Source organism: Myiozetetes cayanensis, unplaced genomic scaffold (genome assembly GCF_022539395.1).
Source record: "Myiozetetes cayanensis isolate MyiCay16 unplaced genomic scaffold, myiCay2020 scf3, whole genome shotgun sequence".
Lineage (NCBI taxonomy): Eukaryota > Metazoa > Chordata > Aves > Passeriformes > Tyrannidae > Myiozetetes > Myiozetetes cayanensis.
In genome coordinates, this window is record NW_026087521.1 from 67834886 (window position 1) to 67979064 (window position 144179).

The 144179-nt window shown below is 43.9% G+C and overlaps 1 protein-coding gene and 3 long non-coding RNA genes across 5 annotated transcripts; 2 read left to right on the plus strand and 2 right to left on the minus strand.

The window, feature by feature from the left end:
- Positions 1–9717: 9717 nt before the first annotated feature.
- LOC126644248 (uncharacterized) lies at positions 9718–19413 on the minus strand. The gene is made up of 3 exons (XR_007629892.1): positions 19284–19413; positions 15530–15857; positions 9718–9849 (listed from the first exon to the last, which is right to left on the minus strand). It is a non-coding gene; the product is annotated as an uncharacterized LOC126644248 (long non-coding RNA).
- Positions 14664–15162, plus strand: LOC126644250 (uncharacterized). The gene is made up of 2 exons (XR_007629894.1): positions 14664–14743; positions 14882–15162. It is a non-coding gene; the product is annotated as an uncharacterized LOC126644250 (long non-coding RNA).
- A 6604-nt stretch (positions 19414–26017) lies between the features above and the next one.
- On the minus strand, positions 26018–30567 carry LOC126644249 (uncharacterized). Its single transcript, XR_007629893.1, has 3 exons — positions 30314–30567; positions 28200–28303; positions 26018–26485 (listed from the first exon to the last, which is right to left on the minus strand). It is a non-coding gene; the product is annotated as an uncharacterized LOC126644249 (long non-coding RNA).
- Positions 30568–33360: 2793 nt separating this feature from the next.
- WNT7B (Wnt family member 7B) lies at positions 33361–118014 on the plus strand. Of its 2 annotated transcripts, none has more exons than XM_050323332.1 (4): positions 33361–33503; positions 78299–78525; positions 104550–104821; positions 113496–118014. In XM_050323332.1, exons 1-4 carry the CDS (start codon positions 33433–33435, stop codon positions 113973–113975), a joined length of 1050 nt encoding a protein of 349 aa, XP_050179289.1. In that variant the 5' UTR covers positions 33361–33432; the 3' UTR covers positions 113976–118014. The 2 variants fall into 2 exon arrangements, with proteins under 2 accessions (XP_050179289.1, XP_050179288.1); XM_050323331.1 differs by lacking the exon at positions 33361–33503 and adding an exon at positions 39807–40216.
- Positions 118015–144179: the final 26165 nt, after the last annotated feature.

Below are 144179 nucleotides of genomic sequence, written 5' to 3' on the forward strand. Positions count from 1 at the left end.
TTCTGCTTGGTTTCCTTCTCCCTGCTCACTCTCTCTGCTCACAGCAGCCAGGGTCACCAAAAGAACCATCCCAGGGCCCCAGCCTAGGGTAGATGTGCCAAGGCCTGCAGACCAGCCCAGGCTGCCATCAGTCAGCACAGATCTCCTGAGCACACGGCACTTCTTCCTGCCTGTGGCCAAGGGCTCCTCCCAACCTCTCTGCCTGCCTCAGCAGCTCAATGAAACATGAGAGGGCTCCACCACTTCAGGAACAACAAGGGAACAGAAACGGACTACAAAGACATTTTCCATTTTTGGAGGGGTTCTTTGTGGTTTTGGGTTGTTTTGGGGTATTTTGCAAGAGATCAGTCAAGTTTGCCTTATGGTGCCTGCTTCCATGGCAAAAAGCTCAGACTGGGAAATGTCTATCTTGCAGGTTTTTAATCAGTGTCCTTGTGATCCCAGATGTGCCAGGGCAGATGTTTTTGCAACCTCACAAAGGACAGAATCACGTGTGTTGAGAGAGGGCTGAGACTTGTCAGGAAAAGTTCAGCCTTGTCGGAAAAGTTTTTGGGGATGAACAAGACTCTGGTTCTGTACTGAGATAAGTGGTTTTGTTCAAAGATAGCAGCGGTTTCATTTTTTCTCAGGAAACGAAGCACTCCCTGTGGTCTCTGACTCTCAGGTTGCAGCTCTCCCTGAGAGGGAGACTGCAGGATGAAGCACAGGAGGAAAGCAGATCAACTGGACACGGGACAGAATAAGAATCTGTCTCTGCATTAATGATTGTGCAGCTTTTGAGTCAGTGATGCAAAAGCCCAGTAGAGGAGCAGGACATTGAACACCTCATTAAAGTGGCCAAAATGAAGTGTCAGCTTTGTTACTGTAGATGTTCCCATAGCCTTGATATAACAGCCAGTTGTAGACAGAATATTCAATCATACATACTCCAGAAAGGTGTCACCTACCATAAATTTTCCTTGTATTTATATCTGCTGTACATATTTTTTGCTGGAGTTTCAAAAGATTTATACTTCTGTCTGCACAAAGCACACTGACTTCCCTTTGCATTGGCAAAAAGCACAAAAGAAAAAAAAAAGGCCAGGAAAGAATGTCTCATTCTCTTCTTCAAGTTTTGTCATGATACCATTTAGATTAACTTTTGTGAGTCTTTACATTTGTATATATGTATACCCATTTGTTTATTTGCAAAAATATGAGACAGAAGTGTCTTTGTCCTTCCGTCAGCTACAAAGGGAGTTTAGATGGTGAGATCATCTGTCAACATCTATGCCATAAATGTTTAAATATGGACAGAGGAGAGTGTCATTGATTATCTGGTTCCTTTATTCTGCAGATTGCAGGCTGGATGAATGGTGCTTTCCCAGGAGCAGCAGGAACCCAGCAGTGAGCTGTCAGTCCCACCCAGAGCTGGAAAACTCTCCTTATGCTTAGCAGCAAGTAGCAGGGAAGACAGGGGTTGGTTTTGTTGGATGCTGTATCCTTTCCTTCCTATCCCAAACTGCAAATTGTGTGCTTTGAGTTCCCTGAATTTTTAACTGTTATATAAATGGCAGCTAACTGGGTGGGGAGAAAAAAAAAAAAAAAAAAAAAAAAGCTCCAAAAGAGAGCCCTAAAGGTCCCAGAGGTCAGTGTGACGATACCAGTGACTGCAGAGGGCTCTGGAGCCCTTTAATCCTGGGAGAGCATAAATGTGAAATGTTTTACAAAAAAAAAAAAAAAAAACCAGCTTCCTATGCCAATGCAACAAAACTTCCAACATGTGCCTGCTCAGGAAGTTCAGCTCTTTATGGGACTAAATGAACAACTTCTATCCCTGAGTGAGATAAAACTGAACGAAACTCCTCACAGAAGACCTTCCAACTATTTATTAAAAACACACAGGACTGATATAATATTATTCAGCTCCAGTTCATTGTTTGCCCAGACTTCCACACTTTTTTGTAGTGCCAGTGCATTTGCCAGGACTGGGCTTTTCCTTGCTCTTTTCTTATGGCATATTTTGAAGAACTGTTTCCCTCCTGCTGCAGCACTACATGGCTGCCTTCAGGAAGATCAGATCTCCCAAAGTCCATTTTAAACTCCACTGCAGAATGACACCAGCCTTCATGGACTTACGTTCCTTGGAAACATCAAGAGGGATGTGCTGGACAAATCTGCAGATGAAACTGAAGCTAGATGGAAGGTTCATACCTCGCTCACATGGAGTCAGTATTCACTGGCTACAGGGGAATTCTCAGGATTAGGACTACAAATGGATTGGCAGAATATCTGTGAGATTTTGGAGTCTTATGGTGGCATCATCAACCTATAGACCATATTGTGTAAATCAGAGTAGGCATCAAATTAAACCTTATTTATTGTTCATTCTTCATTTGCCCATCTGGAACAAAGTGTCTGAGGACAAAGAACGTAGAAATTTAATCTGCAGGAACATTTTAGGTACAGAACCCCTAACTACACAACAATCCAGTTTTCCCTTCATAAAATACACTTTCATGTGTCCCCCACCTTCTTGAACTCCATTGATATAACATTTTTTACTACATCAGAAAAAACTTTTTAAACACTGATTTAAAAAAGTGGTTTCATCTAATACAGTTGTTCTGGTCACCACAGAAAGAGCAATTTTTCTGTTAGTACTCCTACAGTCCCTCCTCCACCCCCAAAACCCACAGTGGGATCACTGTGTGTTTAAATGTGGTGTAGCCTATAAAGCACAAACACAGAACAAGCAAGGGCAGGGAAAAGAGGGAGTGAGGAACTGTTTGCGGAGAGGGAACCATCTAACTCTTGGCTGTGCAGCTTAGAGATGCAGCAAAGGTTCTGCTGCAGGAACCCAAGGCTCCCAGGAGCCCTGCAGGTCTGTATGGACTGATGATGATTACTGGCAATTGTTGTGTTCCTGAGAAGGACACAGCATAGGAACTGTGCATTGCCACAGAGAAGTGCTGAGCTCTCAGGTGCCAATGGACCACCCCAGCCACCAAAGAACTGCAGAGCATCTTCATCTGCTGCTGCCTTTATTAACACACCCCCAGCACAGCACAATAGGTGATACAGTTCCACCTGCTCAGAATAAACAATATTTTGCTGTGCATGAGGTCACACACTCACTCGCAGATGCTTGCAATAAATCTTGGGTAATTAGCTGAATGATAATTGCTATGTATAAAGGATTCTTAAAAATAAAATCCACATTTAGAAAAGTAGATATTACAGGAGGTGCTTAAAGTTAACCATCCTTTAAGAAGGAAATAATCATGACTTCAGTTTTCCTGCCCATAAAATGGGGGTTATATTACATAGCCGTTTTCTAAATTACTCCAGGATGTTAAGATGGGACAATCTACATTAGGGCGTGACAGTGCTATTTTCAATCTCTATCCACACAAAATTAAGTGCAGTTCTCCCAAAACCATGCCCCACCTACACTGCTGCATAGTCAGATCTGATTTTAAAAGAAGAAGGGAGAGTGAGTGATCAAGCACACATTACAGCTGTGCCACTGGGTCAGTAAGTGAGAAGTTAAAATAAGAAGTTCATTCAATAAAATATTGATTCTGGAAACAGATTACAGGAAATTGTACCATACCACTAACTTAATTTATGAGTATTTATATTGCAGGAATTATACCAATATATCAAACACGATGCCTTCAACCTTAGTTCAAAAGAGAATTTTATCTCTAAGCTTTAACAACAGGGCTGAAAATAATTCAGATTATATGGGCAGCATTTTAGCAGCCCATTTTCATCTTCTTTAAAAGCAACACTCTAATGCATGATGGTTAAGGATCAAGTTAGGATTATGAGGAGAATGTTAAACATATACCAAGTAATACATCTGTTTTGAATAAGAGTTGTTGCACAGAGTTCCAGTTCATTTTTTTCAGTTCTCTGCTGTACGTGTTGTAGCTGCTAAGTGAAACCACGCATCAGATAAATACATCACTTCAGCAACAGATTGCTGATCAATTGTCTGACATGCTCTGAAATATGTGGGTTAAAAATACTTGAGGGCAAAGACTTTTCTAGTTTGGAAAAAATCTGTTTGCTGTTCTGTTGTGGTTCATTCTTGCATCTCCAAGCTTGCAGGAGCACTGCCATTGTCTGCAGGCTGGTGCTGGGCTGTGCCCCATGGTGGGAACACAGCAGGCCTTGCTCCGTGTTCCCTGCCTGTTTCCAAGCACTGCTCTCAGGGAAGGTCGTGTTTGCTGCCATGCCATGCTCTGGCCAACAAGCAGGTTGCTCTCAGCAAGAGAACCACTAAGATGTTCTGTTCCATTGCTGTATCTTAGGACTTGGATATTGTTTTGAAGTCCTTGATTTTTCAGAAAATTAATGTGCAAGTTCTGATGCTTGGATTATTTCATTTTTTTATCTTTGATTGGAATAGAAAACTGCAAACTTTCTGCAGCCTACAGTTTGTCAAAATTACTGTGCTGGACTCACTAACACTTTCATTCCAATCATGCCAGAACTTCACTCTTATTAGATATGGATTTCAAATAGCTACATTATCAAATCTGTTTGATAACAATGTCAATAAGTAGCATGACTAGTTCTTGGTATTTGAATAAAAATACTTCTAACATTTTCATTGAAACAACAATTTATCTCAGGAACCAGAGATTCTTTTAAGTATTGAGTAATTTAAACTCTACTCGATGCTCTCTACTTCTCATACTGCAGAAAACAGTGAACAATTACTCCCTCTCCAGCACCTTCACTCCACTAACTCCTGTTGTTTTCATTGCCCAGTGACATTTTTTCCATGCTGAAGTGCTTTGGACAATTGATTTTGGTCAAAGAGCATCACAGTCATGTTTCTCTGCCACTGCTGTGGCTTTCTCATGTTCACCCCAGGAAGAAAGAGTAATTAAACAAGTCCCCATGGACTAAAGGGTCCTGGAGCTGCTGGCTCCCAGGAACTTAACCATTCCTACATCAGCAGGTATCAGAGACAGAAAGCTTAGTAAAAACACAATCATCACCTGTCACTCAAACTGAGCCTGGGCTGACCTTTGAATATTTCCTCACTGGTGTAATTCTCTGTGGCTTTCTGATAACCCAAGTCAGATGCATGTGATGACAGAAGAAATACTTTGAACATGATATACTGCTGGGTTATGGGTTTTTGCAGTCCTTTTGCATACTGTGACTGTGGCTGTGACTGTGACTGTGACTGAGACTGTGAAGCAGGCAGAGAGAGTTCTAACTTATTGTAGTATCTGCTGAGAACCAGAGGCATTCACAGTCCCACTAGGATCTGGCTGAAGACCCAGCTCCTCCCTGCTGTACAAAGCAGTCCTCCTGGGACAGACTCTTCAGCATTTAGGTGCTAGTGCAAGGGCAATAAATGCTTGGTGTTTCTAAGCAAAGAAAACCTAGTCCCATCAGCAGATGTTCCTGCAGCCAGTGGAAACTGGCACACATAAGAAATGTAGCTTCCAAGTGGGGAAAAAATGGATTTATGGAGTGGGAAGTTTTCAAAGGGACTCCTGCAGTCAGAAGGGACACCTACTATCAGACCTGCCAATGGCTCTTGCTGTGTTCTTACGCACTTTCTCAATGTCTTTGTCTCCCCTTTGTTCTCACACCATCTCAACTGCTGCCCTCAGGAGCCTCTGTCTGCAGTTACAGTCCCTGGAGTTGCACCAGGCTCTGAACTCAACAGCTTAATCTGGCAGCAGCCTTTTCCTGGCAGCACAGCTGTGTCCACACCAGGAACTCTGCTGGCTGAGCTCCACCAGGCAGGTGGGATTTATGTTTTTTTCAGACCCAGGCTGACATCAGTGTATGAGCAAAACTTTCTAATGTGGGCCTAAAAGAAACATCTGCAACATCTCTGACCTAAAAAGCTCCGTTACCTCTGCATATAGCGATAGGATGTCTCATCCCTCAACTCCAGCTACAAAAATTTGTGTCCTCCACAAAGGAAGTGGGGAGACTGGCAATGCTGATGGATCACAGGAACATCAGAAATGTGCTGTGGCTTTTCCTATGACAGCAGTGCTCGATTGCTGCACTAACAAGGCTGGTGTGTGAGGGACACGGGAGGACGATGCCCATAGAGTACAATCCACTCCAGCTTTGGAAAGCAGAGAAAGAGCACCTTAGGAACATGGCCATGCCAAGTCTTTTGTTAAAAAGGGGTTTAGTTAATTTGTTTAAATTACTGGACTCACAGATGTCCTACTTTCAATTCTAGTACAAGGACAGAAAGTTACACCAAATTAATATGCATTTAGAAATTAATGCACACACTGAACATTAATGACAGATTAGCTGTTTACTTACTGATACTGTGTATCTTTTTGCTATAGGACCTCATTAGCCTTGCTAGACTAAAAAAGGCCTCCTTATATGAAGCCCCTTTAGAACAATAATGTGAGCTGGAGATCTTACACAGTTTGAGAAACAGCTTTGAGCAGGAAACAAAGTGATGTGAAAGGGCTTTTCTTCATGTGCTGTGTGTTAGAAATTACAGTTTATTTTCCTTATGGCTCCTTGTGGGTTACTTCAGTATTTCCTTTTGGAAAGCCACAGTTTATCCAGCATACCTCACTCCAGAGAGCCAGATAAAAACATCAGTCAACAAAAAAGGCAAACAGAATAACCAATTACTAAGTGCCATCCCTATATACATGCCAGGCTCATACCACTTTCCCCAGCCCTGTATGAACTGCTGTCACCAAGTGCATCCTCCATTGCCCTTAAGCACTTTTTAGCCTTTTACAGGTATTTTTTCTGATTCACTTGAATTTAAAAACAAAGCAATCTTTACTGAAAGAAATTCTGTACCTCATGTGACAGACACCTTGAACCAGTCAGATGTCCTTAGACCTGTGTCCAGTAAAAGAAACTCCAACCAGTGCCAATGCAATATTAACATTGGTCACGTTATAAATGTGGAGAATGAAAAAGATCTTGAAACATAAAGTGACACCTCTCATATTGAGGTGGTATAATACATGTCTTTGATTACTAAATATGTGCATTAACCTAATGATTGTTAAGGGAAATATAATGAAATGCATGGGATGTGTAGAGCATAAAGTCACATGCCTGTAAAAAGCTTATCTGTAGCATTTCCTGACTTAAGAAAAAAAAAACAACCCTTGAAAACTCAATTCCTTCATAAAATCTGCAATATGGTACATTAATAATAACTCAATGTTATGTAAAGCTAAAATCTGCTGCCAAACACAAAGGGTGCCAAGTTAAAACTGACTTGCAGATAACCATTATCACGGTGGAGAGTTTTTCCTTGATAAGAACTTATATACTGAAAGTGAGTTTTCACAAATCAAAGCAGTCCTTAACTCATGTAAAATCTGAACATTTTTTTTCAGTGACGAAAATCCTTTGGCTCTATTAATCCAGATGAAGAGCATTTAAGAGCATGACCCCACAGGGCAAAGGTTAAGGCATAAGTTGGGATATCTATTTTGCAGTTTCTGTTCTAAATTCACTAAAGAGGAGATTTTGTCTTTCAGTTCTCCCTCACTGGGATGCAAGTAAAAGGAGAGGGGAAGGGAGGAATAATGAAAATTACCATCTGCTCCTTTTTATCCAGATATATCACTCTTTCTGTTTATTTTCTTTAAAAGTGGCCAGAAATATTTTGCATAAGGCAGTTATGTTAATATGCCATTATTAAAATGTTTGAATTTGGTTCTGCCTGAGCCAATGTTCAAAACCTCATCCTGGCTACTGAAACCAAAACATCATTTATGCACCTGTTTTTTTAAATCAGTACCTTTAGTAATGCATTTTCCAGGTCTCTCTTCCTTTATAAAAACCTGCTTTGCAGAACACTTCCATAGCCAGAGAAACAGGAAGGGATCAACTACAGGCAGGATGTAAAGACCTCATTGCAGAGACAGGAAGCAGAAATAATATTACCAATCAATAACTAAGAGAATTAACACAGAGCTCAGCTTTTACCAGAAAGCACAGGCTGCAGGCACTGTAGCCAACATATTCATTGCATGGAAAAGCAGATTTTTATCAGTTGGAATGCTTCACTTCCATATGTAACATCAAAAAAGACAGTCAGCATCCAAACTGCCTGGACCAGGTAATGGATTGGACCCTGCCCATCTCCCTTTGCTGAGATCAGCCTCCCTCTCTACACTCAGCATTAATCCCAGCTCATCCAGATTAGAAGAGCTGAAACCCACATTGGATACCACTCCCATTTCAAATATAAACCCAAGAAAATTATATTGATATATTTCAGAGGCTTCTAGAACACTCCAAGTCCATTTAACTGATCAAAGAAGGTTAAAGAAATCACAGCAAATAACAAAAAAGGACCTAGCTGGGAACCTGTTTTTCCAGGGCTTCTTTCACAAGTTTCCTATTTTGGACATTTTTATAAAAAGCTGTATTTAAGATGTCAAAAAAAAAAAATCTTCTCAAGAACCAGCAATAGTCTCTCTAGGGGTTATTTTAGACAATTCTAATTCTACAGTTTCCTCTTCATATTGGATAAGGATCTTGCATAGTGTCAGAGATTTGGTATGTGGACAGAGTCTTGGCCCCAGGACATGAAGCTGTCATAGCTACTCTGGATGCTTTCTAAACATGCCCAAGTCCTCCACAGGATCCTTCCCAGGTTTCATGGTCTGCAGGAGGCTTCTCTTTAAAAAACAAGAGTTTGCAAGACTGTATAACAGTTTTTCAGGTAGAGTTTGTCATTGTTCTTTTGCAAATATGCTTTTTTAAAATTACAGATTAGGGAAAGGGTGAGAAAGAGAGACTACAGACCAACTAAGAAACAGCTCATCATCTGAAAACAGAAGAAAATGGTCCAATTCTTTCAATCAAACTATACAATAAATTCTGGTTTGTTCACAGTAGAGTAAAACTGGAATAAATTCATCAACCCAGAGAAGCTGAGTTTGGATTATACCAGAACAGCTGAGAGCAAAGCCAGGCCTTTGGTTTTTACATTTTGTTCAGCTCTCCTATATGTTGAGAAGAATCATAGATCAGCAGCTCCTTGTCTCTGGAAATACACAGAAATGAAGTAATTTTCTTTTGGACCTTAAGGTAGAAGAGTAGTTTCATTTCCTTTATCTTCAAAGCAATAATCCTGGACTGAGGTATGGTCACTCTTCAGAATATGGGATAATAAACCCTCTGACATGGGAGAAAGCAACATTTTCCAAACTGTATTTTACTCTGCACATTTCAGTTTACTCTTTATTCTTTGCCATTGTCAATGCAAGAGGCAAGAGCAAAATAAATTGTGAACAGGGATTGTTGATTCCAAAGGTGACTACAGGGTATATTTATAGCAGCAAAGTTAACAGGGGAAATTAGTAAATGGAAAGTGGTTTAGAACAAGCTCTTCAGCAAGAACTATTGCCATAAAATACTGCTATTGAAATACCAAAAAAAAAAAAAAAAAAAAAAAGGAAACCAACCCATCTTAGTAGGTTAGGTCTGCTTTGAGTAGGAGGTAGACCAGATGACCTTCAAAGTCCCTTTCAATCTAAATCATTCCATGATTCTAAACAAACCGGATTTTTCTTGTAAATGTATTTGTTCAAGAGACTAAAAGAGATTTAAAAATCAAGATTGATTGGATAGGTGCTTACTATAATAGTAAAAATTACAAATAGTCACTTACAAGTAGCAAAAATATTACTTCCTCGGAAATACAAAAAATAACAGCCTATCATTTGATCACTCAAGTAAAGTCTGGTCAGAGAAATATGCAATGTATAATGCTTTTAGCAGTTTCCCGAAGCTTTCCCACTGCTGGAACACATTTTGTGAAGTGTATCCCTGCTTCTCTCTCAACTGAAGTTCTCTTGTTGGATTCCAAAAGACCTAGGAAAGGAAGCGATGTTGTTGAATACAAGATTTTATGAATGTCATAATGGAAGAGGTTTCAATGTATAACTTAGAGGAAATTTAGCCTTAATATGAGATGTGCATCACTCACAAACAGGGCACTTAATTTTTATTGCCTTGTTGGTTAAGTTAATTATGTCATAACTGCTAGCAACTTTTCATCAAAACAGGAGGCTGTTCTACCATAGTTTTTACATTTTGCTCCTCTGGAGTACACTGGAAGGTATCACAAAAGTAGACAGAGGACCACTGTTAAATGGTGGTATTTGGGCTTGTAAGTTCAATCTAAAATAAAGTTGCCATAAACCAACAACAAAATGGAATATAAGGCTGATATTAGGGTAGAGAAGTGGAATCTGTCACAGTGAACTAATGAAAAGAGGAACATGAGACATATGTTAGTGAGAACCAGAAAATACGTAAAATTTTTTGTATCATGTCTCCTATTGCATGTGTATTAATTGGGGGGCTTTGGGTTCCAGTCGTGGAACTGTCATGGGCAGGTGAGGGACTAAACAAAAACAAGAGTCACTCCTCTGATGCCAGTGCATGTGTACAGACCCTGCTCCCCACCCAAAAATCCCACTGAGCCTTCTACTTGCATCCCACTCAATCCAACCACAGAGAGAATGCCTTGTTATTTCAGGAAGATCTTGCAGTCCAAATGGACCATGTCGCACTAATTTGAACAGCAACTACAATAATTCTTCCTACTGCAGGTCAAATGTGCCCAGTGAGCTCTGTTAGTTCAAATGTGATCATTTTTATACTTGCATTTATGTGCATATCTGTAGCTCTGGGAGTTATTTTGGTATTCACCATAACCACCTCTGTGTTTTCCCAGTGTTTTGACATGAAGCCGTAGATATTTCCTGAGACAAGGCAAGCGCAGAGACAGCAAAAGTCTCTTTTCTCACCAAGATGTATAATGCACCTTATCACTTTTCTTCTTTTTTTAATCTCTTTATTAATCATCATCTACTTGGAAATATGGACTTAAAAGATCAGTTAATCTTTCTTCAGATGAGTGCATCTTATCACCACTATTTTAAGCCTGGGTCACTACATAAGGTGCTATAAAGACACCAGCTATAAAGACAGTTCGTCCCCTGAAAAGCTTATCATAGGACACTATCATTGGACACAACACACCCAGAAACAGAAAGAAAAGAGAGACTTGTAGTGGCATTTGGCACAAGCTCAGGTCAATTGTCACTTGGACAATACCCCCCTATTAGGAGATCACTGGTAAGACCTGTATGACTACATGAGTGCTGCTCAGTTGTGCTTACCCAGCCAGGCTAACTCCAGGGAAGACAAACAACTAATCCATGGAAATTGCATTGCCCTCATTATATTCCTGGGCGGGAAGACAGGATGCTGGGCAGGACATCACAGCAACTCAGCACAGAGAGATTCAAATTAGAACCCTGGAGCCCCTGTACATCTGGAGAAGGCAACCTCCCTGACCTTCCCAGAGCATGGTATTTTGAGGGCTTTTTCTGCTGCTGTTCTCTCACTTAATCCTTTTTAGAGCCACTGCCAAGGAGGGAAGAAGATCCAAAGATGAGAACTTAAGAGTTCTCCATGATCCCACAGGTGGGGACTTGGCATAGCTGGAGAGTAAGATTGTTTCCTCCTTCAGTGTCCCTCTTCCCCCTTCCTACTTGTGCCTCGCCACGTCATCCCTCCATACTCTTGGAATATTTTGACTCAAGCTTAACTGTAACCAAACTCTGCACTACACTCCAGAAAGGCTCAGCTAAAAGACCTGATGCTGCTGAGAAACATCTGGGCTTTGTTTTATGCAACTGAAGAGTTAAAATTATTGTCATAAATACCCTAATGTATAAAAGCTGCAAACACCCAACTGCAGCGTCAGGCTCCCAAACTGTACAAATGTATTTGTCTCTCATATTAGTAAATGTTATTTGAACAGAAATAGCACATTGTAACAACCTAACAAGAAGCAGTCTTTCTGATGACGTTTGAGACTTCTTTTCTCCACTGTATGGAAATATTTAAGACTTAAAAGATTTATATTACGAAATAGCATTTTAAATGGCTCAGTCCTGTTCCTAGTAAAGGGAAAGAGGGTTTTACCATCAGCTTCAATGAAAATGGCATAAGGGCCAAGATGCATTTTAACATGATTTTTTTCCCCGTGTTGTTCCAAGAGTCGAGAAGTCTCTTCAAAGGCCCCTCTACTCCTCCTCCAAAAAAAAATCAGTCAAGTTACCAAGTGTGAGTCAGTGCCATGGCCAGACATGAAGGCCCACTGAGACCCCGTGTACAGGCAGCAGAGAGGGCTCTGAAAGTCAGAGCTGCACCAGGCCCAGCGCGCTGGGCACCAACACACCCCGGGCATTTCCGGGGCAGCAGGGCAAAGCTGCTGCTGCCTTTCAAGAGGCTGTCTTACAGTATCCAGCACACTGTCCTATTTGCTCTGAGACAAGAATTCTCACCTTACACACACACCTGACAGATGAAACTCAACATGAACTAGTAAGTGATGGAATCAGATCTCAGCAGCCTTTGATGCATTTTCCTTTTTTTTGATTGACAGATGCTAAATTAATGACATAAATGGAGAAGTAGTCACAAAAAAATTTAAAATCTGTATTTCAATTTAAATATCACATGGACAATATCACCATTTCTCTTCAACTGAGTTTTTCCACCAGCCCCCAGGATTAAAATGTTTTTTGGTGTTGGTTTTAATAGGTTTTTTCCCTTGGATTTTTTAACACACCTTCAGATCACGCATTTTGCATTTCTGTTGATCCTTAAGTGATATGTGAATAGCATCAAAGTTTACAGGAAACACAGAAATTATGCATCCTAATATTTAGCTTATTCTTCCTTCTTCTTCATTTTCTTATTATATATCTTCCTTTTTATTCATTTATTTAGAATTATCAGATCTGTTGGAAACTACACACTGTGCATCTGTCCATGGCCCACACTGATGAGTTCTTGATCTAGTTTTGGTATGGTTAAATATGGCACAAATCATGAAGAAAAGATGTTTATGTGCTTCCTAAAAGTTGTGTTAAAAAAAAGTCAGAGCATTATTTAACGTGGTAATATGTATTGCACTGGAACAGGACTCACCTGATATCAATGTTCAGGCCTGCATTGTCTTTTCTTTTTTTAATATGTCAGTAGTGATTGTAGTTTTCAGCTGAGCCCATTTCACTGAGTAAGAGAGATGTGTCAGACAAGCAGCTAAATTGGTTCCTAAACATTCAACAGGACTGAGTACTCCAGGATCCAGTGGCTCATCAGAATTATAGAATCCCAGAATCCCAGACTGGTTTGGGTTGGAAGGATCCTTAAGGATCATCCCATTCCACCCCCTGCCATGGGCAGGGACACCTTCCACTAGCCCAGGCTGCTCCAAGCCCTGTCCAACCAGGGACGGGGCAGCCACAGCTTCTCTGGGCAATCTGTGCCAGGGCCTCCCCACCTTCACAGGGAGGAACTGCTTCCTAATATCCAGTCAAACTCTGCACTCTCTCAGTGTGAATCCATTCCCCCTTGTACTGTCACTGTCTCCTCTTGAAAATAGTCCTTCTTTGCTGTTTGAAAACAGACTGCTCTTGTAAAAAAATAAAGTAATAACAAATATTTTCCCTCAGATTTTTTCTGTGAATAATCAACCTGCATTGCCACTAAAACTGAGACTCAGAAGGTGAGCCACAGTATTTGCATATGCAGATGAACACAAGAAATGCTCTTGCTGAAGTTGAGGGTTTATAATCCCCAGTTACAGATAAAGTCTTCTATAATTTCCTGCAGTATTTGCTCTTTGGGTTACTTATTCTTGCAGTTTTCTTTGAATTGTAGCAAACTTGGAGCTCTGTCAGGGCATGGTTAGGTTGGATCTCATGAAAAAGTTCTTCCTCCAGAGGGTGGTTGGCACTGAACAGGCTCCCCAGGGCATTGGGCACAGCCCCAAGGCTGCCAGAGCTCAAGGAGTGTTTGGACAACACTCTGAGGGACAGGGTGGGATTGTTGGGGTGTCTCTGCAGGGCCAGTAGATGGACTTTGATGATCCTGTCAGGCCAGAAAGTGAGTGTGTAACAACCAAATCAGATGCAGCCACTGGGGCACAGAAACACAGGGTGTGTCCTCCCAACAGCGCCCTGTCCATGGGAAAAGCCATGGATTTCCTTAGGTCTCAGTGTAAAACAGCTCTGACCCTGTAGCATACATTAGTCAGCCCCCCACATTAGGGTTTGGCCTTACACCCTTTAGGCCCAGACCGGAACACCACAGGCGGTACAGGGAGATGCGTTGGGACAGTTTACGCACTGCTCTTCCCCTGGCGCTGCGCTTCGGTGGTGTTCTGCTTGAAGAGCCCTGAGTGACCCTTTAAGCTTAAACACAGCCAGACAAACTTTTATCCCTGGCAATTATGAGGGGAAACACGGTAACGTCACACAAACATGATGCAGTGACTTAATCGGAACCAAGTTAAGAGGGACAGAGAGAAACTGTAAATCTCCTGAGAGCGCTGGGGGCTGTTGCAGGAGCATGAAGCCCTGGAAGTGCTGGGAAAGGGTAAGACAGGGTGGGAAAAAACCCTCACAAACCCAAACCCAAACAAACCAAGACGCATTTTACAGGGCGGGAAAAAAAGTTACAATCTAGCTGTGTATTTTAAAAGGGAAAGGTTAGAAAAGCCTCCAGGGAGAGCGCCCAAAGAGTTAATTTCCAGCAGCACTTGAGGCAGCAAAGCCTGGGAAGGCTCCCGGCGCCCTCTGGTGCGAGGCAGCAGCAGGAGTGGAAATTTCCTCTGGAAACCAGCTTTGTTCCAAAGTTCAGGCAAATAAAATGACTCTTAAATGTGCCGACAGGACGAGGAGTAAGTTCCCTCCCGAAGGAGAATTTTGTTTGGGGGCAGCTTGGTTTGGGGGTGATAGGGAGCAAAGGGGGGAGGTTGCTTCAGATTTTTATTATCATTATTTTGTCTAGATTTTTTTTTCCCTTATTTCCACTCCAGAGTCTCAAGTTGGACTGGGTGCAACATGAAGAAAGGAGCCCTGAAAACCGGGTGGTGAATGAAAACCTTGCAGGATCCTTGGAATAATGGTTGCAGCATGACAAATATCTTTAAAAGAAACAAACATAAATTAAAAACCCAATGCATGCCTGTTTCCCTCCCGTCTGGAGTTACCAGGGGAGGGCTAGCCTAAACGACCACGGAGGAGGAATGTCTTTTTCCTACAATAAAAGAGAAAAGGCGGGGAAAAAAAAAAAAAAAAAAAAAAAAAAAAAAGAAAAGGCATTCTTGACTTCAAGCACCTCTCCCTTAAAATTGGAGGATGCTCCCTAACCCAAATCGATACCCTTATTTCAACTGCCAGGAGAGCAAGGGGTGCTCTCTGCCTCTCTGCTAGCAGGCTATGAATTCACTTTTTTTTAACGTCTTTTTTTTTACATTTTTACAATAATTAACAGCAATAATAGCTACTTTTGAGGAACAAATACACAAAACCCACCTATAAACGCAAAGGGGCCGACAGAGCAAAACGGGAGAGCAAACCTGAGGGTCACCTGCTGAGCAAATATACTCTGGTTTTAACCCCTAAAAAAAGGCGAGGGGGGGGGGGGGGGGGGAAGAAGGGACGTGCTGGCTGGGGATACATACACACACATAGAGCTTTCCAGCTCATCTCTACCAGCTGTTTTTCCTTCATTCCTAATGTCTTCCCGCAAATGCATCTTCCAACCCCTCCCAGGAGACTTGGCTTTTTGGCAGGTACCACTTCTTGGCCGTGGTGGGGACCCGGCTGTGAACCCGCCCCGCGGGGTGCTCAGGTGGGCAATGGTCCCCGTCGGGACCTGAACTGATGTTACGGTGTTATGTGATGTTCCCGGGGTTTCAGCTGGCCTTGGACTGCAGCTCTTCCTCTCGGCACCCTTTTCATGGGGGCAGGAGGCGCTGGGGTTCTCCCTCAGCAAAGGATAAATTTACTCTAGAAACAAAACATAGGTGTGTTCTATTACATTTTTTTTCTTAATGAGGCTTTTTAAAAAATACATTTTTGTTTTCTTTTGAGTGTTTGCGTGCTTTTTTTTCTTTAAAAAAAAAAAAAAAGAGGCTTTTTATTCAAGTACTTTCACCTCCCACACAGACAATGCTTGAGAAAGTTTGGCGAAATAAGTGGCAAGTCCCTGACGGCTGCTCTCCGGTTTGCATACCAACCAAATCGCGTTTCCTGAGAAAAAAAGAAAATACAAAACTAAACACGCTTTATTTACTAAAAGCCAGCAGATTCCTGTTGTCAGGATGCGGGCGAGGCTCCGCACCTACCCCGGTTTGTAGGCGCACACGCGTGAGACTCTTCCACCCCAAGCTCCCATGGAAGTGCTTTCAAAGGGTAAAATGTATTGATATTTTTTTAATTAAAGCTTTGCAGTCAGCTATAAGTCAAAGCAAACTGTGGCCGAATTCTTGTAGGAAGGGTCATGCGCGGGCGGATTTGTCCTATTAATAGGACACAGGAAGAGCCGGGATAGCAAACGCCTGCCCTGAACACAGCGTGGGATGTTATTTGAGGTAATAGACTGAGGGCAGGCACGAAATCAGTACTTTGTGAATGTTCAAACGCGTCGTTATTTCGTGTTAAAGAACATTTTAGAAGACGCTTTCCTGGCTTTTTCGCTGGAAGGACGCGGGATTATTTGGAAACAGTGGTAAAATGAGAAGGAAAAAAAATTGCATCCAAAGGACAGCTCCCTGTGGAAAGCTAATCAACATTATACATTGTAAACGTTCTACTATCAGCGGCTACTTTCCTGCAATTAGTTTTAAATAATAAATATATACATTCAGGAAATAATTGAGACTACATCGGAGTTTTTCTGGAAATGACTGGAAAGTAACAGAGCCTTCCCGAAACTGTCAGGATCTTCCAGGGAAGCTTGTGGATGCCGAAAAAATGAGAGTCAGTGACAAAAAAACAGGGCAGGACACTACCCCGACTCCCAGTGTCACCGTGCTTAGGAGGAAACACAAGATACGTTTCTAAAAATCCCACCCACCTGCTTATTACTTCTGTAGTTAAAATATTGGCTGACACCGTAGGTGATAAAGATCTCAGTAACACGCGGTTACAGATGTACGGAACATTTAAAACATGACCTCACCAGTTTAAGAAGTGAGTATTTTAGGTGAAAAGGCTGCGATAGCTATTAATTTCCTGTAACTAGAAATTAATTTATTTTTTTAATGAGACCTATTTACGACAGAGACTTCCAAAACAAGATTTCAGTATTTTTGCTTGGAGTGATCTTCCTATTCACAGGCAGTAAAAAATACAAAGTTTAGGAGGTGTAGGGTTTGTGGTTGGTCTATTTTTGTTTTATTTTATGTTATTTTATTCATCTTACTTTATTCTATGTTATTTATTCTGTTTTATTTTATTCTATTTTATTTCGTGCTTTCACTGGTTTTTTTGGGGTTTTTGTTTTTGTTTGTTTTTGTTTGTTTTTGGTTTTTTGGTTTTTTGTTTGATTTTTTGTTTGTTTGGTTTTTTTTTCATTGCCTACTTTATACCCATGTTTACTACATGAATCCATTAATAAGGCTTTCAAGAAGAAAAAAACCCAAACCCCTAAGGAGGCGACGAGGAGGGCCTGACTGTATTTCTTTAATGAACTGGAAGACAAAACTTCTATTGACGTAGGTGGGAAGCGAGTGAGGCCCTACGCGGATCCCTGCGGGGTGTCCCCTGTCAGGATCCAGGTGTATTTTCCTTTCCTCGGCCCTGCGGGACAAGTGGACGATGCCGCATCTCCCCTGAGGCCGTGCCGTCCCTGGGCAGGGCTGCTCCGGCCGCAGCGGCACCGAGACGCTCCCAAATCTCTCTGGGCTTACACTGAATTATCCTGCTTTCATTCACGTTTCAAATAAACTATTTTATTAACGTCCCACTAACTGTTCTAACGACCAGTGTTATTTAATCACCGGTTCTCCGTCAAAGTTTTTATTTATTTGAAAGTTCTTTGCAATTTCCAGTCGCTCTCCACATAATATACACTATTAGAGAAAGTGAGAGGGCTCTCAAAGAGAAAAACACAGAATTAGTCCCGCTTATTGCAAGACGAGCAACCCACTAAGGCTCCTAGTTTCATTTTTAATACAAAGACAAGTATTTTCCCAACCTGCTAAGCACTGGCTATTCCCTTCCCAACCTGCTAAGCACTCACTATTTCCGTGGATCTCCCTGGAAGGGGCTGGGTGCTGAAGCCTTAGGAGAAAACAGGCCACCTTTCAAGAAAGGCCTAACTGCGGATTTAAATAGCCGCACTTTAAGCACCCACATTAACAAGCAATAAGTTCTACGACTTCGCCTCAATCCCAAATTCACTGCACCGCGCTCCAAGGATGACATAAACAGATGTGAGCACTGCAGGAACAGTGCGCGAAAGTTACAGCCAAAACGGGAAAAGAAAAAAAAAAAAAAAAAGGCTCCCCTAACCTCAAAATGCTTCAAGGGGATGTGCGCGCAGCGACAGCCGCGCTCCGGAGCAGGACCCTCGGGAAGCAAGGCCCGACCCCGGCCCCGGGGCACCCGGTACGCCAAACCACGGGGGGAGCCGAGCTGGCCCCGACACCCACCAGGCATTTTTATCCAACCCATCGCATGTTTGCTTCGAGGCGGGCCAAGGAAAAAGTCCCCCCCGTGCCCAGGACTCAGCCGTGCCGAGTGTGACCCACACGGAGCCCACGGCACAAACAGCGACCCGGGCAGGGCTGCGGCATCGGGCCCGCATCTTGAATTAGCAACGGCAAGAATTAAAGAATTACCTAACCCCGGAACATTGTGGAGAGCTCAGTAAAGCAAAGAAAGAAAATAAAAATGCAACAACAACAGCAAATCTCCCAGAGCAGGGCAGACGGCACAGCACTGCCGGCTCCCGGCAGCGCGGCTGCTGCTCGGGTTTCCCACCATGGAAAGAACGGAAGAAACCTCTTTTTGTGGGTTCTCTCCCCCCCCCACCCCGTAATGTTTCTTCTCTTTTCTGCGCGAAGCAGCAACCCCGTCCCTCTGCACTAGGCCACGCAGAATCTCCCAAAGCAGTTTAATAAAGGGTAAACCCGGAATTGAGATATTCTGATTGACAGTGATTTTATACATAAAAATATAATATAAAATATATGTATTTATATTTTTATATCTATTTAAAAAAACAACTCTGCGTCTTTCAATATATAGGGAACAAATTGGACTCGAGGGAATGCAAAGTCAGCAACAGGAGCAGCTTTTCTCACCGGGCTCTGTCTTTTTTTCTGCTTTAGACAGTGCTCAGCAAAACGGAATAACCAGAACGATCCCCAGGTGATACTGAGCACGGTGACATACCGCAGTGATAAAATATGACTGTGCCACTCCTACCTCGGGACTGTTTTACTGTGGTACATCCCCGGATATCCCTCTGCCCCGGCCGCGGGGCTGGCTGCTGGAATTAAATCCACCGTCGCACCCGGGGAAAGTTCTCAGTCCCAGGACCGACCGGCCTCTTCACGAACACTAAAAAAAAAAAAAATGCAGTTTAGGAGGAGTAGCAATAGGCTCTCGTGTAAAAATTGTGACACGAGGGCAATGAACGTGTCTGTTATTATTAGTAGTAAATAGTAATATTTTAAAATAGAATATGCAGAGTTCAGGAGGAGTAGCCATAGGCTTTCATGTAAAAATCGTGACACGGGGGAAACGCATGTGTTTCTGATTATTATTTTTAAATTAGTGATATTTTAAAATAAAAAGTGCAGACTCCTGGAGAAATAGCCATAAACGCTCATTTAAAAATCGTGACACGGGGGCAATGCATGTATTTTTAAACAACCGGTGATGCTGTTTTTAAAGGATCAGGATTATTTCAGCAACCTTGTCTTTGAAATACCCTCCGGGGGGCCAGTGCTCGGTTCTTCGGGAGGGAGAGGGCAGAGCGGGCGCCGTAGGTGCTGGCGTTTGGGGGCGTTTTTGCTGGGATTCGGGCAGTGCCCGAAGGGAGGGCCGGCGAAGGTCCCTGCACGGGTCCCTGCACGCCCAGTTCGCAGCGGCCTCGCCATCTTACCCAGCGCCGCCGCGCGGGCACGGCACGGACAGGCCGGGCTCGGAGCGCACCCACGCGGTACGAGCGTCAATCCGGGCGCTGGCAGAGGGGCACGCACAGTACTGCTTCCAGAGCCCAAAAGCTAACAAAATATGTCACAATAAATAGTAAGGGAGGAGAGCCGCGACTCCTTCCCGCCTGTGTTTCCAGGCGACGCCCTCCGAGCGAACACGCCTGTCCCTGCCGGCAGAGCGGGGCCCGAGATGAAGATATGCCTGTGTGCCGCCGGGTCCTTCCCCTCTCGGCGCCTCGCCAGCCCGGGTCCCGCGGCCCCTCGGCCGGCACAGCCCGCTCGGCCCGCGGGGGGAGCCCGCAGAAAATGGAGGCGGGCGGGAGCGCAGCGCCGAGCGTCTGCACGGCCGGGCGGCTCCTTGCCCAAGCGGCGGCAGGGCTCTGGGCCAAGGCAGGAGCGATCGAGCTCCCCCCACCCGTCTGCGCTCATTCGGGACACGGCAGCCACACGCCACCCGAGGCTCCGCTCACCGAGAGGACGATACTCTTGAGCCCGTCTGGGACGGAGCCCTCACGGCTCCGCCCCGGGCCTTTCGAGAACGTTCCCCTCGGCCAGCCCGGCGCGGCGGGGGCAGCGCGCCCCCTGCCGCCTGCCCTTCCCGGCCCTCACGGCGCCATGGTAGTAAAAAAGGTTAAATTGTGGGCGAAAAGTCACCTTTGGCACCCTACAGTGTCTACCCCTACCCGCACACCTGCGCATCATTTGCGTCAGGATTTTGTCAGGGTTTTTTTAATTATTTTTTTTCTTTAAATTATGGCCCCAGCGGTTTAAGGCATAAAGTGCTGAGTTGTGAAGTGAAATTGAATGCTGAGTTAAACTCAGATGACCGGCACCCGACACAAAATTTTTTCCCCTATTCTTTTTATTTCAAAAGCACGTGCCTGTTTTATCACCCCTTCGTGGTGGTTTGTGGTTCCATTAAATGACTCCAAATATCAGATTGCAAATACTGAAAATGCAAATCCAGCTTGTCTAATCTAGAGTTTAAAATATTCTTGTGATGTCACAAAGTGATGGCTTATAAAATATTTTCATTTAATTAGGAAGCATTAAGAGGATTTCTGCGAGGAAAAAAAAAGACGAGGAAGCTCACTTTGAATTATTTATGTGCTGTGAACTATCATGATTGCTGCTGAAGCTTTTCAAGTACAAAAATGCAGGCTTTGCTTCCTTTTCATTTTTAGAATCTAATTCTTTAATTATTCAGGCATGCAAGTTCCTGTGAATGGGGACTAATTATGCAGGTAATCAAGGTTTTATTCTAAGTTTATTTTTAAAAAGCAAAGATGGGCCGATACTATGTACTATGTTGCTGACACTGTATTTGTGCACTGAAATACTCCTTTAAGGAATGGCAGTAGCTTGGGATTTCATGGAAGTAAAAGGGGTATAGATGAATTCATACCTTGTGTAAGGTGACAAATGCAATCCATGGCATACAGCTCGCTGTCCTGCAAGAGAGCAAGGTGTCCTTCCCCAGGACTGAGTCCTCATCATCCCTTTCCTTTTCACAGAATCACAGAATGTCCTGAGTGGGAAGGGACCCGCAAGGATCATCCAGGCCCAACTTCTGGCCCTGCACAGATACCCCAACAATCCCACCCTGTCCCTCAGAGCATTGTCCAAATGCTCCTGGAGCTTTGGCAGACTTGGGGCTCTGCCTACTGCCCTGGGGAGCCTGTTCAGTGCCAACCATCCTCTAGGGGAAGAACCTTGTCCCAATATCCAGCCTAACCCTGCTCTGACAGAGCTCCACCATTCCCTCAGGTCCTCTCACTGGTCACACAGAGCAGAGATCGGTTCTGCCCCTTCACTGACCCTTGTAAGGATGTTGAAGATCACAATGAGGTCTCCCTAACTGTTATTGATTGTCCAAGGAGAAGAAAATTAGGTTTAGAGATCTGTAGAATGGGCAGCCCACGTCCTTTGTGGGCCTCAAGACTCCTTCTTTTTCCTCCAGAATTCCTATTCCACTGTAATCCTTTGAGGTGCCCTCTGGACAAGCAAGGGGGAGTCCACAACATTAAAAAGGGTATTTTATTTCAGACTGACAAAAATGTGGTACAGTATCTGTCTCATGCACACAGAGCAACTAATAAAACCTTTTAGCTTCACCCTACCAAAGCAGTTTCCTCAAATATCCTTCGATAGGCACTCCCTAAAGCAGGAAAAGAAAAACCCAAACACTAATTAGTACCAACTATTCTGCTGGCAGATAGCCAAAAGAAGAAATGGACCTCTAACTTCCATTTTTTTATTTTACTTCTTCAACTCTCTGACGAGTGGTGGTTGAGCAGCATTTGCAGTGTGGTGGCTCTGACAATGTCAGAAGCATTTGCAGTGTGGGGGATGCTGGTACAGCAGGGAAAAGGTCTGCACGCTTTGTAACTAGTCACATTTGGTTAGATGAATATCATAATGAAATTAATCATATCAAAAGTGCTATAGAAAACATTCATAACAAATATAAATTTACTACTTACAAATAGTAAATAGCCTTCTCAAAGAATAGAAATAGTAATGCAAAGCCCTCTGTAGGTACTGAAGTGTTGGTGCAGCTTCTGGAGAAGCTCCCTGGCTAGGGAATGGAGGGGCAGGGGGATCAGACACCTCCTCCTTGCCCTTTTGTCACCTTCAGTTTCTCAAAGCACTGTTTCTGCTGCCCCAGGGGTGAAAGCCACTTCCAGCTTTGGGTGGATGGGAGAAGAAAGGCCAAGGAGCTGATCCTCAATTGTGTGGAATGAACAGCAACAGATGGAGAAGTAGGAGACAAATGAATTTTCCCTTTCCTTTCTGGATCTCTCTCTGGATTTAATTATCCAAGGATTTTATAGCTATCAACTGATGGATATGCAGTCTACCAGGGCCTAATCCACTTTGGGGCTGTATTAGATTGGTTGAAAAATGATTGGATTAGAGTAATATTCTGCTGAAACATAAAACAATAGTGGGAGAATGAGGAAGTCTTTGGAAAAGGTGTAATTGGTGTCAACAGAGGAAACTGAGTTTCAGTTTCTAAGAGGTAAATCTGAGTTTCAGTTGCATTAATGCATCACCACAGAAGGAGATGGGCTTGTTCTTATGAGATCAAAAATTACATAAAAGAAAAAGAATTGAAGACACAAAAAATTAGACAAAAAATAGGATAGATGGCCTTGTGGTTTAGTAGGAAACCAAAGAGAAGATATTAAATTTGGTTTGTGTGGTCAGTAGCATCCTGTAAACCCATATGTAGAACATAGAGAGTGGTAAAACAATAATAACTGGAAGAAGAGAAATGGAAAGTTGTAGACCTATCAAAAGAAATATAAGTGAGCTCCTTGAGGTTTATATAGCTGGAGATTTGTCTCTTATGCCATGAGAATTCTCACTATGTGTGAAGTTTTATTTATTGAATCATTCTCAAATTAAAAAAAAAATGAAACCAACTCACCACCAAAACCCAGAATGTTGCATAAACCTCAGAGTGTTTTGACACTGTGTATCCATTTTCATGCTCTTACCTCTGAATAATGGTTTGCTGTTAAAGCAGTGATTTTGAGTTGAGTCCTGAGTAAAGCAAGAGGTTCTCTGTATAGGTATTAAGGTCTAAGAAAGCACGTTCATATGTACATTTTTTAATATTTTGTGCTTAGTGCAACAAACACAGTGGGTCTTTTGGCAGAAGTGTGGAAATTTTTCCTGCACCAACAGTATGCTTTTGTCATCTGGAATTGTTTCCTTTTAGATACATCTGCATCCCAGTAGTGCAACCATCCTAGTTGAGTCTGACTCAACCTAGTCTTCCATTTTTTCTAAGTAACTGGAAAAGTATTTTTTCATGCAAGCTGTTTTCATGAAATAGCAATAGCAATGGCAATAGCATAGCATAGCATAGCATAGCATAGCATAGAATAGAATAGAATAGAATAGAATATTTTCAGTTGGACCTACAACAGTCATCTGGTTCAACTACTGGACCACTTCAGGGCTTACCAAAACTTAAAGCACATTTGATTTCTGTGGTTGTATTATTTTATTACATTATCAGCAGGATGCCTTGACAGACTAACAATGTATTATACTTAAAACGACTGAGTTGAAGTTAGTTGCTCTGTCAGCATCTACAAGGAAGACCATTAGAAAAGCCAGTCTGAAGGAGAGGTAACATTCTCATTTCAAAAAGGGAGCTTGGAAATTGTGACAGAAACAGGGTCTTGTTCCAGAAATCCTACAGTTCCTGTAGGATTACACTCGAACCCAGCTTACAGTTCCTGTAGGATCACACTCCTGAACCCAGCTTTCATTTTTATTTTCAAAATATAGTTGTTGACTTACAACAATTTCTCAGAGATGAATAAATGCAGTATTTCCTGTATGCTTTTAACACAATGATTCATTTTACCAAAGAGCTTCTCTTTTGTTTCATTCTAGAATCTACATAGAATTGCAGAATGGTTTGGGTTGGAAGGGTTGGAAGGGACCTTTGAAGGTCACCTACCCCAAGCCCCAGAGCAGAGTGCAGATGCCAGAAGGGCTTAAGGGGGAGGCTCCTGCCCTTTGGGGCCCTTGCTCAGAAAGCCTGTGCTTGGTTTGGAAAGAATTTTTTAAGGTCTTTTGTAGTGCATGTAAGACATGTTAGGGCTGCATCCCAAACACCGCCGAGAACCTTCGGAGGTGATGACAGAGTAGAGGCAGTCAACACCACTTAAGATTTAAACTCTGGTCTCCACAGACATCTTGTACTGAGTTTAATCAGACACTGGATTCAAGCAAAGAGTTAAATCTGTAAAGTAAAGTATGCACTTTTATACATCACATAAATTGCTCGTAACTGCACAAAATACCGCAGGGTGCATGTGAGCACCCCCACATGAAGCTGAATTGCAGCCAGACAAAATATCCTGCAGCTTTTGCTGATAATACTGATGAAAGAGGGGCTTACTGTAATAGAAAGAAAATGTAGGAAAGATTTGTAGATAAGGACCATTTTAAGTCAGTGACCTGGGGGAGGACATGATGCAAACAACATTATTTGACGAGTTGTTGAAAACTGAAAAGGGAAGAGTGGCAGACCTTTGTAGATAATTTCCAAAGTCTGGCCATTGTAGATACATACATATATAAGTTAATATAGCCAGTGCTGCTGTTTCATAGAGCTGCAGTGTGACAACACAGTGAGATTAGTCAAACCCTGATACACAAAGGCAAAGATTAAAGTATCCATGTAAAAGAGACAAATATTCTGGAAAACAGATGAAGGGTGAATGAAGGGTAACCTTAGTTGGATACAGTCTTATCAAACTACTCAATAGGCATAACCTCCACCTGAAAACCTCTTTATTGGACATCTATTTTCAATTTAAGACACCAGAAATATATCAAACTCCAAAGCCTAATAAATAGACATTTATCTCAGCACTGACATAGCTTTAACTGAACTGCAGACCCTCCAAGGTAAAAGCAGTAGATGGTCCTTTAGTAGATGGCTCCTGGAAAAGACGGGGAGCTAAACAAACCAATGTCCTCATGTTTAGCTTGCCAACATTAATATCATCAATACTGTGCTTTCAAACGTAATGCCTGGGCTCTCTCTCCCCACACTCCTATTCTTAGATTTACTTTAGAAATCAGGATAAATTTTAAAATAGCAATTCTAGATGTGCTTCCTTTTCTTAGAATGCCTTAGTTTCTGCGAGGAGGGAAAAAAAATCACATTTAGGAGTTTTTCTTGGTATCTTATGTGTATGGAAAAGAATAATCCAGTGGTTCTCATTTGTTATTTAAAAACATCAAGCACTGGAAGGCATCTGATTAGCTTTTGAAATCTGGCAATGATGTACTGTCAAACATATATAAATACAAATCATCAGAGTAATTCTTAAAAACAACATACACAAAATTGATGATATTTTTATTCTACACAGGAGGGTTCGCATTCGCACATATTTATCTCAAAATAGTAAGCAGTACACAATAAAACAAATTAATAATAATTTCAATATTAATAAAGCCTATAGAGTCCTGTATTTTTATGAAGAGATGGTTATTAAGTCCTTTAACGAGTTATTCTTAGGTGAAAAATGAGTGTTTAAAAGCTCAATTACAAGATACTGAATATGACCCAAACCTAGGTCTGCTCTTGTGGAGCTCCTTACTGGTTGCTGAAATCAGTTGAATATTTTCTTGACATGAGAGGGAAAAAAAATGATATTAAATGGTTTCCTGCACTTACTGTTTGCTTTTCAGTATGTTTCTCTAATAGGAGACTGAACCAGAGAGCAAGACACAGATGTGCACTTTGACTCTAAGCCTGAGATTTCTAGGAAATGTAGTTTAGAAATAAGAAAGAAAAAGGAGGAGAGTTGTTGGTTGGATTTTTGCAATTAGTGAAATGACAAGATTTTTGTACTTGCAATTAACGAAGTTACAAGATTTTTGTAGTGATGCTGTTCTGGTCCCAGAGCAGTCCCAGAGGCGTGTGTTCTTCTGATGACAAAAACACATTTAAGGGTTTGTATGAGAGATTATGATTATGATACTTTTAAAAGCAATAAGTTGAAGTGCTAAAGAAGATTCACACGATTAAGCTGTATCATCAGTGACATACTGACAGATGAAAGGACCCTGCAACCCTCGACTCACAATCTCACCACAAATGATAGGGCTGGAGCCAACATCTGAAATCAGGGCACAGCTGCAGTGGTGGAAAACGTACAGCAGGGCCTGCTAGAGTTTTCTGTTTGGCAACGAAAAGGTAGGAAGGTTTCTCTCATGATTCTGCAAGGAAGCAATCTTCCCTTGACAGAAGAACTGACAGAGTGCCATGCTCCCTATTGACAGTCTCATCCCCAAATGTGGCACTGTGGCCACTCTGGCCGTACCCGCACTGGGATGCTGCCCTGGTGCCCTGTGCTCTGTGTGTCTCACTATCTGAACCAAGGCAAATGTGTTGCTCACCTTAGAGAGGTTTCAAGGTTTGTTTGTCCCTGTGATGCAAACAGTAATTTCTGAGTTGTGTCTCCAGCCATGGAGTTCACAGAAGCCAAAGAGCATTTTGCATCAGATGGAATAAGGTTACAATAGAGAAGAGCAGTTAGTAAGAAAAGACTGCTTAAAAATGTGCAGCTTCCCTCGTAATGTTATAAAAACTGCAGCACACAATAGGCAGGCAAAACAAAATTAATGTATCACATAAAACTACTCAGTCCCTTAGCTTTTTAAAAGATTATTTTAAAGGTTAAGTGTAAACTAAACCCACCATGGTATCTTTTGTAGTCATCATTTGAAAACACAAATAACTAAAAAAATGTTTTCCCACATAGGCATGTCTGAGAATATAATTAGAAAACAGGAATGAGCATATAAATCACAACAAAAACTACTTCTGAGTCCTGATTTTCCTTTCTTGCGCCATAGGTAGTTGTAGGACCTAGAGACTTGCTGATTACAGATTAAATTACTAGACTAAATTTATTCTATCTTGTTTCCAGTATAAATCTTGCTAAACTCAATATCTAGTTTGCATTCATTTGGACTTCTTTAGTAGGGTTGCCTCAAGCAAGGCAGAAACTTGGCTTCAATGAGGTTGTCTCTCTGCATTACCTGAAGCATGGAGTGAAAGTTTTCCATGGAATTTCAAAACCTGCAGTCTCAAACTTTAAGTTCCTGAATTGCTGACCTACTTAGAAATATGCAGACTCGTTTCATTTGTGAGGGCCAGGGAGAGCATTTGTTACTGTAAGATGAGGCTGAAAGGACTTGTTTCATTAAATACAGCCTACAGACAACAGCTTTGGGTATTCCTCTGAACTCCTGGATGCAAACTCCTCCTCTTTTGGTCAAGCTAGATGCTTTCTGAAACCCTTTCAGAGGAAGTTTATTTTATATCTCACCATATTTTATGAAGGCGAAAAGAATTTTCACAGCACAATGGTTGAAAGCAGGGTCACAGAACTGTAAGCCTCATGTCCAAAAGAAATCATTCTGTAGATGATTACTTAATCTCATCTTAAATCTTGGCAAGATTTCCCTAATTCTTAAACTAATTTTGTCTACATGCTACCAAGATGCAGTCCATTTATCCCCTGCTCTGGGTAAAACAATTCCTTGCTTTGCTGTCTTTCTGATGTGTTTTTGCACATTTGAAGACTATTATCCTTTCTCTGCTCAGCCCATGTTTCTTTAAAGGAAAGCAACAAACCTTTCTCCATGGATCATGTTTTCTGTTCTTCTGTGGCATCATATTCCTATTGTTCAGCTCTGGGTCATGTCCAGTTGATCTCTATCCTTCTTGAAGTACGCTGCCTGGAAGACAAGTTTATCCATCAGTCTGGACTCCTTCCTGCTGCAGAGACAAGAAGGATTCACTCACATACAACAAGTACATACAACATGTCTGTATTCAGAGTATTTGACTCTTTTTGCAACCATAAGATATTGCTGAGTTGTGTTCCTTTTTAACTGATGAGTCACAGAATCAGCATCAGAGGGTGGGTTTGGTAGTCTCTCAGAAAGAAGGATATCTTAGGCCTAGGAAGCATGTGGGTAAATAAAAGAGGGTGATTTAGGGAAAGACTTCACATGTGAATGCCTGGTAACTTAAATACTAACTATTAGAGTAAGTGCATATACTTAACATACACAGTTGTAAAGAACACGTGTAATTTGTCTGTAAGATACTGATCAGATGCAAGATACCTATTTTTGTAAGCACCTTATTTTAGTTCTTTTCCTCTCTTTCTTTTTCAGCCTCATATGCTCTGGATGATTCGTCTAAGGAACGTTCTCACACATGTATTTTCTCAGTGTTAGATGGGGCCTTCCTCTACAACTGCGTGGAGCAACAGTGCCAGAGAGTGGCTGGCCAGATAACTGCAGCTGGATTTGTCTTGTAGTTTAGCCTTTGGGACCTGTAACAAGCACACATAGAACCACAGAATATCCTGAATTGGAAGGGACCAAAAAGGATCATCCAAGTCCAGCTCCTGGCCCACTAGTTACCTATGGCTGATCTGAGCATTACAGAAAGAAGGGCATGTAAAGTGACCTGTTACAGAGGAATTTTCTCTCGTCTGCATTCCCCAGAAATTTCATGGGATTTGCTCTGATTTTGAACACTATGCTTGGAAATAACCTCTGGGGAAGATGATATGAGCTCTGACCAGCAGTTTAAATTTCCTTTCCCCTTGGCACTGCTCACTCACCTTCCTCTTGCAGAGCTGTGTGGGCTGCAAGCTGTTCTTATACTGTGGGGGTTGCTCCTCCTGCTCGGGCAGAGGAACCCCTACAAACCCCAGGTCAGACACAGCACAGTGTCCCTTGTGGCAAAGCCTGCAATAAATGAGACCTACTCCTTGGCCAGTGAATCTCGTTCCTGTCATCTTCATTTTTTGAGAGACTGACAGGATGTCAGCTGCCCTTGAGCACCCACACATCCAGGAGTCACCTCCTGCTGGCTAAGCTGGCAGAGTCACAGCCTGCCCACTTTCTAGAGGCCACTGGGATTCTCCTCCCTACGAGCAGCAGTTGGAGTGGGGGTAAATACATTTGTGATGGATTGTGAAAGCTGAAGCCCAACAGGACTTTGAAATATTTTACCACAGGAGCCACTTTATCAAAAGGCTGTGGAGAGGTGAGAGGACCAGGCAGCATAGATGGCCTTTCCTTCTGCAGGTTTTGGAAGAGTGAACGTAAGCTTTGGTAGCAGAAGGTCAGTGGGTGTGAAAATGAATTACTGTGTTTTCAATCGACTGTATCACCTGCCATGCCAATTATTCTGGATGAGTAATAAATAATAATTGTGCCCTAGAAGAGTATTCAGCAAATGGTTTCAACCCCATATCTACCATTGCTTTTTAATTTATGATTATTACCTTAAGTCCAGGAAGATTGTTAGCATTGCTAAGGTGCTATTTGTTTAAAGTAATTCAACAAGCTTTATATATTTGGCTATCTAGTAACTATGTGAATTTCTGAATGACAATGTGAGAATTACCCATTTTGATATTCTACAGGTTTGTGGGGGTTTTTTCTTAAGATGCAGAGTTATTAAGCTTCATGAAATCTTCTTATCCTCAGTTTAAGCTTTCAGGAGTAGTTAAACTATATTTGAAGGGAAGACATTTGAAGGGAAGAAAAGCTATCACATCCCTCAGTCCATCATCCTCAAATCAATAACTGAAGATGACAGTGGACTAAGGTCCAAAAATACAGAAAGATTTTGCCATCTGTCTCCAAGACACTTTAAGCACAATCTACTTTAGTTTCTCTTGTTGAAAATTCTTGGGTTTGCGTGAAAACATGGGGAATACTCACTAGTTTGCAGAAACAAACGGGACGCGCCAGGCTGATGGCGACTATGCAGTCACTGAGGAGACGGTGGCAATCTGAGCTGCAGCCCCCCTTCCAGGGGGTACGGGAGAAAACAGGCGAACAACTGCCAGAGGTTTGCAGAGAAGAGCCGTATCAACGAACAGTCGTGATGCTGAGCTCCTCACTCCTCCTGCTCCCCCTGCCCGGTGAATGCCCGGTTCCTTCACACGGCTTCGCACGGGGGAGGCAGCCTGGCCCCCCATGACGGCTCCAGACCCGCGCCCGGGAGGCAAGGGAGAGGGAGGCAGCGCCGGGGCAGTACGGGGGGCTGCGTTCCCACGGCCCGAGGCTCAGCGAGACCGCCCCGCACGTTCCGGTTCCGGCCGGGGCTGCCGAGCGAGTGCCAGCCCGGCGGCACCGGGACCCCCCTAGTCCCCGCGGTGCCCCCGCCCTGCCCGGCCGTGCCACCGGGTGTCGCTGTGACGCCGTGGGACCGGCCCGCGCCGCCCGCACCCGCTCCCCGCCCGGCGCCGGGGCCGCGCCGCCTCCGCGGGGCCGGGACACGTCCTCGGGCACAGCCCCGGGGCACATCCTCGGGACACATCCCCGGCACATCCTCGGGCACATTCCCGGGGCACATCCACGGGACACAGCCCCGGCACATCCCCGGGACACAGCCCCAGGCACAACCCCGGGGCATATCCCCGCAGCCGCCGCCCGGCCCTGCCGCTCGCCCCCTCCCTCCCGGCTGCAGGGAAGCTCTTTGCGCTCCCCGCGCCTCCCCCGCCTCACCCCCGCGGCTCCCGGGGGGGGGGGACGCACGACACTTGGCCTCCAAAAGGCTTCAAGCACAGGGAAAAAGAGCGGAGGAGGGGACGACGGGAGGTGGTGAGGCTGCATCTTAAATGCCCTCTGGATGTTGGTCGAAGAGTTTGTGAGGCCGCTGCGGGTAAAGTTACGAAGCTCTTGGAGACGTGGTTCTGCAAAACCATGGAATCACTGGATATTCGAATTTGGAAGGGACAAACACGGATCATCAAAGTCCAATTCCTGGTCCTGCACAGGACAGCCCCAATAATCATACCATGGGCCTGAGATTCTTGTGATTCCGTAAAACATGGCCTCATCTTATTAAAAAAGTCCTTGAAAAGCTGTGGGGATGGAGAACAAGAAAAAGTTATGAGTGTAAAGGGAAGTTCGGCGTTTTTTAAAAAGAAATTGTCCATAGCTGAGTATTGAGGGCAGTGTAGGCAAGCGGCCTGGAGGAGAGCTGGCTGCTTGCGAGAGCCGGAGCGTTGATTATTAAAGAATAAAACTGAGGAATGCGGAGGGAAAGGCAGAGCCAAACCGATCCTCAGGCAGAGGGAGCGGAGTCGGCGGTAGGGTGGGCAGGCTCGGCCGCCTTCGTCCCTGCCGAGGCACTCGGCGTGAGTCCTCCTTCCCCAGCACGGCTGGTCTCCGTCCCGCTTCCCTTCCCAGGGGTCTCCGCGCGATGCCTGGAGAGGACCCTGTTTTTGGGAGCTGGGTGGGTGATAGCAAGGTGCGGGCAGCCTTGGCTGTGGGAGACATCTAAAAGTGACCTGCGATTCTCCATGGCACCTCTTCAACCACGGCAGGCTGGTTGGCCTTTAAAAAATCCTTTGTTTTCTCCTTCAGGATAGAAACTTTACGATGAAGTTCTGCGTTCAGCCTCTTTGCTGGCTTGTCACTGCCTGCTTTCCTTTCAGCCTTTCCTGGTGTGTGTTTAGCCGATTCTCTTTGAGAGATGCCTAGAGCCATCTGCGCTGACTGTTGCTACACGTATATGAATGTGTGTGTAGGAGAGGGCAGAGGTGCACGGGTTTATCCGTCTCTGTGGAACCAACTCCCCACAGCCCACAGACTTGTACCGGAGTGCTATTTAAGCGTGCATATGCATGCAGATCTGTGCCTCCGGACAGGCACACACTGTGTAGTAAGTAGACTGGAACTCATAATTCCACAGAATGCGGGAATAAACTAAGCGGCTCAGAAATCAGTGAGGAAGAATGAAAGAAAGAAAGACAAGACAGAGAGAAAGAAAAGTAAGGGGGAAAAAAAAATAAAGAAAAGGAAGCCTTGCTTCACTTAGTGTCTGAACACAAAGTGAGGTTTTGTCTCACCGATTAATCTCCCTAGGAGCAGCAAACTGAATATCCTAAACTCGTGTTAAAAGCCAAGTGTATATGTTTCTTAAAGGAGGAGGAATGTTTTCTTACTGCGGCAAAAAGAAATCAAATTTAGTGACAAGCATTTGTGTCCAGCAGAGTCGGATGGTCGAAAAGAAATAGTCTGGACACAGGCACACCCGTTGCCTTTTAGGATACAGAGCTGTAAGCAAGCGGGGATTAACGCCTGTCTCTGTTTGACTAGAAGGGGGGGGGGGGAGATAAAGTCTCTTTTGCGAAGTCCATGCATTGCAAATCCAGCCGCGTTACTATACTAGAGGAAATGAAAAAATGCTTCGGTTTGAGAGGACGACTCCTTTATTTCCCTTATTGGATACGTTTCATGTGTTTTCCCTAACAAGTCCTGCTTAAGGACATGCCTTTTGAAACACAAACACACGCACAACTCGCACACGCACAAAGACAGATAAGATATGTATTAGATCCTGACACATACGAGGTGGGGGGAAGAGCGGGAGGGAGAGAGAGAGAGAGAGAGAGAGAGAGAGAGAGAGAGAGAGAGAGAGAGAGAGAGAGAGGAGAGATCCTCCTACCTGGAGCCATAGATTGCAAGATACGTAGTGTTACCTGGGGAAGTCAGAACAAGTAAAAACAGATTGAACTTCAGGGCTCTATGAGGCAGTTGATCAAGATCAGTGCTTGCTCATTCTCTCCCTCTGACTGTCTGTCTTGGGTTTTTGTTTTACCGTTTTGAGCAGCCTTTTCTATTTTTTCTTCCTCTTTAGCTTTAATATCGGAGCCGGTTTCGGTCACCATGGCTCTGGGAAGAGCTGCCTATCTGCGCGGAGTTGATTTTTTACAGCTCGGCCGGCTTTGCTCCTGGGTAGCTTCAGCAATGTTCTTGACTGGGATTTAATCGACAAGATCAGTTCGGCTTTTTGTGCAATTTTTATGGCTCAGTCCATTTTCTAGATCATGCACAGAAACTTTCGGAAGTGGATTTTCTACGTGTTTCTATGCTTTGGAGTCATCTATGTCAAATTAGGGTAAGTCCTTGTGCACGACAAATCTCCTTGGCTTTTTGGGTAACGTTAGTGCGAAGTCGTGAGCAAAATATCGCAAAGGGAAAAAAAAAAAAAAAAAAAGGAAAAGAAAGGAGGTGAATATTTCTCTCTCCGCCCCCCGGGTGTCCAGGCAGCCCCCCGGAGCACGGCCGTGGGTGTCCCCGGTCCTGGCAACGCGGCAGGCGATGCCCGGCGGCGCAGGAGCGCTCCGGCAGTGCCGAGCCTGCAGGGAGCCGCTCGCGGGTGATGACGGATCCTTTTATTTTGTACTGCTTAAGCGAACTTAAATATTATCTCTGGCGTACAGTACCCTCAGAGGGAAAAAAAAAAAAAAAAAAAAAAGAAAAGGCAGCCTGACAGAGTTAACTCAGGCTCTGCTGCTGGGACAATAGAGCAGAGCTGAGGTATTACAGAGGCGAAAGGGGCGGGAGGAGGGGAATCCCTGCTCTGAACCTGCGCTCAGGGTTTTGGTTTATGCAGGCCTAGACACAATTTGCGTTTCTATCCATCATACGGACGTGTTGAAATTAACTTGACAACTGGTCTGGCTACCTCCGCGCCGGAGCGCCCGGGAAGCCAGGCGGGCTCGGCCGGAGGGCTCGGCCCGGGGCCCCGGGGGCGGCGGGGGCTCCCGGGGAGCCCGCTGTTTGCTCCTCAGTGTTTGATCACCGCGATCGAGAGCACGCGGTTATTTCAGTTGCCAAGTTTCACCCTCTCTCCCTCTGCCTCTCCCCCCGGTGCCTGTATGCCCTTATTAATATTGCTCGTCGCAGTAGGCTGACTTGAGTTGAATTTCCACATTCCTGAGCCCCAGCCGAGTCCTTACCTGTCGAACTACAAACTCTTTAAAGATCCTGTCTTTGCATAGCTGCGGGATTTTTTTTTTTTTTTAATGATCAAGAATGCATAAGGTGAGTTGCAATCCAAAAGTGCTCTCTTCCCACCTTGAAATCAATGCGGGGAAGAGGAGGAGGGAGCCAAAGGGCAGCCCCCAGAGGCGGGGGAGCGGGGGCAATTCCCCGGAGGGACGGGCAGGCCGGCCGTCAGCGCGGCTCAGCACCCCGTCCCGTCGCGTCCCGCGGCGGAGCAGGAGGGCAGCGGGGATCGGGAACGGGGAGCGGCCCGGCCCTGCCCACCGGGCCCCGCCGGCGCCGCGGGCTCTGCTCTGGGCACGATGGGACAGCCCCGTGCACTGGCAGCAGCCTGGGCAGCGGCAGGAGGGGCCTAGTGGGAGGGAATCTGCAAGACCCTCGCCAGAGCCGAGGACTAAGGTTAAACGAGGGACCGAGGTGGAGGGGGCGAGAAGGGCAGCGGCGCTGCCCAGGGAGGCTCGGTGCCTCCCGCGGGAGCTCCCCCAGCCCGGCAGCAGGAGCAGGGCTGTCCATTTTGCGGGGCCTCGGCGGGACCCGTGGCTGGCCCGGAGCGTCCCCAGCAGGTTGCTCGGCGGGCAGCAGCCGGCTCGCATCCATCCCTCGGCGCGTTTGCTTGTTTAGGTATTTTTGGCAGGCCTCTCGGCCCGGCCCCGCAGGTGCCGCCACGGTGGCCGGCGGAGCGGCGCTGCCCCGCGGGTGACCCGCGGAGGATGCGCGGGTGCGGACCGGCCGTGGGGGACGCTCTCCGCGTTCCCCCCGCCTTGCCCACGGGGGATCCCGCGTCCGCCTCTGCCTCGGCCGGCGCTCATGCCCGGGGGTATCTCCAGATCCTGCCTGCTGGAGACAGGTGATGTTTTCTGTGCTCGAATCTCTGCGGGGCCTGAGCCGCCCTTTGTGGTAGCCGTTGTCGGCAGTGATGGACTCTGTCGTCCTCCAGGCTCGGATTGCCGGGGGTTTAGATAAGAAGTGAGTTTGCTGAGGCTGTGTATCCATAAATGAAGCGACGACGGCGTACCTCATCTACTTCAGTAGCTGGAGGACTTTCTGCAGCACACTCCTCACAGGGCTGCAGGCGAGCTTAAAGAAAACACTTTGCAAAATAAGAGCAATGATATTACTATTCACTTTCGCTGCGGTGAAAGGGAACAGAGTATTGGGCACATTTTACAGTCTGGAAGACAGATCTCTTTTCGAAATTGATTGTGGCTATTTTAGAAGGGGATTCAGAGCAAAAATCACAGGAATGCTGCTGCACTGAGCCTGGAAGTGAAACTGAGCGGACAGCAGGAACAGTAAAAGCCCTTGGAGAAACCCTATCAGATCCATCACCATGCCTGTAAGGCGATGAGGATACTTCACTTTCTCTGAACAATAGGAGAGAAATTTGCTCTGAAATCCAGGGCTACGTCTAGGCTAGGCATGCGGGGTGCAATTATTTCCTCTTTCATCAGCCACTGGAACTACCATTTTGTTGAAACCATATCCTTGGAGTGTAATGATGCCTTTTCTGGTGAGCTCTTTGCACTGAAAAGGGGAAGATGAAGGCAGATAAAAAGCATTCTGTCTTCCAGAACATTCGATTGGTTTTCAGCGGGAAGGAGAGCGCCGTCGTGTCAGCCACGGCAAGGAGGGAAGGCTTGGCAGGCTTTTTTTATTTTGCTTGCTGCCGAGCACGTGTTCATGTATTAATAAAACGTGCTAAAAGCTCCACTTTCGGTGTCAAACATGACACCGAGGGGAGAGGAAATAACTCAATACATAAGTTATGTATGGGGGGAGGGGTGACACGGCAGAGTCCCATAAAGAAGCCGCTGTATCCAGTTAGGAGGAGGGGGCAAAGTCCCACTCAGGTAGTCCTTCCTGTCAGGGAATTCCTCTTGTTCCCGTTTCTATTTCCTATCCTCTAGTTCGCTGGAGAAACAAGCATGAGGTGAAGCATCCCTTGAACATTTCTGTCGGTAACGTTTCTGTCCAGGCACCGAAGTTTAAAGCGTCTGCAGCCCTGCTGACTCCACGTAACCCCGCGAAAACAGGTCCCATCAAATATTGACCTCGGCAGGACTGAAAAAGCAATGTTTCCTGCCAAGATCGCAGAGCATTCGGCTCTCGTTTATTTAATAAATACATCAGAAACTAAACATCCCAGCAGTATCACAGGTACAAATCACAGCGGATCCTCTGGGATAAGTGATGTGACCTTTGGAAAGACAGAGTTGCCGGTAATACCCGGATTAGGGAGCTGGGGGCACACACTACCCTTTTCCTCTTTATTCTGGAAGGAGAGAAGGGCGACAGCCGGACAGCGCCAAGGGGAGCGGGGAGGACCCGGTTCCGGGAAGGAGGTCACAGTGCGGTCAGAGGGACGTGGGCGGCGGGAGCTGACGCTGACCAAGGCACCAACGAAAGGTGCCGGCAGCCCTTCGTGGGGGGGGCGGGGACGCCTCCTCGGTGCCGAGTTGGGCTGGGGGCTCTCAAGGCTGCGGGCAAGGGCACCCAGCCCACCCTGGAGCGGCCGGAGCGCTCCGCTCCCCCTTCGCACTGCCAGCGACGCTGCGGCAAGAACGGGACCTCTCTCCTCCCTTACAGCGGAGCTCGCCTTGTCTTTGCGGCGTTCGCAGTAAAAGGCCAACGAAATCCCGCTGCCCTCGGCGTCCCCGGGGCTGTCCGGCCGCGGGGAGCTCCCCCGGCCCTCGGCAGGAGCGGCCGGGGCTCGGCCTCGACGGCGGCAGCACGTGGAGCGCCGGGAGCCGCGGCGAGGCCCCGGGAGCGACCCCGCGGGATTGGCCCCTTCCCATTTCCCGGCCCACCACGGGCACCTGCCGTGGTGCCGCCGCCTTCCCTGCCCTCCCCGCTGGCCGGACTCCCGCTCATTTTGGGACTATTCGTTCCCTTCTTCCCCCTGGCACTGGACTTGTAACTCGGTGGGATACAAGAAACACCCAGTTCTGACCAGAAAGGACCCGGGCGTTTTGCCCGCCAGGCGCACCTTCCAAGCCCTTCCCGGCTTCCAACGTGCCCTTCTGCCAGACTCTCCCCAGTCTTGGAGTAAGAAAGGAACCGCGGCTGGGAATAGAGAGTTAATAGGGAAAAAAATCCACAACCCCCCAACCAAATAGTTTATTCTCTGTTTCATCTGCCCGAATATGATGTCGGCAACCATTTCAGTTTTGTCCAAAATGCACCTGTTTGTGGCGGAAGGAATGACAGATGCTGAAGTGCTCATATTAGGTTTTACCGACAATGCTTCTCTTCCAGGATGACATAATTTTATTGAAGGGAATATTTTCGTCTTCAGCCAACAAAACAAGTGTGCTCCTCGCTACTCCCGTCTGACATACTTATAGAAACCATTTGGATGGAATTTAGCAGATTATTCTTTCCATCATCATCATTATTTTTCGACATAATAACCGGCCCGTAGTTTTAGAATAAAAAATAACTCCCCGAAAAGAAAAGGCACAATTTGGTTTCTTCATAGGACTTTTCTCCCCCTGCACAACTGAGCTGTGGATAAAATCAGCTTCCATCCGAAAACTGTGGAAATCGGCAATCCATCTTCGTTTCAGCTGGACTGGGTCAAACTCTGCCAACACCAGTTCGAAGTTTTCCAGAGCCAGCATTTTTACAATTAATTTCCCCCCTTCTTCTGTCCCCTAGACACATCTTTAAAAGCCGATGCACATTTAAAGTGTATGGTCGAAGCGGAACAAATGCTAGAAATAAAACGTTCAAAGTGGCTGCTCATTCTCCTGCTCCACGTTCAGCACAGCTGTCCCAGGCACAGCCCGCGTGTCAGAGAGGGGAGCGGGCACTGCCGGGGATACACATCGCTCTGTCTCTCGCTATGTATGCACCCGCACACACACTCATGAAAGTACAAATACGACCATTTTAGAATCTTAAGTAATTATAAATAACAGGATTCTGGGATGTAAATAGTCTTTGAAAGGCTTAAGCTTCTGTCTCCTGTTAATCGAGATCAGTATTTCTCTAAAGGACGTTGACTGCCACGGCGTCTATGCTGAACTTAAAGGTGGAAATGGTTAAAGCAACCAAACCCCGAGAAGATTTTTATCGCGTATTGGGCGGCATACAACGTTTTGCACCACTTCTGCAATTCCCATTCCGTCTGAAGGAATATTTCGTTGTGTCGCGGAGACAGCTGCGCCCATGTGCTGGGACTGGTTAACTCGAGGAGGTGTTACCAGGGTGTTTGGGAGAGCTCTTAGCCAAGAGATCTCCTTCAGTCATTAGGCAATTAACTTGAGACGAACATTTACAGATCGAAAAGACTTCGGAGTCTGGTTCTTGCTCATTTCGGCTGCATTTGTATTAAAGTGTCTGCCTGTTTCTCTTTTCGGGGTTCGTTTCCGAACCCCAGCCCGGCATCCGCAGCGCACGTACTGCACCATTGCACTGTGCCCTTTGGATAAAAAGGACAGACGGCCAAGGAGTCAAAGAGGAAAAACGGCTGTCGACTACACGGGGCGAAGGGCTCCTGCCCTCCGGAGCGGGAAGTGTCGAGCATCTCGGTGCCGAGGGGCAGGAGCCGCCCGGCTCGGGGGGAACGCGCGGGAGAGGCAACTAACCTGCCGGGAAACGTCTCTGCGGATTGGCAACTCCTCGGGAAGGAGCGAGGAAGAGGGGACAGAGGAGCCGGCAGCTCTTTGTGAAGGAGCGGCGAGGTGTGGGGAGCCGGGAGCCGCCGGCAGACGCCCCCCGCTCGCCCCCTTACACCGGCTGTTCCAGACCAGTCCTTTCCCTTCCCTGCTCTCATGCGAAACTCAACCTCACCAGGAAGCTGCGAGTGTGCATGTCTTTATTTCTCACTCGCGCAGGCTACGACTACATATATACTTTTTTTTTTTTTTTTTTTTTTAAATTCCCCCTGAAACCGAAGCTGAATTTTCAACACCGGGGGACAAGAGCCAAACCCCCGTCGAGGTTGGACGGACGGCGGGATCCTTCAGGAGAACTGGGGTAACTGCCCATAATAAAGCAATTAACCGTGAGCGGAGCAGGGAGCTGTCAGCTCGCTCAGGATCTCCCGCAGGGCGAGCCAAGGGTGCCACAGCAGGGGCAGGGAGCCCACAGCCCCCGAGCGTGGGGGAGAGTTAAAAATGCTCCATGGAATGGGTGAGGAGCGCCTGCGGGGCGAGGCGTGTGGAGAGAGCTCAGCCAGGGAGCACGGATTCATTGCAGCCCAGGCTAGATCAGTGTCTCTCTATTGTCATCCTCCCCTTAAAAAAAAAAAAAAAAAAAAAAAAAAAAAAAAGGGAGAGGGAGAGAAAAAAGTAGGCGGATTGCAGTGACTGACTGCCCAATGGCAGCCCCGGGTCTCAGGAGAGTTACAGTGAGAGGGGGAGAGAGAGAGAGAGAGGCACTTTCTGCCATCCAAATCCTTTAAACCATCCTCATTCCAACACGAGAACCCACTGTAACAACTTCCAACCACTGAGACATGACAGGCAGGAGCCCAGAGGCAGCAGCAGCAGCAAGAGCAGCAGCACCAGCACACACTCTGCACAGGGAGCAGCATTAGCACCAGGGGAATACTACACACAACAATACAAACAAACAAACAAACAAACAGACAAAGCCCCCCCAAGCCCAAGGGACTGGATTCCAACTCAGATTCAAGCCACAGCTGACACCAAAAAGGGTGGGAAATTACGACCAGGGGGGGCCAGAAAGGAATAACCAAGGAAGCGAACTCCAAGAGTGTAAACGGGATTCAGCCATGATCCTTTTTTCATCTCGCAGTGTGTTACTCTCAGTGTATTACCCTCAGATTTTCCTCATCCTTACCAGTGGGAGTTACCTGTAAGTGATCCAGATTTTTTTTTTTTTTTCCAAATACTCTTTGCAATGCCCCCGCTAGCAGCTACCTATGGGCAGAGCGCAGAGCGAGCAGAGGGAACCGGGAGAAGCCAGCCCGGGCGGCAGCTCCGCGCGGTGCGTGGCGGTGAGGATGGTGGTGGTGGCGGTGGCGGCGGAGGAGGAGGAGGAGGAGGAGGTGCTGCGCTGGTGGCGGTGCTGGCGCTGCCGGTCGGAGCCCGCCGGGGAAGGGACGCACGGCCAGGTAACTGCGGGGCTGCTCCGCCGGCCAGGACGGGGCCCGGCGTGCCTGCAGCGGGGGCGGCGCACCTGGGAGGGCGGCGGGGCACGGAGCGGCCGGCATCTCCCCTGGGGACTCCGACCCCGACTCCTCCTCCTGCCAGACTGGAGATGGGCATCGCTTCGCGCTCGTCGGGGCAGCCTGTGTGAGCGCCGGGAGCCCGCGGAGCCGCAGCCGGCGGTGAGAGCCCGGGCCGGGCCGCCCGCGGGGAGCCTTGTCGGCCGGCTGCCTTCGCTCTGGAGGGATCCCCAGTCCCGCAGTTAGGGCTGGCTCCAGGACCTTTTCCTTGTGAGGAAGGGGGTGGAGGTAGGGGTGGGGGAAATGAGAGTCGGTGGGTGGGACTGCGAGGAATTTCGGTCTCTTTTTTTAATATCTATATCTGTGTCTAACGTTGCGGTGGATAAGGAGCGGCTGGGCCAGTCCGTGCGGGCTGCGGACAAAGTGCCGCCATGGTTCTGCTGCGGGTCCCCGGCAGGTCCTTGTGCCCGCGCTGGATGGCGGGGGCGGCGGGCCCGAGTCCCCCCCGAGCGGAGCCGGGCTCGTCCGGGGCTGCAGCCGGAGCCTGCCGGGGACCTGTCCCGGGCTCTGCTCCCCCACACTTCGGACGGGACAGCCGTGGGGAGAGGAGGGCGCTGAGGGCGGCAGGTACTCGGCCGAAGGGAGCCGGTTTAAAATCGGGGAGCCTTCTCCCTCCCTTGAGCATCCCCGCAGCGCCGGGGCACGGCAAGACCTTCCGTGCCGGGACGCGGGGCCCGTGCCCGGGGGAGCTCGGGGAAGCGCAGCGGGCGGTTCGAGGCCGGCCCAGGCTGCCGGGGCCGCGGTGGAGGGGCTCCCCTCGCGCCGGGATGGAGAACCCGCCTTGGCATCCCCGGGCCCGCATCCACCTCGGCTGCCGGGGCCGGACGCGTTTGCCTGCTCTCGCGTGCGACTTCAGACTTTGTATCCCGACGGGTGCAAATTTGAGCTCTTATACCTGAACTGAAAGTGGCATTTTTTTTATATATATATATAAATGTTTTATTCTCTGCATGCATGCATGGGAGCACATGCATGTAAGCAAGCACATGTGCGTGTGTTCCTCTGCGTGTGTGTGTGTGTGTGTGTATTTTCTGTGGGCTGTGGAAAAAACATAACCCACCGCTACGGGAGAAAAATAGGAATAAACACACCCATAAAAAGAAACTAAAAGCCTATTTCTGCATTCTTAATGAAATGCACATGTCTTGGCTACCGATTTTTAAAGGCGCTTAGATTCGTGGAAGCACGTTAGGTCTAATTCAGCCAGAGGCTGTTTCTGTTCTCGGGAGGGATATGTCTGCTGGGTAGGTGACCGATAGCTTGTAAAAAAACCTTACCGTGCTATCTTTGGTTTTGCTTTCTTTTTCTTTTTATTTTATTTTTTTTTTTTAGACAGGAGGAAGAAGTGGTAATAAATAAATAAATACACCCTTTTAATATAAGCGTAGCCATATTTTTCTCAAACCGTAGGAAATTACTATCCTACAAAGTTTTCCTTCTATAAATAGTTCAAATCTTAAAACAAAAGTTTTCAACCGCACGCCAGATGCTGGGATGCTAGCGGTTTCCCTTGCTGTGTGACATAATTACAAGGTCCGAAAGCAAAAGCTATAGAAGTATAATAATAATACTAAGGCGACTGTTGAGGGGAAATACAAGGGAAGCAATGCCTACTTTATTTTGAGCCAACTGCTTGGGGATCTTTTGAGCGCTGCCCCGCGACAATGAGAACTTGTGGCGGATAAATAATGCTCTCTCGCCTTCCCCTGGGCCATCCCCAGTTCATCCCCTCCGCGGCGGGTCACTCGGAGCTGGACCCGCGGAGCCGGAGCCGAGGTGGCTATTGCAGCCCAGCAGAGCAGAAGGGAAAGGGATCAGGAGGTGAAACCCAACAAAGCAGAGCCCCAGGGCGACGCGCATCTCCCTCCATCCATCACTCCGCAGGGACGGAGTCGGTGCCTCCCCCGGGAGAAAGCAGCGCTGCCCGGACCGGGCTGCCCGGACCCCCCGCCCCGCTCCCCCGCCGGGTCATGCCCGGCCCGGCCACACTTGTGCCTCCCCATCGTCCCCAGAGCGGAGCAGTGGCGGGAGCGCCGCGCGGGCTGCGATGCTGCACCTCGCTCCCCTTAGGAAGCGAAAGGGAAGAGGAGTTATTTCAGTGCTCAGTGGAGAGTAGCCTAGCGAATTTGTGGTGTTTATCTGGTGGGTAAATATACTTCTCTGGCTTACTAATGATAGCTTTGGAAGATTAAAGCATAGTAGAGCCTGTTCGAGCATTATCTGCCAGTATCTGTTTCTGCTACCCTCACCCTCCGGAGTGGAGGATGCTTCCCAAGCTGCCATTTAGTGAGCTCTCAGGGACTGTCATTGGTTATGTTAGTTTTCCCCCGAGATCTCTATCATCTTTTGGCTATGGGAATGACTGCTCGGCTTCTGCATTGCCGCTCCCTCAGGAATAAAGACGTAACTACCCGGAGATGCAGCGGGTGAGCAAATGGAGTGCTCAGTCGTGCCCGGTTATTCTGCCACAAAACCTGTAGAGCAAAAATCCCATCGTGATGAAATGGGATTATAAGAATGGAAAAGGCAATGCTGAAATGAAAAAGGCTCCGGGACCTCAGTGTTTTGTGTGCAATAGCTGTGAAGAAAGTTAAGTTATAGTAGACTACATTCAAAATTATTTTAAAGAACCATCTTCTTTATAAAATTGTAAATGTACTATCTGATAAAGTCATCTTCCTCGAGGTGCTCGCCTGCTAACCTTTGGCCCACTGAGGCACTGTAAACGTTTTTACAACCAGAAGCAATTAGTGTCTGACTTTGTGAAAAAGGACACTGACTGTGGTTCAAATAGCTGGTAGTGGGATGATTGATGCTTTTTAATGCACCGGACATATTTAGTTAATCCAATTAAATATTTAAAGTATAAATCTGCTTTTTAATAATATCAATGCAGTATAAATGTCTAAACCCGAGGATTATATGTAATTGTGACACCATTTCTTGCAGTACATGTTGGAGTGTGCATATGTCTGTACACATACACATATTTGGCTGCTTCTAAATGCAATGGTGCTTGTCCATTTTCCATTTGTGTATCCCTTTCACTGTTCATATTCTTTAGGGCTGGATGCATTCACCAGGAACAAGACAATCGGTTCTTAAGAGGCTTATTTTGGGGATTATCTGTGGGTACATAGACAGCTAATTCAGTTATTTGCTATAAAGTGATTGGGAATAATTCATAAGAGAGCATGTGCATGTAGTAATAGCAGCACAAATCTTCAAATAGAAGATCAAGTAGATATTACTGCCTGGTTAGGAAATGTAGATGGAGAAAAATCCTCTGCATGTCTTGCATCTGTTCTGTTGGTGCTCCCACATCCTTACAATTCCATATCCTTTACAACATGGCTTTTCCACACGTGGGAAGTGGGTTAGAAGGAATGCATATTTTTCCTATGCCTACAGGAAAGTAGTCATGCGTAATCCCTAAAGATTGTCCTAAAGATTCCCTAAAGGACTGCTGGACAGAGTCCCTGGAGTTTGTCTCGGAATCTGTGCAGTGAGGGAGGGAGCAGCGCAGGCAGAGCACAGCCCACCTGCCCTGGGGGACACAGACTTACCAATAATACCAGTAATGCCTCCCTGCCAGCTGGTACAGACAGGGTGCCCCCTCTTCCCATCCTGGTTAGATCAGGGCAGGATCAACCTTTGTGATTAAGGCTGTTATGGGAACAGGATTGTCTCTGGCTCAGTCACTGGGCTGTGGTGTAAATCCATACTTTTCCTGCTTTTGCACCTTGTTCATTTTATAACTAAGACTTGAGGGCAAGCTTGTTCCCTTAGCCTCTATTTGTCCAGTGTCCTATGCCTGAGGAGAGCTGACATCCTTAGATTGTCTTTTTACATGGTATTGACATAATAGTCCTCTGTAAGAGGATTTGGAATTCCACTTTACCATCCCCCAGAGATGTGTTGGCTTATAGACAGAACAGGTGAATCTCCTAAGGGTATCAACTATCTTCTGGATCACCTAAAGCTAATGCTTTAGCATTAACTAAAGTGAGAACTGAGCAGAAACAAGAAAGATAAAGGGTATTTTCACACTGGGCTGCCATTAGTACTATGAGGTTGGCATGCCTGTTTGATACAGGCTATTTCCCTGTATTGAAGGAGCTACAGAAAGATAGGAGAGTGATTGTGATATGATTTCTTGTCAGATCTAGAAGGTAAAGTCCATAATTTCACTGAGACACCCAGAATAAAATTCTGTGTCTAAAACCAGAGAGCTCTGGTAAATCTGTGACTGGCTACTCTTCTCCATGCCAAGGTCTCCATCAAGCACTTGAGTTCTGAACATCCTTGAATTCAAATGCATTTGGATGAAGGCAACTCTCTCAATCCTTTGTGGCAATTAGTTCTGGAATTGGATGTTTAGCACACATTGAAATTGAAAAAAACAATAACTAAGTAATTATGAGGAAAGGTGGCAGCATCCAGAATTTGTAGGATGACAGCATGGAATTATTACATATGTTGCATTACCAACACAATAGTGGGTATAAAGCAACATGATATATTTAGATGAGTAGGTAAGATTAAATGCAGATATGTTTGCCTATTAAACACCCAACAAGGCTAATCCCTCAGAAGACAATATTTCAAAGGAGGTGTTAAAGTGCTAAACAAAGTGACTGCAATTACACAGTTATACTATCAGGCACCTTTCATGCAATGGTGCAGTGCTCTGTGTATACCTGGCACTATGGTCTGCTGCAGGTAGAACGTGTGTTCTCAGTGCATGGACCACATAATTTGGGCTGAAATGTTGTCAGAGAGCCTCCTAACCCCAAAATACAGTTTAAGCCTCTAGTCCTCCCAAGTTACCACAAGCAACAGAAAGCTGGGACCAGCTATAGGACAAAGGAGATCTGGAGACGTGCTTACACCATTTGTTACCAAGCTGGCTGTTATTGCAAGCCCAATTTCTTCAGCCCATAACCTCTGTACATTGTTTTACCCTCAGTGGACTCTTACCAATGCCTTTCATGCCTGCTGGCAAAGCACCTCCACCTGCTAACTGTCTGACAGATGGCCTTTTGCAACTCTGGCTTCCCCTGTTTGCTTGCTTCTTCTCATTATATTTGCTCTTTCCTCCTTGATGCTCCACTGCCCTCCTGTAAAGCATTGCCCCAACCTGCTCCAGGTACAGAACTTACAGAGTGTAACAGAAGTGCTCTGCATGGAAGGGCTGTACGAGCACCAGCCAGGCCTCTCTCCATGAGAACCATGACCAAAAAACAAAATCTCCATGACTTCTGTGTTCTGGGATTGTGGCATGCACAGGTGAATACGCTGTCCATGAGCTGAACGAACTTGTTGCTCAAAGTTCCAGGCTTACAAGCCCAGAATTATGTGGAAGGCTAAGGAAATTCAGGAGCGTTGGCACAGGCGTGCTCTGGAAGAAAACCCAGGGAAGGCAGGCTCCTGAGCATTGTCTTTCAGTCTTTTAAAGGTTATTAGCACCCTCTCCTTCTCTTTTACTCTCCCTCCAATCCTCCTCCAAAGGTAAAAGGTTATCTTTTCTCTCCATTGTGAGAGCTACACAGGACTTGCTGTCCACTTCTTGCCAAGACAACTCCTATGTATTTGCTTTTGCTACAACACATGCCTAAGGAACATTGCAAATACTTCAACTTCAGAAAATGTGAAGAAATTCTAGATACAGAGATTAAATATTTTCTCAGTAGGTTTTTCTGTCTGTATGCAATACATTTCTATCATTTTTTCCTTCTGTTACTGCCTAAATGATGTTAGGACAAAACCCTCCTAATCTGGCTGAAGTGAGACATAATTATGAAATGTGACTACCATCTAATAATAGTTTCTTTCGTGCAAGGATCATAAGTGAATTAATCCTACCAGTATTCCTGTGAATTGGGCAAGGATCATTTCCCTCACCGCTGGGTGGAATGCAGCAGCTGCTGTGTAGTGCCTCGTGCCCAGCAGAGCTGTATGGACATGCAGGACCAGCACCAGTCCCAACAGCCCTGGTAGCAAGGCATGAAAGCATATGAAAAAGCCCAAGCACACCTCTAGTTGATCTGGACTCTGGCCAGTGCCAGCCCCTCTACAGACTGCACTATTCCATGGTAGGTTTCGCTCTGTGGTGAACTCAGGAAAGGCCCTAGACTGGCCCAATGCCCAAGATGCTGAACAGCAGCATCATGAGTGCTGCCTGCCTGGGTTTCCCACAGCTTTAATGGGGCAATAACAGCGCTGGCAAGGCTTGAGGGAGGGGAGGGGCAGGAGAGCAAAAGCTGCCACAGCACTTTGGAAAGAGAAAATGCGGTGTAAGTGCCACGTCATTACTTTCAGGGACTCTTTCTGACCACAGGCAGCAGAGATGGTGTGATTGGTCGCACCTGAAACGTGGCATTGCCATCCACTGCTTCAGCACCATGCCCAGCGTGGCCTTGGGGACAGCTTGGGAGAAAGTGCTGCTGACCCAAGTCCTGAGGTCACTTCTGACAGAGCTTTCTCCTGCTGCAGGAGTCTTTCCGTGGGAGCCAGGCTTGGCCTCCAGAGCTGGCCCGGGGTGTGAGGGTCTGCCGGCAGGCAGGACATGGTTAAGGGAATGGCCACATCTCTCATGACTCCTTTGGCTGCTTGCCAGGGAGCCATGTGACTCCTTGGTTAAAAGAGTCCTCTCAACCATGAGACACTTTTTCCCCCCCCTCTGGTTGTACCTTTTCTTTTCTGAGGTTAAAAGAAAACAAAACGTACCCACAAAACTTTCCACAATAAAGTTATATTGTAGTCGGATGACTCAGGCTGAGAAATTTAAGGGGAATGAAGAGGAAGGGAAACATTCCTGAATCAGACCTGTTGTGCTGAGCCTTAAGGAAGAAGCAAATTTTGCTGGATGGAGAACAGCACTGCTGTACAGCCCAGTGAGCAAGGAGCAAAGGATGGGGCTTAAATCTCTTCCCTGCTGTTCTGGACTACTGCTACATCTGTCAGGACAGCGTCAAAGACAGTGGACTTTGACGCTATCAAGAAGTCTGAGGGTGGGAGTGCAAATAAATATGGTATCATCTGATTCACAGTAAATTCCTTTTTCTCCACTCCCATGGCCTAACGGGTACATCAACAAGCTTTACAGTTTTTGGTTGTTGGTTTTTTTCATTGGCACCTCTCATGACAGTATCTGAGCACTGCCCATAATAATTAGATTGGCACATCCCTAGTAGGCTTCCTGGAGTCTTTTGTTCCTCTGCTTTCTCTGTCTCTGGGGAGCTCTGCCCAGTGTAGGTGCTTCTGAGGGGAGGGATGGGGTCAGGTTATTGTTGTTAATGTCACTCTGGTTATGTTGTAAAAGATGTATCAAAGAGGAGGTTCTTGCACTCTGACCTAAAGGTCATCAGACTCTGGATTAGGCTAATCTCCAAAAGTTTGTTCCCCAGACAGATCCTTTCAACTGAGAGTAACTTACCTCTAGGCACAGAGCTTTGTCTGGTGTTTTACGGTCTTCCTTGTTCCAGAGAAGCTCAATGGCCCTGGCAGATGCAGAGGTTTGGTCTGTCTTCTCTTGCTGGGCCTCGATCTGCTAATTGCTGTGTTGAGGTTAGGCTTCACCTTGACCTGGGGAAGAAAGAGAGCAGGGAAGAGAGAAGGACCTGCCTGCAGAGGTGACATGCATGGCCCAACCTCAGCTGAATGTGTGCCGGACACTGGGATGTCAGTCTGCTGTTCTCACGGTCAGAGCACTTTGCAAGCTGTAAAGACTGTCTCACTTTGGCCTTATCCTCTTTCTGGAGGAAAAGGGCAAAACATTCTGAAAATTGCCAGTCAAGTAATTTTCCAGGCTCATCCATCTGTTTGGGACTCATGTAGGCTGCACTGAGCAGCTGGAAAAGCTGTGGCTGGAGAGCGGCAAGTTCAGGGATGTGCCTGAAGCAGTAACACAGAATGCAAGCTGTGCAGAGGGTGTGGGGTGCTGGACAGGACTCAGCAACAACAGCTTGCTCCTTGCTTTGGAACCCCCAAACAAAGACATGCTTCTGAGCAGAACCTAGGCATCCTCCTGCTGTAAATACTCACTTTGAAGGAATGCACTTGAGAGGAGCATGTGTGCCTGGCCCTGTGTGCTCCTCTCCTGTCCCCACCCCAGCTGCACAGCATGCCAAAGCCAATTCCTCAGCAACAAGACTTGGCAGGTGGCACCTGATGAGATAATCGTGCTCCTGGGACATTAGGAGGCATGAGGTGCAGCCAGGTGCTCCTGATCTGTCCATGGGTGTGATTTCTGTGGTAACCACACCCTCAAGTGTTGTCTTACTGCAATTAGGAAATTTGTTCCGTTTGGGTCAAGTGCTTCTATTAGGGTGCTCTTCACATCTAACATGTGTTGGTATGGCAGGAGCATGTGGATGTCCAGGGTCAGGCAATGCCCTCGGCTGAGTGGTGTTCCTCCAGCCAGCAGGGAAGAGATCCTACTTCTCACTACCTTGATCTCTGCTTATGGCCAAATCTGGACCTTCCCTTCCTGAAAACCCACTAATCTGAGCATTAACTCAGGGTGTACATAATGAAATCACTCCCTTGGACAAGATGCTCCATTTTGGGTGTCACAGATGAGGAACCTTTTAGCAGCTTGCCACTTTTGCTTCCTGGGATTTTCATTTTGCAAGAAGTGCTTTAAAAACTTATACATATGAGGGCTATACTGCAGGAGAGATCACATGAAAGTTCCTTTCTGTAGGTTGAAAATGCCTTGCTGTCCCAAGCTGCCTTGCATTGCAGTCTTACTGTCAGTGTGGAAAGTGGGTGTTAAATCAGTTTAATAGTGAAAAATGCCAGTCAGATATTCACCCCTTCTTATGAAAGACTTAGTGCAACAAGGTCCAGCAGACAACGAGGTGCCCTAGCTGTCACAGAGGTGAATAGGAAAGGCGGGTCTCCAGTGAATGTCTTTCCTTGGGCAGAGCTCTCATTGCTTGTCATGTTTGCTGCACTGCTGTAAGAGGCATGAAATGAAAAAGCACAGAAGGGGCTTGAGGTTCTGCCAAAATCTTTCTGTGTCTTTGGGGAAGCCTTTCCTGCCTGTGTGCAGGAAAATTCTTCCAGCATTGCCTGCTGGACCTGCATGCAGGGGAAGATCACCCTTCCTTCACACAGGCAGGTATGTGCAAAGCATGTGCCATTTGCCCTTCTCACAGCCATCCCAGGTGCTGCCCAAAGTTCCAGTTTAAACTTTGGCTCCACCCTAACATTGCCTGAATAACTGCAGGATTTAGCTCACAGTATTTTATTAGGGGGGTGCTGTTTATTAGAAAGAAGGAATGATGTATTCTACCTCCCCAAAAATGAAAACCACTTTCAGCTCTGACAAAAGTCCTGCTTTTCTTCATATTGCCCTGAAAGGATTTTTTGATGTGTATCAGATCTTTGCTTACGAGGCAGTTGCCATTGTATACCTAACTAGAAAACAGCTTTAGCTTTCTGACAATAGCTGGCACAGATTATGTTCACTCTAAGACATCTTGTGAGATAATTAAAGTGATGACTGACAACATAGCACAGCAAAAGGAATGTTTCTTGAAGCAGAGCTGCTCTACAGGTTGCTGGCGTGCACTTTGTTAAATGCAGCTCGGGTATAACTACCCTGACTTTGATGAATTCCCAGAAATTAATCCGGTATCTTATTTTTTGAGAATAAATCCTGAAATTCTCTCAGTTTCTGTCTCCTTCCTAAATTAATTCATGTACAATGAATATGCTGCTTATGAAGGGTGCCTGAATCACAGTCCTGGAAAATGAATTCCTCTCCTTACCCACAAAACCAAGAGAGCACAAGCAGAGGGTGTGTGAGCTTCCCCACTCCACCCTATCGCTGTGTCTCATCCATGACCTAGAGGGGCAACCTCTAGCTAGGCACAGGCGGGTGGCTCAGTCTCTGTACTTATTTAATCCTTGGCCAACCTGCCAGGGCTGCTGAAGAGGGTGCCAATTGTGGTGGTGGTTTCTGTGATGTGGATAGTCGTCCACCGGGAACTGGATTAAGACTGTCAACTCATTTCAAATACTCTAGGCCACAAAGCATCTGCCAAATGGTAACCATTTTTTTGGTCACTACTGACTTGGGTCGTGTTTGGACCAGTGATGAAAGGCTCTGTATCCCAATACCAATCCCCTGAGCCATACGGTTTCCCGGAATAATTTTTTTAAAGAAGGGAAACATTATTTTTCATCCTAGATTCTACTTTGATCAGCTGATTTTTAATGTGCATATTGGGACTTTAAGGTGCATAATTTTCATTACTTGATTGTAGAGGGCTCAGATGCTGGGAAGGATTTTGGAAGATGGCAGGTGGCAGACCCATGTGGTGTGATCCAAAATGAGCTCTCACAGATAGTGGTTACACACTTTGGTACCCCAGCTGGCTCTATATTTAGACATAAAATTGATCTTACACCTTCAAACTTATCCCATAATCCCTCAGGAGGAAAACTGACATTAAAATTGAAGATCATATTCTCCTTTGCTCTTGTTCTTTTGGCAATACCTAGTGATCTGTGTCAGATCTGTGGCACCAGCCACTTTTGCTGGTAGCTGTTCCAGCAGCTATTCATGTTGTCAGTGGTGTCTGTTGAACCTACCCCAAACTTCTGTGCATGCCCACTAGCACCCTGAGGTCCTGGGAGGTGACATTTCTCAGATGCTGCGGAGTTGCAGGAGGCAGAGACTAAATTTTTTTCCTCAAATCCCACAGCCCAGCAGGCAGAGAACTGGAGGATGTCGGGGGTGAGTAGAACGTTGTCAGCCTGCTGAGGGAACCCCTGTCTGGCCTTTCTCAGGTATTGTGGAGCCATGCAATATTGCCACTAGCTCTCTCTTGAGCTGAAGCACTTCCTCTGAGGAGACTGGGTTTTTCTTTCCTGGTAGTAATTTGCATTTAGCACAAAGGCTCTACTTCGACTGCCTTGGTTCCTTGGAACAGGGAGTCACCTGCCTCCTTCTTCCCCATTGCACGTGGGACACATGCTGGCACACCAAAGGAGTAACTGTTAAAGTGATAGAAAATTCTCAGCAAATCCATTTCTGCTATGGATGTTCAGAAGCAACAGATGGAGGAAAAAGTGATGGTATTGATTGATGGTGTTGTGAGTCTGGGGTAGAATCTGCTCTCTCTCACATAGACATGTCAGAAGCATCTTATCAGTAGATATCTCACAGTGGCTTATTGGTCTTGGACTGTGAAATATATATTTCAGATTTCCTTTTATTTTGTTTTAAATAAGAAAAAATATTTTATTCAATGTATCCTTCCTCTGTGGCTAGTTGTTTCTGTCAAAAGAAATAGAAGAAGATAGAGAAAGTCGGGAAGAAATTGTTTAAAAGATTATATGTAGTCATATAGATGTGCAAGGAAAGAGTGATTTTTTTTTTTTTTTGTTAATAAGTGTGTCTCTACAAACATCTTGAGTTTCTCTGCTTATTTGGAGCCCTTTATGTATAGTTTCTCTTTCCAGAGTAGAAACTTCCCTTTCAATAGCAGCTGAGGCCTAAATTCAAGAGAACACATGAAGAACTGGAAGCATACAGACTTTGGAGAGCTTGTAGTTACACACATATATTTAAGCAGATCACATTCCATATGTAGAAAACACAGGACATACAAAATGCCCAGCACCCTTGTGTGTTCTTTGGGTACAAAGGGATTCCAACTTGTGCTTAACTTTCCTAAACCAAGCTTTAAGTTTGGGTGAGAGCTCTCAATTTTACTTTTTCACTTCCAAAACCCCAAGAAAAGTGAGCTGAAAATGCACAATATAAGAGAAATCTCAGTCTGGGACACGTCAGATATAAGTCAGTCAGATTTTACCTTTCAGCCTTTGGCTGTGTTTCAAAGACCAAGCTTCAGGTCCCAGGATTTTTCTGGAGACAGGTGATGAGGTGGCAGGGACAGTCAGGGAAGGGCATGTGTGTTCCCCAGGGAGAAGGGAGTGGAGAGAAGGGGGGAGTGGAAAACCCATTGGGAAGGTGAGTGAACCAGGAAGGGAAGAGGGGAAAGAGCCTGACAACTGAAAGGAAGAAGGTGAGAAGTCAGGGAAGCATGAAAAAGAGGGAGCTGGAGAATGAAACAGGCTTTAGGATGATTGTAGTTCTTGCGAGGTTCAGCATTAAACTGCATCACAGTTCTACCTATCCTGTTGGTCCAAGCCACAGCCCCATCACTTGGTCAAAAGCTTAATGACCTGAGAGCAGCTTCTTTGCCACTCAGCAAGAGGACAGAGCCTGGAGAGCAGCATCCCCTGGAGCCAGGAGGCAAGTGCAGTGTTAGGATGCGTGATCAGAAGCAGAGCTGCTGAGGAAACCCCGCTGTGCCCAGAGACAGCCACACGCTGCTGGGCCTGGTGTGTCCCCAGGCAGGGTGGGACTGCCCAGCCCTGGCCAGGGACAGGCACCACAAAGCACAGAGCACAGCTCACAGCTGGCTGGTTTCAGCTAGCAGAGGATGACCCCCTATTTGAGGGGGTGCAGGAGAGGGAATGTAAAAGAGGTAAGAGACAAAGTGCAATTTACATCAGTATTGAGAATTTGGCTTTGGAAGAAGATTTTCTGCATGGCTGCTCCACATAAATTGTGCTTAGCTCTACAGGTGCAGGATTTTGAAGTCTCTGATGAGGCTCTCGAATTGTCCTAAGGGAAATTTTGCTATTTAGCATCCCAATATGCCACTATCCACAAAACAGAAAGCCTTATGTGGGTACAGAGTTTAGAGATTCAGAAATAGTGTAATACTAATGGTCTAAAGGGACCTGGATTAAAGGCTGTCTTTACAGGGTTTAATTTGTGAGTGTGGGGTAAAAGTGCTGCTTGGTCCGAGAGTCCTCAACCAGAGTGTGTAATGGCAATACATAATATTGCAATTCATTGGTGACAGCAAACGCTGTGTAACACTGTGTGTGAGGCTGAGCTTAGACAGTCACTGCTGAGGGTATGCTCAGCTCTTCCTTCCTCTAGAGCATGAATTCATTTCAAAAGCCAAGCTTTCAGGGGGTATAGCATTGTTTGTGTGCAGCCAAACCATGTGGGATTTTCTGCCCAAATTACATTCAGCTATTTTCTTGCCATCTTTAGAACTAACTCTTTTCAATATTTCAGTTGACTGAGATCCAGTTTTAAAAATACATATAGGAGCCTTTGCTTGGAACAGAATAGAAACCCTGGCTTTTACAGCATCAATGCACTACCAGGGTCTAGTTTATTACTTTGTAAAGTATTTTTGGGACATATCTTTCTTTATATAAAAGTAAGTCCAATACTACACATATTTCACATCTCTCCTCTGTTGTTTTCTTCGTGGACACAAATGCATATAAAGGTTTTGTAAGGTATAGAAAGACTTCAGAGAACATACTTTGTGGGTGGTTTGAGTATCTTCTTTTGAGCCTTGCTTAGAGTCCTCTTTCCAAAGTTGCACATAGTTTTGGTTGGGATTGGTGCCTCATACAGAGATATATGATTTCAGTGTATCCAAGCCTGATTTCTCAGCACTTCACTCAGCAGTTTTCACTTAAGGACCTGTACATGTAGAGACGAAGCAAAGGTTAACATAAACTGGCTGCTGTATCTCATCTTTCTCAGGAACTCAAATTAAGCTCCTCAAGATGAACAGAGCAAGGCTGGCATCTGAGATGAGCCCTCTTATCAAACTAATCTCGATGTAGCTGTGCCAGTTTCAGTCTCTTGTCATACAACCTTTTTCTCCCTCTCCTCTATTCCCTCTAGTATTTTTTCCAAGATTAAATGATTAAGGAAGGAAAGAATTGATAGATAAACATATTAAACAGAGAGCAGGCTCAGAAACCACCTATGATTCCCATTGGTGGATTCTACTATTTGGAATAAATTTGAAGTCCCACGCTTCCCCTGAGATGTGAATCCCAAATTGTACTTCCCAGGGACCAGGAAGCACTTGGCAAACACCTGGAGCTTGCTCACATGTTCAGCAGCACATGCAGGCACGCACGTGCAGTTGCCCAGGCAGAAGAGTAAATGCTGGCTCCAGTGCTTCCAAGCTGAGAATACATATCTGGGCAAACATAGGTTATTGTAACTCTGGACAGAAAACCACAAAGGCATTCAAAGAATCACCACCACAACATTTTGCAGAATATTATTACAACTGTCACTAGCAGTTCTGTCAGAAATCTGGAAATTGCAAAGGACAAAAATTTAACTACTGAGGAGCAGGAAATTATCAAAAAATACCCGTTTGTGTGCTGGCACGTTTGGCCAGACAGGAAAGTGCTGGGCTTTGCTGCTACAGATCCTGCGGAGTAATGGGGCAAAGGAATGTCAGAGTGCCACTTGTGTACCCCTGAGTGACACTCACTTCTTGTGTGCCCCTCTTTCTTTAAGATCCTAATGCATCCTCATTAGTGTTTTCATGTCTGTGTTGCACCACCTCTGGAGCTGGACTAGCTTCAAGGAGTAACTTGAACACTATTCAAAACCTCCAATCTCATTAGAGCTGTGACTTTGGAAACAAGTTTGAGTTTCATGAGAGAGAAAATAAATGGATCTGCACTCATTTTTACCTGCACCAGCAAAATGTGAAATTATATCTTTGAAGCCACACAAGACATCTGGTTGGGCACGACCTCTTGTGCTGTTTAAAAACTTCTTTTGTGCATTTATATATTCTGATATAAAAAGCATGGCATTTTGTGTTGCAGCATGAATCGTTTCCCTGTGCAAGAGGAGTTCAGAGGAGAAGTAGACATTTGGACAAAAGGATCTGAAAGTTTTGGAGCTTGGGAAGCTTCCATAGGAAGGGCTTTTGGTGGCTTGAGCCCTTGGGATATCTTCTAGACAGGAGGTGGAGTAGGGCTGTTATGCAAATATGCAGAACTTGAGTTCCTTCCTTTAGTCCCATATCAGCAATGGCTCTGAGGAACCTTCTCCCTGCTGCATCCTTCTCAGATGCTATTTCATCCCAGAGTGATCCATAAGCAAATCACCTAAAAGCTCCTGGTCCCGTTGTCAGGAGTGAAATCACTGGGCACACTAATTGCCTTTTCAGAGAGATTTCAGGAAAAACAGATCTGTGGCATGAGCTGCGCAGCTCACGTGGCTGGGAGCTAAGGCTTCAGGCTCCTTGCAGGCTGAGGGAAGCAGTGAGGTTGCAGGGGTCTGTGTGTGGAAGGGCTGAGGAGCTGGTGACGGAAGCACCGGGATGGGAGCAGGGATGCGGCTCTGGCAGCGAGAAAGGACATAGTGCACTGGTCCCAGTTCCTGTCTGTGGGAGAGCCTGCCAGCCTGCAGAGTGTTGCTGGGTGTGTGTAAGCTGCTGGCAAGCAAAGCCTTGTTTCCTCTGTCATCATGTATTCCAGGGATGGCTTTCTTGGAGCCCCACACGTGGCACAAGGAGACCCTGTGGGTGCTCCTGTGTGCTGCGATGGGATTGCAGCCAGAGTGATGCTCGGGGGTATCTGCTTTCTGTTTTCTCCTGTGATGGCCTGTACAGAAAAAGGGTTTATCCTGGAAATACCTGAGAGTTATGTAACATTATTTTTACTACTGGTTACACCCACCTCCCTCCAAAGCCAGGTATCTTTAATACTGACAGCTCAGGGTCTTGTCTGTAATACAGCACTGGCATTGTGGAGGTGTGAAAGTGCCCAGTTGTGCAAAATCCTTTTGGTTGGCACTGCCCTGATGACTTGGAACTTGCTGTAGGTCTGGAAACCAAAGTTCAACATCAGTTTGACAGGACAAGAGGTCCTCAAGCTGTGCCAAGAGAGTTTCAGGTTGGCCATCAGGAAGAATTTCTTCTCAGAAAGGGTGGTCAGCCCTTGGAAGGGGCTCCCAGGGTGGTGGTGGAGTCCCCCTCCCTGGAGGTGTCCAAGGAATGATGGGATGTGGCACTGAGTGCTCTGGACTGGGGGACAAGATGGGGATTGGCACAGGGTGGACTCGATGACCTGGGAGGTCTTTTCCAATCTAAAGGATTCTATGATCATGTCCTCTCACTTTTGTCCTGGAGCTGGATGGGATATTTTATTATCTATCTGCAACCAGCAGAAAATGCAATTGTATTTTTCCAAGTGTGAAAAGCCTCCTAAGCTACAGACCAAGGGGCGAATGAGAACGTGTTGGGCCGGGGGCACTTCTTAGGCAACCTCAGGCCACTACCTACATGAAGAGTGGGTTGACCCAGAGTCAGGGTGATCCTATATAGCCTAGAAATGCACAGAAGACAATTCCTAGCTCCTCAGGGGCACAGCGTGCTCCTTTGCAGCCCACATGACTTGCGAGACATTACGCATGAAGCCTGTCAGTCATCCAAGGCTGGCTGTCCTGTCTGACGTAGGAAAGGCTGCTTCTGGGGAAATATGTTTATGTATGTGCTAGTGGTTTTCTAACTGCTGCTTAGGTTTGGGGCTTCAGAATTGGCTCCAGCAAGCCTGGGCTAAAGGGATGAGAGCAGGAGAGGTACAGGATCAGTAACGCAGGAGGATTTCCACAGCCCACCAGCTGATATCACCACAGTCTGAGGCACACCAGTGTCTGTGCTGAGCAATCTCCTGTGCTGTCTTCCAGTCTAGTTCAGTTCAGCAGGAGGCTGCCTGGTGTTTTGTGGCCTAATTTCACCAAAATGCTTAAGTCTGGGAGTATTCCACTGGCTCTGGTTTGAACTCAGTGGGAGCATACTCATGCTTAAAACCTTCCACACATACTTTTGAGCATGTCCAAAGGCCATGTCCTGTGTGCTTCATAGGGTGAGTACTGAAGGGCTGAGTGCCACCAGCAGCCACTGGTGACGTGTGTGCTTTGGTCACAGCCTGCTCCCCTAGGTGGGCAGTTGCTTCACCAGACTCTTTTCAGTCACATTTTTTTCCTGACTAGGGATGTTTAGTTTGCCCCTTTGCTCTCAGACCTTTGCTTGGACAGTTTATGTTACTTTTTCAGAGCTGCCTTCAAAGCAGGAGCTCAGACCTCTCTGGGGAATCTGCCTGACACCATCAGAGTTGAGAGGGGCAAAACAGGGAACATGTGAGTGTGTAATGTCGTGTAATGTCATGTAATGTCCAAAGGAGGTATGAGCTCTCTTAAGAATTTAGACTGTTCTGTGCTGGACATCTGGCTTCCAACTCTTTGGAAAATCTGGGTGCTGAACAGATTTCATTATCTGCCTCTGATGCCATCCCTAGTACTGACAAAATCTTACTGGAGGTAAGAACATTCCTGTGCTCTCGTGTGTGCTTTTGCCTTTACATCCAGCCAAAGACACATTCCCTGGCTATACAATAGCCTGGCTCCCTTCCTTGGGCCTCTTCTCACAGAGGTGCCCCCCAGGACCTCACCACTTTGCACACAGAGATGTGACGTGACCCAGTTTTCTTGGTCTCCTCCAGTTCTGCCCTAGGGATGGCCACTCCAACCCCAGCATTGTCCTGTCCCATTCACTGCCATTCTAACATCTGCTATTTATTTTAAGCTGGGCTCTACAGCTGCTCACACAAACTATCTGCTAGCAGTGTCAGTCGCCAGCACGTCTGGGGTTCATCATCCACTACCCATCCCCTGGTCCAGCAGGGAAGGAAAGGGGAAAAGCTGTGGACAGGCAAGGTCCTGCACAAGACAGGGACATTATGACAACAGTCATGAGTGCAGGTACCAATCCTGGTTTCTTGTTATACTTATTGCCAGTGAGAACAGTAATTTCTCTGGAATCCCCAGAGACTTGTAGACTTAAATGGACTTTGTCTCAGGTCACCTTTGTTTGATACAATCATTTGCTTTAATGGTGTGAGTCAAATATTACTCCAGTTCCCTCCCAGTTTGAGACACAGCTGATGGAAGGGGAGGGTGTGGAGGCTGCAGTGGGAGGGAGGAAGAGGGAACAGTCTCCTTTGAATGCAAATAAATGCTACCACTTCTGCTAATTGGATAAAAATTAAAAGCTTAGCCATAAACGGGAGTGCAAGTCTGAGATGACTTGACAGCCCTGTTATTCAAATGCAGAATGCTGCATGCAGCAGATAGAGAGGAGCTTAGGGTTGGAAAAGGCTCTTATCTTTGCTTGTGAAACACTATGTATGACAAGTCATCCCCAGCCTAGCAACGGAGGATTAGTGCACCCCACCAGCATTGAAAGGCATGGACACCAGAGACTGTGGAGCCACATGGACTCTGATCTGTGGAGAACTGGCACCTCAGTCTGGTCACAGCTCAGACCCCTTTTTCATGGAACATCGAAACCCAACCTGTCTGTCATGTCCTCATGAACATGTAAAGTACTCCTTTTGCTATGAGTACTGGTTTCCCAGTCCTTTTAATCTAGTGGAAAGGCTCCTGCTGTTTTCAATCAGCTTTGGATCGAGCCCAGGAGGGGCTGATAATGCACACGGAGCGTTCCCGCGTGGTCCTGGAACACGGCAGATATTGCTGCTCATATTTGGCAGCTCCTGCTAAAGCCAGGGCATACCACAGTGGCTCCTCAGAGATGACTCGCTGTGCAGTGGCAGAAAATTGGCCTCAGTGTTAAAATCCAGAGTTGTTTTCCAAGTCAATTGGAATACATATTTGTGTGTCGGATTTTTCCTTTGAAAAATTCACTCTGCGGAAACCACAATTGCTCCACGATAAGAGGTAAACAAAGAGAGGCACAAAGAGCTGTGAAAGGCAGCAACGTGTTGCAATCCATCTGAATGTTTATCTGCAGCAACATGCAGAGGTGGATTAATGCAACCAAATGTAGGCAATGAGGAGAGGTTCCCAAGTTAGGAGTCTGGTCTCTCTGGGTGCCTCCTGTTGTTAATGGAGACACGGGTAAGTCCATGGGTAATTCAATCCACCTCCGTTCTGAATCATCCTGGGAGGTGGCTGGGTCTTTCCTTGATGGTAGAAGGAACCTGGGGCAGCTGGTTGCCTCCCTCAGGCACATCTGGCAGCACTGAACAGCACAGGAAACAGGGGCCAGGGAAGAAGCCTATCAGGGTGTTCTATGATTCTGTGAAAAATCTTTGTTTAATTCCCATTAAAATTATTTAGACCTAACCTGGCTGCCTGAGTGCTGAGATGCAAGCGTGAGAAGGGAGCAATTGGGATGCCAAAGAGGCAGAAGACCAAACTCTGCTCTGTGCCTGCGATCCCATCACACACAAAGAACCCAAGCAGTATCAGGGAAAATGCAGGAATGCCAGTCTTTGCGCTGCATGGATTTTTGAGTGGCTGAACTGGAGCTGTAAAAGCCTCTCATAAATTGAAATAGTCTGGAGGTGCTGCAGCAGTGACATCCTTCTTCAGGCTGCTGGCATGAGAAGGGTAACGACATTGATAGATAGCAACAGTTCTTTGAAAGTGGGATAGGGAATCAAATCCTGAGCTGGAAGGGACCACAAGGATCATCCAGTCCAAATCCTGGTCCTTCACAGCCACCCCAAGAATCCCACCCTGTCCTTGAGAGCATTGTCCAAATGCTCCTGGAGCTCTGGCAGCCTTGGTGCTGTGCCCACTGCCCTGGGGGGCCTGTTCAGTGCCTGTTCCCCCTGGGGGAAGAACCTTGTCCTGAGATCCAACCTGACCCTGCCCTGGCACAAGGGAGACTTACACCAAACCACTGCTGTTCCTGAGGCAAACCAGCTTCTCAGCCTTTGTTTTAGGTTATGAAGGTACAGGTGAGAGGGAAGCAGAGCAAATGCATTTTCTGAAACAGGGAAGGGGTTTGGCAGCAGTTTGGGGAGAGGTAACATAATCTCTGGAGCTGCCAACGTGTGCTTGGGACTTCCAGGCAGTGAGGGTGAGTCACAGGGAGGGACAGAGAGAGAGAAAGAGAAAAGAGCTCAAATCTGGGAAGGTAGAGAGTGTGGGTGGAAGGCAATTACCATTAGAGAGCAAAGGGCTGCTGAGTGAGTCAATTGAATCCTATAGATACCAATACTTATCATAAATACCGAAGAGGTTTTAGTAACTGCTAATTCTCAGCAAGTAATAAATGAGAACCGTTTCCTGTGGTCAGAAGGAGCAGGGAAGGCGACATGAGAGGAGGAGGAGGAGATATGAGGCCTACGAGTGCAGGGGCAGGGGTATTGCGGGTATGACATAATGGAACACGGATCAGCAGCAATTCTGTGGCATGGGCAACAGGAGCAGATGATTAGCCTTTCCAGAAAGACACTGTGTTGTTTTTCCCGGTAATATCTTATTAAATGGGTGCTAGAATGCATGAACAATACAAGAAAAACCCTTCTTATTCTAGTGGCTTTTCTTTCCATAATGCGATAACTAGTGCCCATAAAGCACTGCAAGATACTTTTTTTTTTTTTTTTTTTAGAGCTACTTCATTTCAGTGTTACATGTCTTGCTTGCTTTGGTTTTCAGGTGGCACTGAACGTGAGGCTTGCAATCTGTGCAGAAATATTCTTCACTCTGAAAGTTTCTTTTTTGGGAGCTCTGTCAAAGCAGAGAGACCACTGCTTTTAATTCCCAACATTATCTCTTACAAGGGTCTGCCCTGTGGGGGTGCAATACCCTGTCAATGCTTCATTTATCTTCTTCCTTCAGCAAATGCACTGAAGGGTGAAGGAAATGATAAGAGTTATAACTATCTTCTTACTCAGCTCTTGGATTTTAGTAACAAAAGAAACCTCGTGAAATAAAAAAGAAGTGCATCTTTGAAGGCAAGGCAGCAAAATAATGTCTAGGATAATTGCAGTTTTCTCTGACCCTTTTAAAATATTATAAAGCCCAAACTTTGGACATTCCCAACATTCAGAAGTGATTTCCCCCCTCTTTTTTGAAGGACAGAATTCAGTGAATTTCAAATGTACTTTGGGGGCCTAAACTGTTTCAAGCAATTCCATTTACAGGTGAAGTGTAGCACTATTCAGAGTGGATATAAGGGTGAAAAACTGGGCCACAGATGTGAGGACTATGTATACAACCCAGAGCAGAGGGAGAGAATTTTTATCTGCAATTATAGGAGGGATCATTATGCATTTGATTTGGTGTCTTTTCCTGTTCTGTGACACAAAATTTCTGCCTCAGTAATTTCAGATGAGATAGTTCAGAAGAGGCTTAGAAAGAGGCCACAGAATGAGATGCTGCCCTGCTACCTTTGTGACTGTTTGTCTCCTAATGTCCAGAGTGCTCTTGAACAGGAATTTGCAATTGGTATCAGAGTTGTGTCCAAATATGGCATTTGAAAGCTCCCAGTTTGGGTTTGTAGTTATTTATTTTTTCCTGACAACTACCACTGGATCCTGAGTGTGGCTCCCACCTAAGTGAGTGTGTGTGATCTTTAATTCGCTGTCATGTTCCTATGGGATCCCTGCCTCAGGAGGGCATATTTCCTTCCAGTGACTTTGGGTTGGTAGGCTTTCCTCCAGGGGCTGTATCTGAGCATGGGTTGCCTGGGGAGAGCAGAAGGGTCCTCTGGGACCCCTTTTTGAGTGTTGCTACAAAGAACTAATTTTTTTTTTAAGTTAGTAGTAGCTACTCCCTGTATTTGGTTGCTTGATTCAGGCTCCCAGGATAAGACTTGCTGAAATGGGAAACAATCCCAGCTGCAGAAGTTAGATCAGTGCTTCAGACAACAAAACAGAATTGTTTTGAGGGTTGGTGTCCTAAGAGTTGTCAAACTGAACCCCTTGGATCAGTGAATACTTCATAGCTAAATCTTGCTGAATTTCTAAGGTGGGAGGAATCATGTCTCCACTCCTCAAAAGGGCATTATGGAATGATTTTTCTGTGATTCTCTCACACATTGCATAGATCATCACTATAAAAAAGCCAAAGTCAAGCTCAGAATTCATCAATAAAATGGAGTTTGAAATGCTTATAAAGCCTGGGGCGTGCACAGTGAGCAACGAGAAAGCAAGACAAAGCAATTCCTCGTGAAGGGAGTGCATGCACCCTGTGCACTAAGTGGAGGAGCGTCCTGTGGAAAAACCAGTTGTGTTGCTGTGGCACTGCAGGCTGCACCACTGCCCACACAGGAGACAGGTGAATTTGAGTTTCACTGACGGCCCTTGTTTTGGCATCTTCTGACTTGCAAGTGCTTGACCTCATGACCTGAAAATGTTAGTTTGGAGTTGCTTTCTATCAGTCAGTATTACCTGTGCTTACAGAGGTTTGAATGGAAAGACTGGCAGAATGAACTAGGATGTGAAACCCTGATGTAAATTGTTTGGGTTTTTGTTCATTTTAAGGAACAGTTTATTTCATACTTGATTTTCCGAGGCTTCATCTATGCTATATCATAATATATTGGCTCACTCACTTTTAAATTACCAAGTTAACTGAAGCCTGTTAAATCCTAGTTTGGCATTTTAGAGGCACTGCTCAAATCCATCCATCGCATTGCTCTAATGACTCTGGTATTTGGTTTATTGCACCCCTTTCATTTTGGAAGGCTAATCCTGTGAGTCTTACTCAAAATGAAGAGATACATCGACTTGACCTATTACACTGAACTCCTTTGTGTCAACGACTCAGTAAACAAAAAGACATACCTGGATGCCTTGCGGGGAACAAAAAAAGAACTACTTTGTGACTTGCCAAAGAAACAGAAGCAGTCACAGGGCAAATGAGAACTTTGCCACATAGCTGATGGAAATGTGCTACGTGATCATTTCACATGGAAGTTTGCTGAAGGTTGCACCCTGCTAATAGGCTCTTGATTAAATCCATCCTGGCTCCTTAAACCCTGGGTCTTATTAAAACAAGGCATATTTTTAGATAAAGATGTTAGGAAACACTGTAATTTCTATGGCTGGCTGCACCCTGCAAGAGCAGGGGAGCAAGTGAGTGGCTGGGTGTGTGTGAGCACAGGTACGTGTGTACGTGTGTGTGCTGGTACCTGAAACAAAGGTGGAGCTGACTGTGATTTGAAAGAAAATCAGCCCTCAGCAATTTCTGATTTTGCTTTGGTTGGTTTGTTTGTTTGTTTGTTTTTTTAAAGAAAACACACCCCTGTAAAAGGTGCCTGGAAAGCAGCTTGCCTGTGTTAGGCCAGGATAAGTGAAGAAGGGTGGCTGAAGAAGCAGGATATTGTGGAATGTATCTGGATAGAAGAGTGGTTGACCAAAGCTCCTCGAACAGAGACCTCCCAGCTCCAACTCCACAATGAGAGGCCCAAACTCTGTCTAGAGCAGTATTAGCTGGGAGACACTGTCACACCACAGCTGCTGGGGATAGATGTTGTGGCTTGACTACAGCTCCCACACAGATCCCACGAGGCCACTTGTGTAACCAGCAGGAATTAACAGCCCTATTTCCTGCATTAGCTCCAAGGCAAGCCTGGAAAGGTGAGAGCTGTCCCTCTGAGACACCTCTAGGTTGTGGCTAAATCTGTGGAGTGAGCACTGTAGTTTCCTCTGGGAGGAACCTAAGGTAGGGGAAATTGCTCCCTCACCGTTTAAGTAACCCGGGGAAAAGCAGTGAGGTTGGTTACTGAAGAAAGAGGAAGCAACTCTATTTTAGGATGCTGCTCTCAGTGTGATAGGGCAGAACTGGATTTCATACTGCAGAAGTTTTGGTTTTCTTTCTGGCTGTCATTTGCTCTTCTGTGACAAACGTGAGTGCCTGAATCAATGACTGGAGGCAGAAAACAGAATCATTCATATTTTTGTTTCATCACTAGAGCAAACTGCTAAGGGGAGTGATGGGCTGTTCATCCTGGGAAATGCTCATGTAAAATCCAGATCCATTCCAGCATGTGCTTTAATGCTGGGTTTCTCAGATGAGTAATTGGTGACCTCTTCAGGGGTGGGAAGAGGATTTGGGTGCGTCACAAAGTGTCAGATGGCAGCATGCAGCCCTTGGCTCCCTCGAGACAGGCAGTGAGGTGTGGGTGTCCCGTGGTGGCACCAGCCAGGGCACAGCACACACTTCAGTGTGCTGTAGGAGCTCACTCCTCCACACCCAGGGCAATGTGCAGAAGGCAAGGAAGGGGAGCAGAGAGGAGGTGTGGCATTGCCAAGTGGGGAGCCAGCAATTTTACAAATATTAAAAATTCACAAAACTTGTGCTGGACTTACACTGATGCATCTATGTTAAGAATTGAAGGTTTAATATATTCAGTACATCCTCCTTGTCTTTACTGGGAGACAGCAGGTACACAAACTAACACTAACAGCCTAGGCTTGTAACTAACATGTGTGTTTAACATATCAACATTTGATAATTGTCCTTAAGATGGTACTGCTGAGCAACCTGAAGGAGATATTTAAGATTTGCTGTGCCTACACTCATGTACCTTCTCTGGAGCTGGAAAACACTGACACATGTTGGGCAAGAGTGAAGAAGATGGTTTGTTTTAGAGTTACTACTTTGGCAACAACATCAGCTCAGCTAGGAGAAACCTATGGGCAACTGGAGAGACAAAACCAAATCCCAACCCAACATCTTTCTTCTGTGCAAATGAATAATAGTAACTACAGCAAAAATGAAAAAACAGTTTTGAAAAGGGTAATCTGGATGGCAGAGGGAAGCACTAAAACTGAGGGTACTCTAATTTTTTAGTGCCTCTCTTTTTTGCTGTCAGCCTGTTTGTTACTGGGTTTACCTATGTGAGAGTCAGTTGGTATGCACCTTCTAAATTATTTTCCAACTACATTAATGTCTGGCACTCAGTCTGGCGTGGACAAGATTGCAAGAATGGGCAAGTTGCCATCCTGGCCCACACTTTGCCTAGGAAGGCAAACCAGATCCATGCAAAGAAGCAGGAAAGCAGCAGAAGGCAAGGAAGTGGCTCACTCAAACATACCCAGCAAGTCAGAGCCAAGACTAGGAGCAGTGTGATTTTGATCCAGTATTGGAGCCACTGGAGAAAGGGCTCTCCAGCTCTCACCTGTGGATCTCCTGGAAGAATAGGCAAGCAAGGAGAGCAAGTGTAGGCTGCTCTTCAGGACCAGGAGACTGCTAATACCCTGCATCCCCCCCAGACCTGGCCTAGACTGTACCATGGGAAGTGAGTTGATACCCTGTGTGTGAACAGAGCACTGGGAGACCTGGGTCAGGTTGCCTCATTTTCCATCAGCCTCTGACTCCAGAAGACAATTTCTCAGATTTTAATTTCAACCCATGGGATGAACTGGCCTATCATCCCCCTGATTTGCCACTATAGTGCTGAGGTCTTTCATTCAGAAGGACCACAAGAAGCTAAATGTGGTGAAATACTGCACTCAGCATGTGCCATGGAGGCTTCCTGTGCCATTTGGGAGCTGTAAGCCTCTGAAATGTCGGAGATGTCGATGCAGACAACTGAAACCAGCAAAACTGCATCTAGTGTCCAGCAACTGCTTGGTTTTGATCCTGGCTAAAAGTGTACATCTTTAGCTAACAGTTTCCTACAAACTCCTGTGTCGGCTTTGAATCCCTTCCTTTTACATTGTGCTATAATGGCGGAATCAGTCCCATAAGGAAATGGGTAATTCTTCAATTTTCAGAAAGCACTGAGTTGAGCAAGAGTTTGGTTGGCAAAGATACTTTATGTGAAAAATTTTACTAAGTTAAGACTGTAGGGAGCCAGTTAAGATACTTTTCCCCAAAAGTTCATTGAAATCTTTGTGAACCAGAAGATGTTATGGATTAATTGCCACATTCAAATTCAAACCAAACATTTTTGCATAGTTCTGTGCTTCAGTATTCACACTCCTAACAGTGCCTCTTGCTAGGAATTTTCAATCTCTGATTTTTTAAGACCCTCTTTAGGCTTCTCTTTAGTTCACACAGGACAGGTTTGAAGACTATTTGGTTTACCTGTACTCTTCCTCACCATGCTCAGAGGAAGGTTCAGAATGTGTTTTCTCCCATTGTCAGCTGATGCCAATTAAGAAGAAATGATGGAAACCAACATATTATAGCAAGGATAAGTGTAGAGTTCCTGCAGCAACACTTAATTCCTTGATAAAGTTACTGTACAGATATCACAGCAATCTGGCTTTGATTCCTGGCTGCAGTAACTCACAAGATCTTCTGAGGGACCTATTTCTTCATGTTTTCTTTTTAGTCATCCACATCAGTGTCAGGTTACGATCTGGCTGCTTTCTACACAACTTTCCTTATGATTTTACCCAGGCCAGGCCAGCTGTAAGCTTGCAAGTCAACAGCTTGCAATCAAACCCAAGGATCTCAGCCACGAGGAAGACAGTCTGTCAATAAGGCAAAAATAAAAGTTACCCAACAGTTTACTGTGCCTTGTTGTCAGGGATGTGTAATTCTATCTCCTCTAGCTTGGAGTAACAGCAGTTTGCAAATATTAGCTTACTTCTGTGGGAGCTCAGAGAGTTTAGTGAAGCATAGGGGATATAGGTGGAACCTTGGTATTTTGTGCAGAATTATGAACCCATGAAGATGTAAGGGCAGTGCAAAGCATCAGTGACCACTGACACAAGTTATTGTAGGCAAATATAATACAGCTCCTTACTTTCATGTTGTTGATTCAGATCATGATGAAACCAGCAGTTTTGAAAGATGTGAGTGTGGCCAGCCTTGGGATTATTTCCAGCAGCCCAGAACAGCACAGCTGACATTATGTGCCACTGCCTCATAGACAGTCTCTACACAGAATCCAAGGACTTAATGGCCCCCTTACCTTTGGAGAAGACTTTTCCAGCTCAGCACTGAATACTGCAATCATTGCATGTGGAGAGGGAGAACACCAGTTTCTAGAAACTTAACCAGAGAAATGTGCCAGATTTTTTTTCCTCCTCTCATTCTCACATAAAAAAATGCACAAACTATGTCTTGGAAGAGCTGGAAAAGAATCTTTTTATAACTGGAAAAAAAGCCATCAGGCAAACACTGAATTATCACTTTTTTTTTTTGTTTGTTTCTATCTTGGCTATGCAGAGTTTTATTTTTCTCTGAAAGCCCTGTATTTGTCACACTGTGTCATCTGAGGTCAGGCATCTCAGACCTCTCTGCCATAGTGCCCATCCTTTCTGGGATGCTCTGGGCATGCTGCAGCTGTTGGCACCCCCGGGCAGGGCCATGGTGTTTGGTGAGGACCAGCAGTGCCACGATGTGCAGCTCCCTCATTGCCTACCAACTCCTGTGCACATCTTCGCATGCTGTGTCACAGCCAGGACCTCACCGTGGGCATGGGGGACAGGGACAATGGAGGGCAGCACTCTGAGGTCTCTTTCTCCCAAAATTCCCAGTTTTCTCTGGTCTGTCCTATTTTATTGCTGGAAGTTATCAGCATTTCAGCTAGGACTTGCTGCAGACTCAGTAGAAGTGCCTTTTTTTGGCTGCAATGTGTTCGGACCTTATGCCACAAGCTATCTGATCTCTCTTTTGGGTTTACATTTTCCTTCTGAGTGACTGATTTTTTGGCACAGGAAACATTTTTATTCCTAATGAACTTTTCTTGGAGTTTTGTGCAGTGATATTGTTTGGACATGGGGGAATACACTGTGCTGAACATTTGGCAGAACTGAGAACAACCCCTTCACCAAGAAACTGGCTGTCAATGTTTGTCTTTCACTGAAATAGCACAATGGTGGTTTTGAGCTAAATAACCAAACTGGCTTGGGAACTTATCATGACACTTGTGATTAAAAAATGGTCTATGGTATAAAAACCATTATAATGTCAAGTTTCTCGTTTCAAGTCTCCAGTTCTGTGAACCACATTTTCCTTTATTAGTAAAACAAGGATGATGATATTTTCTATGCAGTGTGGATTCATTCACTACCATTTCTAGAAAGCTCTGAGATCCTCAAAGTACACAACTGAAGTTCAATAGTAGTAACCCTATTTCATAAGTCTGGCTCTTTTGCCACCCAAAGTTCCCCTGTGGTAGGTTATGGCCAAAATCCATCCTGGCATCACTTCACCTCTCCCATCAGAGAACATCCTAAGAAACATACAAAATCTTACACTCTTCATTTTTGAGTTAAAACCACATCTACCTACACTCTGTATGCATTGTATGTAACTAAGTCATGAGTATACAATATTTCTGTCCCTGAAGGAGTCCTAAAACCATCTCAGGCCTCTGAAAGTTGTGCTCAGTTTTATATTTATGGGATTGTCCCCCTGGGCCATATCTAAACTCCTAGGTCGAACCACTTAATTCTGAACTGGAAAAGATCAGCCATTTAGCAGAAAATTATCAAATTTACTTAAGTAATCATCAGGTTTCTTGCCCCCAGAGCAAAAAGCTGGGACGGTCCTTATACAGACCAAATGCAGCAAAACTGTTTAAACAGAGAGAGCAGAATACAATATATAGTTAATACTTACAGGAATTCTATACAGGCAAGTTTAATTATCTGATTTTCCATCAGTTCTCTGATTCCAAAAAATGCCAGAGGATTTTTAACACCACAAGAGATTGAGCCCTCTGTTTCATCTCTGGGAGGCAACATCAAACTGTTGGATGTGCGTCACCACCTCTCAGCATCTATTTTCACTGGGAAGAAGGCATGTGGGATCTCCAGAGGAGCTGGATTTTGGGTTAGCATGAGATCACATTGTTTTCTTCTACAACAAAGATGCTGATTCTTGTTGGCTTTTGGGAGTTGGTTTGTGATGTTTGGATTGTATTATCAGGATCAAGCACCATATGGGTTAGTTATCAGATCCTTCATGAAGCTATAGTTTTCCCAACACCAAACAAAAAACCCCAAAGGGGCGATTTTCTTACTCTCGTGTTTCTGTAAGACAGAAGGAATGCTGTGGATTTTTTTTTTCCTTTCTGGTGACAGGAAGTTTTGAAGCATAACAAACAAGATGCTTAGGAGAGGTCTAAAGCATACTTTAAGACATGGCATTAAGGTATTTTTTTTTTCCTGGAAGCATTCAAAGCATTCTTTTTATTAAACTTACTTAACAAATACATATGTTGTTCACTCAGTGCAACTAGTTTTCCCTTTAAAATAAAGAATTTTAGCTTTCTGTAAGCTTTTTTTAGAACACATGAGAAGACAAAATAAAGGCACTCAGTCTGGACAACACTAGGCACCGCAGGAAGAGCCCTGGGAGGACGGATTCTGAACAGCAAGAACTGTGATTTTTTTCCCTGGGTGTCTGTGGGGTGGGCTTCCAGCCCCACACAGAAAGGCAGTTTGTGTCTCATGGTCAAATTTTCAAAATAAGTGAGAATTCTGTTTCCCGTCCAAATGGGTGGCCAGCTCATCACAAAGAATCGTCTGTCAACTGAGTAGATTTGTGACAGGGGTGAGTGGTCCTACTTACGGACTGAACCCATGACCCCCTAATCCCATCCCATGTGTAGTGCCTGCCAGACTGTTCAATGGTCATTAGACCTGGGTGAACAATTTGGACAAAAAAATGGAGCCATTCTGGGGATTAAAGATCCAAAGAAACCAAAACCCAGCCCTCAGAGTTGCTTTGGGCTTTCAGCTTCCACTCAGTTTTAGTTTACAGTGGTGTTTTTCCCATGCTACGTTTGTTTTGCCACGGCAGTAAACTTTCATCCAGGATCCTACAGGCTATGCTAGGAAAACTGGAGGATGTGGCACAAATCCTTTGTGTGTGAGCTAGAGAAATTGGAGTTTAGGGATTCACTTTGATGGAATAACGCACTGGTAATCCAATAAAATCAGGCATTTTGATTTTTTCTGGGGATGAAATACTCAGAAGTTGGATAAAAAGAAAAGTAAACACTGGCTTAACTCTAGAGCTGTTTATCAGATAGAAAGTTCTCTATAGAAAATCTATTAATTATAGAAAATTCAGAAGCATCTCATGATTTGAACTGTTAATATTAACTCCTGAGGCCCCCTGAGTGTCCAGAGTGCCTGGATATTAAACAGGGTGATGGCATTTCAGCCTGCAACTGAAAGACACTTTTCCACCAGCACATGTCCTGCCTTACAGCAAAACTTCTCTGGCTTTGTCTGGAGACATGACTGACCCAGTAAGGCTGGAAGTGATGCCACCTCATTTCTCTTAGTTCATGGATCTCCGGTCACAGCAACTCTGCTGTGCAGCTGCTCTGATTGTCTAAAGTGCAATGAAACCAAAACCTAACAGTCTATGATGCTATTGGTAGCTTAAGTTTTTCTTTTATAGAACAGCTAAATGTAGTTCAGACACAAAGGCTGTACTTCTCTATTAATTTGTGTGGTACTTAAGGGTAAAAAGTGATAAAAATTGGTGGCAAAAGAACGACAGCATTGGGAGGGGGGGAATTAGAGTAAGTATTTGTTAGCAATGAAGAAGGATTTATGTGAGTGTGGGGCTGGCAGAAGATGAAGACTTGACTGTGGCTCAGATATAGCTGTTAAGCCAGGCTTAACCTGGCCTGGGTGCTCACTGGCTCACACTGTGAGTGCCACAGCATTTGCCTCCAGACCCTGCAGACGGCACACGACTGGAGCTATTCCGGTACCACCTCTGTGGGCTCAGCTGTACCTCCCAAAGAGCCCTTATCTCTTACCTCCTTAGATCTCTCCACTCTCTGCATGGCCATAAAGGGATTTTTTCAAATTATTAGATTTAGAAAGAGAACTGGGGAAAAAGACATTTTAGATGCCTGTAGGCAGCAGCATCTTCAGTTTGAAGGGAAGAAGCAGCTAAATTGGGGTCAATGTGCCACATAACAAAAAGGCAGGTAAATGCCTCCATGTGTGTGATTGACAGTGTGTGTGGGATCCTTTCAGAGAGGATTTTAGAGGGAGAAGTATTTCATCCAGCTGTTTTCACAAGCTCATAGCGATTTTCAAAATACCAGGGACACACCCAGCACAGGCCACTGGGATAATAACACAGATGCACGATTTTTATGGCTGCCTACCAAACTTAGAAACTCCCTCTGGAAAAACAACTCAAAATGGCTTTTACTAATCCTTCTGAACACCTGGAATAAGCTCAATGAGCCAGGGAGCTAGAAAAGTTACTGTGTGGTTTACCAGGGCTCTTACATCACTCAAAATTAAAATTTTGAAATAAGCAGCTGAAAGAAACCTTAGAAATTCATGGATAGCCCTGTTGGGTGTCACATTGTTTTGTGCCAGCGTTGACAATTCCGATTATAAAACAAAGACTTTCTGTTTGCAGAAAGCCCACATGCTGCATACAGTAATGTTTTCAATGCTTGGAAATCTGCAGAGGAAGTGTATCTTTTATATTCTGCAGTTTCTGGGCTGTTCCCCGCTTTTTTTCCCCACTTGAGGCTTTCTCAGACTGCAGCTATTTTATAGGAATGTCCAACCTCTAGGTACAGGTCTGAAGGTCTGATGAGACTGTGACACACTTTCACCAGATCTCACAAATTAAGCAATCTTGCTAAATCTTGGACTTTGCCTGCAGGACTTCCCCTTTCTCTTCTCCCTTCAACCTTGTCACAAGAGAGAACAGACTGCCAAACTTTGGACTGAGCCAAAACATGCACTTCAGTTAAGTTTAATTAAGGCTTGAAATCGATAAAATTTGGAAAATTCCAGTATCTATGCACATGTCATGTGCGATGAAAAAAGTTTATTCATTCTTATTTGCTATATAAAAAACAACAAAAACGTGTATTTGACCTGTTGAAGTGTGAAATCTTCATTTCTCCATGACACAGAATTGTTTCTGTGGTGACACAGAAAATGTGTGGTTTATCTCTTCCTGCCATTTTGGTGTTTCAAAGTCACATTTCCCCCCAGGGGAAATCAGTACCCCAGCCCAGCTATGCTGCACGGTAACACCCCCTGTGGTGGGGTGGTATTCCACAAACAGCCTTTCTCCCTCTCAGGTATCAGCCTGACTTCTTGTGCTGAAGAAAAGCACAGACGGGGTGGGAGGCAAATGCCAGCCCCTCACATCAGTCCCAAGCGTGGATTGATCACCAGGTGTCTTGGTGTTCAGGGATGGGCTTTGGAGGAGCTGCTGGGGGACACTGCTGGTACTTTGCAATGTGCATGTCTGCAGCGCTGAACAGGCAGGCTCTGCTAACTGTGCTTAGAGAGACATAAGAAAAAAATTGTATGAAACAGAAGTGTTTCACTTGGATTTCTAGATCTGATAAAGTTCTGTTCATTAAAGGAATCAAACCATTTTTTATCAACACCGTTTTTCATTAGGTTTACTCAGATAAGTTCAATTATGCCATTCACCACCCTCATCACTGACAAGACCAAAGCAGGAATATTCCAGCCTTGTGAACTGCCCTGTGCCTGCCAGGACAACTGCTGCCTTCCTGCAGCTTCCAACACAGGCCTATCAGTTTTCTCTGGTTTAGCAAACCAAACACTACTTGAAACCCTAATTGCTTTGTAACCATTATTTCCCACACTTCAGATATTTTAACATGGTATTTTTATTAATTTTTATATCTACAAGATGTGTTTTCCACCATATAACAGATGCCCCTAGAGTAAAGTGATTGGAGACAAGAAAAGAAAACCTTGTTATACAGTAGTTTGCCATGAAAAATTCCAAATGCCTGCTGGAAGGCAATGAATGTCCACTTTACAGTGAATTTGCTGGTGCGGTCTTTACAACAGGACACATGAGGCAAGTGAGGCTTTTCTGTTCTTCAGGAGCCTTTCTTTGCTGAAAAAAAATTGAACCCAGGCAAACTACAGATGTAACAGTCTTCAAGATATCCTGCTATCAAATGTTGCCTCACTGGCTGATTAATAAAAATTATTGCAGTGGACCAGTCATGCAGCAAATAAGATACAGTCTAGTTAAAAGCAGATAGGGGTGTTGTTTTTGGGCGGTAATTCCCAAGAGCCATCATGCCAGAACTGCTCCCGAGCCACAGGTGCTTTTGCTTTCCCTTGCTTTGGACTGAACAGTGAGAATTCTTGAGAGGCCGTGGCCTGTGCACATCTCCCTGTGAGTCAGTATCTCCCCTCCTTCCTGCTGAGACCAAATAATTCCCTGCTGGCTTCCCAGCGTCCCTCCCATCCCTCCCGGCTGGCAGGAGGGTGAGGCTGTGGATCTAAGGCTTTGCCGATGCTCCTCGCAGCACTAGGGCATTACAGGGATGAGGTCCTCGCTCCCACTCCTCTCTCAAGCTCTGTCCTTGTGTGAGTCATCCCTCTTCTCACTTATCCCACCACTTTAATTCTTGACCATGCCAACAGCTGAACTACATCACCCATCAGGCACTTTTTTTGGGTTACTTCCTCCAAGAAACCTCTCACTTCCATCTGAAGTGAGCAAACGTGTTGCTCACAGCCCCCAGGTCCAAAGGCTTGTCTGGGAGCTGCAGCAGCAGGGAAAGCACCCAGGGCTGTGCCAGCAGCCTTCCTGCATCTGCCTTTCAATAACACACGCACGGAACAAGGATTTCCCAAAGCCAGGGGTGCAAAACAAAACTGAAAGCCTAAACGTATGCAGGTGCCATTCAGAGCCCGGGACGCTCCTGCCAATTTCTGCAAGCGATACATGGTCAAAATATTGACTTAGGAATTGCTAATGAAGTACCCCATTTGGTGGGGGTGTCCAGTTTCACATGTGTCGCAGTGTCACCACAACATGCCTCGGTGATTCCTCCCAACAAAGAGCCCCTTGTGAGGATTTTCCGTCAGGCAGGGGGGCAGGTTTTGAGTGCAGTGCCCAGGTTTGGGCTGCGCAGCTCCATTGGCGTTCACGGAAGGCGTGAGCTGAATCCCTGCATTCCCTGCGGAAAACAAGCCCTGCCCAGCAGCAGCTCTAGGGGACTACAAGCAGCAGGTCGGGTGGGATCACAGTGCCTCTCGTGTGCTTGTCCCAGAGTTGCAGGAAGGCTGCCTGTACAAGAGCTTGGGGACACCTCCAAGGACTGGCTATTTTCTGCTCTTCATGTATAAGTACACAGTTCTGTTTCATCATTTTATCAGAATTCAGATTACAAGAATAAAAATTAGATTTTTTTCCCTGATGTGATCAGGATTTACTTTATATAGTTTTCCGCTCGTGCAAAGACTCTAAGACTCTCTATAAAATACTTATGTGATGACCGTCCTATATGTGAAGTTGCAAGGACAGAACATTTGAAATCACTCAAATGACTCGTGTTCAAGTTAATCGAATACTTACATTTGCAAATATAAAACTGAGACTCAAGAAAGCAAACTGTGAATGGTTACATTTCTCTTCCAACCAGCAGTATTGAATTATATTTTACATTCTTAAAAGTCACATGATTTTAGGTCCTAGTGTTTAATTCTGAAGTGTTTCAAAGACCTTTACTTTTATGAGTTGCTTGAAATATATAATAATTTTCATTTTGCTGTGTGAAAAGGGAAGCTGAACTTGTTTAGGTCCTGGAGGGAAGGTACAACCATAACAGGAAATATATTTTGAGGGAGAATTTTCTTTTTAGTGACAGGATTTGTCTGTGTTTTCATAAGTAAACAAGCATTATTTCAGAAAATAAGCTGGAATTTGTTTCCCACTGCCACAAACTTCTGCTTGCTGTGACAGTCCCAGATATTCTTTCAAAGAATGAAAAACTTGATGTTTCAGGATCCTGATGCAGAAACCAGGCCTTCCAAAACCTTGTTCCTCAGGTTTAGTTTGATGGAAGTTTGAACTGCAAGGTCCTATCCAAGCCCAGATCTGTGGTGGGTTTTTTTTCCTTTTTTTTCCCTTTTTTTTTTAATTTTTTCCTTTTTTTTTTTTTTTTCCTGATTTGGGTGTAACTGTTTATAACCATTGCTCAATTCCAGTGCCGCTTTTTCCTTTGGATTAATGACAAAGGGATGGAGAAAGGTGAAGACTCTGCGTGTGTCAGATAATAAAGGCAGTGCCTTAGGAACTGTGATATTACTGCAGTAGCTCTGCTTAGCTGGATAAACTGTGTGGATGGTGTTGAACTGGGTGACCCACAAGGGTGACCCAAGAGGAGCTGTGGGGCTGCCTGGTGTGGGATGGACACAATCACTGTAAAGGCACCAGGAATCCTCACAAAGGGCTGCACTCAGGAGTTATCAGGGTGATAAGAATCGAGGAATTTTGCACTGCAGAGAAAGATTAGATGGAAGAAGATTCCAAAATGTGGGGTGAGGATCTGCCTTTTGACAGCTAAAAAGTGAAACATTCTCCATTTTGTAAAAAAATAATAGTGTCTCCTCCAACCTGCTGAGGGGCAGGGGCACAGCACAGCCCTGCAGCGTGTGACGGAGGCACACACTGAGGGATGCCGCAGGAACAGAGGAGAGGAAACTTGAAATGCTGTTGGGTGCATTTGTTTAATATAAATAAAGTTTTCCAAAACCTCAGTTTCATGATTCAGCTTTTTTTTTGGCACTGAAATGGTAGCAACAATTTAAAAGTAGGCTAAACAAGTCTGAGGGAATATGCTGGTAAGTTCAGGCCAGAGAGGGGGAAGTTCCTGGAAGTAATAATAGAAAAACTAAGACCCTCTACCCCCAATAATTGCAGTTTAATTGTTTTAATACACATTACAAACATATAATAATGACAATATCCTCACAATACCTTCTGGGGCAGATATGATCATGCTTATTTTCTGGATGAATAAAATGACCCACTATATTAAAATACTTTGACCAAGGCCTGCTCCAAAAACAATAGGTGACCAAAGAATACACTCTTTAACCTAATTATGAGACAGTAGTGATGTGTATGGAGGAAGCAACTAAACTGAAAATTATATGTGGGTTAGATGCTGTGGCCAACTTTTCCTTGCTTTCTTTTGTTTTGAAAGTCATAAGGTTTTGCTGCTCAACTAACTTGAGATAATAGTTAGTGGAAACTGTGGAGGCTCACCAGTTTGAAAAAAATGATGTCAGGAAGTCTCTCATTGTTTTTATCAGTTTTTAATATTTTAAAAAATATTTATATCATATATACAACCAATTTTCATATATAATTTTTGCCAGTAAGTTGATGGCATAGCCTAAGTAAGTAAGTCAAGGACTGTCAGATAAAGATTATAAAGGTCATAAGCCATTGCAAAGAGAATCTTACCTCTACATCCAACTCTTAATATTTTTTAAGATTATCATATCTCTTGGGAAGTCCTGATTTAAAGACATCATAATTTAGATATTTTATTAATTTTTTAAAGTGGAGAAACACTTTCTGCCAGAAACAAAACCTTAGCTCAAAACCTTCATGAATCTTGGAGACTCTCTGGTTCCAGTTGATGCTCCTATTGTTGCTCAGTACCCAGAGGGACAGGGATTAAAGCTACAGGCCTGAGTGCTCCTGCTCCAAACACTGCAAGTGGTCAGAGCTGCAACTGCATTTTGTTCCCATTTTTGTTTAGTAGGCAGCACCACAGGGATGCTTTCTGGGTTTGTGATACCTTGGCTCCATATCTCTAACCCCCTGCAAGCCAGAGATAAAAAACCACGATTGGTGCATTTCTCGTGGGTTGCTGACTTTGGAAAAGATGCACAAATGCCTGTTAAAGGCAGGGTGAATCAGGATGGAATTCCCATTCCACAGTAACAGCAATATTTCATCTTGCCCAGGGAAGAGTTCTCCACCCTTTTTGCTGTAATTTATTGAAATGGCAAAATGAAACACTCTGATTTCATTGAAATACAGCATTTATCTAATTTTGCAGTTACTTTTGTGATGAAGTTGATAAATTCCTATGAAATTCTTTAATTTTGTTTTGCCAGCATTTTCCAAAAGGAACATTTCCAGTGGGAAGTTTTTAACACTAAGAAGAAAGGCTTAGGCTGGTGTTCAAAATGGAAAGGAAGACACTGGGGAGGTTGATCTGTGTCCTGTTACTGACCTCTTTAGATATGGTGACTGTTACTGTGGAACTCCACTTAAAGCCAGGCTGCTGCAGCATGATCTGGCATTACAGAGGCATTTGTTGGGAAAAGGAAATTACCCAGATGATCCAATACCAAGCTAAAAGGGGAAAGGGTTTGTGGGGATACTTCCTTACAGGAAGCAGTGAGACTCAGCACCCTGGTTTGCCCCCAAAGGCAGCAGGGCAGGGGCTTTTCCAGGCTGTTCTGTGCCATTGCTGACTTGTGCAGACCCAGTTCAAGCATCTCCTCATGGGACTGGCTGGTACCTGGGAGATGTGACCCAAGGTGCACCCTTGTTGTCTTAGTTTTTTCCCCAAATATTAGCATTTAAAATGTAGCCTGTAAAGATGTTGAAAAATGAGCCAGTAGAGATGTTGAAAAGTGAGCTGAAAAATGAAAAATAAACATGCTACAGTGAAAACATATGGCAGGTGCAAGTTATATGCAAACCTTATAATGAATTCTGAAAATATACTTGAAGAATGAGATCTGCAAATGCTTCTAGTCTGGATGGCACATATTAATGATCATTCCTATGTGCACCATGATGTTTGCCAGATCTAAAAGCACAGTTATGCTGGTGAACTTCATTAATCATTCAATAATCTGAGTGTAATAATGGGCAAAAGAGTTGGTAGTGTCAAGCATTCTCTAAATTGTGCTTAACAGTTTCCAGTGAGGGATGGATGAACTGGCTGCAGTAACTAAAACACTGAACCTGAATCTACATTCAAAGCAGACATGAGTTTCAGAGATTTATGAATAACCAATTATCGCTATTTTTTGTTTTTAAATAAGTCTTGCTTTCCACGTCTAATGAATTGATGGCTCTAGAAGCAAAAGCGACAAAATTCCATTTGTTTGTTTTTTCTGGCACAAATCTGATCAGGAATTACCTCAACAGTTCCAGCCTCTTTTACTAGACCAGAGGCATTGGGATAAGCTGGCATAAAGAACCCACCCTCCAACCCCACCTTGCCAGCCACGCAGCAGCACATGGCAAATCCAACAGCGACCTCAGCTTGGTTATAACGTGCCTTTCTGCTTTTTCTCCTCAGAGCTTTGTCATCTGTGGTGGCTTTAGGAGCCAACATAATCTGCAACAAGATCCCCGGCCTGGCTCCCCGGCAGCGCGCGATCTGCCAGAGCCGCCCCGATGCCATCATCGTGATCGGGGAGGGGGCGCAGATGGGCATCAATGAGTGCCAGTACCAGTTCCGCTACGGGAGGTGGAACTGCTCTGCCCTGGGAGAGAAAACAGTCTTTGGACAAGAGCTCCGAGTAGGTAAGGGTATCTCTTCTGTGGTGCTGCAGGGATGGACTGGTGGGGGTTTTTGCTTTTACCTTTCTCGCTTTTACCTTTCTCGCTGCGCTCCTGCAAAGCTTTATAACCCTCCATGATCTGCCCACGAGAGTTCAACAGTGATGCTCTAGAGCAACCATGGTCTGCATGTTGAAGAGCAACTGGCAAGGGCCATGAAATCTCTAGTGACCTGTAGATGAAGTCACTCATATCTGTGCAACTTCATACCCAGCAGTGGCCCAGGTCCCTGCACAGCCATCCATCAAGGCCGTGAAAAAATATTTCCAAATGTTGTCTTGTTAGAGGTTGCCATGATAACTGTGGGGTGCATAATATGGCCAATCAAAAGGGAAATAAAATCAGCTCAGAAAAATCCCTCTGCAGACTTCCCAAAAGCTTAAGTAATGGGAGGCTCCCAAATTGATGGAAGTACTGTGCATACGGCACTGGCCTTCCAATATGTGGCAGTGATACATTTTAGTGTTGTTATCATACTGGAAAGAAAATACTGCAGTGATTGGAGGCAGGAAACCTATTCAAAGAAAATAATACAGGACCTTGGCCTGACAAGCTGTTAGCTGGCAGAAGTTAAATCAATCCCTTTCCATTTATCCTACATCTGATACTATTTCATTGGGGACATCATGTATATCTTTTTCCAGCACTGAGATCATTATTTTCCTCATCACCCAGCTGGGTATCCTCAGCCAGTTCCTGACCTTTTCTCTCTTCCCCGAGGGCTGCCCAGTCAGCACCCCTGCTATGTCTGCTGGCCAGTGTTGTAGTGTATGGCTCTCACAGGGGCACCTGCTGTGATACCATCCAGCTTCTCAGTGGGGTTGTAGCCTGTTCTTCTTGTGTCCCATTTTGATTTGGATGACAACCCTCAAATTCAAGGCTCAGGTGAGTCTTGTGCCTCCAGCACAACTGAGTGTGGTGAGACATAAGATCTCATTGAAACTGCATGAGAAAAAGGCAAAACATTTCATTTCATCTGAGCAAAGAGGAACCGACTTACAGGGTGCTTTGGCTGTCAGAGATCAAGGCTTTGGGTTTTTCCCTGAGACCCTTGTGAAATGAAGGCCAAAAGCTGAGGGACACCTCAGTCAGGGAGGGAACTGAATACTTTTTCCAAGTACACGCAAGTCTGAGAATGTGGCAGAGGTCTGGGTGTTTTAAGGGCACTGGGGCCCAGCTGTAAAGTGCTGTAATGGAATAAATCCATTGGCATGAGGAGAATGGACTTATATTTGCAGGGAAACTCTCATATTCTGTGACCATTACTCCACACCAGAGCACAGATGTGGAGAGGGCTAAAACTAATGATAAAAAGAAGTGGCAAACCAAGTCAATGGCAGAAGTTTGAACTTTTTGAACTTCAGAAGAAGGTTTGGTAGAATTTAGTTTTGATGCTGAAAAGCTGGTGGTGAGGAACACACTCATCAGTTTGTCTCTTCCCACATTTGTCCTAAGATATTTCTAATTGTGTTTAAATAATACTTTTTGCCTAACTTTTATTTCTGAAAGAGTATAAGTAAGTGGAAGACTTTAAACATTATCAGGACATCATATACAGGAAATAACATAATGTTTGACTTCTACCTTCAACTTTGAAGGTGAACCAGAAAAAATTCTAGTCACTTGTCTTGACTATTAGAAGCACAGGTCTGGTCCTCCTTGATCGGTATTACACTTGTTTGCCTTCAGCTGATGTCCAAAATTATGTTGCTGCCAGAAAACCCACAGGTGCCAAGCACAGCCCCGTTGTACCTTTGCATGCCATGTTTTCACCTGCCAAAGCCTGCAGGCATGCCCTGACCTTGGGTAAGGCAGGGGACTTAACTTCTGTGAGAGCCCTCATGGCCCTGAGGGGCACACCCTGGAGGGTTGTACCAGAGTTGGTGTCATCACTGAGCTTTCAGGTGAAAAGGCTTTCACCTTTTCTGCTCTCCCTCCTCTTCAAGCTGAAGAAGTGGTGCCTCCTCAGCTCCACTCAGCTTATGGGTGATAATCCTCTTCACCACAGTCCTTTTGTTCTCAGAAACCTTGGAGTGCAGTCCAAATGCCTGAAGAGGACTACAGATTGTGCTTTTGTTTTTATTCTGAATGTTTCCATACAAAGTAAGAGCTACAAGGAACAAAAACTATTTGTCATCAGGATGGACCAGCGATCAGGTTGGTCAGGCTGTACCAAGTTTGAAAAAAAATGTGGTTTTCTTGAGCCTCTGTTCCAGCCATATTTGCCAAAATGTTCACCAGATTCTTGACCTCTTCACTGAACCTGGGTGGTTTTTATGCAGCTCTGAAAGGACTGACGTGGAACTTGGTGGGTTCTTTTATGGCTTAACCCAAACACAGACAAAACTTGGCGGTTGCAGCTGAGTTCTGCTTTGACATTTGTTGGGTGTGAAACCACAGACTCCACCGGATGGAGAAGGTTTACATGACCCCTTCCAGCCGAGCCAGATGAGTTCCATAAAGGTCTATAAAGGATCCCATAATCCACATGTCTTTATTTTTTTATTAGCAGAGTAGCACCCAGAGATGATGAGGTCAGTATCTAGGAAAAGGGCAGGGTTTAGGAAGTGGTGTTATTACACTAGCAAGGGGGAAAACAGTAAAAGAGGGACAAAGGTTTAAAAACCCACCACTTAGAGGTGTGAAATACTTGTAAACATGAATAAGCACGAATATTCACATGTGTAACAAAACACATCTGTGTCTGACACATGTAGAAACACTAAATCAGCTACTTGGTTCTGCCTGGACAGACTGAAGAAAGGATTAAGACTAAAAAAGACAAACATATTTTTCACTTCATCCCAAACTAAAGCTTCATCCCAGAATCACTTAGGGAGATGAACATTTGAGTTATTCAGGTCATAGGGTGGGGAGGGCAAGTAAGCCATGATAACATGGTATTAATTGCTCTCTAGCTGCATGGGAGAGAGAGGAGTTACTCTTTAGCCACTAGGACAAGACTGTCCCACTAGCACTGACAAGTGCAGAATTATGGATATTCTAATTTGTATCTTGATGCAACTCTTCCCCTTCAAAATTCAAAGCAAACCCCCAGACTGACCCAACATGAGGTTTCTCCAACAGATGTGCCTCTGTTGCTACCACCACCTCTCAGGGGCCATTAACTAAGAGTGTCTTCCAACCACAACCAAGCAGCAGCTGGAAGGCACAACAGAGGGACAGATGATCCTTCCTGGGGATCCGACTGTGCCAGAGGAGTCCTCAGTTTATTAGATCAGCTGGATGGGTGATGAGCTATTGATTCAAAGAGGTACTCCAGTGAATGAGGGCTGTACCACCAGTATAGTACATGGAATCTGTATTAAAAACCCTTGAAATAGTCCAGAGAACAGAATAACAACTGTGGAAATAATGTTAGGCATGGGGCATTCATGTTGGTGTGAAAGATTTATAGCAACCAGAGATAAAAAATGACAGAGAAATCTAAATTAGTAGCATGAACAGAGGCTGTAGCATGGGATGAATTAGTCAAGCATTGCATAGAGCTTATTTTGGTACATTTATAACTGGGAACTTTCCCATAGTCATGCCATCCCCAAAGTCAGCCCTCTGCTCACTTCAGTCATCCTGTCCCTGTTCATCTGTGTGTCACCTTCCTGCACTCATCCCTAGTTCTCATGCCAGCATCTCACATAATCTTCTGCACTCTCCACTCATTCCTCTTCCTTCAAGCCTCTTCAGCAAATTACCTCTTGAAAGATTACTTCTTTAACAAATGGAATCAAAAACTGTTTACTGATATGTCAGATGTTATAATTGGTAATCATTGTTGGAAGATAATTGCCTTCTAACATTTTGAAGACAAGGACCCTGATCTGGATGGGTAAAGCCTCTAGTCTTATCAGGTTATTGATGCAGAGGAGCTGCAGCACTGGGGACCAGTCTCTATTCTCCCACATGATGGGCAGAGCAATCTGTCACACACACCCCTCTAAGAGTTGGAAGCAAAGAATTCCATGCAAAAAGAGCAGGCAGAGCAGGCTCTGGAGTGTGGAGTCCGAATCAATAATGGAAATGAAACCTACTGTTGGTCTTTGGCAGTGGCTACTTATTTGTGCATTTACCATTTCCACTGGAATTCTCCAAATTGTAGGTCTTATAAACAGACAGTTGTTACCAGTGCTAAATTCAGGTGTTTTGAAAAATACATCTGTCAAGATAACAGAAGTGATCTGTAGCTGTCTCCTCTCTCAGACTCATGATGTGGAAAATGGCCATGATTTAGCAGTATTTGGCTGTGTTGTTAGTGTAGTGATTTGGCAAATCATTGAACTGGACACCTGACAGGGAAACACCAAAACCAAGGGAGTTTGGAAGTTGGACCTTTTGTTTTTGTTTTTGTTTAATCTCTGCCCTTCTGTATGGGTTTTCTGCAGTTTTCTGGTGTGTTGAAAGTATGCAGCTGAAGTGATGTTACAGCCCTGCTTGCCATGGGAGGTTTAGGAGAGGAATATCTTAAGAAGCTTCCTGTCACCTCCCATTGGCTCAACTTTTGATCCACTCTCCTGGCAGAAAGGGGGAGGGATGAGAGAAAACACCTTCTGTTTTAAAGACTAACAAAATCTGTGCACAGATTTTTTAACTGAAGAGGACTTTACAAGTTATTTTGAGAAGCACCATCAGAACATGAAGTTGAATGTCACAGTTACACACAAGCACTCAAAAACACACACAAATACCTCCAGTTACCAACAGAGCACTAGGAAAGGGAGGGGGACAACTTCTGAAGGCAAGATACTCATAAAAAACAGTGATTCTTTCTCTATTTGCACTGGAAACAGGTAACATTGTAAGTCCAGTCTGGGTCCCAGCCTTTTAGCTGGTCTGAAAGAACATGGGAATTGGGCATGGGAGATGTGTAAGTGATAGCATCATGGAGAAATGGTTGGCATCTTATCAGACTGCTGAGGGGGTGTCAGTCAGTAAATTATTCCTGGTTCAGGCCATATATAGGCTTAATTAAATTTGGATTCCACATATGAATCCAGTCATTTTTATTCTGGGCTGTGATGATGGTTTAACCGAGATGCCAAATGTTCATAAAAACTTCCTACCAAAAATGGGAGGAGTAGAGAGGCTCATTATTCTCCAAAAATGGAAATTCAAGTCCAGGCAGATAGATTAATACAGCACAGTAGTGTCTAGTGTGGTATGAGTTGGCTAACTTGGAAAGCTTGACTTTCAGTGCGAGCAGAAAACTTCCAATACATGAAGACAGGCAGCATTCCTAGGAATGCTTTACAACCATAGTGTGCTTTAATGCTATCAGCAAATCAATAAAGGGAACCATAAATGAATCCAGACAGTTTGCTAAAGTAAGTACAATTTTAGCTCACTTTTTGCCTTTCTTTCCTCCTGCCATTTCTTTCTCTACTACTTTGTGTTCTCATTTTCTATTTTTTTAAATCAATTTATGTTGTTTGCTATATATTTGTTAATGCTTAGCGATATTCATATATCAGGTTGACCGTATGTTTATTATTCTAACATCTGTGTATTTATTATGGGAAAATCTATCTTTATGGACTTGTGCTATATCCAATAAAAACAATATGGGGAAAGAAAGGAATTGTACAGCTGGAAACGATTTGGAGGGGGAAAATGAGTTGGAATTAGATTATTTTAAATATGATACAGAGCAGGGTACACACTTCACCGACAGAAAGGCAGTAATTATCTTTGTCATAGCAGTAGGTGCTATGATTGGTTTAGGCATTTGTCAGCCACTGGGAACCTCAATTGCACAGTGGCTTTTGGACCTAATGTGGAAAAATTTTGGGGGTTTTGTTGTTGTATAGGATGGTCCCAGACAACAATGCCTGTCCTTTGAGCATTCAAGCAACTGATCAGAAAGAAATTTGTTTTCAGTAATTTGAACTGGATGTTGGTGCTAGAATTGGGTAAAAAACCTTCCATTATGAGGGATGGCTTTGCAGGCCATGGCATCAGCTTCCAGCTCCTAGTGCAGAGGGCTGTCTGGGATTCCAGGAGAGAGGGGCACAGGATGCATTCAATCAGCTGAAATCTGTCCTAGGACTGCGGGCAGCTCCAGGAGACAACGCAGGACCAATAAAAACTGTGTCTCTATTGCTCACACAGCAACTTGGAGTGACTGCAGATGTCCATCTCCCAAAATGCCATGCGGAGTCATTGCATTTGCAAGTGTGATTTAGCTAAACTATAAGTACCATGTCAGATGTAATGATCTGTGGCTTATGCAGGGATAACCCTTAACAGAAGTACAGTTATGCATAACAAGATGTATTTCTCGGTTATTTAGAGAGGGAGAGTTTTCTCATTATAGGCCTGAATGAAAAAAAAATAAACAAGACATGCATAATGAACTACCACCCATATCCCTGGGTAACTGACCAGCAGGCAGAGACAGGAGATAAAGAGTAAAAAAACCCCAAATCTGAGGCCATCCTCATTGTGCTCATTTTGCAGGAAAGATTTACCACACTGCAAACAGTCACTGCAAAGCCTCCTCTTAAAATGTCTCAAACAGCGCCTTTATTTTTACAACTGATATGTTGTTGCTGGAAGGAGAAACAAAAATATCCTTAACCTTGAGGATCTGCAGTGTATTTGCTCTGGCTGATGGGCTCTGTGTTACTGCCCAAGGGCTCGGGGATGCCAGTGACCGTCCCAGGAGCTGCCTCCCAAAGGCAGAGAGGCCTGGCTGGAGCAGAGCGGGGCTGTCCCACCCACGCACCGGGCACTGGCACCAATTACTCCACAAGCAGGGAGGGAGCACCACGAGGCATCCAGGCTGCCCCAGCAGAGCAGTGCTGTCAGTGCACTGCAGCTCAGCTGAATCTGCACAGTGGCAAGGAGGGTGTGATAACCTGGGAGCTGCGGGGCAAAGTGTGAGAGAGGGCATTTCAGTTTGCATTATCATCTCTGGAGGAAACGAAGGGTTGATTCAAACACTTCATACTTTCTGACTGGAGAAGGGGGGATAAGGCTTTTGCTGTCACAAGTAGCAAAGCAAGACAGTAACCCAAACCAGAATAAGAAAATAAACCTCCCAGCTGGTGGTAGCTGAGGTTGTGAAGGAGTGGTAAAAAAGTTATGAAACAACTAATGTGCTAAGAATTTATATTATTTTAACTGAGGGGGAGCAGTAGGTTCAGACTCTTCTACATTTCTGTCTCTTGGAGGTTTTTAGAACAAGAAAACTGTTTTTCTATTCTAAGGAAGTACTGTTGTGTTAAAGAAACATCCTATTTTGACAGGATGGAGGATTCCCAACTTAGTGAATCAATTTGAACATTTGTGGGAGATAATTTCTCTGTGCTTTCAGAATTTCTGAGATGCCACAACCTCATAATGATTTGGTGAGGCTTTAGTAATGTTTTCAAAACATGCTGTAAACCAGAGATGAAAAGATAAACATAAATTGACACTACCATTTGTAAATTATGAGCTGACAGTAATAACTTTTGTTTGACTTTACTAGAAAAAAATGTCAGTTTGCTACATTAATTTTATCATCTCTATTTCCTTGTCTCCCTATAAAAGAAATGTCTATAATATATAATCTGCAGCATATAGTAATTTCTAGCATATAATATTTTCTAGCTATTAATAAATAGATTATTATATATCCCAATTCATCTTCTCCACTCCCTAGTCTTTTTGTAAGATTTTACTGTCTGGTTCAAGTGTACCTCAATTGTGTTTTCTTTTCCCTCAAGGATCACGAGTTTGAAGAAAAGTATAAATTCTTTTAAATTCAAATGTTGCCATTTAAATATTTACCTATTTGGCAGCAGACTTGCTTCAAAAGACAGACGTCCTTATTCCAAACACAGCACTAACATGGTAATACAATTACTTGGTGAACTCTGTGTGGCTTGCAGCTGGATGAGAAATGGTGGATATTGACCTGAATGAAATCTGGAATTTCCATTCTAGGGAAAGGGCCAACTTTTTAAACTTCTATTTCATTCCATTTGTACATATAAAAATGAAGATTTTTCTTGGAACAGGTGCTTTTCTGTAGACATTTTCAAACTTAAATACACTGATAAATCTGACTCTGAGCAGCTCCACTTTGGTTCTTAGTGCAGTTAACTGTAAATTTGTGAAGTGCACTGGTGTAAATGGATGCAGAGAACTGTCCCTGGGTAGAGCCAGGTGTCTGGATCTCAGGAGCTCTGCTCTCCCATCTCCCGAGGGGTTCCAAGCTGAATGGCTCCATAACGCACTGCACACACAGCTTGGTATGAGACGTCACGTACCACGACACACTGCCTGCCTCAGGCCTCCCAAAAACCACTCCACGGACACAGTATGGGGTTTAGAACATCCTTGCCATGGTTCAAAACTAAATGGACCTTTTTCTACTGTATGTAATAGCTCCATTTAAGTGTCAGTATGGAAAAGAAACCTTTTTTTGGTTTTTGAGAGGCCTGGGTAGCCGTAGTTTTTGGCATTCTGTGATCACTCTGATGTACATGTACATTTTAGGTACAGGTGTTTGTCGTGGGGCCCTACAGGCACAGTCTGTGATGAGCTGGAACTCTGACGTGCTTGGCACTGGCCATAACAAAAGTCTTCCATTTCTTTTGCTTTTAGCTACTCAGGAAAACATTTTCCATATTGCTTTTCTGGTCTGCCTTGGCATGAGTGAGTCAGAGGTCCTTTGGAAAAGACAGCATACAAATTCTAGGCTACTATTTTTTGAATACTCTACTGAAATTTGGGCACAGGGCTAACTTTGCATAGCAACCTAAAGTTTGGCATTTCCTTACTTCCAAGGAACATTAATGCTCATTTAGTGTCACTTTTTTTTCATGTCACTTTGTAATAAAATTGCTGGGTACAAATGATCCATAGCAGCCTGACTCATTAGTTACTTTACCATCTCGGTCCTATTGGGCAATGACTTACAACGTAATGCATGCTTAGAACAGAAAAGCAAATAACATTTAGAGTCATAAAAGTGGTGCTGGCCTTCACCCAAAATGACAGGAGGCAAATTCTGGTCCTATTACTGTTGGAGAAATTCTGCCACTGGTTTTACCAGAGCCACTAAAAAGCCTCCTGTCTTTTGCTTACAAGCAGAGGTTGAAAGCAAAGCTTTTAGCAGGGACTCAGCTAAAACCCAATTAATTAATTAATTGGCAATCAACTATACAACATCTGACTTTTTAAGTATAGAGCAACTTGGCAAACAGGCAGGTGCTGCCAGACCTTGCCACTGCGGGGGCAGTTCTTTATGAAGGGTGACAGGTGGTGCAGCCAACCTGGAGATCCTTCAATATCTTGGGTTCTAATGACTCGGGAGATTCCCCGAGCTTTACTACTGCGGTTAACTGTGTTGTCAAGATCTCTTCCCTAGAATTACAGATGATAGGTTTGGTCATCTAGCTCAACCTCTACAGCAGGCAGGACAGCTAAACATAACATTAGACTTCAGAGTTACATATGTAGCAGCATCCCTCCCTTTCCTCCTCTGTTCTTTGGGATACATTCTGCTTGGTAAACCATCTGTTTCTAAATTGAAAAGCTTGAAATGCAAAGTGAGGCAAAAGCAAACATTACAAAAAACACAGTGTTTGTTGATCTTCACATTTTGCTTTGCAAACAAGTGTTCAGCACCCAGGCTTAGATCACTGATCCATGCTGGTTGCTGTCGTGCCTCCAGTCATGAGCAATTTCTTTTCCTAATGAAGTGGCTGATGTATTGCACAATATTACATCTGACAAATACCTTATTTTCTAATTGACAACATTTCCTTCGAGCGTATCGTGCCTGACTTTTTAGCCTTGGATTAAATTCTGCATGACTCCAGTTTATTTCTCACTGATGTCAAAGTACGATATTGTTGTTACTGAGAGAAGAGACAAATTGAAATGAAAGAAATAGAGCAAACCAACAAGAGAAAAATGAACTTACAACTGTGGTTGTAAGGTTGTAGTTCACTCAGGATTCAAACTGGCCAACAACTTCGGCCCTGCTCTGTTTGCCCAATATGTGCTAGACTTTAATCCTTCCATTTTAAGTCTTCTTAAAGAAACTTTAAAAGTGTTTCACTTTACATGCAGAACCAAGTGGTCTGCAGAATATAGAAGTCATAGTGAAAGCCAGCATGCAAGCTTGAGCTGATGATAGGTGCTTCTGCCCATCCTAGATCCACCTGAAGTGGTTCTAGGAGACAACTTTATAATGCTCTCTCTACTGTAGAGGCTCAACCTCTGTTTTCTGGGATTCTTTGAGAAAGATGATTCCTAAGACTTAACCAGTGTCAATCAAACAGGCTTGGATTGCTGAGGAGTCTTTAAGTAGTTTGCTTTCAACCCAGAAGCCTCGCTGGTGCACTGGAAAAGGACACTGCTTTCTCTAGGTAGAAGCTCAGCAGACACGGAATGAACTTCTGTAGACTTGAGAGTTCTTTTCAAGTTGCCGAAAAGAAGAACGTTTACTCACAGATCATGATTTAATTTTACCTGTTCACTCATTTCTTAATGAAAATGTGGAAACTCATTTTCTATCTGGTTCAGCCTCAACCCATCCTGTTCAGAATAGATCTCCATGCAAAGTTCCATCTGACATGGCCAGTGCAACCTTGCAGTTTCTGAGGGCAATGGCACAAGACATAGCAGTGATTTCTCTCTGCAGCTGAACACATGGGCTTCAGACAACCAAGGCAGAGAAATGAGGAGCCCCTTCCTCACTTCTTTCCTTTGGCCTAGTTTCATACCACACAACTCCAGGCATTTGCATGAGATGTCTAAGATAGGAACCTAGTCCGCCTGTATTCCTTGTATGGTCAAAGAAGAGAAGAAGCTCTTCCAGGGGGTGATTTGGATCTTAATTTGACTGTATGACTGTCCCTGTTGCCTGTCCTGGGAGCTTAGTCTCCCTAATTAGGTATGAAGCTTGTTAATACCTAATTTTTGTTTGTCTATGGAATTTTTCCACCTCTCTGTGTATGTTTCTCAGGGGAGCATGTGGTCCTCTCATAAAGTCACACCTACTTGCCCCACACAGCAGACATAGAAACTTGATTCTTATTTAAAGTCCTACCTATTCTTAGTACTCATTCACCAGTAGTACCTACAAAAGTTGTCTTAGCTGATGACTTTCAGACAGATACTGGCAAAAAAAATAAAAGTGCAGCAACCACAGGCGTAGCTCCACTGCTCTTTGGAAATTTAAGAAGTGGGAGTCCAAAATTACCACCAGATGGTGCACCTATTTAGCAAGTGACAGAGACATGTTCCACAAGAAAGGGTAGCCACAGCCTCCACCAACCCATCAAGTAGCTTCCCCTGCTGTTTATTCTCAGCTGTGACAGAAATTGAATGTGTTTGAAACGTGGACCTGCTGGCCATACTATCCTGTTACATTTAATATGGAATATGTTTCCAATCTTCGCGATGGAAGCCTTTCAACTGCCTGGTTAGGGCCGTGGGGAAGTGGGAAAGAGCATAGCAGACCTATGAGTGCATGTAAAGGGAGAAGGGAAGAAAAAGAGATGGGCCAGGAGCAGCAGAAACTGGGGATGGTGAAGGGCAGGGAGCAGGAGCCCAAAGCAGGAGTGGGCAGCACAGAGCACTTGTGCTTGGCTGGGGCAGCCACTCGGGGCAGTTCTGGCTCTCAGGGGCAGGTACCTCTCAGTGCATTTGGGAAGGATCATCTCCATGTCTAAGGCAGTAGTTTGGAAACCTACCAATGCCAGTGTCCCAGGCAAGAACACACAAGGTATTATTCACTGTGTGGCAAAGGTGGTGAACTTCCCTAAGCAGTCAAGTGGGTTTTACTCTCTGACTGCTTCTCATTCCTAAGCATTTGGGGTACCCCATACTCAGAGAAGGATTAGTACACGTCAATAACCATATATTTTCTGCCATATTTCTGACAATGTCACAAAACTGTGTGATTCTTTCAACTAGATTTACTGGACATCAGTATATTATCACGTGTAGAACATGAGAAGTTATCTATTCCCATTCAACTCTACTTCTTGCTTTAAAGAAAATTCTAAAGTAACAACTAGGTTCCTGTCAGTCCTCCTTTACAAAATTGGTGCAGAAGAAAATACTGTGAGTTTCTCATTCCTTTGTATAGATGTGTCTTTTACTGCTTTCTACTTTCTACTGTTTTGGTGTGTTTTAAATGATGCCATATATAGAATTAGGATACTGATAGAGAATTATTACATAGAAAGATTGTTCTTTTAATTACGACTTCACCACTAAAGAAAGGTCTGAACTGAAAATTTCCTCTGAGCAAAAAGTGTAAAGATTTGAATATTCTTTAACCTGAGAAGTATTCATGAAGAATGGATAAAATAGTTTTCCATTCTCTTTGTCCAAGCTGAGAGGAAGGTGTCACACCAAGAAGCTCATTACCGTTCCCTTCCTGTCCTTCTTCACATACCTCGTGGCTCCTGGTTGAATGTGAGAACCATCATTTTATGGTTAAACCATGGACAGGAGATAATGGACTTGGATTCTGTTCCAAGCTGTGCCTTTTCTTGTGACCTTGGGCATGTCACTTCATACCTCGCTGTCTGGAGAGGTATGATGACTAATTTCAGTGAGGAACAGCAAGGTTGAATTAGTGGGGATTAGCCTCCACTTAAACATTTGGGACATAACCTCAAACAAAAATGGTTGCTGTAATGTCTTCCAATCCAAAGAGAAAGCAAAGGACAGAAATGTTGTGAAGGGATTTGGTTTTCTAGAAAGTGAGTCCAGGCCCGAAAAAAGACCACACTGAAAAATCTCAGTTGAAGAGGCCTGGTGGGATTATTAGCATTGTTTGCATAAGAAGAAAGTTTGGAAACCTTAGTTAATTGTCCACAAAGAGCCTGAACTCAAATTTCACAAAGAGAAAATACTCAACTCATGCTCAGTACTTATGTGGAACATCAGGTAGAGAATAAAGCCCATAGGGAGAGTAACTGCTGGTTACTTACTGTGTGTGCTGTGATTCTCTCAGTAAATCTTCCTGTCTCTTTTTCCAGCTGCTGGTTCACAGTGCCATCCTGACACCAGTGATGGGGCATTAACACCTTTTCCCTCTTTCCCTTTCCCTTTCTCCTTGCTGTCTCTGCTTTCTCTCACTTCAGCAGTTCAGTAATGCTGAAACCATGTTCCCTTCCCTTTTGTTTGCTTTTCCCTTTCCCATTGATGAACCATGTTGCTTTATTACAGACACTGTAATTTTAACTACAGTATAAACAGAAGCTCTGAGCAGGAGAGTCAGCTGGGATTTCCCTGCCCTCTTACACAACCCAAGGTTCTGCAGCACCCTTTGTTTGTTTTCAGGGATTAGTGGCAATATTCCACATACTGCTGACATAATGAGGCATAAGCTTCACTTAGAGAAGGCAAGGCACTGATTTTTGAGAGACCCTGGACTTCTGTGCGACTAGAGATGGGCAGGGAAAGTTGGGAAGGTAGCAGACTACCTTCAGGGCTGAGTGGCAGTAAAAGTAGCTACCCATTGCTGATGGTTTCTTGCAGAGCATGAAGTATTTCCGTGGATACTGTGTTCTGCTCAAAGTTGAACTCAAAGTGTCTGCATGGAATATCTCCCATGGCAGCATGTGCATGCTGTCAGTTTATATTAACCAGAGCAACATGACATCATGTGATAGACAAAAACACTACTTGGTCCTATATAGCCTAATCCAAAACTTTTCACGTGAAACATTTGTTTTGTTTTGGTTTTAAGACATTTGCCTTTCTAACTGGTCTGTTTTAATTAGAGCTCAACCTGAACCACAAACGATAGATTTGAACTTTCCCAGAGTTCAGTGGTGTTCAGATCTGGCTTTTGGTTTGGCCCATCTCAAAGACAGGGGTCAGCTCCAAAGTTCAGATCTGGGCACGGGCTGCTGCAAAGTGGGGGGCTGGAAAGATTATTTAATGAGACCCATATCTTGCTTTAATGGGGGACTTGCAGAAGACATACTTGCTAGTGGTTTTTAAAAGTACTTTCATGAAGGCAGCATCTCAAAGACTGGTGTTAATACCAATCCACCTATTGAAATTCTCATTTATTTATACAGTAGAAAGGGAGTTGTTCCTTCTTTCCCGGTCACAAAGCCTGGATCCTGGTCTGAAGCTGGAGTACCTTAAAAACCTATAATTTTTTTCTTCTGATCTTTGTTTAAAACTCATCCTTCATTTCTAGGGCTTGAAAACAATGGAAGCTCTTTGTGGACTAGAAATTGGATCTTTCTATTCTTATAACATTTAGTTTTTTCAGCAGATAACTCTTAGGGCTGGCACCTGCCCTTTATCAAACCCTTGCAGGCTTGGGTCAGCATTTTAGGGTGAGCTTGCTCAATACCTGGCAAGACATGAGCTTAACACAGCACAAACAATAAACAACAACTACTAGTCTAGTGGATAAAATAACCTGGTAGGGTTAGCTGGCCAGACCCAGATTAAACATTAGTTCAGTACCTGTCATGAGTCCTGAGAAGATTCCTTGTTTATGTAAATCTTGTCACTTCCCAACTCCTGTCAGTACCAGAAACTCCAGGGTTGGAAAAAAAAAAAAAAGACTTTGCTCTTGTGATGCTTCCAGAGTCATTTTTGCAAACCAGAGAGGTTTGGACCAGAATCCAAACTTTGTGTATTTATCCAAAACCCTCTGAGCTCTTTACTCTTTTAAATCTCTTTCATATGTGTGATTTGTGCCGTGTCTTGTTCTCTGGGGTTACAAACGTGACTACCAGGCAAGGACTCTTTAAACACCAAGAAGTTCAGACATCGTTAGTTGACTCCTCCCAGAAGGATGGTCAGGCAAGTCAGATGTTTCAGGAAGGTGAAGCCTGAGCCACACAAGCTGTATAAAAGGGCATTTGGAAAACAGAATCCAAACAAAACTCTCCACCCAGCCCTTTCACCAATGAGAACTTTCTCATTTGCTGTCCACAAACCCTGAGCTCTGAGAGGATGGCAGTGACTCACAGGGTCACTGCCCAGCTGTTTGCCCTGTGCTGAGATGTCATCTCTGAGCAGAATCAGCAGAGCAGACAAGGCACATACAGACAACCTGCCAATCCAGCCCCTGCTGCAGCCACCAGAGCACCTGGGGCTGGTGAGGTATCATCCTTCTGCTGGCATGGGAGATGCCAAGGGAGTGGGAACATCCTGAAGAGCCACATAAGACTCTGTGACCCACCTGCCAAACGCTGCCTTGCCTGGGGTGCACCAGAGAACACAGGACAGCCCCCAACCTGCAGGGTGGGCCACCAGTCACAGGGCTCACTACAGTGCCCTGGGGGATTTCATATACTGAGCTGGTCCTGCCAAGCATGTCAGGAACTTATGTGAGCCACAGATTTGTAGGACAACCTTAACGCAAAACTATCCTCCAGGAGACAATCCAACAGCAATTCCCAGCAATTCCCTCTCTCTGCCACATTCCTGTGCAGAATTTTATAGAAAAATGCAACATTCTGGTACTCTATTTGACACAAATTGTTCTTTCTCTTTTTTTGTCAAAGAGAAGAAATGGTCTATTGTCTCTGTCTGTACACTTTTTCAGAAGAAGGCCACCTTGAAGAGCAGAGTCACCAGACATGAAAGCACAACAATTTCTGTGCCTGGGAAGTGCCGTCCTGGGCACACAGGAGCTGTTTCTCCATGAGCAGTAGCCTGAAACAGTTTTAAGAGGCCCCAGACTGGCTGTCACCATTTCTGAGTTCGGGCAGTACATCCTCCATGTTCATTGCTATCACCACAAAGGGGTGTGCCAGAGCAAGGTATCCTACATGTCCCTAGTTATTTGACATAATGCTCCTCTTAGATTGCTGTGGCAGAGAAAGCTAAAACACCCTGGAAGATTATGCCATTTTATGATATTTGTCTGGATCTAGATTGGAAATCTGACAAATAACTTATATAAGTATTTGCTTATTAGGTCTACACCAAATAGATGCCTAGTGTATGTGATTCAGTTTAATAAAAGGCACTGATGCACTTCATAAATCTTCCTTCAGAAATGTCATGACTAAGTGGAATTAGTACTTTATTTTATTTATGAATTTACTTTAAGCTCATGCTCATTCTGTACTTGATAGAATCAAGTTAAATGAAAAAAACCTAGAAAAATACACTAAAAGAAGTTTTACTATGTTCACTAGAATGTCTTTTTTCTAATCAATGAAACCAAAAAAAGTCGTCTTCTGGCTTTTCATGTAAAGAAATCTTTTTTCCTCAGTCAGAACATTTTAAGGGTGGGCTCTCCTTCTCTAAAACCACCATATACCCTCAGCAATTACACTGAGATGACTGCTGCCAGCAGAGCTGGAAAGGCTCACTGTGCAGGGAAATCTGGCTTAACTCTGATGGGATAAGTTTAGACTCTCTCCCTTTCTTTGCATTTTCTGCTCCCAGTTTTGGGGCTTCCCCATGCAGCTTGATACCTTCTAGGAGTCTGGCTTTTTTGGTTCCAACTCAATGCTTGGGGAGGCTGGATTCCCGTGCTGGCCACAGGGAAAATACTGTCTGGAAGAACATCTAAAAGACAGGCTTTAGAGCCAACAGCCTGTTGCAGATCTAGCTCTAGGTGACCAGCTCTGGCCCTATAGCTGAAATTAATTTTGTACACTGTAAACACTGGTTTCTAGCCTGAGAGCAGTACCTCATACCTGCACAATGTCCTGGGCTAGTCTTGCTTTGTATGTGTTTTCAAAAGGAGTTTCTGGATTTATACATATATATATATATAAAACCTGTGTTGGGTAACATAGGAAGTGAGTCCAGGAAGAAAGTCTATGCTGACGAACAGAAGCAGCCAGCTCTCGAGATAAGCTTGAAGTTACACATATCTTACTGGTTAGTGAAGAAATGTCATCAGCTCCAAATGGGGACAAGAAAACATTTAGCACCTCTCTGAAACAGAAGCAGATGCAACCTCAGCAATTCTTCTGGGTAGACCCCTCAGTTAGTTCTTTTTTCCAATGCAAAGTAAAGGAAGGCTGTGGATCCAGTGCCATGCAGGTGTGGCCTGTGAGGAGGTGTGAATGTCAAGAGTGCACTCCAAGAATTCTTTGGCAGGCATGGGGATGCTGAGCAGAGCTATGCCCTGAGCCCTCCATGCCTCCAGTTCAATACTGTGCTGTAACAGGGTGTGGAAGAGCAGAGCAGGGAATTCCCAGTCCCAGGAGCTGCTGTTTCTCCCTGGGAGGACTCCTGTCCCACCATGAACATCCTGAACTGGTGTTTCAGTCCTTGGTTGAGAAGTTTGCAGTCAAATTCCTCTGTGAACCCCCCCCCGCCAGAAAGAATCCAACAAGAGGACAGCTTGTTCTCTCACAGGGCCTTCTGCCCTAAGGATAAATGCCTTAACCTCCTCGTACCCCTCTGTAAGAGAGGTAATAATATCTCCAAAGAAAGGTAAGAGTATCTCTCTTCTCTTGCCCTCTCCAGCTGAAAGACACAGCTTCTTAAGGTAAGGACAACCTCTTGCAGAAACAGATTTGTGTCTAAGACCAGTTTCAGGTGGGTGTCACTCAGTAATTCAATAATTCTGGAAAAGTGGCACTGGCCCACTGATAAGCCCTGCACAATATATTGAGGTAATATTCATGATTTAACTAAACTGACTCAGGAAATCCCAAAGAAAGAGCTGAAATTTCATCTTCGACATACACAGACATTTGCACACCCACTCACAGACACTGTGGCATGCCCAGTACAGGAGCTTAGTGCTTCCAACTACTCATAATTTAGTGAACCCTCTAAAAGGTGTTATTATTTAACATGTTTCTACAGCAAAGCACAGGTGTGCACAGTGATTTACAAAAGAACACAGACATGGCCCTCAGGGATTCCTTACCTGGGTTAGGAGTGACATGAGATAATATAGCATAAGATGACTTCATGCAAATGGCAGTGCAGATTTATTTTTATAGAGGTGTTCTTCAACACAGGATACTTATGTCAGGCCACTGAGATGACTGAAACAAGTTAATTAAAATATTGGCCCAGCAAAGTTCCACTGGAAGGTTTGATTCTGCACAGTGATGGCTTCTTAAACTTCATGAGCACATTAGAAGGGAAAACAGATTATTTGTGAAATGGGGTCCATAGCAAAGCCAAACAAAATCAAATAACCACAGGATAGTTTAGATAGGTAGGATCCTCTGCTGGCAGCCAAGGAGAACACCCATTCTGAACTGATTCACTCACTAATGTCTCAAGCCTATAAAATGCACAAGCATGAAAATCTCAGTGGTTTGCTGGGAACCTGTTCTACTCTCGTATCCTATTGAAAGGAGCATGAAGTTGACTTGAAAACAAATTTACTTTACAAATGTGGTTGGTAGCACTGTCCTCCATTTCCTTGTCAGGTTCAGAGTGGAGGTTTCTTTTCTGCTGTTTTTTGCTTGGTTGTTTTTTTGTTTGGTTTTTTTTTTGGTGGTGTTTTCATTTGTTTGGGTTTCTTTGTCTTGTTGGTGTTTTGTTTGTGGTTTTATTTTTTATGATGCACCAAGCATATTTTCTACTTTTTAAATCAGAGTGGACAATGTTTCCCTTCCTGAGCACCACACAGGTACCTCAGAAACCTCAGCTGAACTATTATTAGAAGTATAGAATATTATAGTAGTGTCTTATAGAATAGGATAGTACAGAATAGAATGGAATATAATATATAACACATCTAGTTCCTCCTAGCCCCATTTACTTTAAGGACACTGGTATACTTTAGGATGCAGTTTCTCTGAGGTGCCTCCAGGATTCCATGCTTTCTGAAAAGGGCTGCAAAGCACTTTTAAAATGCCCAGTGTGCTGTAAGATGTCTCCAGCTGAGCTTTCACCTATGACGGCATATCCACCCATTGGTGCCCACTGAGAAGGAAAGGCCCCAAGCACTCAGCAGGGAATCCGAGTCCCACAGTGGGTCTGGAGAGAACACAGGCAGGAGATGCTGTCCTTGCTCCAGCTCTTGCTCCCCCAGGGCGCTCGGAGAGCTTTGTGGAAGCACAGCCGGCTGTGACACACGGAGGGCTTTCTCAAAGGTGCAGTGCAGCTGGAGCCACCCCCTCGTGCTGCCCCAGCCATGCTCCTGTGCACTCTTTAAATGAGTGCTCAGCACCATGTTCTCATTAAACTTTGACAAAAACAAGCAACACTGCTTGATTTCCCCATTTTCTGTAAGAATGGGGTACAGATTGTTTGCTAGGGCTGAGTTGTAAGAAATATTTGCTCTGACAAATTTTGTTTTACAGAGGAGAACCCAAAAATTTTGTATTTCTCTGGGCACTTCTAACCATCCTTTCAAACTTACTAACCTCACAGAAGCTGTCCCAGAAAACTTCAACAGGGGACATACTGCCAAAAGACAGTCAAAAACACAACAGAATTATGCTCACTGGAACAGAAATGCTGACTATTGTTTAAGGTTGCCAGGATTTAATTGAATATATTTAGGGGGTAAATTAAGGGAAAAAACCCACGTAAATCATTGGAAGACTCATTACAGAAATCACTGTGGAAAGTACTACCAAGCCTTTAGAAAATAACCATGACATTCAAAAAATGTTTGAAAAAAATGCGAAAAGTAGAGGCAGAGTAAATATCTCTTTTTAAGAGACATGCTTCCAAAAGTATATACACAGTGACAGCAAGGGGCTGCAAAAAGGCAAGTGTGAAATAATTCTGGATCATGTACAGCCCATTCTAAAAGAAAATTTGACAAACCCACATGAGCAACAGACAACAATCCAGTTGACAGAGCAATTACAAACTGATGACCAAGATTCTGGCACCTCCAACCATAACAATTTAGTGGGAGCCTAGAGATGAAAAATGCTGAGTAAGTGAAGAATCCATAAATAAACCATTATGTCATATCACTACACATTGTGGGCTTTGAGATCTGCAATGTTCCCTGTCCCAAACACACTTCTTGCCTCAGCCTTCACTAAACAGATCAGTGGTGAGCAGATGGTTACAGAATTGATATCACCAGCTGAGCATCAGGCAGAAGGCAGGATCTGTCCAGCCTGAACACTTTGCAGTTTAGCCGTCCCTTATCTCAGAACATTTAATGAAGCCAGTTTACAGTTGGTAGTCCTGACAGCCATTAGGGCTGAAAACTTGGAGAGAAGTATAATAAGGAAGAAATGAAAAGACAAATGTATTGCCTTTGTCTAAAAGAGAAAATTAAAAAAAAAAAAAAAAAAAAAAAGAAAGGAAAGGAATTATAGGAGCAATAATTTTAACTTGAATAAATGAAAAAATATGGGAACAAAACCCCATTTGTAAGCTCATAACTAAGAACAAGGAGATGAGTAAGAGTCAACATGGATCTGTCAAGAACAAATCATGTTAAACCAATCTAATTTCCTTCTTTTGCCACCCAGGGCCTCAGAGGCAAGAAGAAGAGTTTATACCATATATCTTGGACTTAAAGGGAGCTTTTGACACTGCTTTATATGACATTCTCACAAGAAAACTAAGAACATGCCAAATGGGTACAGACCATCTGGAAATCATACTTGGAGGGTAGTTATCAAAATGGAAGGCTGTGCTGACTAGTTTTCCTTGTGATCTGTGCTGGATTCCATACCAGTCAGGTTTTACCTCTGACTGGACCAAGGGAATAACTGAGCACATTGAATTTATGAATTATGTCAGGTTGGGAAAGACTGCGAGGAAGCTGGAGGAAGTTTGGGTCAAAACTGAAAATGATCATGGAGAACTGATCCAGATAATAAGAAAAAAAAAGGTAAAGCAAAGAAAGAGAAGGCAAATCAGGAATGCAAATGATTCTGTACGTTCCCAGCTGCACAAATGCAAGCTGGGAAACATGTGGTGTGACAGCAGCTGCACAGAAGAAGCTGCAAATTGAGGCAGAGTCAAAAGTGTCCTGCTGCTGTGAAAACACCATGCTGGCAGGATAAACAGCAGTGCAGTTACAACACATCTGAAGCGCTCCTTCTGCTCTAACCCCGAGGAGGAGAGACCTCAGCTGGAGCATCCAGCACTGCACCACAACACAGCTAGGACATGAGGGAAGAGCCCTTGGAAGCGCTGGGCAAGGACTGCTGAGAGAACACATCTGTGAAGAGGTGGAAGGTTTTACATATCGAAAGGCTGCTCCTACAATGAGGCAGTAATAGGTTCTTGGCCTCTCTAGAGAGAGAATCAGTAGGTTTGAATGCAGAAACACAGTTTCAGGTTAATATTTGTAAAATATATACCAGTAGAGGTCCTGAGATACTGGAATAGACTGTGGAACCTTCTCTACTGAAGACCTTCAGGAAGAGGATAAAAAGCTGTTGTGAAGGACACCTGTGTTATTAGGCTATGTTAGGGCTGACAGTCAGAGTAGAGACCCTCCTGAGTTTCCTGCTTTTCTGCCTGGCTTTTTCTGCTTGTACAAACTGATTTCAGTGGTCTACAGCTCTGATGCGCAGCGCCAGGTAGGGAAAGTTAGAGGAATTAAATTAATCCCTGTTTTTATAAACCAAGCAGCTCAAAATTAATCCCACTAAAAATGCAAACAGATAAAGGATCTGCTCCAGACAGTGAGAAAACTCTCTCTGACTTGTTTTGCCCTTGGATCAAACCAAAAGAGAAGAGCTTGCACTATTTTCCTTAAGAATTGATAATGAGTGTGTTGAATAAAACACAAAATCACAAAGGAAATAAACTTATCTATAAAAGTCTTCATCCAACACTACTTAGAGTGGTGGTGGCAGAGTTTTAGTTTACTTCTCTAGATGTATATATTGCCTTTGCCATAAAAAATGACTCAATCTGTCCTCAGCTTTCGAGCCTTGTTGAAAAGGATAGGTTTGGCAAAAAAAATTAAACTTCTGCCGTGGTTCATTTCTCCTTCCCACTGACCTATATTGTATTGTGTCATATAATCAATCTGGTGCCTTGTGTAAGTGCATGTGGAATTTGTTTTGTTTAACAGCAGCCTGTAGGACTTTTTTCTATCATTGCTGATCCAAGATTTAGGAAATTACTGGCCAAACAGTGTATATTCTACAGCTTATTATTTGAAGTTAAATTACAGTTCTAATGGCTGACATTCAGTGGCAGCCTTATTCATCCAGTTGCTGACATGGGCCATTTCAGGATGATGTGTGCAACAGGAATATTCTCATCTTGTTACCCAGAAAAATATATGTCTTGCAAATAACTCTGGAATGGTTAAATCTTTAACCCTGTGCTCACAGCTGAGTGGCTGATGGTGAATTTAGCATGTGTGACTCTCAGCTGAGTGTGGTTACAGGCTGGAAACACTCTGCTGAATCTGTGCATATTCCAGTTCAGTGAAGTACAGCAATTATGGACCTGGGAATAATTTCCACATCAGACCAGACTAATGTGCTGTGCTTAGTTAGCAGTGCTCAGTTAGCAGTGTAAAACTTAGTCAGAGATGACATCTAAGTGAGGGGTCAAGCACAGGCTGTTCCAGGACTCTGGGCTCCTCTCACCCTGGCTGCCAGAAGTGTCTCCCTCAAGGAGCCAGTGGTCTGTGTGTCTGAGCAGCATCTGCCTACACTGCTGCTACTGGAGCCCTCTGCTAGAAGGCAAAAGGAACTCAGCTCAGCACAGACAGCGCTCCTCTGATGGGCTGGCACATTGCTAGAAGTGGCTTCAGCACCTTCACCAAAGACAGAAGGCTTAATTGCAATTAATCTTAGTGGTCATCTTCTATTGGAGTTATTAGATCAGTCAGTTATCAGATCAATCAGTTATCAGATCATGCTACACGTTCCTTCTATGTTTTGGGAATTAAACCAGAACCTTTGACATCAAAACAGGTATTTCTGACAGAGAAATGGGTGAATCCAAGGGCTGCAATAAAAGCCAAAGCAGTGTCTTAACAAAATAAAAATCTCCACAGAATTATTCTGGTCTACGTGACAGAAAACTTTAGGAAGTCAAACAAGACTTTTTCTTCTGAGACACAGATACTGAGCATATACAGTGCCAAGTAACTAAATAACCAGGATATTCACTGGAAAAAGAAAAATCTAGCCCCAAAGCTGAGTCAAATCCCAAATCTGCCGCTATTTATGTCTTCATTTCATGAACATTTCTGGAAAGATTTGTCTCTGTTTTGTTGCAGAACAAGAATATTTTTGAAATCTCAGAAAATTCCATAAAATGAGATTAATATTCTCCATTCAGGTATTACAGCAATCATTACTTAAATATTTTTAGCTGCCTAGCAAAGACTTGCTCAGAACTGATTCCAAGTGATGACATGCTAATGGAAAGCTTTGTGTACAGCGGACACATTATTTGACCCCAGAGGTTCCCTCCCTCCCCCATCAGCAGTTTCTGACAAAATCCACTGATCCTGGGACTTTAGTGAACTGCTGAGGTCATGCTTACACTGAAGTTCAAGTGAAGTTTTAGAACATCCTCTAGTTAAAAAAATACTAACCCCCCCGAAACCTTAATTCTTAGCAGGAAAACTTAGCTTGCTAAAAAAAATCTGGTTTTCAAGCCAGATCTTATTTTTAAGCCCTTCTTATTTTAGAGCTGTGTGGAAACAGAAGAGTAATCTCTTCAGAGTGTCAGTGTGTTTTCCATTTGATATTATCCCATGACTTGAGATGATTCCATCACTGCTATAGCTCTCAAGTGGGTGAAGGAAAGGTGTTTTCCTCTATTCCTGGAGGTAATCAGGGGTATAACGGGAAGCAGGAGGACAGAAAGGAAGATAAAGACACGTGTGAAAACCCTGGGAGAGACCACAGCCATAGTGGCCATGATAAGATGTCTCAGCATCTCCTCTGGAGACATGAGGAATATACTGATCTGAAACATAAAAGTGAGCAACCTGTCTCTAGTTAATCTCTGAACTGGAGGTCACAGCTGCTATGTTCCCTCACAGCAATATGTTTCTGCTTGTTCATAAGCAGAATGTGTTTCAAAGGTGTCTGAACCAAACATTTCCCTGGGTCTGATTTTGCATTCTCATTTACCCTCAGCCTGATGAAAAGGAAAACAGGTCTACATATGTAGCTTCTGTTGCATCTCATATTTCCAATGCTTCAGTTTATAGACTAAGAACATTTATAAACAAAAAGAAAGAAATCCTGCAAGTCAACATGACACATTTTAAAACATGGGTTCCAGGTTTGACTTCAGCTGGTGAGTGAAGAGGAGGAATGAATATTGATGTGTTTATAGAGATCACATTAGGAACTAGAACAGTGGTTCCCAAACTTTTTTGGATAGCTATCAACCCTCAGAATTTCTTATGGACCACCAGGCATCATTATCACCAATGTTTTAATTGAAACCACTATTAAAAACAGTGGTTAATATGGCTCTGTGGATTAGCTGCAAACCCTTCCCCGTGGCCTCCTGGACCACCAGTGTTCTGTGGACCACGGTTTGGGAGCCACTGAACCAGACTGCACACAGTGCACACCCCAACAAAACACACTGTGTCTGGAGCAAAGTCAGCCCAGCCACTGCACTACGCAGTCAGGGCAACTGAACCTGTCTGGGAGCTGAAGAACGTAGAACCCTTTTGTTTTTCCCTTACCCAGAGTTGCTTTTTTATTGCTTTGGAGAAACAAGTAAATGGTGCCAAAACCCAGTTTCTTGTAGGATCTTCCTCATATCTGGCAGGGGTGTAATCTTTTAGGCATACCTCCCCCCTTCCCCGCTGTGGACTGGTCATTCCAGAAGAGTTGTGCTATCTATGAATCTGAAAGTCAAAAATTAGAAATAGCTTCTAAGGTTTTGGGGTTCTTTTTTCTCTTCTGGAAAATTTGTTCCTTTATTTTTCCCTCCCAAATCCATTAATGATGCTAAAGCTCTGTGTGTGGTCACTAAAGCATTTCAGCAACTTTCTGCAAATTCTTTACAGTTATTCTTTGGCTGCAGCACTACAAGTTCATCTGTTTATCACCAGAGAAACACACACAGGAAAATGCTGACAGCTCTGAGAAGGGAACTTGTGGGGGAGCATTATAAGTAAGGACAGCAAAACAGCAGGGGCATGATCCAGCTCTGCATGGAGTCAGTGACAGAGGGGTCTCTCCTGGGAGCAGGGATGGGCTGGAGCTTCCATCTGATGGCTCTGCTTTGGTACCTCCTTGCACCCCACAGGCAACTCAGCCAACCAGTAAAGAAAGGGGGCATATTTCCCTCTCTTCATATACTCATTGTCAACAGCTATGACATGGAATTGGGAAGGAGGAACCTTGGCAAGCAGCAGCATCATAGAAAAAGAACTTTTTTCTAAAAATAACTTTTTTTTTTTAATAAGACTGTGCTTCTGTGACAGCGTCTCACCTGTTTGGGAGAGGAAATAGTGCTGCCCCAGCACTTCTATGCCCCTTGTATGCTCAAAAGCCATGGTAATGCAGAGGTTTGAGTCAGAGTGGGAGTGGAAAAGAGTCATTACAGCAAAACCAGCGCACAGGAGAAGTCAGCCAGTAAAGTCTACTTTATCTTGAACCATGAAACCTACCCAGCTCTTGTCTCTATAGGCCTCTCCTGCAATACTTTACACTCAGTAAGTATCACTAGTGGATGCTACTGAAGCGTTTACAAATTAGATTAATAAACTCTCCATTTGTGTTCCGTCTTTTTTTTTTTTTTTTTTTTGTCTGAATCCATTTCTTTTTCCATGCAGTGCCAATGCTTAGAGGTAACTATTAACTTCTTATTAATCCGAGATAGAAAAAGTTCAGCTTGCCAACATGACTAGACAGTGTGAAAACAAGCCTTGTGGCCTCCCCTCCCCAGCGTGCAGACTCAGAGCCAGATTGCCCTCCTGTGAAGGGTGGGGTGAGTGCACACCCGGGGTACCGCGCCCAGCTGAGCCAAGCACTGTAACTACGTGTGGAATTCTGTGAGAATGAGGGATACACACCGAGCAGTGCTGCCCTGCCCACGCTGCTGCCCGACACCCTTGTGTAGTTAATGTGTGTACTTTCTGTAGTAAGTGCTGCCTTTGTGCCAACCCATCAGCTTTTGGCTTCTCTCCACAGGAAGCAGGGAGGCCGCGTTCACCTATGCCATTACTGCTGCCGGGGTTGCACACGCTGTCACGGCCGCCTGCAGCCAGGGCAACCTCAGCAATTGCGGCTGTGACCGAGAGAAACAGGGCTACTACAACCAGGAGGAGGGCTGGAAGTGGGGAGGCTGCTCCGCGGATATCAGATACGGCATTGAGTTCTCCCGGAGGTTTGTTGATGCCCGAGAAATCAAAAAGAATGCCCGGAGGCTGATGAACTTGCACAACAATGAGGCTGGAAGAAAGGTATTCCAGAAAGGACGAGGGATGGGGATCCGTGTGCGCTGGAGGACGGGGGGAGGCTGGCTGGTGGCAGGAGCATTCCCTGAGAACTCACCCCTGTCTCTGCTGTTGTCCCGCACCCACATCGAGTCACCCCATGGCATCTGATGTTTACATTTTGTTGCTGTTTCTTTTTATTCAGGGCTGAACACGTATTAGAGAGACTCCTCTAAAAATTGCTGCTTCCTAAGCCTTCTTTCCAGTCCCCTGCTCACAGAGAGGACCTTGCTGGATCTGTCTGACATACTGATAAATCACCGCTTTTCATCTGATTTGCTAAAATCTAGCCAGAGATGTCAGGGCTTGTGATGGGGTAGGAGTGAGTGTCTGCACTGCTCAGCTTCCACAGCACCTGTAGCTATTTATTCCGGCCAAACCAGAACACTTTCTTTACCCCAGCTCTAATGAAATACACAAAAATACACAATGCACTTCTTAGCAAAGGCACAACTTTGTCACTGGTGGGCCACAAACAGCTGCCTAAATGTCACTCCAGGAGAAGAAACAGTTTCCTGTCTGCAACCATGACTGGGTTGCGTGCCATGGAAACAATAAACATCGTGGAGCTACGCTGACTTATGTCCACTGAATAACAACCCTCACAGCTCTCAAAGCTTGCTCTTAAAAAAGCATAACAAATCTCTCTGCCTAATACATACTTACATCAGGAGAGATTTTACTATATCCTTCAAAGTGTTTCTACCCTTCAGTGCTGCAGAAGAATCCAATACACCAGTATACTAACCCAGTATACCAATCCAGTATAATCTTTCCCCTCTGGCCCCCAAAATCAGCCCGAAATTTCCTTCTCTAAACAGTGTGTGTTTTCAGTGGTGCCCTGAGCACTGGGCAAAGAGTACTGATTGGTGGTGATGGAAACAGTGCGGTTCTCTTACTGCCTGGCTTTTCCTTATTAACACTCAGGTGCAGCTGGCTGTGCACTGACATAGAAGGTGGTGTATGGGCAGTTGTTCGTTGGGAGGAAAATACTATATAAAGTCAATGTGGTGAGAGAGGCACAATCTCCAGTGTAGAGATAGGATGGATACTTCAACAGTGGCTGACACTGAGCTCTCTGGATGTGCAGCAGACAGCTCACTGAAAAGCCAGACAGAAAAGCAGCCTTAAGAGAGTCACAATCTTTTTTTTTTTCCAAAAAAACTTGGTGCCACATGTGTAACAGCCCCTTGTATGGCAGTTGACAACCAGGTTGGAAGGCGAGCCCCAGGTCTGATCGCCTCTCCTAGGCTGGGCATTTCAGCTCGTGCACTGTGTTTGGAGGCAAAAGAAGGTGGAAGGCAAATGTTAAACTGGCCAGGGAGCATTTATTCCTGCTGGAGGCATTACCATCCCTGCTCAAGCTGGCCCCCTCTGTGGTGTGCCCTGTGCCACCCCACAGAGACCCTGATGCACACCCTGCTTGGAACATGTTAGATGATATTTAAGCTTTTCAGGGAATTTCTGGAGACTGTGGAATGAGGGAATCCCCCTCGTTGCCCTTCATTGCATCCCCTAATGGCTCTGGATTGCATTCCTAGGAATTGTTTCAGCTAATGGCAGGTTTGTAAAGTTTTTGATAAATTTTAATAAGTGGCACCAGTGACAAAATCATAAACTTGCCATTGGTGCCATTTGTAAGAAATAGACGCATAGGGATTCGTGGTGACACGATGGAAGATGTTTTGTGGCCAAATGGCTCCGTGCTGTGTGAAAGAGCAAAGGAATGAACTTCCCCATCAGCTTTGAAACATCCGCTCTGGGCAGGGATGGAAAGTACAAGTGTGGTCAATGAAAACAAGCCCCCAGGGAGGACTAGTGCAAGTCTAATGCAAATGTTACTGAAAGAACAGCTGGTTGCAAATCTGAATGATTACAGAGAGATCTGTGGGCAAAACTTTGATACAGTAATGAAAAATTAAATACCAACAAAACCAAGTCAGCTTTGATGCTGTTTTATGAAGCAGCTTTCTACCATGTATTTTTAGAAAAAAGTATCTTTATTCTGGGATAAATGAACTTAGAAAGAGTAACATCTGGGAACACACACCATTAATCTTATTTTTTTGTTGAAAGCTTCAAAACAATGACTGTCTCTCACGAGGAATCTCATTTATAAAAATGGGGGGTTCTGTTTGTTTGTTTTTAAGGGGTGAGTTAAAAGAACAAGCTGACAAATTGGTAGCAGATCGCAGCTTTTACCAAAAAGAGGAAAAGAAATTTTTGTAACAGTTTATCAATCAATTAGGCTCTTCTGATAGGCAGTGACTGTGGTTATGTGCAGAACAAGCTGGCCTATTCCTTTCCCTTCCAGAACAACCATCACACTGACTGCCAGAAACTCAGCCTGATACCATTCCAATAGTTATTCCTTTGGAATGGCAGTGGCTTTTTCTTGTTGTTTTTTTGGAGTGCTTGGAAGATGACAACAGCTTTTTTTTTTTTTTTTTTTTTTTTTTTTTTTTGAAACAATAAGAGTGTGGGGAAAAAACAACTAATTCAGGCTCTCTTCAGAAGAGATTATTCAATTACTTGGGACAACATTTCCATCTCAGCCATGGCTTGTTCTCACAGTTCCTGGTGCCACAGGACTGTGGTACTGGGAAGGGGTTTTTTGCTGACTTGCTTTGTCTGTGGAACAGCTAATGAGGTGATTTGTTGGTCACTATTCATTATATATATACATCCACACAGAGACATAAATATATGGAGCGTGTGTGTGCACGCAATTATGGATATTTACACATATTTATATGTACTGTTTGCACTACAGGTATTACAATATGTAAGACAGTGTCAGGTCCCTGCAGGTCCCATGAAACATTTTAATTGCTCAGCTGGGTCCTGGCAGATGCACAGCATGCCCTCAGCTGCTGCAGGCTGCCCTCACTGCCACCTGACAGCACAGGGGGGCAGAGACAATGCCCACAAAAAGACTCTGGATAAAATGCTCCTAAGTCACAGTGGAGTCTGAATCCTAGTTTCAAATGTGAAACCCAATAAATTTTATGCTCTTATAAGCCTAAAATATTCTTTAAAATGTGACTTTGTTTCCTAAGTAATTTCAGCGATGCAAAGAATGTGACTTTCCAGGTTTTACAGCCCTGAGTCCATCATTTGCTGAAAGTTTCTTTCTTTAAAAGCAGCAAATTATTTCACTGCACACCCTTTGAGAGAACACTCACAAAAGAAAAGCTTCCCATAATTGTGCTTCATGCCACACTTTCCACTTTCCCACTTAAACTGATTTGCAGACAGATATAAATCCAATTTCAAAAGTTTGGTGCTACAGCTTGGGTGGGTTGGATGGATAACTACAGCTTATCCATATGTCCTGAATATGCTTTGGCTCAAAACCTCCTGAGAATAGATCTCCTGCTTCCAGTTGGGCTGCGTTTACTAGACTATTTTTTTCTTCCAGAAACACACCCTTAACATTGACTGCCAGAAGCTACATCTGGTGCTATCCTACTTTTTGAACATTTTGCTTTAAAATTAGAGGGGGTAAGAGCCAAATATTTTAGGACTTGCTAACTGGTTTTATTCAAGAAATGTGCATGCCCATGCACACCATGCAATGTGTGCAAGACAGAGATCATCCATCCAGTAAAATACCACTACACGCTCTCAAACCTGACATATCTATTCTGCTTGAAAGAATAAAACTATCAATGAAATATTTTTAACTATTTCAGATGATACTTAAAATTTTACCTTCAAACTTTACAACAAATTCCATAGAAAAGAGAGTGAAACACTGCAATCACACTTGGTTTGGGGATGATTGGGAGGGTGCTTCTGAAGATTATGGCTTTTTGCAACATTTCACTGTAAAAATAAAATTCTGAAAGTTTTAACCAATTGCAGCAGTTTATTGCTCAATTATAGCAGCTGTTTTCTCTTTTCTAGAAGGCAGGGAAGAGACACTGATGGATTAGGTTACTGTTCATCCTCACAACAGTACAGACTTCCATGTGATAGGCAGCAGGTCCCAAAATCCCAGGTTAATTTTCCTGGCAGCCAGGAGGAGAATTTGTGTACAGAGAGTGGTGGAACACCCTCTATTTTGAATGCATTAAGTTGGGATTCTGTGGAAGATGGTGTCAGGGAGGCAGGTGGAGGCCAGGAGGAGGTGAACTGATACCTCTTGGCACCTGTGAGGGTGATGAGCTCTGGCCAGTGCCAGGGAAAAAACACCTCCTGCTGGGACTGGATACTGACCCCTGCAAGGCAGAGGGTCCCTGTTTCCATCGAAGTAATCCATAAGAAAAATAGGGATGACAAGAGAAGCAGTAAGCACAGGAATTCAGTTCCTCATTTCTCATCCCACAGAGTATAAATATTGTTTGATGCTCCATGGAGCATCACAGAGCATCCTCACAGAGGAGCAGAAAGAAAGCTATGCAGCTGAAGCACCCTTGTTCCTCTCCTGCTGGCTCCACGTCTTCTCTTCGGGGAGACATGGCATGAACTGCTCAGTTCTGGGCTCTATGGTCTGCTATTAACAAAGAGTAATTTCAGGACATTTGTATTAGAGGAGCAGCATCAGACCCTAGTAATGTTAGTTACACCCCTGCCTATCCAAGTTAAAAGAATAAATGGAAACAAACCCCACTTGGATTCCCAGATGGGTCCATGAGATCAACTGCGTGAGAATTAAAGGAGAGGTGACACCCTGTGACCAGCACCCGGCTCTCTTGGTAGCCAGTACCCCAAACAAAAGCTGATCACTCGCATATTTGATGGAGGAAAACTGCTAAAGTCTTCTATTTCTTTTTGATACTGCAGTCACAAAGTAGTATGGATTTTGTTACATTTAACATCTGGTCCAAAAATGTGCATTTCCATTAAGGAAAACACAAACCAGAAAAGGCAAGCCAAAACACACACACACAAAATGTTACTATTGTTTTTTTATACTTTATCCAGATAGGATTTTTAATATGTACAGAAACTGTATCTGATGTTATGCAGTTGGGTCTAGATATGGAACTTCAAAAAATGAATCTCTTTTCATGCACATTATTTTGTTTTATTTTGGTCTTCTCAAGTCTTTTTCTACTTAACTGGCAGTGGACAGCCCTCAGATTGCATTTTCAGTGTGCGATTTATGTAGGTATAAGAAGATGTGGGGTTAAGAAAGCTTTAACACTGTATTTCACAATTCATTTAATGAAGTAGCAGTAGTTAGAAAATTTTACTTGGCCAAATCACAGTGGGGTGGGAGTGGGCCTGTATGTGGAAAAGGGACCTGAGGAATGTTCCTACGATTAGTCCGAGGCAGCACAGCCCAGCGATGGGAATTTGCTCTGGGAGGTAGATCTTGCTGTAAACCATTCAAGATTAGATAGAGGCACTGACATCTGACAAATGGAACTGCTGAGTACGAGCTAATGATTTTCAATCTTTAATCAAGCACCCAGCCTGGCACAGGGCATAAGATTTGAGTAAATATGTACCTGTAAGGCTCAGGGTCAAAGCTGTGATGGGAATTTTGCCGAGGACATTTAGGAAGCAAAACATTAGTTGCTCTTCATTCAGAGCCTTGAGCAAACAGGATCAGATGTGGCCACCTTAGCCAGGCCTTGGCAGTGGGAAGCTGCTGGAGACACCCAGCAGAGAGGGATACCTCCAGGAGAGCCTGGCTGGGCAGCATGGAACACTCTGTAGCATCTGGGTGGAAAGAGGGGGAAAAATACTGCTTAGAATCTGCTTAGTTTGGGCCTTGTATTCCCTGACCTCCAAGATTCTGGGTGCAATTTTGTACCCACAGCTGACTGTGGGCACACAAATTATAGCATTCAGGAATTTAACTACCTGATGATTGGGCCTGTGCTCAGTGTTGTAACCCCAAACATTCCACATCCATGAGAGAAGTCTCCAAAAAAATAAAAAAAACCTGTGAGATTGGCTTCAGGAGCATGAATTAATACTTTTTGAAACTGCTGCTGTTTTTGAGCCTGTCTGGCTTGCATTTGCAAGTTCTTCCACCATCACAGACAGTGGGAACTGTCAAAAAAACACAACAGTGAAATCAGGTCTCTGCTCAGCAAAATGAGTCACAAAACTGGACCTTCAGAAAGACAATGACAAAAAGGTAAATCAAGACTTAGGATAAAGTTGCTGAAGATTGTACTACAGAGGGTGTCAGGCAGTGTATGCAAATCATATATAGATGTATATAATAATGTAAATAAATGGCAGCATTTCAACCAAATGCACACACAGGTAAACATATATACACACAGAGAGACATCTGTATATTAGTATACATTTACAGATACGTCACCTGGGACACCAGAACGGGTGGTATCTGTTTTTCAGGAGCAATGGCACTTTTTAGTGTATCAGGGAAGCGCATCAGTGGCAAAGACAGGGGTTCCTTGTGACAGTGACTGGAGCGTTGAGCCCACAGAAGAATAAGGAGCCTCACAAACTTCACCTCCTTCCACTCTCTTAGTAAGTTACTGCCTTGGTCTTTCTGACCAAAATGCAGACATCAGGAACACGTGTGGAGCATGGCAAGGGGTGCACACCTCCATAGGATTTACTGCTGAGGGAGGGTGGCTCAGGGCTCACAGATCCCACTGGCAGTGCTTTCCTAGAAAACGTAGTGTTCTTTGGCGAAGGTGTAGAGAAGGTTTCCTCCCTCCACCTTTTGTCATGGATTTTGCTGCAGCTCTTAGAGCTGCTGTAGAAGCTGTAAGAAAGCTTGAGAAAGCTGTAGAAGCAGGTTGGTTTCAACAAAACCAAACATATTTCAGCAATATCAAGCACAATTTCTAAGCACTTCTGTACATATCTACAAACACTTCTAAATACTAAGAGATTATTTAAACCCAGATTTGTGGAACGGGATTGAAATCTTGTTGGGGGTCTTTGGAAAAAGACCTTCTGCACAGGCCTGAAAGGGATATGAAGGAGACACTGGAGACTCCTGAAAGACCTTGTGGTATGTCATAATGAATTCCTCTACTCACTGCCACTGAAATGCTGCTGCTGCTTCCAACTCAGGATATTCTATGGTTCTTGCATAGGATGCTCAGCTATCTTATATTTGCTACTGTATGTTGGCAAGGAAGAACTCAAACCAAATATTCTCTTTAATATTGAAACCCCAGAAATTTTGGAAAAAACAAACCATACAATTTAAGTGAAACTCAAACAACTCAGGAGGGTGCTCTCTATTTGCAGGGATAACCAGATCTGCAAAGCTTTTATTTTAAGGCCAGTTTCTGAAGCAGTAAGCATTTTTTACTCCCTCCTACTTCATTATACCATTGTACTCAGATTTCGGCCCTTTCATCCTGTGCCCATTTCAGTCATGTTCTGGGATCTACAGCGAAACCACTACAGGAGATGGTCTGCAGCATCAGTAATGCTCTCAGACAGGCTCGGGAGCTCGGATTTCTGTGTGAGCATCCCAGTGCGAGGGGGAGAGATCAGTTCGCTTTGTTCTTGGGCCCTGATTTTCATAAGCTAATGATGACTGTGGCTGTAATTATGGTCAGGCTTAAGTGGGAACGCGAGGGAGGAAAAACAGGGAGGCGTTTCCGTGAGGCTGGTTTTGCCCCCGCCGCGCACAGAGTGGGAGGGCATCGGCTGCCTTCCCCGGCACACATCCCACCTGCCTTCCCCTGGGACACACCCCACCTTCCCTGGGCACACACCTCACCTTCCCGGGACACACTCCACCTTCCCAGGAAAGGAGGGACCAGTGTGACAGTCCTGGAGGGGCTGGAATAGAGCAAAAATGGGAGGGTGGGAATGCAGCACAAGCACCCACCAGTTTGGGTCCCTTCCAGTGACCACCTGACAGTGGATTAACCCACTCCAGATGAACTTCCTGGATCACTGGCACTAATACATGCTCCCAGTTCTCCTTGGCTCACTGCTGAGCAGGACCCTTCAGTGGAGGTTTTGTCCCTCTAATGTTGCACAATCATTGCCCTGTGGCTGATCCTTTGCTTTATAGTTGGACTGAGTACTGCAAGGAGTGCTGCTTTTAAAGGGGATGGGGCACTCCGGGTGGAATAGTCAGTAAGTTTACCAGTGCCAGTATAGGTATAGGTATAAAGGCAAAGTTTTTAATTATGCAGTGAATATAGAATCCCAGAATCACACAGTGGGTTGGAAGGGACCTTAAAGATCCTCTAGTTGCAGCCCTCCTGCATATATGCCTGTTCAGCTACACAATGTGTACTGTTGTGTCAAAATTTTTTAAACATTCTTTGATCATTACTTAAAGCAATTAAGTATTCTGTATCTTATGGCACCTAAAAAGAATTCCACTTTTTTTTCCCCCCCTGTTTTCAAAATGAAAATGGTTTGTAAAATTTTAAGTTCCCTTTGGCTCTAAAGACATGCTTTCTGAAATTGGAGGAAATATTCTCCAATGTTTGGAAACAGAACAGAAATGCTTTCCAACAAAGTGACAAAACACTGTATTTCCAAACAGATGCCACTACAACTAAATGTGTTATGAGCATTCTGTTGGGAGGTGAGAAGATTTATCAGCATGCATTAAAAAAATCTCAACCAGCAATAATGAACATTGATATGAACTAAACAGACTGAGGTTTAGGCAAGCTTGCAATACTGTTTTCCTGCAGTATCAATATGCAAATGTCTGTACACACAGGTTCTCGAAGAGAGGATGAAACTGGAGTGCAAGTGTCACGGAGTTTCAGGCTCCTGTACAACCAAGACCTGCTGGACAACACTTCCTAAATTCAGAGAGATTGGATATATTTTGAAAGAGAAATACAATGCTGCAGTGCAGGTGGAGGTGGTACGAGCCAGTAGACTAAGACAGCCAACCTTCCTGAAGATCAAGCAGATTAAGAGCTACCAGAAACCCATGGAAACGGATTTAGTGTACATTGAAAAGTCACCTAACTACTGTGAGGAAGACGCTTCCACAGGGAGTGTCGGGACCCAGGGCCGGCTCTGCAACCGCACGTCTCCCAGCGCGGACGGGTGCGACATGATGTGCTGCGGGCGGGGGTACAACACGCACCAGTACACCAAGGTGTGGCAGTGTAACTGCAAATTCCACTGGTGCTGCTTTGTGAAGTGCAACACGTGCAGCGAGCGGACAGAGGTGTTCACCTGCAAATAACGGCCCCGCGCGAGCCACGCAGCGAACCCCGCGAGCCACGAGAGGGGAGCACAACACACCCCAGCATCCTTTGCACATCTCACACTGGGGACAGAACCCCGGCCAACACACAACCACTCTCTCCCCACTACTACCCACACCTCTAAGGATGGTGCATTTTGGCTGGCTGGCTGTTGTAACTGCTTTGGAAACAAGGGCAACAGGATTAAGGTGATGTTGACAACCACATGAAACTTTCTCTTTCTTTTTTTTTTTTTTTAAACTACAATCTGGGTGTTGTAGAGTTCTCTTAGTGTTTTAAGTTATACATATCAGAGAAGCTGATTGCATTGCAGTTCCCACGACATTTAAAAGAAAAAGACACTTTTTCCTATTTTACAGCAACTAAACTGTCGAGTCCTGTGCAAACAAAGACTTTTTTTTTTTTTAAGAAAATGAAATCTTCACTGACTAGAACGCAGCAGTCTTGCTGCAAAAACCTAAATCCTAAGAAAGCATGTAGAGAGAAAAAACAACTGGTAGGGAGCAAAACCTATGGCAGAAATACTCCACTATCAGTTTGGAAAAAAAAGCAACAAATGTTCACAAAATTACATCAGCTGCCAGTGACACTGGAACTCTTTGAATGAACATTAAAAATAATTATTTATGTTTTTAATAGTATCAAAAAATTCTAAGCACTAACGGGTAGCTATGTCTTAATTCTGTACTAAATGTAAACTTATTGGAACTCTGATTTTATGACTTTTGTATTTGGTTCTCCCTAAGTTCTTCAATGCTACTGATCTGTTGTCACTCCACTATTAGAGTTCAATTACTGTAGGCCTTAAGCAATTACCAGAACTGAGCAAAAGCATCACATGAAACTGTGGTTACAAATGTTTGATAAAGACTTTTCCCACTTGCCTCCTGAATAAGAATGACTTTTTTTAGACTCAGGCCTGAGGTGTGGAGAGCCTGCTCTCGGCTCCTCGTAGGGAGTTTCAGGATATAAAGACATGCTTGGACAAATATCAGAGGGTTTGCTTTGCTGTCAAATGCACTGGCAGGATCTTCCATCGCACTTTGCCTGTAATGGTTGAAAGTTAATATTCCAAGAGTTTTAAATGACTTACGCTCAGTATGCACTCAGAAGTTGATAGAAGTATGCCAGCTGAGCTCTAGGTTGCTGCAACCTAGACCTGTGGTGGCTTCATGAGCATAAGACAGCTAAAATTTGGGTTAGTCTGTGTCACCGTTATTCTAAAGTTGGCAACACCGTGCCCCTGGTAAATCCATGAATGTTAAGAAAGAAGCTTACTTCTTACAGAGCACTCCTCCTAATTCATACATCTTGTCCCTACGAGAGATTTTTAAAAACTCCTCAGATATTTTACTACTGTAAAATCTAGTGTTTTTAACCCCAAGAGCCAGATATGCCCACCTGTAACACAGCCCATTTAAAAACATAAATGTTTGCTTGTCCCAAGGGTCCTGAACTGATTTTCTGAAAACTTGGATTAAAAGTTTCCTTACATCTGCACATCTGCCTCTCTAGCATTTGCTTCATTCTGTTACTTTTATTGAGAGGCTGCACAGCCATGAGCCCTCCCCACCTGGCATGGAAGCACTTGTCATTCCACGTGGTGCTCCTGGGACCAGGGGCTGGTGGATCTACTGCTCCACCTGCTCCCATGCTGGATTTGAGAATGAGCCAGAATTACCTCTGGAATTTGTGGACCTGTATTATCAAAAGTAACCTATGACTTGGGGATCTTCATTCGAACACTCGTGAGGACCTGCCTTTCTGACCCCAAGAACTTACTCTCTGAAAATCAGAACCCTTGAATGAGTCTCCCAAGGAGCAATATAAAACTGTTCTCTTTTTCTGATGTTACTGTTGGTTTCTAAATACCAGCCTTGGCATGAACAAGTGCAACTTCACAGAAGTCATAAAGGGCCCCCAACATACTAGAGTCACCCCATGTAATTTAAAGTCCCTTTGATTCATGGGTATTGTTGTTGAATCATAGTGATATACTGTACTTTCACTACATTCTTGACAGGAAGCAAATAAAGCTCCCAAACACAGTAATGCACAGTCTTATGGTACTAGATACTGTAAATATATTAGAATAGTATTTGTTAAGTACAATTGAGGAATCCAATTAAGTTATATTATTGTATATCGTTTAAATGTCTATAGAGTATTTTAAATTATTGCAAACTACACTGCGTTAAAAAAAGAAAGAAAAGGTTATATATTATAACACCAACCACTCTGAAAAGTGGACCAAAGTGACACTTTCTCTCTTCTATCCATGCCCCTATTTCAAATATCTCTGTCTGCTATTTTAAGACCACTGTAAGTCCTATGATTGGGTTAGCAGCTTAGAATATAATGTTTCAAAGCATCCTATGGAGGCTTGGGGATGCAGCATTCCCAAAGGTGCTGTTGGCACAAAGCAGGGATGACCATGGGAATGCTTGGACTTTGAAATATGCCCCAAGGAGAAGCAGTTTTGGTCAGAAAACACCATAACCACTAATGTACCCCAAATGTGACCTTTTAACAAAGGTGTCTGAACAGAATTGAGTTACACGCAACTTTTATTTTGAAAAATGTAATTTGATGTCAAAGAGCTGTGACAAGAGAGGTTGGAATGTGACCAGCAACACGTGGTTTAACCATAGCTTAACCATGACAAAACTCAAAATACTGTATTTTATTAAAGAACTTGAGAGCAAAGATCAGTTTGTTTACTATGTTAATGTTTTATGGCAAGCAGAAAACAAAAGATGAAACGTGTTTCCATTAAAACTTATTTTTTTCCCCTTCTAGTTCCTTTTCTTTTTGTTTGTTGTTTGTTTAGGAAAAAACAAAAGGCAACAAGGCCTTATGCAAAGGCCATTTGTGTACAGGCTTCTCTGGATGAGGAATGACAGGCACATTCCAAGTCCAAAGCGGTTTTTGTGTTTTGTGACAAACAGTAATGAATGTGCCTGTGTGTGGTATCACAGTCCAAAGCCAGCTACCTACACCAGTGTACAGAGGAACTGGCACAAGCACCAAGTGTGACCACCACAGACTTTAGTTGGCTGCAGTGAGAAGAAGATACATTTTTTGTGAAAGAAAATAAATGATTTGTGATAGAAATGTGGCCTCCAACTCCAAAATGGTTCTTGACCATGAACCTCACATAACAGAATAGCAAGCAGAGAGGAATAAGAAGTGTAGAGAAGAGGCTTGAAGGCCCTGGCTGAGGCACTTACACATGCTCTGGATTATTCAAGAAAGTTATGGGCACACCTGAAAGATTTCACAGCATTTACCTTGGTCAGAATAGTAGCAACCTCCTTGATACTGAGAATAGCGTCTTCCTATACAAAATCTAAAGAAAATGTACAACATTTGCTGTATTTACCCCTCAGGGGAGATATCCAGATATAGATAGAGGTATAGCCAAATTCTACATGAACTAAGTCCAAAATAACTTCATTAAAATGAACTGAGTTGGCCTGGGTTTATAGCAGCATAACTATGCACAGCATTTTACCCACAGATGCCAAAGAAAACACTGCGCCTTCTTTCTAATTACATCATGGGAAACTTGTTAATAGAGCTGCAGGAAGTTTTTATAGCACATGGTAATATTACATTCGTTTCTACAATGACATCTGGAAAGTACACAAAACCCATCAAAAGATTTGCAAATCCTTTAACAAATCTAAAGCATGTTGTGAGTAGGTCCCCTAAAGTTTTAATCATATTTCCACAGGTTTCTTTCTTAGTTTAAGGTTAAGCCCCCGAAGTGATGCTGAAAGTAACAAATCAGGACCTTCCCTTGTAGCAGCTTTCCCATGCAAATAGCTCAGTGTGCCTTTCACTGTGGAAGGCACAGTTGGTGTTCAGCAGAAAACACTTTCTATAAAGCTACAGATCATTTGCATTCACAACAATTTTCATAACTAGACAGTGACTGCACGTTTCCTTCCCAACCCCTGAGCCCTTTGTTGCAGTGACAGTTCCCACAGCGAGGGCGCTGCAGTGAGTGGTGCAGTGAAGGCCCAATATTCTTCTGTGACAGCCACAGGAGATGTGGGATGTACACAACAAAAACTGTGCCTAAGGGGAGAGGCATCAAAGTTGGAAAGGCAGGGAAAGTTGTAAGCAATTTCAGTTTGGGATACTGAGATTGTAAGAAACCTCCTACATGCAAAACAAACTGCATTGTAGCTGACCTTCACCCTCAAACTCATTTTCCCTCGAATCCAAAGTCCTCATCTGCATCCCTGCACATCCAGACTGGAACAAGCACAGCCAAAAGCTGGCGAGTATTTTCTTTTTGGAGTTTTACCTGCTATTAGGAAATTGTAGGGGATCATTATCTGACAGGTGACCTGCATTTGTAAATTTAAAATTTGCATCTAATTTTTAAAATGAAGATTTAGGGTTTCCCCCCTGTGCATTCCTGCAGAAGATATATGTGCTTTAAGAGATTTGTTTGGTGAAGAATAAAGATGGCAATTTTCCCATAATACATGGTGGTTGTGTTCCACAGAGCACTGAGACAGAGTTAATAACACTGCTGTAAACTCAAAACCTGACTCCTACTGTTTTTACTGAAAGCAATACATTAAATACTATCTGTTTGGAGACCCCAGTGTGAGTCTATTTCAATAATCCTTTTCGTAAGTTAATGCTATGAAAGGCCAAAAAACCTGAAACGCTAAAGTTTGCTTTGTTCCCAGGTCCTCCTGTTCTTGATGCAAACAGATCATAAGATCAATAAAAAAACAGCTTAATGACACTTAAACTTGTGCCTAGTATTAAAACTGATTAAAAAATTTGTTTCATAGGTGATCCCAAACAATTGGCAGCCACAGCAGACACTGGAAATGTTTGCATGGAAAGCCAGCTGTATGATTGGCCTCTGCCTTCATTTGCCCAGCAATTTAGAGGAAACCTTGCATTTAGATCCCATACAACTAAAAGGAATTCCCAAGGAGATTACAAGATTTTGATCTTATTGTTTAATTCCTGTGGCTGAGAATGAAAAGGAGCATTCCCTCAGTCTTTGGGTAAAGGGAAACCCAAAGGCATTTTGAAGACTATTCACACCACTCAGATTAAAAGATGGGCTAAGGGAACTGACAGCCTCTCTGGAGGCCCTCTACAATAGGGGGAACAAACTTGCTCCAGAGGAGGCCTTAGTTCAGCTCTGACAGACCTGCTCCTTCTCAACTGGAGAAGAACTCCAGGGAGACATGCTAGATAATTTATCTGCTGAAATTTAGCACCAAAATTGGTGTTGTGTGAATGAACTTTCAATTCCCCTCTACCATTTGCCTCAGCTACTCTTGGGCATTAATTCATTTTCCTTAGGCTTTTTTAACTGCAAGCATTATTATTTTATGTGTTGTGGAATAGATGCTCTGTTATGTCAGTGAAATTGGCTTTGCTTTTCCTTTTTACTGCCACCCTGCTCTCATCTCCTCCAACCAATCTCTGACTCCTGATTTTATGCATGGAATATTTCCCTGCAGAAATGATTTCAAAGAGAATTGTCAAAAGGCAGACAATTATCCAGTGATTTGACTGGAGCAGTTTTCCACACAGCCGATTATTTATGATTTTGAATTCCTCTGAACACATGTGCTGTGCAGAGATCTCTAATCCAAGGGGTGAACCTTTAGTAGTATTGTAGTTGTGAAGGATCCCAGTGGGTGTCTAACAATGGGTGTCCAACCTTCTCCCAGTTCTTTCACCAGAGTGCATCCAGGCTGCTGTTCTGGAGCACAGCAGGCACATCCCAATCACCTGTAAGGACTGCACCATGTCACTGAAGCCGAGTTCAGCCTCCAGGATAGGCTTGTTCAAGAGGCAGTGGAATTTAACCATCATGCAGTGGAATTTAACCATCATGCATTTCCATAGCACTAAATGTCACACAGAACGTGGGTACTTGTCTCAGCACCTTCTGAGGTACGTATAACATTCTTTTAAAGACACAGAAATATATACATAACAGGAGGGTTAGGTTGGATCTCAGGAAAGGGTTCTTCCTCCAGAGGGTGGTTGGCACTGAACAGGCTCCCCAGGGCAATGGGCTTGGCCCCAAGGCTGCCAGAGCTCAAGGAGGGTTTGGACAATGCCCTCAGGGACAGGGTGGGAGTGTTGGGACTGTGCAGGGCCCAGAGCTGGACTTGGATGATCCTTATGGGTCCCTTTCAACTCAGGATATTCTGTGATTCTATAATTCTATGATATTTAAAAGAATTAGCATACCCAGAGAGGAAAAAATGCACTCTTCGATTTGCATACTGTATCCTAGATAAAAAACCTCAAATGCACACATATCATATATGTATTTCCATGCACATGTACATATGTAAACACAAAGTATTACATAAACGTATGTGTGTGCATATCTGAAAAATACTCAACTGCAGATATTAAGAGGAATTTCTGTAAACTCCTTCCTCAATCTTCCCTTTTCACGGCAAGTGGATTTTGTGCCTCTCACTGAAATACAGGAAACTTTCTGCATTTTCTTCCAGATATCTGTGTCATCAGTACCACAATAACACATCATAAGACTTCCTTCTTTTATTTGTAGTGGGTTTTTAATTCTTTGTAGGTCTCAAGTAAAGCCAGAAGTAGCAGGGGTGTTGGGTCTAGATGATTTTTAATGGCCCTTCCAGCTCAAACCATTCTGTGATTCTAAGATTTTGCAGTTGCAGAAAGTGGAGATGTGTGAAATCTCTGTCCTCTTCACCTAGGAACAGAGGACAGCCTAGTTTAGTTCTATATCCCCTGCCAAAGGCCGAGCAGGAGCCCACAGTCAGGGCAGCAGCTCATATGTCCTGGTTTTGGTTGGATACCCGGCGTGGTTGCTGCAGCACACGGAGCGACAGCTGTGATGGATACACAGCTGTGATGGATACACGTTTATTGGCAAGCGCCTCACAGCCCTGCTTCCTTATCTCCCTCTTTAGGAGATAAGCTACTTAATATTTGCCCCTGGCTGATACCAACAAATGTGTCATGATATGACTGGCTGTGCACCCGTGGTAACCTTTTGAGCAGACGCAGGCGCTTCCAGCCAGAGAACCATCAGGGGAATGCCCTGCGAGTACCTTTACAGTAATGACTCACAGAAATGCTTTCTGTTCTCAAGAGGCCACAAGCAATGCAGCAGGACAGGTTTGTCCACCCACTGCATTTTGTTCCAGCAATTCTGGCACAGAGCTGAATCTGGGATCAAATAGTCTTAGGAAGCCAACATGCCAAGCTTGAAGAGTAGGCTAATGTAAATATATAATGGCGTGGGAAAAAGTCTTTTGTTTGTTAATAGGAGGTGATACAGAATATCTGTTGTTTGGGACAAGCAACCGCAGAGTTGTTGGATTGCATTCAACAGTGCCCACTTGTCTTTTTTTCAGGGCAGGAGTTGCTTTCCTCTTTGTGCATGTGTGCACACGCACTTGGCAAGGATTTTACTAAGGCAGTGCCTTAACAAACTCCTCATTCCATAAAAAAAAAGGAGGGGAAAGAGGTATTTTGTGGGAATCTAAGCAAGAAGTACCTGGAGATGGGTCACAGCAGCATGGTAAGAAAATATGTGCTTTGGAAATTTCAGCTGACTACCTAATCCAAACCACTCCTGGAGGAAGGGGGAGGAATGAGGAAGTCAGTTTGTGGTTACCACTTCTCTGGCTGTGATCTCCAGTACATAATTATTACGAAGCTACAGTTCAGCCAGCTTTTGACAAATGAACTACCAAGAGGTTTCTCTGCATGTTTTCTATTCAAGTGTGTTTAGTCATAAATACTTGGTTCTAATGGTATTTTCTTAGTCAAACAGAGCCACTCCTAAGCTTTAATATTCTTGGTATAAGACTCTGTTCTTTTATTCTGGTTGAAGGTCTTTTTACAGAAGTTGAACATTCTGGATTTTTTTCAGCCACACTAATTTCAGGTAATTACACCCCTAGCACTCTACATCTCCAAACCCTTTGCAACAGTTCATATACTCTGTGCTGGGAGGTTTCCATGAAAGAGAAATAATCCCTGTGATATCCAGTAAAATTATCAAATTACTTTTATGAAGGGAAAAAATCGTAGCAGAAGGACACTGATATCAGGTCAGAACACCACATTTCCTTGTTCCCAAGGACCTTATTCAAATTCAGCTTCTCTAGTCTTCAGGATAATAAAAAAGAAACTCTTGAGTTTATAATGCTCCCATTAACTTGTCCAGAGGTATTCCCATTTTAGAGGGATATAAGTCTCTCTCTCTGTCTCTCTCTCTCTCTATTTATATATATAAATATCAATTTTATCTACTTATATCTGTAAATATCAAAGACCTAGAGGAGGAAGCAATGAGCCATGAACAGTCCCTGATGGTCCTGCTGTATGCTTTGGCTGTATTTGATAACTTAATATTAAAATAATAATGTACGTGTGAAAGGCGTTTATTTTTAATCAGTGCATATTTTTCAAGTCATATTACTTTTGAAGTCAGAGGCAGTACTCTTTTTCATTTTTTGCACTTTTACAAGCAGATAATAAGAGGTACTACAGCCCTTAGGGTGCTTAATTTCCTCAAGTGGAAATTAAGATTTACTAAATCAAATACCCTCTAGTAGTATTTGAACCATTTATATAGTTTTTGATTCTGTGTGAGCTACATGGCTACATAAAACACAACTAGTGAAAGTACCAGTATTGTCAATTTTTGTTTTCAGGTATTCCTGAAATTCCCTCCCCATCCCTAGCAACCCACCATCAAAGAGAATAAACAGAAATCAAATTTTTCAAACTCCAGCCAAATGGATGCTTTCTCAAGGGCCTGCATTTGCTTTTGCTTTAAAAACAGCCCCCTCAGTTTTGTTTAAACCTTTTTGCATTCCAGAGGTGCCTCTTTTCCCTAGATGGGTTCACTTGAGCTTCTTTCTCCACTTCGGCTTTTCAGTGAGCTCTACTCCCTCCCAGTGTGGTTGGTACCTGTTTTATTGTCTCTCCTCAGGCTGAGACAGATCCAAAAGCCCTTGCAGAGGGAGTTGGCCATGGTCCCAAGCTCCTTTCTGCTGGCACTTCAGAGCAGGGAAGTGTTTGCCTGCTCCCATCATCTCCAGCTGAATGAGGAGGGAGATGAGCTTCCCCTTCCACTGGGTGACTGCAAGGGAAGAACATCAGCTTAGAGAGCAATAAATCAAATCAAGCCCTGCTCAGCTCCCACTCTACACCCATCAAAGCCAGACTAGAGGATGCTGGCACCTAAATGAGAGACTTCTCTAATTCTGGTTTCAAAGGTGATTAAATCCCTCTGTGTTCCGAACATATCCTAAATTACCCATTTCTGTTTGGCAAATTTTGAGACATCTTTTGTTCAAAAGCTTGGAGTTTAGCATAATTCCCATGTTTTACTTTCCTTCAGTAACTCAGCTATGGAAAAAAGACGTCTGCAGGGAATTTTCAGGATTAGTCTCAAAATGATAATGTAGCTCACACAGTCAACAAGGAAAAAAAAAATTTATAAAAACAGGTCCACAAAAATGAAGAAATGGAAACTACTGAAAAGACAGAGTCTGTGCAGAACAGTAATGCTGGCACAGAGCCTACTCAGTATGGAACTGCAGCACTTATGGGGCTGGCAAGGCTACACACTTTTATCTGTCCTGTAACACAGTCACACACTTGGTTGGAAAAAACTCTCAAACTTTGCAAAAAAAAAAATTTCTTTGGTAAGAAAAGAGAGGTTAATCAGGGCAAAAATAAGGTAGAGTTGTGAGGCATTTCTCAAATTCGTCATAAAAACAGATTAGCAAGTGAGAAAACTTCTAAGAGTAGGCTTCCTTGTATTATTTTAATTACATATTACAAATACATATATAACATATACTACATTTAATATATAGTACACAATTAATAATAATTATATTAATCAATGAACATATGAATTAACACACTAACACAAATTATTATCAATTAATTATTAAATTATTTATGTACTTTTGATGCTGTATGTTTTGATATATTTAATCTAAAAGCTTGAAAAAGAAGAGGAAAGATACGGAAAGATTTCACAATTATCAAACTGAAATTGTTTGGCTGGTCCAAACCAGACCCTATTTTAAATACAGGGAACTATAAATTTTTGTGCTTTCTTGGCAAGAGAACACTTCCCAGGACTCTGTGTGTGTGGGAATCAAGGAGCATACACCAGGTGTAGCAAGGCACAGACTTAGAAGGTTTTTTAACATCACTACAGACATTTGTGAAATACAGGAATATTCATTCCAACAGCCATAGCACACGGAATTTATGGGGTTATTTTCAGTCTTTGACAGCATTTCCAAGTGGAAAGGGTTTGGCTTCTCTGCACCATGGGCTGGTGATATTTCTGCACCCTCTGGGGTAGAAGAGGGCAGAAGGCAAGACTTGATTTTGAGAGCTCCAGACAAACTGCTGGAAAACTTGGTGTGGTCACTACTGCTTCTCATGGCACCAGCTCAGGACACTTGGTGGCCAGTGATGGAGGAGTTATTGAAGAGCCTGAGGAATGGGAGGCACCAAGAGACCAAGCACAGAGGTTCCCCAAGGAAGCCCTGTCACAACACCAGCAGGAATCTGGATTTTACTGAATTACTGAATCCCACATTATTTTGCCTTATTATTTAGATCATATTTGGTTTCTTGGTGCTTCCCCAAAAGCCAGCACCAAGTGTCTTTCTTTTCAAGACCAGAAACAAACCAGTGCAAAATACACATGCTGCCATGAGAGCACATTGTTACACACCCTCAGCACAGGCTGAAAACTCACTCCGAAGTGGATGAGGTAAACAAACAAACAACCCCTCGCAGATGACAAAGCAAATATTCCATTCCTGTCATTGTGGCTGTGCATGTGTCAGGGAATGGCAGGCACGGGGGACACGGTGCTCTCAGGGATTGCTGCCCTTGGGAGCTGCCCTGCGTCCAGCAAACAGCCACGGCCGAGGATGTGCAGAGGCACAAGCCCAGGCTGAGCACACCTCAGACGATGTTTGCACACTCAGGGCATGGATAAAGGCAAAATTTTCCAACTATTCTAATGTAAATAGAGGGGCGCCCAGAGCCAAGCAGCAGGGCAGTTCTGCTGGGCCAGCTGCCAGGGGACAAATGTAATGCAGTGTATTTCATTTACCCCAGACAATGGGGCAATGGCCCGCTCGGCTGTTCCAGCGCCGTGCCCAGCACTGTCTACGTGTCTGCCCACAGGTGCCGTGCCCGCCAACCCTCACCCTGCGCTCACATACATTTCTTCCTGCCCTTTGCCTCCCTCTCCCAGACCGCTGCCGAAGCCTGTCCCGGATCCCCAGCCCAGCAGGTACAAGCAGAATGTGCTGAATTGTAACCTAAATATTTTTTACCTTCTGAGACAAAACCTCAGTGTAGTAATGATGATGGGTAGCAAAAACGTTGGCTAATTCTGTGAGGTTTTGTTTCCAGTATTTCTTTTCCATTTTTAAGTGTACACATTACAATAAGGAAATAGATTCAGGTCATGCAGTTTTTCCTTTGGACATAAACACAGAAAAAAACCTAATAATCATATGGTTCACTGCACTGCTCCCAAAACTTTCAGCTTTTTGTTTGCTATTCTATTGCTGTGAAATACCTAAAAGTGCATCCTGGATATTAGCATACAAATAGTGTGCATAATTCAGTATAAACTGTGTTGTTTATAAACATCAAACATTATTTATAGTGCTCACACACACACACATCACCATGGGAACACAGTAATTGCTATACCATTAGGACACAATCTCTGTGCAGTGAGGGAGAAGGGCAATTTATCTGCATCTGGGTGGTTTCACATTGCTGCTTGTGGCCACTGATCTCTCCTCTAAAGCATCTTTTGGATGTGGAATTAGTTTTGATTACTGAAGAGAAGATTAGATCAATATAAGAGTGAGATGACTTGAAAGAGAAGACCACATGTGAAAACACTACAATTATTGCACGGGAGTGATGTGAACTGTTCAGTGGTGGGGATTCAAAGACGAACTGAGGAATTTCCAGCCCAGCCAAAGGTCACTGTGGCCAGTGTTTCCCACTGCCGATGGTCACCGTGTGCTGCTCGGCAGCCTGGATGAACGGTATTGATTACAGATTCAAAAGGTAAAAAATTAGCAAGAAGAGACATCTTTGTTCATAGTTCTGCCAGTAAGGTCAAGGATTGAACAGAGCAGAGAAATGCTTTTCCCCTTTAAAGAGAACAGAGTATGCAGAGTGCCATTTAAAGGTACAGAAGAGCATAAGGGCAGATTTTATAAAGGATGGCTACATCTGCATACAGAGAGACACCAGCTGGGGTTTTTGTTAATATGAGTAAGAATACAAGGCATTAAGATCATTGCTTTCTGTCTGGCAGTTGAAATGGAGGCTGTGATACAAAGAAACATATTCTTGGCTCTAACAGTGTTAATGGCAAGATTATCCCACCTTGGCAATAACAGCTTCCTGCTTGGTGATATCTGCCTGACAAAGGCCCTTTAAGAGAGTTAACAGAAAGAGGATGGTAATTCATCACAGCATCCTCATACCAGACTGTATTAAACCATGACTTGAACTGATCATATGTTTGAACATAAGAAAATATAATAAAATTCTCAGCTGTAATTATCATTCCTTCCAACCAAGATGTGTAAGGGTGAGCAAAGAGGATCTTTGTGCTTTTGATGCAAAGTTCACACTGAGGCTAATTTTGCAATATCACTGCAGGCAAAACTCCTAGGGATGCTAAGTTGGAATCACAGCGTTGTTCCAAAAAGATTGTATATAGAAAGTCTCACTACTGCATGAATTGAGCTTATTCCCCAGCTGGATTTCCCTTGAAGTGTCTGGCATTTTGTCCCATCAAAAAGTGCTCCTGAATTCAGAATAGAAGATTCCTTTGTGCAATCTGTCCTAATAACATGAAACCAGGATGGCTTCTCTATTTCTGACAGAGGTTTTCCTCTCAGAAGGGAAAAAAAAAGTCTTCTCCCCCCTTGCAGATGTAAATTCTACAAAGTACTTTGGGAGCCTTTAGGATACAAAACCTGCTTGAGTAAACACAGGGTATAATTATCATCATCTGTTTTCTCTGTGAATCCATACATTTTATATTCCATTTAAAACAGAAAAAAAATCCTCGACGGGATGTCTTCCAGAGCACCAATTTAGCTAATGAGAGTGAATATCAATGACTGCTGGCTAATCAGAATGGTATTAGCATAAATTTTACTTAATGAGGACATATTTGCCGGGTGCAAGGAGCAAAATGGTACTGAGCTAGATTGTAAAATGCTGTGGATGGGTAAGTCTCATCTGGAAAGAAAACCAGCAGATCAAACAAACAACTGCATCTGAGGTTCCTGTTAAGCTAGAACTTTTGGCAACCCGTGATTTTAACCACTTGGGGCTTTTCAAACTTTTTCATTATAACAGAATGTTATCAGCTCTAACTGTGATGAATTAAACACCCTGGGGAATAGCTTGACAAGAGATTCAATTGAACTCTTTTAACCTCATGTGGGTTGGTAGATCACTGAGGGAATTGGCTTTCTCTTTCATTTAATTCATGCAATAGATGCACTCTGCTGCACAACAGAAGTGTATTTTCCCTCTGTGTATTGTGTAAGGCTCTCCTGAACAATCCCTACTGCTGCTCTGAGCCTCAGAAGCAGCTATGTCACATTGCCCTCTGTCTGCCTGCCAGGGATCTTGGGCGGGAAATTCCCTGGGACCGCTCTTGTCCTGAAGGAGTTAAGTGCCAGCAGCATCCCAGTGCAGTTCTGCTCACTGCATTTCTTCCCCCTTATATAGAATCCCTATTAGACAGTCTGAGAAGTCTCCATGAACAATATGAAAGATTTTTGTCTACAGTAACATAAAGGGGTTAGAGTTCAATACTCTCACAAAATATTTAATCTTGTGAAATGCTTTTTGTAGTGTCATTCTTGTATATACCTGCTTTGAAATTCCTAACCTCAGATTCTTCTATGTAAAGGAATATAGGGCACAAGTGTTCTTACCTTTGATATACTATAGGATCTAACAATATTTAACCGGTGAAGTCATTTTTTTTTCCAAACCTGTGTCTCAAATATGCTTGGGAACGTGGAAACTCACAATGCCCTTATTCATGACATCAAAATCAGTTCCATGGTAACACATTGTGATGACAAAATACACAGATTGCAAGGTCACAAGTCACACTTAAGAACAGGCAGGGGAGAAATTGTTAGTTTAATGAATAACATTAGCCAGTTCCAATAGGAATAAAAATAAAGAAAAAAAATAAAGTGCCTAAAGTAAACACCCTTAAATGCACTTCAGAACCATTTCATCTTAAGTAGTTCTTCAAAGGCAGAAGCCTTCCCCAGCTTTCACCTCTGCAGCAAAGAGAAGTCCAGGTGAAAAGAGGCACCGTAAGCTAATGATGGCCCTGGCAGTGCTTTTTCTCTCCATGCACAGAGACGATCAGCAACTGCAGGGAAGAAATGGTGGAAGAAAAGGAGTCATGTTAATTCCAGGCTAAATCCCCCAAAGCAACTAATGATTCTCATGCTCAGCAAGGACTGGTTTTCACACACAGTGACAAGCCACTTCTGAACCTTGCATTTCCTTGGTCTACAGCCAGGTGTTTGGAATATTTCTGTCACTGAACTGTGGGACAGATCTCCTGCTGAATTTGAAGTGATGCCCCCACTGCATATTTACTGAACTCTGCATCACAAGGAGGCAATCCAGGTTTATGGGGCTGTGATGTACTCAGGACACCTCTGACATTAAGGCCTTTTGCTGCAAGGACCCCAATATATGTAGGTATGAGAAATCCCTGCAACTACCTCATCACCTGGGTAGATAAAGCCTGCAAAAGGGAAATCCCAACAGAGGAAATTCCCAGCCCAGTACCCGAACAAATACCAGGCACCTCTAAGACTTTGCCATCGCCATCAGATTTGCTTGTGACTTCTCAGGGCAACAACAGAAAAATTTGGAGTACTCCAAGCAAATGAACCAGAAAACCCTGTGGTTAAGGGAATGTTCTTGCATATGGCATGTCTTAGTCATTAGGTGGTTGGTCCATGAAGTCATTCTACAAAAAGTAACAAGCACACTTTTGAATGGGTTTTCCCTCCTGACTCCTACATCTAAACCTTCTTTGAAATCACAACTGGAATATGTCACATACAATCTATTTGACACAGCTGTGTCATAAAATTGGCACTCTGTGTTCTATGCTTACCACAGTCTGAAAGGTCAACAGAGAGGATAGATTTTCTTTAACCTCTTGTTTAAATAGCAACTTATTTTTATTAGAAAAGATGTTATTTTTTTTTACCATATCATGGCAGACAGCCCTATCCCAATACATCCTTACATAAACAGTGACTGAATAGCCAAAAAACAAATTGCAACTTAAACTCTACAAGGAGAACCACCACAGATTAGTTTTCTTTCCATATATCAGAGCAAAGGATGTGAAAGGTGGGAGCATTTCAAAATAGATCGGGGAGCCGCATCTTTGATTTTTATTTAAATGATGTAAAATCACTGGATTATTAAAAAATAATGAAGCCTGCCTTGGTAAGGCATTAACATTTTTAACATATTCCTGTGCTCTGGCAGTGAAGGGGATAGTAAAATTCCCTCTATATTATATAAAAAGGCTTGACAGTTGCATACATACTTAACCACAGGTGGGGGACTCTTCTTAATTTGGTGTCTATCATGTGATGCTTCATAAGCAAAGAACAGCAGGCCATGCTGCTTTATTCAATTGGGATATGCTTTTACTCTTTCTTCCTGCGTGTGAAAAGCATAACAGAGAACTAGCAGAGCAGAAGTAAGATGTGTTTTGTTAGTTGTCTGAAGCCCTGGGGCCCGGAACCGGATAAGTCCTGATATTATACCCTGGATTGAGCAGAATAAATCCATTTTGTTTCCTCCAAACATTTAGCCATTAAAAAAATATGAGATAGAAAAACAGACTTTGCTGTCTGCATGCCTTCTTGTAAAGCTTGCATTGTGGAAATGTCAGAATCATTAGGTCATTGGCATATATTTTGCAAGCTAATGCTTCTACTTTAATTCTCACTGGGGACTGCATGTCTGCTTTTCAAATAAAACCCAGGCTGAAGAAGGTGAAGAGAGCTTAAAATGATGCTAGTAACACTCTGTGATGGCTGATAACACTTCAGGATATGAATAATTAGGAAGCTATCAGCCAAGGTTGACACAACTACAGCTATTAAAGCACCAAGCCCCACAAAAGTAATTGTTAAGTGTTAAAATTGCCTCATAAATATTTGTGGCTCTCTTTAAATGTGCACAGAGACACGACTGAATAAAGTTTTAAAATAAACACGGCACAAGAAATAAATTTAATATGTGAAACCATGCACATAAGAGGAGAAGCACAGTGGGTTATACTTCAGAGAAGACAAGTGGATGAATTTGCTCCCGAATCACCCAAGGCAGATGCAAACAGTGGTCAGGGAAACACAAGCCCCATTCCAAAAATAGGTGGTTGTCTCTCAAAACACAGATCACTGATAAAATCTGTCGGGAGCTGAAGAAAGAGGTTAATAGGAGTAGACATAATAACACGAGGAGAAACACTCTCCACTCACAACTGGATAAATAAGTCTTGAACTTGCAGTGGTCCCTCCTGTGCCAGAACGCTGACTGCCCAAATCAGCTCCTCAGCTCTTCCCAGACACACGTTTCAGTCTGTGACTGAGCACAGGAGCCCCTCTGCTCCAGAGAGAAAGGCTTCACTGACACTCCTTTTCCTGCAGGAGCTCACCCAGCTCCTGTCAATTCCTGCAGCCCTGCCAAGGGCTGCCGGCAGGGAGGGGGACAGGCTTGGCACCTCCAGGCTCTCCACCTTGGGCTTGGGGCTCCAGTAAACTCAAAATAGCCCAACAGTCAAATCCCAGCCAAACCACCGAGTGCTGCCTCGTTTTTATAGCACGGCCAGTTGAAACCATTCAAAACCACAAGTCTACTGTGATTTTGATACCAGTTTATAAATCAGCCCAGACTTATCTGAAAATTAATTTTGAGTCAGTAGGCAAGTTGGTGAACTTAAATAAAACTTCAGACAAACACAGTTTTTATTCTGAATTTCTAAACAAGGCCTTAAACTAAACAAGTCCCATGCAGTTTCTGTTTTCACTGTGGACATCTTGCACAGGCCTAACTAGATGCAGATTTTGGGTCCATTTTTATACTACAGGCTCCATAACAATCCTCCAGGATATATCCTGACTGACTCTCACAGGAACTTCATGCACTGTGACACACTGGCTTAGAGTTGCATTGCTCCAAAACTGGAAAATCAGCTTTGAACACTGAAAGATGCCATTTCACCTGGCATTTTTCAGGCTATTAGTTTTAAATTATTTAAATTATTAGTTTAAATTATAAGTTTAAATTATTAGTTACTTATGAGCACTTTAATAAATCAAAACTTTCCTGTCAACTTCTATAAAGTGAAAATGCATGACCCAAACAGACATGGGCATATGCATAAGCATAACTCCACAGCCATCAGAACAGATACACATTGAAAAACCTGAATCATGCTCTGATGTAGAAAACTTCTCAAGTTTTACTGATCCCTTTCTTCAACCTGGTCTCCTCTGTATTTATTTTACTTAAAAATCAGTCTGGCTCTACAACCTATGCAAACCCCATTCTGTGTTACTCCTATGAAACTGTACAGCACTTGCATTATCCTGTACAAATAAAAGATGAGTTTAAAGGCCCTCAGTTTTTACCTGTAAGTGCCTCTCTCTTTTTCCACTGCAGAAGTGAGTAAGATAGTCAGTAAATAACTCATTAGAAATGCTTAATTGAGTTTTGCTCAATTTTGTATATGATTCACTCTTGTCCTTCGATTAAGTGTATTGTGAAAAGATGAATTCCCATAAGTTTGATTACCGCAAGAAAATAATTTTCAGAATGTATCCCCAAAAAACCATTAAAGTATAATCTATGCACTGTAAATAACCCTGTTAAAGCAGCAGTGTCTGACAAAGAGCAGAATGTCCCCTCAAGCATCAGTACCTTCAGTGAATGTCTGCGGACTCTTCAGAGAGGAAGACAGCTCACAGAGAAATATGAATTAACACAGTTTCTTTGAAATACTGTAGAAGGCAAGTATGTTTGCAAACATTTTCGAAAAATGGATATGTATTTTCAGAAATGGTTTTGGATATAAATTTTCTCTGAGTACTAGATCAGTGGTATATCTGTTTATTCTTAACTGCTACACAAAAAGAGTCTGCCAACTATTGGCCTCAGGTATTTTCCTTTCCAGATCAAGCACAAGAGCAACTGGAACATGATTAAAAAGAAGTCCATGTTATTGCTCCTGTGAGCATGACGGCGATGTTTTTGCGGGTTCGAGCAAAAGAGGACACACTGCAAGAGAAGCAGCCATCTCACAGGTGTGGAGCATTTCATTTCAGTCTGGCCTTAGATTTTTAGCTGGCTTTGTGGTGAGCCCTGTCTGCCTCATTTTCTCACTGATTCCCTCTTTTCGCAGCTTTCTTGCTCTAGGTAAGGCTCGCTGTGGCTGAAGGAGCAGCCCAACGTCACTGTGATGCTGCTCTCTGTACTCTTCAGAAGGTCCTGGGATTTGGGGCAGATTCCTGCTCACTGGAGAAAGGCAAACATCACACACTTCTGCAGGGAGGATGGTCCAGGTCAATCAGCCTCACATGAGTCCCTTCACAGAGCTAATCCTCACAGAAGCCATTTCCAGACATGGGAAGGGGGTGACAGTAACTGGGAGCAGTCAGCATGGATTTACCAAGGGCAAAGGACAGCGACCAACCTCTCTTCTGCCTTCTCTGCCATGTGGCAGAGGCAGTGGGGAAGGCAATGCATGTTGTGTATCTTGGCTTTAGCAAAGCTTTGACACAGTCACACCCCAGGACCAAAAGCAACAGAGTGTGTGTGCCAATACTGTGAGAAATACGAGAGGAAAATGCTGTGGGACTCTCTTCATATGCAGCTATGAGATTTATGGATTTTTTTAGATTTGGGTGCATAAGTTATTCTCACACCCAGAGAGTGTGTACAGGCTACTAGTCAGCTGAAGTTACCAAAATTGCTTTGAAAAGAAAAACTATTTATAGGAAAGGAATTGATAAAAGCTTTCTTTGGTGGCACTAGAGTGAAATCAAACCATTATGGTTGGATATGAACTGCATGTGAAAGTATAACAAAATCTTGAAGAAATAACATTTATAATTGTTTTCTTATAAAACATTTTCAGGAAAAGGAATACTTACTCAAGGGGTGAAAATGCCAGATATTAGGTTGTTAAGAAAGGGAATACAGTAGGAAGACAGAAGCCATTAAAAGCTCAAAAATATATTCTCAGATGTTTTTAATGGCATAGAAAAGCTATCAACGGAATACAAAATAAAGTTAACAGAATTCAATTTCCCTGTTATAGGTGTGCCAACACATACTTAGAAGCATACTTAGATGAAAACTTAAGGAAGAAATTAGATTTATTGCTCTGAATGCAGCAGAGACTACTGCTTCACCTTTAGAAGGGGTCTTTCATCTACCAGCCCCAGAGCATGGGAACACGCTGAAGTTTACTGATGGTATTTTGCTGTGAGGGTAAGCAGTGGAACAGTATCATGGACACAGAGCTGGTGGTGTAAGCTTGGAACTTAATAGACAGCAATGTAAATGGAGGAGTGAATAATTAACTTCTGTAGAAAAACCAGGACTGATTGGGGGGCCCTGCTAGGCCTTGGGGGGTTAGAGATGATTATCAATATTTCTTTACTTACACAGAAGGAAAGTACACACACATGATAAATTTGGCTGAAAAAAATCTCTCCATTTCAGCTGCCATTATTGTTGAACTCAAAACTTTAATCTGCAAAAAATGTGTATGAGAGACATTAATCACAACAATTAGCCTAAGAACAGCTTATGAAGCAGACGCCCTTCCTTTGATTTCTGATGGTAATTGCTTTACAAAATCATCAACCAAACATGCTATGTGAGGCCTCGCACCACATTTTCACAATGATGGGAGTCATCAGGGACTGTTAAAGCTGCAGGAAACCCAAGTGAAGCTGGATGGCAGTGAAAATGGCCAGGAAAATGAAAAGCTTCCAGTGCTCATGGCTGCACAACCCCCTGCTCCTCACTGCAGAACCAGGCTGCAAACCGCTTATGTCAGTGGTGGAGAAAAGAGTTGCACAGACTGAAAAGGTTATTCTTTCAATTGCAGATGGATGATTTACAGCTGGAATAGAAACCTGGAAAAGACCCGTGTCAGCAGACACTCTGTCTGAGTTTTCAATAAGAGGTAGTACAAACACCAGAGTCTGACGTTGTTCGCGTAAATAGAGTCAGGAAAATTCTCTGGGTCTCAGACAGGATGGGGTCTGTCACTGCAAGACACAGCAAGGCAAAAAGGAGCATTTGCAAAAGGTAAAGCTCCAGGCAATGAGGGCTGGCTGCTGCTGAACAGAAACCTACTCCTTTCCCCAGCTTTGCAGGAGAAATTTAGGTGGCAGATGGTACTTTACTCAGAGGTTCTAGATCACTGGTGTGTAACACTGCCACTTGGTCCTAATCCCTCCCTAGATTTCTCACCTATTTTGTACACTTAGACCTCAATGGAGGAAAATAACTTATAAACGTGCTTAACTTTAAAGAGGCGATTAATGCCTGAAGACATCAATAGCAGGTAAGCACATAATTACTTATGTCTAAAATAAAGATGAGATTTGTACACTCTAAGTGCATTCCTAATAGGATTTCTTAAGGGAGATTTTTTAATCTTGTTTTGCTCACCTGTAGAGAGTCTAGGACAAAGATTTCTGTAAAGGGAACAAAAAAAACAAAACCAGCAGAAATGTTTCTGTGGCAAGGATGTTTCGAAAAGAAACAAGATTTTGATTTGCTTGGAACATAGTATATTTTAACATACACTGATTTCTTCAAACATTTGCAGAATCTGTACGAGGGGGCTGTCAAGCCAGCATAATCTATCTTTTGATTTTTCAAGTGTAATATCTCTGCCTGGACTTCTGATTCAGCCACAGTAAACAAGAAAGCTTCTTCCCCTTTCTGCAAGGTCTGTTTGATGCTGTTTCTTGATCTTGAATTAGTTGTTGACTCACATCAAATGCAAATCAAGTCCTTTTACAGGATGAATCATCTCTGGCCTTGGTTAAGGGGGTAAGAAGAGATGAGAAGGGAAACAGTGCATTTCTGGACAATGCTGATGACTGAGGGCTGGTGTGACTCATGCTTAGGAGGCCACTCTGCACTTTCAAGTCAACAACTGAGGAGACTAAGAAGCAACTTCAAACGGGGCTTTCAAAGGAAGAAGAAAACAGGAACTGGGTTAAGCTCCAGAGCAATGCACACAGCCACATCCTGAAGCCCTCCCTGATGCAAGATTCCCAGTGACATTACCTTTAAGGTTTCCAAGCACTAAGCTTAGAGTTGATGGTTTAACACTGACCATGAGTTAGCTGGGAGTTTCAAAGAGCCCAAAGTCCATCAGCAGAGTTTTAAAATAATTACTTTTTGGTCAGGTTTTGTAACAAACAGGAACCAAGAGAGCTGTATGTAATTTTCCTTAAAAAACCAGTTTCCTTCTCATATACACAGCATTGTCATGAAAGCTGTGGGCATTAGTGAAGTTACCAGGAAGAGGATATGGATGGGGGCATATCTGTTTGCTGAAAATGAGGTGTGGAGGACGACTCTCAAGCAAGTATCCAATAAACCATTTTCGTATCCAGTCTAATTCTACTCTATGTGGAAATTAATACAGAGTTAGAAAATTGTCTGTCCATGCAGCAAAGGATCTATTTGCTGATGAGAAGGAGAGACAGAAATAACATATTCCAGAATCAGTAGGCCAGGAGTGTACCCACTTTGCTGTTTACCAAAGACAGAAATAACCATTTCTTTGCAAAGAGAGGTGAAAAATACTTTACACTCAGTTCACTAAAAATCGAACGAGATTTTTGGCTATTCCCTTATGGACTGTTTTGGGGAGGTATTATTTTTTTTTAAATCAAAGGTTGTTCCATGCATTACTTTCCTACCTACCACACACATTACTGCACACGAGCCCCTTTTGTGTTCAGGTACACCAGGCTTAATTGCAGAACTGCGACTGCTCTCTTTGCAGGACAAGGAATCAACATGTCTTGTGTGTAGGAGAAATACTCTGTCTTAATCCCAAAATAATTTTCTAATTCCTTTCATATTCTTGTCACTGGTGCTTAAGACAAAAACTTGGCAAAAGGGCTTTAAAACAAAGTCAAGGTAGTCCTTAGAAGTTTAAAAGGAGCAAGGAAGAAGAGATTTACCTATTATTAGAGCAGCAATGAAACAAATACTTTAAAGAGTTAGGATGACTTAGTTAAGAAAATTTTGGATTAAAGAACAAACACAATGAGGATTACTTGGGAATTATGCCACGACACAGAGATGTCCCCATTTGTTTCCTGCTCTGAGCAGACCTTCTGGCTCAGCCCAGCTTTTCTGGGACAGTTCTATGGTCATTCAGCACAGATAACACAGGCACCAAACCACCTGCCTGACTTACAACGTTAATAAGCTTCAAAGCCCCTGTCTGCCAGAAACACTCCCGAAGGCAAGTCAGGCTCTCACAAGACATTGCTCCTTTAAACCAGCATTAGATTTCTGTCTTGCCAGACCTTCAGTAACTGCAGCTTTCAGGTCTTGGCTAGCATTGAAACAGTTTCTGTAAAATATACCACAGATAGCTTCTAATTTGAAAATATTTGCATGAGTAACAATGTGTTTCATGTGCGTTCAGCCGCTCATGTCCCTGCTTAAAAGAGTAAAGCCTCTAAGAAATGGTTGAGAGAAAACGTCCACAGAAGGGACTAGGATGCATTTGTGGTAGCTGTTCTCTGTCTGTTTAAAGTGAAAATAGAAAATCAGGTTGCCTAGGTTTTCCATTTTAATATAACTTTCTAGTTGCCATCTGATGCCAAGCTGCTAATTACACACACGTGGTGTAATAGTCAAGCGGTGAAAATTTGAGGCTTGTGACACAGCATACTTATAGTTTTGCAGAGATTGTAACATTTTCCAATGAACAGAGCCATAATTCCCACTTGCAAAGACACAACAACAACTCCCACTACCCAGTAGTATGTCATGTACACCTCAGATCAGCTCTAGTGGAACTAGTGCATACTCGTCATTCATTTAGGTAAACTCATATATTGGGTTTTCTGCTTTAAATTAGATAAACTTTGGCTTTAAATTTCTCTTTTTAAAATATCCATTCAACTATCTTAACTCGTACATGAAAATGCTGGAGGAATAAACTCCCTGGCAATATTTATCTTTTTTTTTTTTTTTAATAAATAATATGTTTTGTCATATTTTATATAGCAGTGTTTTCTATTTCCTCAACCAAAATGAGATTTTAAAAAAACTAAAGCTGTGCTAGCCCCCATTCTCAGCCATACTTTCTGCACCTTCCTTTGTATCACAGCTGGGCACAGATTTATCAAGGGCAGCTAGTGGAGTTTTGCTGTCCCCTTGGCTCCTGGGCTGTTCCTGCCTGGCTCAGGGCACTGGATGGAGCTGGATGTGTGGCACCTGCAAGCCCTGAGGAGCAGCTTCTGCCCTGCCCACGTGAGTTGGACACCTCCACAACTCATGGGCTTGCTGAAGGCCCCTGGTTCCTGCACACTTAGCGTGTGACCCCGGCCTCCAGACACAACCCCCTGGGTGTCACCCAGCTGCCCCAGCCCTGCACACACCTATTTATCCAGGACACCATTTGTAACCAATTAACAGAAAACAACATTGCATACCAACATCCCTTGCTCAGGTCTTTCCAGCCTAGATTTCACGGTCATTCCCAGTGAGCTCCAGTTTGGTCCTGCACTAGTTTGCTCGGAGGTGCTGTCACTGCAGGCTGTGACCAGGATCCCATCTGGGGATCAGGCCAAAGGCACACACAGACACAGCAGGAAGAAGCAGCAGTGCTCTAAAGGGCTGGCAGCCTGAGCAAGGAGGAGAGGTGGGAGGACAAACAGCAAACAACACTCCAAGAGGCTGAAGTAGTTTAGGAGCAGAAATCTCACTTACTTTCAATAGTGCTTTTGAAAACTGCATCCAGCATGACTTCTCCAAGATCGCATCGGAAGTCAGCAGGGAAGCTGAGATGAGTAGCAGTCCAGCATCCACAGGACCCCAAAGCTCCTCTAGGATGGCTGGAGGCAGACTTCAAACAGTGTAGATAACTCAACTGTGAGATTAGATCCGAGTCAGGAAAGAAGTCAAATAGTCCAGCAGTGCTGCTGAAATCAAGGAGCATGCACTGGCGCTAATGCTGGCCTCAGCTTCCAAACCACTGGAAAGAAAAGCATGGCAGCAAGGCTTGCAGAAGAAAAGGGCTCACAGTCTCGGCAACAGCTAGGAGGGAGGGGGGAAAAGGACCCACAAACTCTGCAATCATCCATACAAAACTGCACCAAGATGTAGGGCTAGCGAGGTCCTCATGGCGTGATGAACAACAGGCACCCCTGGCTCAGGACTTACTGCAGGTTGAGATGAGAGAACTGTGACTGGGAAAGAAAACGAATGTAACCAGGAGAAAGCAGAAAATGGAAGAAGGGCTAAGGGGGAGGGAACAAACCCAAGTCCCTAATTTCTCTCATGGAAGGAACAGAAAGTCACAAACTTAAGGAACAACCTTGAATTCTGGTTTGGGCTTTCTTTTTATGTGGGTATTTTCTTTCTCATAGTGTTTTTTTATCCTAGCATGATGCCAGCAACAACAAACCATATACTGTAAGAGATGGCTGTCCAGGTAAGTAATGAGGTGGTAAAACAAGGGTTCCTAATGCCTCAGACCCCTGCCCTGCCAAGGGGTGGCCTGGCTCCAAGGTGCTGAAGGACAAATCAGTGTGGAGGCCAAGCAGTCCCAGCCTTCATCAGTCAGTGGGTTCAGCACAGTCCAACAAAACTATTAGGACCTCTGAAGACTTTCTCTAGACAACCCCAAAAGACCACGCAGGGGAAGTGTTCATGCTGTGTTTGGAGAAGCAACCAGAGCAGCTGCCAAGCCCCAATCCCTGCCCAGGCATACCCCACGTCTCATGTGCACAGCCCCACGCTGGGGCTCCAGGAAAAAGGGGACCCTGCACACCTGAGGAGAGGAGGGGTTGTTACGCTGCCAGGTCTGACTGGAAAGGCTTCCTGCAGGCAGTGCCCCAGAGTGGGGTGTTGCACTCACAGCTGCTGCAGAGACAAGTCACTAAGAGCTCTAGGGGCACTGCCATGGCAGCACTACAGGGGGAGAGGACATGCCAAACTCCACAGCACCACCACAGATAATAGCTTTATCTTTAACCTTTACCTCCTCAATGAATCCACAGACCCTCAGTGAACTCCTGCTCAGAGCACAGTGTATCAGAAAGACTCCTAACAAAATAAAAACAAACAAACAAACAAAAGGCACAGTTTAGACACTTACCTCAGGGAATAAGCACAAATAAATTTCCAAAGCAGCTTGTTGCATGACAAATGTGATTCAGAAGCTGAATTTTATGAAGTGATGCTCTATTTGCCTGGTGACACTGGGCACAGGGAATTTAGCAGGCATGGGCATGTGTTGGTGGTTTTAGGAAAAGGGAATGGATGACAGATATACAAATGTGGAGACTACCCTGAGAAGACAAGGCAGAGCTTTTAGAAAATAGAGTGACCTCCTCTGGTGATGGTGGTGTGCATCTTCCCCTGGAAATTGTCGCTGCACACACACCCTCTCCCCAAATACACAGCCCTGCACCACAGAATATTCCTGACTTGCACCACCAGCTTCTCTTCCCCATATGGAAGGTTCAAGTAGTCACATTATCCACTCCACTAAGCTCCACAGAAACACTCGGAAGACTAATGCTTTTCTGAAATGATCCTGTTAAAAAGATTCACCACTGGCAATTTCATGGTTTTAAGTATATTACTGTTAGTCCTGCTGCCTCTTGCTCATGCAGCTGCCAACTCTGTGATGGCAATGCTTAACTTTTCTGTTAAATAATGGCAGGTATGTTCTCTTGAAAAATCCATTTGGTTTTGCTTCACACATGCCAACTCTCAGGAACAGACTCTGGGGGACAACTCTTGAACCTTGCTGTGGGAAAGACAGGTCTCTTTTGCTGAGAGCTGTTTGGAGCCTAGGGAAAGTGAATGTGAAGCAGCATACAATCAAAAGGGAAGATAATTCAAAATAAGGGACCATTTAAAAATCCTTTCTTTGGCTAACATTTGCAGTAAATGTCTCACTTGAAATACTGCAAGGAAATTCAGTTTGCCTGCATGGGACAGCTATGGAAGAGCAGGAAACTAAACCCAGTAATTAACAGTGAGATTTTAGCTCTGACAACATAAAGCGTAGCACAGCACAAGGAACTTTCTAATATTTTGCATTTTTCTGGGGCAGAGTTTAAAATAATGCAGGGGGCTTGGGTGAAAGTTAGTCATTCAGCAGCAGCTCCCAGCCAGGATCCCCTGCCCCTGTTTTGGAACGGGGCCAGGCTCTCTGTGGGCACTCAGGCCTACACGTGTAGATCATGTTTTGCAAAATTGGTGCCTGATGTCCTGGTTAAAACAATTCAGCGTTATTGCTTATGCAAAGAGCAGTCTGCAGTAGATACAACAGAAGTACAAGGGGAGGGATAGAGGACTTGCCTGATCGTTCAACCATAAGGGTGTGCTGAAGGATTCCTCTCTGGGGCTCCCCGGCACAGCCCCACAGGCCGACAGGAGCCCGGCCACTGTGCACACTGTGCAGTGAAGTCATTCAGTAGTCTGATTAAAATAACATCTTCTAATTCCTTTTTTGTTGTAATTTACAGCCTTTCTCCTTTGGCTGAACCTGCCAGCCATCCTGGAGGTGAACAAAGAGAATGTGCTAAAGTTGCCAATTCTGGGGCCTGGTGTGAGAGAAGGCCTTTGTTTCCAGAGGTTGTATTTACTCTGGAGACAGTTCATCAAAGCTCCGCAGAGCATTGTAATTCTTCTGTTCCTTTCGTACGGGTATGAACTCAGTGTCTGATCCCTGCGACCGTCTCTCCAATCCCCTCACTAAGCTCACTCCAGTGTAACTCACACCAGGGCCGCTTAAGAAAGATCCATGCTTTTTCAAAATGGCTTTAGATAATTAAATTACATCATTTGTGTTGTTGTATTTCATATTAGCACCATGGACACCAGCTAACACAGCTGAAATGAGTATCAGGACTATTTCAGCAGGAGGACATTTAACACTCAGAGCCCAAAAGGGGACTTGGATTGAGCAAGTTCCATTGGGGAAGTGAACATTTGGGACAATATGGCCAATTTATCACATGGCTAATGTAAAATCAAGGGACAATCCATACAGAAACACACAAAACAGGCAGGTGCTAAAGGTGTGTGTCATATATCTTCTGATTCTCTCAATTCATTATTAACCCTCCTCTAATAGTCCACATTGCCTTGGACCATAAAGCTGCACATACAGAATAATAAGTTATTATTCTGTATGCCTGATAAGTTATTTGTTTTTCATTTAAAAATCACACAGAAAACTCTCTCTGAAGTCCTCTGGAGACACCCATACACACTTTCTTTTTTTCAGATACAGCTGAACAAAATAGCAAATTATTTCAAACAACTAGGTTCTTGACTTGAATATACATGAAGTCTGGAGACTGATTAAAGACTCTAAGGCAGAGCAAAACTACACTGGATCAACTCACGCTACTAAGACTGACAAATCTCATAGCAGCTTTGTTATAAAGCACAGTTTTCTCTTTTCAGCATAGAATTATATAGGGAAGAAGCTGTCTTGATAAAAGAAATTGTGCCCTACTTAACAATGCAAATATCATAAGCCTCTTTTGAAATACAGATACTTAAATAAACAGATTCATAAAGCCAGTAAAGGTTTTTTAACATGGATGTGGATGCAGTCATCCTAGATAAACATTAACTATGAAGATCACTCACTTATTTTTAAACTGCTGTTTATTTTTTAAATGGTTCCATTACACAAATGCAAACAAAGCACGCCAGAAACAGAGTGCTCTGAGACAAGTCCCCTGAGCACTGCCTGCGTGCATAAATCCAGCCCAGAATATGTCCTATGGGCAGTGAACTCCAAATAATTTCAGCCTATCTCCTTGGAGAGAATGCTGCTGTATCTAGGATCAGTTCTGGGTGGTCTCCAGTTGCACTGGAGAGACTGTTTTAATACAGATAATTTAACACTGTAAAGTATTTTGGGGTCTTTGGGGAACGATGGCAGTGAGAAAATTGTGGTATTTAATGCAGTTCCTTCACCCTCTCTGTGACATGAGCCTCACCAACACCTGCCTACGTTGCCTTTGGTTTGTTTGGACTGAACTTCAGCCAAATCATTCCCATGTCAGCCACATGCTGAGGTTGGGAAAGGTGCACCATATGCCAATCCACTGAGTCTGGTGGACAAGGCATTAGACTGGGACAGGGAGCTGTGGATTTGCCCCGAGTTCACTCACCTAGCTTTGGTAGTCTCTCAGTACCATTTTGTACGAACATCTGCACCTGTGGGTAGGCTGGGGCTTCCTGTGTGCTACAGTACAAACCCAAACAGCAGCAGCAAAGCACCAAGGGGCTGTGCCATGAGCTCCTGATCCCAGGGTGCCGACACACCAAAGCACAGGAACAGCTTAGAAGCTGCTTCCCTCCCTTTCCCACTAGGAAAGCACCAGGGTAGTGCAGCTATGCTCCAGGTTGTGGCCTGCTGGGAATTGCCTCAGCACGTGGCATTTGCTCCTTGAGCAGTGGAGACCATGAGGTGATGATATACAATATCTGTTCTGCTTTCCCACTATCATGTTTCAATGAAAATCATTGCAACAGATACCACAGAAGCACAATCTGTGCTCAGAACCAGCAGGAAAAGTGATCTGTGATACAAGCTTTGTGTGAAAGTGTAGTCTACTACACAAATGAAATCAAGTCTCTGACAGACAGAGGAGGAGAGCAATACAACCCCAGCCCACAAACCAGGGCATTCAGATGCATTAACAAAAGATCAGGGCCAGCCATACAAAGGTACTTGAAAACAAAGCCCTTTTGTGGCATCAGAAGATGATTGTGATCTAATAAGTCTGGCTCAATATCCCCCTGAAGCACTTTCAATTTGCTTCTGTGCTTCCTCACTTTTGCTTTCTAGCATCAGTATCTGAAAGCAAGTTGCTTCTGCTGAACCCCACAGATTGTCACCCCATGCTCTTAATTCATACTGTGCCAATACAGGCAACACCAGTAAAGTCACAGAGGTGATTCCAAGCCACAGTTACATGGGGGCTCCTTTCCTTTGCAAACTGTTGCTCTTTGAAGTGGCAGTGTTTTGACTTACTCTGTCTTTGTTAGAAGCTAAGATTGTGCCACTGAAAACCTGTGGTTAAATCTGTCCCCTACTGAATGGTAAAATTTTCAGCAACTTCAGCAAGGCCAGGAACAGATACCATCCCCTGTGTCTATAGCAACTCTGAGGCATAAATTGCATCCCTGGGACCTTACAAGTCAGAAAGCAATGGGTGGTAATCATAATGAAGCTGTTTTTCCCAGGATTCTTAGAAAACATAAGACAAATAAATAAAAATCCAGAATATTTTAACATTTCATTTCCCCAATGCCTCTTCACAAGCAGCTACGAGTCCTCAGACTTTCCCACTGCCAGTGGTCAATGATATCACTCACAATTTTTCTTCACCCTTCATTCGCTGGCCTTTCCTAGGGCTGTTACAGTTTCCTGTGGGCTTTGGTGTCATTTGTGTTTTTCTTGGCCGTAAGCTGACCTGAAAATATGAGGCTATTTCAGGCAAAAGTATCAAAAACCAAAATAAAGTATGCTTTTTCAACCCCTATGGCCACACCCCTATGCCTCCTGCTATTCTACCCACTTAGCATTTTTTAAAGCATGTAATTTATTCATTATTTATTTGTGAGTTCAACTGAAATTGCAGGAATAGTCGAGGCAATCACAGTTTAAATACAGAGGCTGCAATCTGGCAATAGAAATCCTGTTCATTTGATTACCTGGCTGAGGGGATCGAGGGGACTCTCTCTCAGTTCACAGGTGACACCATGTTGAG

What these genes read in the sequence shown, in the direction of transcription:
- WNT7B (XM_050323331.1), top strand. Translation starts at nt 40,134, where the DNA reads ATGATCCTTTTTTCATCTCGCAGTGTGTTACTCTCAGTGTATTACCCT. An exon ending in TGGACAAGAGCTCCGAGTAG is followed by an intron (nt 78,526 to 104,549) that starts GTAAGGGTATCT and finishes TTCTCTCCACAG; the next exon opens with GAAGCAGGGAGGCCGCGTTC. An exon ending in ACAATGAGGCTGGAAGAAAG is followed by an intron (nt 104,822 to 113,495) that starts GTATTCCAGAAA and finishes CTGTACACACAG; the next exon opens with GTTCTCGAAGAGAGGATGAA.